Source organism: Solanum lycopersicum, chromosome 8 (genome assembly GCF_036512215.1).
Source record: "Solanum lycopersicum chromosome 8, SLM_r2.1".
Lineage (NCBI taxonomy): Eukaryota > Viridiplantae > Streptophyta > Magnoliopsida > Solanales > Solanaceae > Solanum > Solanum lycopersicum.
In genome coordinates, this window is record NC_090807.1 from 52,153,590 (window position 1) to 52,273,423 (window position 119,834).

The window sequence follows — 119,834 nt, forward strand, 5'->3', positions numbered from 1 at the left end:
TTTTTCTCCTATGTTAAAGATCAGTTTTTCAAAATGTTAAGAATTGGACGGAAAAAAAAAAGAGACATTCACATGTTGGTGGTTTGAATTATGAAATTATTTTCTAAAATCAGTTTTGTGTTATAAAAAGTAGAGAAATATCTCTTTCTAATTAATAAAGACTTTTAATGATGCAATTTGATTCAATAATTTAATTATTTTTTTCTTGCAATCCCTAGATGAATAATGATATATAATGTTTAATTAAAGTTATATTTTTAGTTTATTACGATGAAATGCTTATTTGAAAAATTGGCTAAACTGTTTATTTAGATATATTATTTTTTTAAGTTAAATTTTTTAAAATATGGGGGTAACATACTTTTTCTGATCTTGTTATTCAAAATTCAATATGTGTTCATCTATTATGTTGATGATTTAAAATCAGCTAAATATAATGGAGTTGTCTGATAATGATGTTAAGTGGTTAAGTAACCTTCATATGATGATTGCATAAGTTTGAGACAAAGAATAATAGAACATTGTTAAGAGATGGAATTCTATTGAATCCATTGATCTTGTGAATTCACAAGTGAATTTGGTCAATTCTTTGACTTGAAACTTGGGAGGAAAATTAATAAATGAAGCTTCAACGAGAATGAAACTATTGTTAAGTTGTAAATCGAACATGATGGTAATCTAACCTATGTGATTGGATATTCCATGAATTAGGTTCATATGATTAATAACAAGTCATCATTTGATTTGTGCACTATAAATTTTTGTCTCATTTGTGATCTATTATGGCGTGCATATAGTGCAAATCAGCAAGGAAAGAGAGGTTGAGTTGTGAACTCTTAATCTATAATCATATCCTTTATATGTGGTGTATTGCTCTGCAGAGTACACTTGATAAGTGAACCTATATGAGTGTCGAGTGGTGTCGTTTCTATAAAATTGTGACGGATTTCTAAAGCATTCATGAATACCAGGACACGTGCATAGCCTCTTAGCGCAAAACCGCGATAATGACAAAGAGAGTACAAGTATAATGTGATAGAATAAGACTCTAAGCTTACAACAGAACTTTTGGTTCATAGAAGTTTTAAACTTCACCATTTGTTTTGAAAGTTTAATCTTATTTTATCTAGGTCTGGTTTATAGTCTACAAGACACCAGATTCGACACATTATTCTTTCTTTTGAAAATCCAATAATAATTATCTTTTATGTATTTTTTAGTTACTACTCCCTCCGTCCGGTATTGTTTGTCATGGTTTCTATTTTCAGAGTCAAACTATAAAAACTTTGACTAACATTATAAGATGCATTTTTTCATCATATTGATATGCAAAAAATTGTAATTTATAGTACTTTTCATATAGTTTTAGAATATTTAAATTTTTTGTTTAAAATATCGAATCAATGTGATCTAATTTACCTTTGAAAATTAGTCAAATTAACTTTCGATAAATGCAACATGACAAACACTTCCTTACGGAGGGAGTATATTACATCTTTATATACTTTTTAGGATATACGGGAAATTATCAATAAAATATCTTTATTATCTTAAACAGCATTAAGAATAATATTTGAAAATAATTTATTATATATTATTACCTTAATAACTTAGCTTATTAATATTATATTAAGGTTTTAATTTGGTAGCCGGTCGTTTGATTTTTTTACTATGACAATGGTTAATTATTGCCTTTATGGCATTAACTATTTAATATTTTAATTGGGGAGTTACAAACATGAAATTGACTACTATTATTGATATGACAAATTAACCGTTACAAAAGGTTTTTGGGTCTTGTAGTTTGGTTTGATTAGTTTATTTCAAATTTGGACTTGTAAAAATTGTAAATATTTTATTTTGTGTTAAGATCCGAAGTTATAATTATATTGTTATAGTTTTTTTCAAAGTTAATAGTTTACTTTGTAAATTTTTTTTGTATTCAGTCTTCATCTAGCCTTTAATCTTATTAGTTTAGCATAATTGACTTTAATATTTCACAAAAAATATTTTGTAATCATGTGAATTTGACAGTCTTTTTGAAAATTTCTATTCACTTAACATTTTTTAAGCTTAGTTTATTACACAGTGAAAAATATTTATCGCTTTTTCAAATGCGGTATAGTTGTAAAAAACCGAAAAAATTGAAAAATTGAAAAAACCCGAAAGAATCGACTAAACCGAAATAAAAAAAAACAACTTTATATGATTTGATTTGATTTTTAAATTATATAAGCCGACATAATTGATTTAGATTTTTTAAATAAAAAATCAAACCGAACTGACCTATGTACACCCCAATATCTATATATAGTACTTTGGTGTGTTAAAAGGATAGTATGTGATATTACATTAAAATAATTTTTCTTCTTATTAATTTGCTGGGTTTTCTTAAGTAAAATATATTCTTTGTTAGATTATAGCTCCTACTTTTAGTATTAAAAGAGTTCATTAAATTCTGAGGGAACAAACCTTAACCGGTGAAATATTCTTAAGGACAGTGTCATAGACACGCTTCAAACTATGTGATTTCCAATAATTTTACAACAAAATTCAAGTTGAACATAATCAATTTTCTTTGAAATTTTATATCGAGAGCATCAATCAAAAAAATATCTACAGCAAAAATTGGGGGTGATTGAAGGTGGGGTAGAAGAAAAAATTGTGGCTCCTACATTAGGAGAAGATATGGGCTATCAACATGGGTGGTATAGTGGTGGACTGTTTCACCCTTAATTAAAAATTTTGAGTTCATGCCCTTCGTGTAGAGAAAATCATATTAGGAACGTCATCTCCAAATAAATCCTAGAAAGCGTAATTCAAATATAATTGGAGTTTTAATGTTAATAAGAACACGAACACCGGGTGAAAAATTATAAATTAAAAAAAAAAAGAAAAAAAAAGAAACTCGAGTGTAGTTTTGATTTAGCGAGTATGAACGTCACTTTGGTTTTAAAACTTTAGTAAACTTTAATAGTTATATTACGTGGATTGTCCGCTCAACTATGAAAAAATAATTAAACTTGATATTTGTCTATTTTATTAATTTTCTTCCCAATTTGAGTGAGTTCTTTGATGGAATATATTCCGACTCATCAGATGTAATTATTATTAGTAACAAAAGATTAACGTTAATTTGATAGTGTACAATGACATACATTATTTTTTATTGTCTTTAATAGGCACGTCATTAGCCCTATCATTTAAGGCATCTTTTGACTTTAAAATATTTTGATAACCATACACTTGGCCTTCATCTGATTAAAATTTATATTATAGCATCACGACAATAATTAGTTTAAGAGACTTTAATCTGGCAGCCATTGGGAACTAAGAAAGGACAATTAAACTAATCCAATTCTTTACTAGTTTGATGTACTTTAATTAATAAGTTTGTTAGGAGTTGATAAGATCAAATTTGGACTGTTATGCTCATCCTTTTTATATTGCCATGATAAAAAATTTCAAGAATTAACAAGTACATTAGTGAAAGTTTATTCTGCTTAATTGTAGCCATCTCATGATATTTTAAGATAGGTGATTAAAAGGGAACAACGATGACAAGAAAATACTTAGTAAAATTTTCTCTTTTTCGACGCTCAAATAATATGAGATTCGACAAACATTTTAAAATGATTTTTTTAAATCAAATTATTGTAAGAAAAAATGTAATTTTTTGTACTACTTTTTATATAGTGATCGGGATTCTTGAATAACTATGACAAATTTTTATTTCTGTTCGACCAATCGATCTCATAGTTACACAAACTTATACCATTACACTCACGAGTAAAATCTTAGCTTGAGCCTACCTTTAATGTCGAAATGCTTAATTAATCTTTTCTTTTTGTTGAAAATCAGTACTCTATATGTTTAAAAAAAATGATTTATCCCCTTTTTTTTTGTAAGACATTTTAACTTCAATTTTCATTTGACATGTGTAAGATCATAAGATTAAATGATATTTTGATACAATTGACATAACTTTAATTTAGGATCATAATGAAAAATTCATTATTTTCTTAAATTTTACGTCAAATTAATTATATTATATTTTTTAAAAAACAGAGATTTATAATTATTATAAGAGATATTATAATAATTGTTGTGCTTTTGATATAAATATATATATGGAAAAAAAGTTTAAAATATATCCGAATATTGATAGATATTGTTGTAACAATTACAAACTTTGAACAAGATCTATTACCCATGCATTATATGTTCACATGGGCACATATATATCTTTAAAATATATTATTAAATAGTACACTGATAAAAGATTTTTCTATACATTCAAAATTGTTATAACAATTTCGATAAAATTCATATATATTTCGAATATTTTTTCTATATTATATAAAAGAAAACACTTCATGGTCCAAAGGGTAAAGTAAGTTTAAAAAGGAGATGGACCACTCTTAGAAAAAACCTTTTTTGCATTTAGAAACATTTGTTAAGATAAGATGCTTGTATTGTCTGTATGTATTGTGTATTATTAATTTTAATTGAAATAAGTGTCTTTCCTTTAAGAGCTTTCAGCATTCTTGTTTAGTTTTAAATTTTAATTAATAAATAATAGCACCTCATAAAACAACTAAAAACAAACAATATTAGTAAGTATATATCAAAACAAATTAAAGCACACGATGGATTATGTTCTTTTTTTTCTTTCATATAGTTGTTATTGGTCATAATGCACAAGAATTATAGTATAATTTATGCTCAAATTCTGAGGACAACAATAGATTCTTCTAGTTAATAAAATAATTTTGATTTGAAATATCAAATAATTCATCTCGTCCTCTTCTTTTTTTTTTTTATAATTTTTTCTGGCCGCAAACCAAATATGTGCTGTCATATGCTGAGATGTCATTATTCTATATACTATAAATATGAAAATGGTACACTATATTTTATAGTTTCCTCCGTGAGCTGACGTAGTCTAGCGTGAATGCCACTTCATTGATGTTTATGTCTTTTTTAATTTATATTTCCTTCGTTTTATAATACCCGATCATTTTTAATTTTAAATAGTATTTAAAAATTTATAAATAATATGATTAATTTGACCAATTTATCTTTATTAATATTGATGGATATCCATATAATGCATAATAAGATAGAGCACATAAGATGTATAAATACACTAAATTGGTGATATGTAAGTGAATAATTACTCCCTCCGTCCAAAAATAGTTGTCAGGTATACTAAAAATAAATGCCCAAGATTAATGGTCAACTTAAACAATCAACAACTAATTAGCTTATTTTTTCCAATTCTACTCTTAATAATTATTCATTTTAATAATTATTCATTTAAAGTTACAAGAAGACTTTAATTTATAGAAAGTTGCTTTAGCAATTTTCAATAAAATATCAATCATTCTAAGTACAGTTTTTTAAAAGTCATTAGAATAGTAGCACATAAATATCCATTCTCTGCATACCAAAAGTCCATTCTCTGTATTCATTCTCTGTATAAATTTCATTTGCCTTTAAATGTAAGAGTCATTGGAGTTATTGTTATAAACCTTACAATTATTTCTAGGGTTATATTAATCAAATTACATATTATATTAAACTTTTCTTGAGGGATGTGTATCACCTAAACCTGACAATTATTTCTTGACGAAGGGAGTAAGTATTTAATGAACTTTTGAAAAGATAAATTTTAGGAACTTTAATTTTATTTAAGCTTCCAAAGAGAAATTATGGTAACTTTAAGAATGATTAGAATATTGATTATAAGGATTAAATGAAAAAAATTACTCCCTCTGTCCATTTTTACTTGTGCATTTTTGAATTGGCACATCTATTAAGAAAATAATTAATGACGTAGTGAATTTACCATTTTACCCCTATTAATTATGAAGTGGATGAAAAGTTCTTGTCACGACCCAATTTCTCGAGTCATGATGACATCTACTATAACCCATCAGTAGGTAATCCAACCCGTAACCCACATACAAAACAACAAACTCTCTCCCCCTCTGTGGGTAGGATCATGGCAACATGGCGAGACAACTTATGGAAACTCGCCTCATACTCTGAAACGGTCATAGAGCCCTGCTCCAATCTAGAGAACTAATCACGAAGTCTATCTCTGATGCTCCGTGGCATGAACCGGGCCAAGAAAGCCTCTGAGAACTGACTCCAAGATATAGGATGAGATCCAACTGGCTTGGACTCTCAATAAGTACGCCACCACTGCCTGGATGTCCCACGGAACTGATGAGCAATAAAGTCAGCTCCTCTCGACTTTAAGAGGCCTAATGACTGTATCTGCTCCTGGCAAGTGAGCTGGAACCCGTGGGCGTCCTCCCCAATTGCCCCTGAGAATATAAGCGGTGCCAACCTCTAGAATACCACGAGCATCTTCTGCTCGCGCAGTGGCATCTCTCTAACCTCTAAGTCTGGCTGGGCGGCTACATGAACTGGGGACGGCTGAACCTCTGGTGCTGCCGCGACAGGCTGATCCTACAGCGTTGGGGATGGTGCTGGTACTGCTGGGACTGGTGCCTGTCGCATCTCCCCAATATCTGCTAGTAACTGAGTCAAGAGAGCATGAAGATCAGATCCTGCAACTGGTGCGGGTGGTGGCTGGGTTGGCTCCTGTAGAGATCAGAGAGCTTAGTGTTCAGTTAGAAGACCTCTTAGGTAAGGGGTTCATCCGTCCGAGTGGGTCGCCTTGGGGTGATCCTGTTCTGTTTGTGAAAAAGAAGGATGGGACTGTGAGGATGTGTATTGACTACGGGCAACTGAACAAAGTGCCGGTGAAGAACTGTTACCCCATGCCTCGTATATATGATTTGTTTGACCAGCTTCAGGGTGTCGTTGTGTTTTCTAAGATTCATTTGAGGTTTGGGTACCATCAGCTGAGGATTAGAGCAGCGGACATCCCTAAGACCGCATTTAGGACTCATTATGGTCATTATGAGTTCCTTGTGATGTCTTTTGGGTTGACTAATGCCCCAACCAATTTCATGGACTTGATGACACGTGTGTTCACGCCATACCTTGATTCATTTGTTATTATCTTCATTGATGACATACTGGTATACTCGCGGAGTCGGAGTGAGCATGAGCAACATTTGAGGATAGTGCTCTAGACTTGGAGAGATCAGCGGCTCTATGCCAAGTTCTCAAAGTGCGAGTTTTGGCTTGCGTCTGTAGCATTTTTGGGGCACGTGTTGTCCAATGAGGGCATTAGGGTTGAACCGACAAAGATTGAGGCTATTCGTTGTTGGGACAAATCCACTTCTGTTACTGAGGTTCGTAGCTTTGTCGGGTGAGCAAGTTACTACAAGCGCTTTGTTGAGGGCTTTTCTACTATTGCAGCTCCTTTGACTTAGTTGACTCGCCAGGATGTTCCCTTTGTGTGGTCAAAGGAGTGTGAGATGAGATTTCTGAAGCTGAAGGAGTTGCTTACTAACGCTCCTATATTGACTCTTTTGGTTGAGGGCGAGGGTTTCACGATTTAGTGTGACGCATATGGTGTTGGTGTGGGTTGTGTATTGATGCCTATTGGGTACCTGTTATTTGGTACTCATTCTACATTCTGCATCCATTTTCGTGATGTAGGTCCGAGCACCAGTAGCTAGCGTTGATCGAGTTTGGTGCAGTCTGGTCTGAAAACAGGGGTGAGCACATGACATTTTGTACTATTTCAGTCTCCATTTGTATATATAAAGACTTGTGTTTTACTTTTCGAGACTGTCTAATTTAGTGGTCCACTTTTGGGACTTGTATTTGTTTTGTTGGTAGCTCTGTACTAGTGACTTCCAGGTTCTGAGAGAGATCCTTATTTGTATTTATGTTTTGGTTTGCTTATGTTGTTATAGTAATTTGCTTACTCTTGTTTAGTTTCTACACTCACACCCATTACGTGTTGTTGTGGGTTATGGGTTGGCTTACCTATTGGTGGGTTATAGTAGGTGCCATCATAACTCGAGAAATTGGGTCGTGACAGTTCTACATTTTTCAAAGTAATTAGTCATTTAATTGTGGGTATAATAGGTAAGAAAAATTATCCTTTCTTGATTGTCAAAATGGACAAGTAATTAGGGACAACTATAAAAGGAAAAGTGGACAAGTAATTAGGGACGGAGGTAGTATTAATTTTATCTTAATTTATTAAATGACCAAGTAATTTAGGACAAATATTATTACTAAGGTGATCAATTAATACAAGACTAGTTTATATGATTTTTCTTGAAAAGGAACACTACCTACAACAAGAAGAAAAAGGTATGCTCTTTAGTGAATGTGTATAGTTTAAGATTTAGACATGATTTAATGGATGGGGATGTTCACTACAAAAAAAATAGCATTTAGCTATCGACGGAATCTGTTGCTAATCTATGTTTTTTCTTCGCTAAATCAAATTTGTGATAGATTCACAACGAATTGTTGGTTGTTGCTATTTCGCTCGTTAGTAATCTCTTAATAACGAAAAATGAGTTCCTTCGCAAGTTTAGCTACGTATTAGAGACGAATGATATATGTCGCCAATTATTAGTGACAGACTGCTCCGTTGTAATACTTATATAGTTCGTTGCTAATTTCATAATTAATTTCGTCATTTGAAATAAATTTGCGACGGAATTTTTGTCAATAAAATATTTCGTTGCTAATCTGTCGTCAATATTTTAGCAACAACCAAATCGTCATTAAATTTGTTGCTAAAAATTTCATGTAAAATAATTTTATTTATCTATTTCAAATATACATTGCTTAAATAAATTAAATAAAAATTACTAAATACCTCTAAAATATTAAACATTCATATAAAATAATTTTTAGACGGTTCAAAATCTATAGATAGCAAAATCTAAATCACATACACTTGATGCAAAACATCAAAAACAATTTGTCAACTATTATTAAGAAAATATATATTCCTCAACTATTGTTATTGCACAGTTCGTACTTTTCATAAAGACAAAAAACATCAAAACTAAACTATAGATGACTAATTAAGGGATGCCCTCATACTTGAAACAAAGAGATAAACCTCGTCCTCATTAGTAGTACTTGAAACAAAGGGATAAACCTCATCCTCATTAGTAGTAGCAGGAGGAGGCCCCATGGTGTCACAAGTAATGAATTCTCAATGGGAGTAACTGCTTGTTGTACCCGCTTCATAATAACCAGAAAAATATTAGAAAGAATCATTTGCTTTACAAACACATCTATATTCCAAGACCGCATATTTTTTGCTTCTTTTATCCCTCGACATCTTGGTAATATGTTTCACATTGATCAATATCAAATTGAGAGATTGTTTTTACCGTGATATTTATTCATATTTTTTCGATAATAATAAATTAAGATAAAAAGGTAACATTAATGATTAGGAATAAAATTATAATGGAAGAAAAAAACAAGAAACATACATAACCTTTTAGCTTAATTAAATGTGCTATACTTTTTTGGCCAACTTACAATATACATTTAAGCTTAGATTGAACCATCATCAATGGAAACTTTGCAAAACACATTTGGGAACTATGCAAAACAGATAATATAATACTTTTGCATATCTTTTCAGTAGTACACAATCCATCTAAGTATCATAGTATTTGCTACATTTATCTTTGAACTTGGACGTTCTTGACTGGCTAACACTCTAACCCCTACATTAAGATAACCCCTACATTAAGATGGGTTTAACACCACTCTATAGAGACCATTTAGTTTATAAGATTATGATAATTTGTGTCATTCTAAATCTGGAACAAGTATGATGCACCAAAACACATAGACAATCATCACTATCTAAGAGACTCCTACTGTAATGATCTAGTTTAAGAAAATCACATCAATTAGCAAATAGTGTTTGTTCTTCTTAAACAAAGTTGCAAGAAGATTTATTATTTTGATTGTTAATTAGGAGTCTCTCTCTAAGAAAAGGTTACTTTAATATGCATGTAACAATACAATACTTTTGTTAACAATATTGACACCATTAGAAAGTGTCGGAGTTAGCACAATAAAAAAGATTACCACTAATTCAACATTCTCACTATATAGAGGAGAAGACATCAGACACTTAAAGTAAATTATAACAAGAGAAAAAAAGAAATTCATTCCTAAAAAAGAAGATTAATTTATAAAAAGTGATGGCTTATAATATGGAGGCGACTATCCATGAACTGTGTCGTTATCTTCGCCTCGCGCTCCGGCATTTGCTGATGTTGCTCGTAGGAGCAGGCTGCTGCCGGTGATTGCCATCGGTGCTTGCTGCGTGTAGCTAATGTTGCTGTTTTTCGCCGGAGAGGGAGGCAACTGGTGGAGCTATCTTTGTGTTGTTGTGGTTGCCGGATGGAGACCACCTAGTCGCCTGGTTGCTCGCTGAATGGAGCTGCTGCCAGCGATGCAGGTTCGCTTGTGGCCTTCGCGCCTCTTCCGAAGCTCGCCATTGTTTTTCATTACTCGTTCTTCAGGCTGCAAAGGCCGGAAAGAAGGACGGAGAAGAAGGCAAAAAAGGCGTGGGCGGCGGACTTGGAGAGAAGACGAGGAGAATGAAGAAAAATAGGGATTTGGGGTCTTTTGTATAAAATGGAAAAGCAAGGGTCTTAAATAAGGAATATTGATAAATTCGGATGAGCGGATGAGATTCACTTTTGGAGTTTAATGAATCATGATCGACGGATGAGATTAAATGAGAGTAGAGGAAATCATAAATTAGAGTTTGCAACGGAATTAGTGACTGATTCTAAAATTCGTCGCTTTCAAATAAATATATATATTTATAAAAATTATATTGACGGATATTTTCATCACTATATAACATAATTTTTATAAAAATTTATTTAATAGTTTAACAACATTTTTTTCGTCACTAATTTCGTCGCCCAATCTTAATTAAATTTGTCACCACTACTTTGTTACTAAATTCGTAGGGAAAATTAGGCTCCAAAGTTTTGCACTAATATTTAGTGACATATTAAATATTCTGTTGCAAATTTGTTGCTATATTATATATCAAAAAATCATTTGTTAATTTTGCAATAAAATGGTTATTCCGTTGCAAATTCGTCGTTATGTAGTGTCGAAATATTGTTTGTCGCTAATATCCGTCGCTAATCGCTGTTATTTTTTGTAGTTTCGCTCCTTAGTCTGGGGTCATTAGTTTGAGTCTTAGAGATGAAAATAATTTTGATAGTTCCTTGATAAGGCCATATATCGAATTCAAATTAATTGAAATCTATCGTAAGTATGAACACTAAATAAAAATTAAATGAAAAAAGGGGGAAAAAGTCGAATATGCCCCTAAACTATTTGAAAAGGTCTAGATATACCCTCTGTTTAAAGTTGGGCTCGCTCATGCCCTCGCTGTCCAAATTTTGGCCCCAGATATGCCCTTATGGCCGTTAGTGGGTATACTGGACATATCCAACTCATTTTTTATTTTTTTAAATGTCACATGGAATTGTCATGTCATTTTGACTTTATCACATGTCATTTATATGAAAACGGAAAGAGATCAATTATGAACCTAAAAAGTTCTGAGACATATACACCTAATCCGACCCATAAATTAGCCACTTTAAATAAACTATCTAACCCATTTTCAACAATTTTATCTAATTTTTTATTTTTTCCATAAATTCTAAAATGAATAATTGATTAATAAAAAATAGAAAAAATATGAAAAATCATAAAATTAGCACCAAAAATTCAGAAACAAAAATAGTAACCTTAAATTCAACAATTTTAACACTTTTTTTATTTTTCGATGAATCCCGAAAATAAGTAATTGATTAATAAAAAATATGAAAAAAATATAAAATTAACGTCAAAGATTCAAAATAAATATATTAACCAGAAATTCAACAATTTTAATATTTTTTTGGAAAATCCCCAAAATGAGTAATTTATTAATAAAAAATATGAAAAAGAAAATATAAAATTTATGGCAAAAATTCTCAAATAAATATAGTAATCTTAAATTCAACAATTACAACAAATTTGTTTAAATTTAAGGCTAGTATATTTATTTGTGAATTTTTGGCGTAAATTTTATTTTTATTTTTATATTTTTCCTTTTTATTAATAAATTACTCATTTTCGAGATTTATCAAAAAAATAAAAATTTAAAAAAATATTAAAATTGTAGAATTTAAGGTTGCTATAGTTTTTTGTGAACTTTTGGGGTTAATTTTAGATCTTTTTCATATTTTTTATTAATCAATTACTCATTTCGAGATTTTAAAAAAAAAAAATTTAAAAAAATTATTGAAATTGTTGGATTTAAGGTTGCTATATTTATTTGTGAAGTTTTGGCGTTGATTTTTTTTCCATATTTTTCCTATTTTTTATTAATCAATTACTCATTTTCGGGATTTACCGAAATAAATAAAAATTAATCAAAATTGTTAAAAATGGGTCGGATAATATATTTAAAAGGGAGATTGATTTATGGATCGAATTAGATGTTTATGTGTCCGAATCTCTTTCCATTTTCATATAAATGTCATGTGTTAAGGTCAAAATGACATGACAATTTCATGTGACAATTAAAGAAATGAGATGAATATATCCAGCATACCAACTAATAGCCATAAGGGCATATTTGGACTAAAAGTTGGACGTCGAGGACATGAGTGAGCCAAACTTTAAACGATTGTATATATAGACCTTTTAGAATAATTTAGAGGCATATTTAACCCTTTTCGTAAAGAAAAAAGAAAAGAAAAACAAGAGAGACATCGAAAACCTTATGGGATTATTTGGTGATTGGTTAGGAAGTAAAATTGTCAAGTAGTAAAATTTGTATAATCCAGCATCATTTTTTATACTATTTTAAAATATGCATAAAAATGGTACGTTATTTGCTAAATATTTAAACATTTCATATAACTAAAACATATATTCCCTTTTCAAAATAAATGATGAATCAAAATAACTAATAACTAATATATAAATAAATAATTTTATATAATTAATTTTTACGCTACTAATAATATTCACATGACTCTAAATCAACCAACAAAAGACCCTTAAAAGTGTTAACTACTTGTAGAATTAAGCAATTGGGATTATCAATTTATCTTGTTTGGAGCACCTAAGTTTTTCTTTTTAGAAGTTGGGAACCACTTTTTTCTCCTCCATCAAGACAATTATAATAAAGTCTTGTTTCATTTTCAATGTGGGTTTAATTGGGTAGGTATGCTTCTTCCAAAACTCTTATCTTCCTTCCCACTAAATTCATTTCATCAACTAAGGGATCTTCTTTTTCCCCTATCTTGAAAGTTCTCATTATTAAATTAAGCACAAAAGTTGGGTATTATTAAGTTCATTTTTCATACTCTTGCCCTTCATATATTTATTTATATGAAAAAGAATCTTAGGCCTACTTACGTGGATTCACCATAAATCTATATTCTCTTTTAAATTTATTTATTTTCAAAATTAATTTTTATATATATAATAAAATATTATTTTTTTTACCACTAAGCCACAATTGTTTGTCATATAAACATATAAAATTGAAGAGGTAAACTTCTTATGACATGGTGTGTTGATTAGTTCACAGTCACACCTCAATCAATTCTATCTCATAGTTTATAAGTGTACCAGCAAATTATTTCATAAACATACACTCCTTATTACTTCTTTCGCTATTTTAGTTATTCCTAATTACTTGTCTATTTAATAAATTAAAGAAAGATCATTTTTTTTATCTATTATATCCTCAATTATTTACTTTGAAAAAAATAAAACTTTTTGAGAAATTTAAATTCATAACTCACCAACTTCACAATTAATAGAAGTAAAATGTGAAGTCAATATCTCAATTGTTTTCTTAATAAGTGTGTCAATTTAAAAGGCAACAGGTAATTAGGAATAGAGAGCGTATATAGTCTGATTTATGAAGCGGAGACTAGATCGTATCCTTGTCTACTATCGTTTGGTAGGCCGCATTAGAAGAAATAATTCATGTATTTGGCAACGTATTATCTAGTACTATGTTTGATATGAACTTGAGCCTATGTATAACTAATTCATGGATTTGTTATACCTCCTACATGCTATTATAAGATGTATCACTAATACCTTCCATTTGGAGGTATTAGTAATACATAGGATATAATACCATGAGATAAGTCTATGTAAAGATAAAAATACCCCTCAAATCATTTTCATTATTTTTTTTATTTTATGTAAAGATAAAAATACCCCTCAAACTGTCTTTTCGATTTTAAAAGTAGATGATTATCTTTATAAATTGAAAAATGACATTTGTGAGTAATCAATTTATTAAGATGACAATTATTAATTCTCAAATAGTTCAAGTAAAAAGTTAGCAAACATGACAGCAAAATTGTTCGATAGCAAAATTGTTCTTCTCATAACTACTTAGAAGCCTTAAAAAAATAATTTTATTCGGACATTGTCTACCTTGACCCAATTACCTAATAATGGTATATTTGCAAAGAAACTTTTTATAGAGTTTTAATCCAAACACAAAATGAGGTAGGAAATAATGAATCAAACACTTGAATCTTGAAAAAAATAAACCCTGCATTACTAATTTCTATACTACTGTTCCCTATATTACTAATCTCTGCATTATTAATCAATGCGTTATTAATTTTTGTACCAAACGACCCCAAAAGGAATAGTTTCTTACTCTCTTTAGTCCATATTAAAGTCTCCTTTGATTATGGAACAAGTAACTTTAAGATTAATTATCGTAAGTTTAGTTATTCAAAATTGCTATTTCGTTTTTAATATTGAGTTAAAATAATTTTACAATCTCAGAATTTTAAAATTTCTGAACTGAATTCTAAAATAAATAAAGGGAAGTATTTTCTGTGTTCAATAATAGTTATCCATTATATACTAAAATAGTTGTTCAATAATAGTTATCCATTATATACTAAAATAGTTGTTCAATAATAGTTATTTAATTTTAAAAACAAAGAGATAATCTATCTTTTGTGCCTATTTTACTTTGTTATCAAATAGTATTATTTTTCAAAGCATGAAATTTAATAATGCATAATACATATATTGGACGTTAAACTTGAATTCAAATTTTAACTTTGACCTCCAACTTTCATAGTGCACAAATAGGCACTTTAACTATCCTATCTTTTAATAAGTAAACACGTGATTCCTATCTGGCAAAACGCATGAAAATTACGTATTCTGTGTGCGTGAGGAGTAACTTTTGAGGCACACAACAGTAAAAAAAAAAAGCTAAAATGACAATTCTACCATCCCGGGTTCCGGCCAATCTCCGGCAACCCAAAACCTCCATTCATTTTACCCAGCAGTTCTCCTTCTTCCTCCACACTGGAGCACAACCCATGAAAGGAACGAACTTCAAGCTCGCTAAATCCACCCAAATACCCGACCCCAAACCCATCAGATCTGCTGTCTCCGCCGAGAATCATCACGAAACTGCTGCAACGAGCAGCTCAAATCAGACACAAAACAATAACCAAATGACCTCCAAAACCCCATGAAAACAGTCCTAACAACCACAAAAACCTAAACCAAGAAGCCAGCAACAAACCTTTAAGCTTTTTCAAACAATGAGCTCTAATGTCTAAAAAATCATAAATTAAAATTAATTTTGTTTTTTTTTAGTTCTAAATTCGACGTGTAAAATATTCAACTAGTTGGCAGTCATTAAGTGGCTCACTAATACACGTTGGAGCGTTTGTCTTTCACGCTCTTTGTCTGTAACAATCACGTGTTTATTTATTTAAACGTAGGATAGTTAAAGTGTTTATTTGTGCACTATGAAAGTCGGAGGTCAAAGTTAAATTTGAAGTTAAGTTTAGGGTCCAATATACGTATTATGCCATTTAATAAAGTCAAAGATAACACCCCTATTATTGATTACTCCTTTCGTTTAAAAAAAGACTGATCTAGTTTGACTTAACATTAAATTTATAAAAATGAAGAGACTTTTATATCGTGTGATCATAAAATAAAATAATATCATATATATAAAATTACATTTTAATTTCGTGATGTTAAAAATGCTACGTGAAAATATGAAAGTAAAAAAAAATAACACTTGTTGAAACAAATTAGAAAAAGTCATTTTAATTAAAAGAATGAAAATATTTCTTAATGAACAACTATAGTTAGTAATGATATCATTCCAAGTGTACTCGAAAGTCATAAATTCTAATAATTAAGTTAGGTGGGTGATCTAGTCTAGTGTAGTCATATACTATATCAAAATTGAAGAACATGTCCAGAAAAAAACAAAAGAAGGTGGATGTGGTGAGCCATGTATAGGAACTTGCTTTGTATTACATGTGATGACTGCAGGCATGTTTTTTGTTTTTTTTCTCTTTCTTTTTTTTTTAAAAAAAAAAAGAATTGGAGAAAGAAAAAGTAGCAACTACTCTTCCTAGTATAATAATAGTACTAGTACAGTAATAGCATTTATTCCTTTTTCCGGTGGGAGAAAACAGCACAGATAGCATCAAAACTCAGCAGATGTATGGATCCATCTTTCATTATCCAAACCAAAAGGTCTCATCTCTGTCACTAACTTATCTCATATTTCTATTCAAGTTTTCATCCAACTTTCTGTTTCAAACATATTATCTTTGAGCCCAAAAAAGTAGGTCAAATATTGCTTGCTTAGATCGTGTAGCTTTTCAAAAATTGGCTCCTTCAAATTTGTAAAATTCTACTGTTTGGTGCAAAAGAGCTTGGTTTTGAACAAGAGAAACAAGATATAAGTTTTTCATTTCCTCTTTCTATCCATTTTTTGGTGTTCCTATGGCTATTAGAATAGATGAGTATTTGGTACTTGTTTTGTATAGGTGGTGTAGGTTCTCAATTTTCTTTATACCAGAACTTAAATCTACTACATCAATAAATTATTACCTTATAAAAAAACTAGTGTTTTGTGCCTCTGCTTTTTCTCCTACTTGCTATGATGAAGTTAAACGTTCTTGTACATTTTCTTGCTGGTGTATTTGACTTCATAAATGGTGATTTTGGCAGTTTTTTCTGGAATCTTATGTAAAGCTTTGGTGTATAAATTTCAAATGCAAAGTCAATTTTTAGTGGTTGAGCCTATTCAGTTTTTTACTTGGTTTTAGTGGAATACAAAAAGCTCTGGAATAAAAATCTAGTCATTTGATTAATTGAAGGAGTTCTCGGATGAAGCTAAAGAAAGTAGTATGGAAAGCTTCTTTTCATCCTCACATCTTCTAGTTATCTCAGTCTGAGGCTTAAGTGTAAATTCTTGGTACATTGTAACATTTTTTAATTATTAAACAAATTCAGTTAATAAAGAAAAAAATTGTTTCTACTTTGTTGTATTTGTCAAGTACTCTTTGTTCTCTGTTGCTTGCTTCTGTTTAGAGGGATTCTGTGTTATAAACAGCTAGAAAAGAATGGAGGTCTGACATTATGAGTCAGCATTTTGTCTACTTGTCAGTCCTCACTGCTCCTCTTGGATCTATTTCTCTTGCAATGTGAGCTCATAGTTGATGGCCTAATAGATACGTGCCCTTAGTATACGAAGAGCTGATTCACCATACTAGGTTGACAACTTATTTGCTTGTTACTTCTTATTGGGTTGTAGTGAAAGGGTTGGTTCAGGGGAACAATATTTTTTTATTGGCCGACTTTGTGCTCATTTAGTTGATAAGGAGAATATCTAGACATCACTATCTATTGGTGTTCTTTGATTTTGGCGGAAGCACTAATCATTAATTAGTAGTTCTTCAAGTCATCATATTCAGTTTCTTATTTCTAGCCTGTCCTTGAGTGTTTGTTATGTCTATGTCCTCTAAATTTATGTCAGTCTGTCTAAATCTTCCTTGTCAATGTGTGGGTTTTTGCTCCCATTTAAACAGGTATCTCCAGTCTAGAGAGCTATAGTATACTGCAGTAGCATATAGGTTTTCCATATATTCGGTGTAAAGCTTCTAGAGCACCGGTTTTGAAGAGGATGCTAAGTTTCTCAAAGAAAGGTGGCCCTGGAAAAGAAGGTCAATCTTTTGCTCCTTTGTTTGTGAGTTGCTCATCTATGTGGAATTCCAGCGACAAAGCAGAATATGCTCCCTCTAAGAAGGTGCTGACCGGAGTGGAATCTGCATTGGAACATCACTCCGACATCAAGAAATCAGAATGCCAGTTCCAAGATCAGGATTCAACGTCTACTCTGTCAACTGGTCAATCTAATCATGTGGAGGCCGCAATGGGAAAAAGCAATACTGTTCTTCAAAATGTTGCAGTTCATCCAGGTACAAAATGAATGAAATGGAATGTAATCTCTTCTTAAACTTCAATTCTGTTGGACAGGTTGCTCGCAAGTTAAGAATTGAGATCTCACCTCCTGATACAAGAAATATTAGATGAATTTATTCAACTTTGTGGTGAAAACTTGGAATTTAAGTAACTCAAATAATGTTCTTATCAATATAACCCCAAATAGACTTTAGCAGGAAATTTTTAGCTTTCGTATTTGTGATTCATATAATTTATACATATGCTGGCGGGTTGACATCAGTTATGTGATGTTCTTCCACAATAGGTTGGGGTGGAACTTATGAGGTGCAAGCAGAGAGTGGAACAAACGCATCCCGATCAGGCGAAAGTGACACCAACACTCTCCCCCAGCCACAAGTGAATCATAATCATCCAATGGTCTGTAATCTTTTACTTATTTTCATCTTCTTTGTAGACTGGTCACTGGTATATCATGATGTCAGTTTGTTTCCTCATTTCCATATAGTTACTGTCATCCAGTGATATTTATCTCTCTTTTGTTCCTTTTTACAATTTATCTTCCACTACCTCTGTGTTTACTTGGGTTTTGGTGTGTTTGTGGAATAGATTACTATGAAGTTAAAAACATCTCTCCCTCTCCTTAAGTTCTTTCCTTTTGTTTCCTTTTCCTGTTCTTGCTTCCGGTGTCCTTACCCAGAGGAAGGAGATTCATAAAAAAAATCTGGTTTCAATGAAATTGCTCCATTCTTCTAAATTTAGTATTTTTCACCATTCCAAGTCACTACAACTCAGTAAATTACTAAGTGGCTCTGGTTGTTGGTGAATATAGGTTGACCCACATTGAAATTAAGTTTGTTTCTGAAGAAAAAAAAGAAGAAAGAAAAGAAGGGGAGAAAGGAGATGCATTATGTGGAGTGCACTTTAGCATTAAGCAATTTAGATGAAAAGATTACAAAAGCAAAATAACTTAAAATTAATCAATCACTTTTTTTATAGGCTTGCGTATCCTACCCTTTCGCTGACACTTACTTTGGAAGGCTCGTGACTGCTTATGGATCAAATGCCATCGTAAGTAACCTTTACTACATGTTATTTATCAATAAATATTTATAAGATTGCTGTCTTGTCTCTTTTGTGTTTTCTTTTTTGATTCAAAATCCAAATATAAGGTTACTGGAGTGAAAAAAGGTCAACTTGAGCCAGATTATCTCTGTGACTCTGCTTGATATTGCCAATGTCATTCCGACTTAAGTTGCATATTCTCACCTTTTCATGTTTGGATAATTGTTGCATTTTCCGTGTGAATATGTTTCTTTTTATGTATTCCTCTTTTTTCCCCTCTTCTTGGATCTGGGTGGGATTTGGTGCTTGTTATAAATTCTTTTGTTTGTCAGCAACTAACTATCAAAGTTGATGCAAAATTTGTATATGTTATATCATCCTAAGAGGAATAGTGAAAGCTAAAACTGGTCACCTTTGATGCACTTCTCTTGCTTGAGATAACCATTTGGTGATTGATTTCCAGTTTTTGAAAAGTAATCTTTTTTTTTTTGTTGTTGAACATTTCAACTTATCAAGTATATCTTTGGACAGTCTCTTTTTACTAATTTTGTCTTTGTTTTCTCACTAAACCTAGAGTTCTAATACTTGGGATTCTTCTGCCTCTAGCAAGCTGAAAGTAATTTAGACTGCATGGAATTATTGAAGTTAAAATATTGCCTTACTGTATAATCACATCTAAAATATACTAAGAGAAGTGCTAGTTGGCACGAATTGGCACCATTGTGCCAACAGACAAAAATGCCCTTTTGGCTCCAAAACCACCTAACCTTTCCTTCCAAAAAACATAACCACCTTTGACTTTTATTTTTTATTTTCTTTTGATAAATCTTGCCCATTTTTGTTCTATATTGATTTGATTTTGTTCAGTAGTGCTCGATGTTCACCATCCTATAAATCATAGAAACATAATTAGATAAAAAATAAATATAAATATTATCAAGCAGATTTTCATTAACAAAAACATAAATGCATAACACATACATGCACCACGCAATCATTGTTAAAAAAACACTTAAATTTTTTTAAAAAAGTTCAACTAAAACAAGTTTAAATAAAGGGACTAGGACTTTACCTCGCACCCATGTGCCTTGAACCAAAGACTACTGCATCAACCTATAGTTGTAGAGCTCTATATTATTTCTTGTTCAACCGTCCATCGATTGAGTTCCCTTTCTTTACCCCCCCTGAATTGAATCAACAATTGTATCAATGGTGGCACTATAACCCTAGGGTTACTGCGACAACTTTTTCATATAGGTTGAACATTTTTGTTAGGGGAGGTTATCCATGAGAAGTATTCTTTCAACCCAATGGTTACTTTTCCAATAGATCACCCATTGAAGCAGCTCGTACATTTCCTGTTTCATCGTCTTGCAAAACTCCCTTTTTAGAAAATGTAATTTCTTTACCCCTTCTAGAGAGGTGGTGAAGCTCATTGACTTTTGCTTGTTGTAAGGTGATTGGTTATCCATACTTACGCTTCTCTTTTAGTGTTTAGGGAAGAGGAAAAAGATGTTGTGAATGTTGAGGAAGAGAAATCACGCTCTATTCATATTTATTAACAAACAAAATGAAAAAAAATCATCCTACCTAATTATATAATTTTTTTAATTAGTAGCAAATATAGTTATTCTAGTCTAATAGTAATGTGCTATATTTATGTATGATGGGCTGTATGTTCGAATCTAGACTATGATTTTTAAGTTTGGAAAGAAATTTTATGAAGAAATTAAATTAAATGAAATTTTAATAATTACTCAATGCTAATTGTTATTTAATGAAAAATATAATCTTACGTGACAACTCTTAAAAACTTGTTATTAATTAATTAATGTAAGGTTATGCGTATATTATAGAGCTCGTTTGGAATGGCTCTAAAAAGTAATTTTTAAGTTGAAAATAAAAAGTCAAAATGACTTGCTCAAAAAAAAAAAGTCAAAATGACTTTTAAGTCTAGACATAAAAAGTAGGATCTACTTTTGGTTTTTGACTTATTTTAAGTCATTTTTTACCTTGCCAAACACTTTCTAACTTATTTTAAGTCATTTTTGACTTATTTTAAGTTATTTTTTGTACTTGCGAAACACTTTCAAAAGTAAAAGCTGACTTAAAAGTAGAGTTGATCAACTTTTAAGCCAATCCGAACACCTTCTTAATTACATTTTCAACAAGTTTAATTAATGTAACTACACATGTACATATCAATTAAATAATTACACATATACCGATCAATTAAATTTAATTACACATATAAACATATATTAAATTTTATTACACATATACACATCAATCAAGTTCAATTGATTCTTAATTACATTTTTCAACAGGTTTAATTAAGTTTAATTACACATACACATCAATTAAATTTATTTTTCAACAGGTTTAGTAAAACACAAACATAATATGCACATCACCTTACATTGATTAATTTGTTTTGAAAAGAGTGAAAGAAAATTCAACTCTTTTCAAATAGTATTTGTAGGTGCACTCAAGTACTATTGTTGAAGATGAAGATCCAATAATCCAATTCTATCGGATTTTTCTGCGTTATAAGTTTTAAGAGTTGTCACGTAAGATTATATTTTTCATTAAATAAACAATTTACGTTTAGTAATTATTTAAGTTTTATTCAATTTATTTCTTCTTGAAAGAAATTTCTTTCCAAACTTAAAAAATCATACATTAGATTTGAACATGAAACCCAGCGTTAGTAAACGCATCACCATTAGATTAGAATAACTGCATCTACTACATTTAGGGCGAATCTTTTTTCATTTAATTTGTTTATAAAAATACAAATAGAGCGCGAATTCTCCATCTAAAAAAAAATGAGCGCGAATTCTCTTTCTCAACATTTATAATATCTTTTTTATCTTTCATAAATACTAACAGAGAAGTGTGAGTATGGAGAGATTATACTTTCTTAAAAGGAAATTTTGCGAGACGATGAAACATGAAAATGAGTGAGTTCCTTCGAAAGCTGATCTCTTGGAAAAGTAACCATTGAGTCAAATGTTGTTTCTCATGGATGAATCTCTCCTAACAAAGATGTTTGACCTATATGAGAAAGTTGTCGCGGAAAACCCCCGAGGTTATAGTGCCATCCTTGATGGAGTTGTTGATTCAACTCAGGTGGTGAAGTGAAGGGGACTCGATCGATGGATAGTCGAACAAGAAACAATGCCAAAGAGCTAAAAAATTTCTCGTCCTTCATTTGCATATTAGAAAAGAACTATTGTATTGTTGCAGATCACTGGACAATGTCCTCATCTTCCGATTCTGAAGAATGTAATTTCGATGGTTCTTGAGAGACACCCTATTCAATGAGGACCACTGTCATCAACTTCCAACAATCTTATTCTTTTTTATGGTCTTATTCTTGCGGTTTCATGAGTTTCGAGACTTGTGGCAATTTAAAAAATGTGACATAGAAGCTTCCAATTGATGACTGTGCTCAGACACAATTGTTGTAACCTAACATGAACCATCAGGCATCACAGAGGAATTAATTTTGGCTTTGCAATCAACCCTTTTACTTGAATACCCAAGGGTTGATTTTCTACTCTTATCGCAAGCAAATGATTAAATACCTAGCGTATTCACCACTTTTTTTTGTGAACTCTTTTTAACAACACCAAAATTAGTTAGACGACTATGTTCTTCATAAAACGTGAAAAGAGATTCAGCACTGCCATATATTATACCTGCCCACAATGAGGTCTTCAATATATTGTTGGTCGGAAAAACTATCATCATTCATTGCATCTTCATCTTCAGTCCACTCATCCTCAAATTCATATTCCTTTTCGCCTAAAACACTTGGAGATGTCTTACTCCAGTTGACTCATCATCTCTTGATGAAGCACGTTTGGAAGATCTTCGTTCTCATTGTTAAAATATGTGTCAGGGTCATCACCATAGCCACAATTTGAATGTTCATCATGTTCATTTTGGTCCTTTGGACAACTAACTATCATTGTCACTTAACCCCAAATATTATTCAATATTTGAGTTAATTGACTATTATCATTATTGGGATCATTTTAATATAATTATACAACTTCTATTTATAAATGGACAATCAAATGGGTCAAAGGAGAAAGTAAAGATATTTGAAGAAAATAAAACTTAACTTAAAATATTTTGCGAAATACAGAATAATCATAATTTATATTATTTAGGATAAAATAATTAAATTTACATATGCTAAAGCTTTTCTTGGATCCTAGGAGACTATAATCTCAAAACATTCAATAAAATAGAAATTAGAAGATTTTTCATGCATGCATTTGTTTGATTTTTAAAAAAATAAAAATCATAATATACAAATTAAGAAAAATATTCTCATTTAACGTCTCGATACCTTTTTCGACTCTAATAATCTAGAAGTCTATAGAAAGTATCGGATTGATAACACACCCCAAAAAAGAGTAAGAGTAGTAAATTTTTCGAAATATTAATAAATTTATGGTTGGGCCCGAGCTTAGAATGTGCCAAATGGCAATAGAATGGAAAATATTCTTTGAATCTTGTAATCTTAAATGTCATGTCAATCCCGTAATATTCATTCATTTACTATACAAGCCAAAAGTTTATCATTTCTATAGAATTAAATCCCGAGTTATTGCGAAGTAAAAAATCAATGAGATTATGGAAATAAATATGCTTGCATTTATTGCTACTGGTTGGGGTACAGGCAGAGGCGGACCCACACAGTAATGTGGGGTGCACGTGCACTCGTTAAATTCGGGAAAAAATCATGTATATGTATGTATTATCTATCTTGAGAAATTGACATAAACTAAATATAATTAATAGTGCCCCCATAAAAAGTATTAAATGGTGCTTTGTACAGTGTTACAATCTATAATAGATCCACTCAGATAACTAGGGTTCAATCCCAAGTAGAACCTTTTTTGAAAAGTCTTTTTTAGCTTAATATTGGCGCACCCGTTTTTTTAAATCCTAGGTTCGCCTCTGGGTACAGGTTCCTTTTTGCTTAACATCGTTTGAGCGTTTCCTGGGAGCAAACATGGGTTACTTTAGCGCCTGGATTTTTCAAATCCTAGGTTCGCCTTCGGGTACAGGTTCCCCTGTTGTGTTATGCCGTTCGAGCATTTCCTGGGAGCACGACATGGGTTACTTCAGCGCACTGTTTTGGACGGCGAGAGGCAATAAAAGGCGACTAGGGCCTACCTCGCCACGCGGCAAGGCGAGCGGCGAGGCTCTCACCTTTTTGAATCAAGGCACCAATTAATACCAAAAATTAAAAACATTTAATTGCATATATAATATTCAAAATTTCAATAGCAATTACATATATTACAAATACTATAATAATTACTATAGAAGAATTAATTTTTTTTTTCAAAAACATAATGGACTGCAATCACAACACAATGAAAGCAGAAAATATTTTACAGTAATCCGGGACAAAACAGAGAGTGAAGAAAACAAAGGGAAAAAAGAGTAGTGAAGGTAGGAAGCAGTGAAGAGTGAGGGAGAAAGAGACGAATGGAGCAGCAACTCGAGGGAAAGAGACGAAGAAGAGAGCAGCGGCCGAGGAAGAGAAGAAGAGAGCAGCGACTGAGGAAGAGAAGAAGCAGCAGTGACTCGAGGAAGAGAAGAAGAGGAATACACGAAAGTCTGATAAAAGTTTGAAAATAGAAAAAACCTAGTATCATTAAGTTAAAACTTTTTTTTTTAAATCAAAATGGCGACGCCATTTTCGTCGTCATAGGGTCGCCTCGGGTCGCCTTGGTCGCCTCGCCTTGCCTCAGTGGATAATGGCGACACATCCTTGCCTCGCCTCGCCATTCGCCAAAGGTGCTATGGCGAGCGCCTTTCACAATACTGCTTCAGCGCCGTACGAGGAGTGTCATTAGGGGTGTAAAATGGTTCATGTTTTCTCAGTCGAGCTCATCGCAAGGGGCTTGCCTAGTGCGAGTTACCTCTCTTGTGTAGTTTGTGGGTCATCATAGTGGAGTATTTACTCTGTGAGCAATTGAAGGGTAGTATTGAGTGTTCCCTTGTCATTAAAAATGGAATTATTTGGAAAAAACTGTTAGGTGTTCTTTAAAAATGGAACAAGAAGTATTGACTAAAATATCTCTCTATTTTTATTAAGCATAATAAGTAGGGATGACAACGAGGCGGTGTAGGACAGGGACGATGCAGGTTGAGCTTAACCTGCAAAATAATCTCAACAATTAAAACAACTTAACAAATATTAAAAATTCAAATTCATCCTATAGCCAGGTAACTTATTATGTTAAAAAATGACTGCAGTAACTAAAAGCAAACTCAACAATAACTTACTAAATATAGAAAAAACAACATTCTCCGACTTAGAATCAAATTCATACCTGGCAATCTACGATCTACCCAGCGTTTCTTTTTTAAATAGACTTAAAAGGAAAAGTAAGACACAAAATTGAGAGAGATGATGCACCAAAACAGATAAGAGTGTCTTTATTAAGCACAAGAAACCAAAACAAATCTTATCTGTGGAGAAAGAAATGTTGCACCAATACAGGTCTCTTTGATGATGTCCAGCATCCTTATACCATGTGAACTTTGTGATTTGCAAATCCTATTGAATGCAACCCACAACTAACTTATGCCATCTCTTCCGAGCAATTAGCAGTTGTTTGTGCCAGTAATTCAATAGCAGAGAGTAGCAATTCATCCTGTCATCTTAATTACAAATGAAGATCTCTTCTGGAGCTCCTTGATCTTCAACTTAAAAGAAAAACTAGAATTTGTTTCACTTGGAAATGCATTTGTTGCTGTTTATATGTAACTCTTTTTCAATGTTGGCCTTACTAGATTTATCCTCAAATGGTTGGTGTCACCTCTACTAGAGTTGCACTTCCTCTTGAATGCACCGAGAGCTTGCCCATTTATGTGAATGCGAAACAATACAGTGCTATTCTCAAAAGGCGACAGGTCCGTGCCAAGCTAGAGGCTCAAAATAAGCTTGTCAAAGACAGAAAGGTACTCCATCCAGTATAATACTCTTGCACTTTCCAACAATGAAATTGTGGTCTTATCCCATCTTTTGTATGACAGCCATATCTTCACGAGTCTCGACATCGTCATGCAATGAAGAGAGCTAGGGGTTCTGGAGGACGCTTTTTGAACACAAAGAATATGCAGGAATCCAAGCCTTCATCTCCAATGCACGACAGAAATATCTTTAAGCGACAGGCAGGTGGCAACTTATCTAGTTCCATGGTTCAGCACTCAGAGAGTGGTAGTTGGGGGACTTCCACCCAATCTGGTTCTGATGTGACAAGTATCTTCAGTGGTGACAACATGTTCCAGCAACCAGAGTTCAGAGTCTCTGGCTTCCCTTTTCACATTCAGGAAGCTGAAGACTTCCTGCATGTTGGAACCTGACAGCACACTTGTGTTATCCATGGTGGCGGTGCCAATACAGGCTGCATTACAAATGCATTCTTATTGGTGCACACAAATGGATAATCGGCAGTTCATCCTTGGCTATGTTACTCTTCCTTTTCCTGAATTGAAATCATGAACACTTTTCCTAAAGCTTTAGTTGTGTTATGGTATATGTTTCATAGTTAAATGAGAAAGAGCGCAGGTTGGTGCCGCACGTGATCAAGAAGGGCAAGGAAAAGAGAAAAATATATTGGTCTTAATGAGAAACAGTGGAGATTAAGGCTGTAAAAGAATTCTCCTTTTCTTGGTCGAGCGTGTGTGTATCATCTTGCACTTCTAAGTCTGTACTTGTTAGTGTCATTTGCATTTGTGGTTTTCATTTCTGTGCTATGTATTGTATCACTGTTAATATGTTTAACTCAGGCTTTGTGCAACAAAATGAACTTGTTGAATCATTCTCATGCTTAGTACATAAACTTCTGAGGTTATACAACATGCATTGCTAACTACACAGAATATGCTAGGCATGTCATAGAGAAACCATATACTTAATAAAAATATTTGGATCTTCACCTTGTTTTCTAACCCAAAACTAGAATGCAATGATTAAATCACTAATCAACAAATTGTTTAATGCATTTTGAAACAAAATCTTCAACATTTTTATCAGATGTTCCACCTTCTTGAACAGCTTCTTTAGCCAAATCCTTCCATTTGAGTGCATTTTTCTTCATTTCTTTCCCTTCCTCTCCTTGTAACACTGTCCTCACACATTCCTCAATTTCTTCTCTTCCAACAATCCCATTTTCATTAACTTTAACTCTCACTCCTACACTCCAAACATCTTGCACAAATTTTGCATTTGTTGTTTGATCAGTCCATTGTGGCATTACCACCATTGGCACTCCAAAGCTCAATGCTTCAACCGTCGAATTCCATCCACCATGTGAGAAAAAACAACCAATTGCCTTATTAGACAACACTTGTAGTTGTGGACTCCAGTTTATTATTAGTCCTTTCTCAGAATTTTCATTGATGATTTTTTTGGGAATTTTCGATTGTTCGGAAATTTTAACCACCCACAAGAAGTAGCTACTACTTGCTTTTAATCCCTCAGCAATTTCTTCCATTTGTTTGTCATCAAAAGTAGACATGCTACCAAAAGCTGCATAAACAACTGATCCTTCTGGCTTAGTATTTAACCAGTTGATACATGTTGAAGAATCCACATGGAATAGATTGAGACCATACTCAATGTCATTTTCAACTCTATTGTCCATATAGAACGATGGTAGTGTTGGCCCTATGGTTGATAATGGGCTGATTTTTGACATTGTGTCTGCTACCTGCAATAAATATATTAATGAAAAATAAAATCAATTTATCTACAGAAGAGATGATATTGATTTGTTTACTCTATTGACTACTCCCTCCGTTCCTATTTACTTCCTACATTTTTCTATTTTTGGATACATTACTTTATGCAATATTTTAATTGGATACATCACTTTACGCAATGTATCAGGACGTACATGATATATCAAAACATTTTGGGGTGTATTCGAATTCTACCAAATTTTAAAAACTTTGGGAATTTGAAAAACAAAAAGGTATAAGATGTAATTAGCTCCTAGGGATTTGTATAGAATTTCAGCATCCACTAGGCGTGGAGCCAACCTTTTAGTTACGGTTCCATAGAATCCATGTTAATTTTAACTCGAACTGTATATTTATGTTAAAAGAAAAAAATGATTTAACATAAATCTCATAATGTTAAGAACTAATTATATTATTTTTCTACTTTTTTCAAAATTACAGAAAGTCTCTTAAAATTTATAGATTTTGGATATAGACTTTCGCATACATTAGCAGACGTCCGAATACATAGTGTCAGTGCCTGAGAGGGGAATGTATCAGAGAGGGAATATGATATCCAGATACATTATGGAGGAATGTATTCGAGAAGGGGATAGAGATGTATTGGAGTAACGTACCTGAGAAGAGATTTTTGATTTTTTTAAAATGATTGGAAATTTTTGAAATTATGGTAAAATAAGATGCGAATTTAGATAATTTTTTCTAAGAAATAAAAACATCTAATAGGAATAAATCATGTATCAAAAACCTAAACAAAAATAATTACTAAAATTCAAAACACCTGAACTAAAAAAGCTACCTCCTTTCTATAATATTAAAAATTTTCTTAAAAAAAAAAGAGGTGCATAAGTAAAATTCATTAAATAGATCAAAAAAATAAATAAAACACGAATAAAGAGTTTTAGTTGCTAGGGAATAGGGATTACCGATAAAGAGTAAGTTTTAAACTAACCTCAGCTTCCAACTTGTAGAATGAGTTCACAAATACATAATCAGCTTTGTCCACATTAGTAAATTGATTCAACACCATTTCAAAATAGGCTGGATACGTTCCATGTACGTAAATAAACGAAGGCATATCTCGAAGTTCGAGCTCTGATAATCCCGATATTTTCACGTTAGTCGAAGATATCGGTAACGTTAATTTACCATGATGAATATAATAGTAAATATAGTTCACCGCACATGCTTGAGTAAAAAAACATGCCCCAATTAAACCATACTTTTTAGCTACGTCTAAAGCCCATGGCATGAAAGCATCATACATGATGCAAGTAATAGGAAACTCCGATTTTTCATATTTCTTGATAAGATCCGCTAGGGATTTCGAGCCTATCTGCTCGAAACGTTCGAGGTAGGCGGCTATGCTGTCAGCATCAGCGTAGCCGCCTTTATCGAACCCATCGGAGACGGTGTCTATACCGACGATACCCGAATTTGGACGTGTGGAACTAGAAATGAAGTTTGTGATGGCTAAAGTGGTTTTTAGACCTTTGGAGACTAAACGTTTACAGAATTGAAGCATAGGGTTTATATGGCCTTGGCTTGGATAAGGAAGAGCCAAAATATGACCTCCATATTTTTTGGTTTTTATTACCTCCATTTCTTTCTTTATTTCTCTCTGTGTTGATTAAGTTTTTCCTTTACTCATCACTTGATCGAGGAAACGATATATATATATATATATATATATATATATATATATATATATATATATAAATAAAAGAACTAAGGATAAAGAAAGATTTTTTTCCCTCTTATTTTTGTCATACTGAATATAATTATGAGAGTCAAATTTTTAATGTTATCATGAATTCATATATGATTTTTAAACATAAAATTAATATAATATCAAAACTATGGAAATATTTTTTAATTTAGTGTAAATTATTAGTCTAATCCTCGATCTATTGACAGTCTTAAAAATATTTCTCTACTTGACCAACGAAACTAATTAGACACACCTGTAATCTAGGACATGATATAAAAAGTAGTCTCAAATTCTCATTGGAGTATGAGATTCTTAATAAAAAGTCGAGAGAAGTGTTAAAATATAACTAAACTTTGTGAGAATTTAGGGGTGTTTTTCACTGATATTAATAGGACGGGAGTATATTTAAGTCGAGCTAGTAATGAGTGGTTTTAAGGTCAATAATTTGATGATTAATTAATAATTACACTAGTTTAAAGATGTTTTCAACTCTCTCTATTATTTTATTACAAGTCACAATAATTATTTTCTTTATTCAAAACAGAATGAACTGGGTTATTTTAATTCCCCTTTTTAATAATGTCCACTTCTGTTTTTTTTAAAACTTTAATTCTAATTTTTTTTATATGTCATGTTTAAGATTATATATATATATATAACTTTAATTTTACATCATAAAATTGATTTTGTTTTCTTAAATGTCAAATTAAATTAAAATATTATTTTTTAAAATAGAGAAAGTTATAACTTACCTAAAAGAAAAATATATAAAAAGATTGAGATGGAAAATTAGATTCTCAAAAGTGAAAAAAAGGTAGAGAACGTAATTAGTCGATAAATGTTTTTAAACAACTTTTATAGGATGATAATGTTGACCACAAATCTGAGGGACTTTCGTGTATAATTTTGCTTGCTCATAACGACAAAAAATTACTTGGTCTGCACGGATTATATAAAAACAATGAACTGCGTTGAGAATGGTGCAATAATAAAGAGATTTTAAAAAAGGAAAATAACTGTATTAGAGTTGTTTGGATTGAGTTTTGGCTTATAATTTATAAGTAAAAAGTAATAAGTTAGGATTTTTAACTCATGATTTTTAACTTATTTTTATTATTTTGACATTAAAATAAGTTTTTATAAACACTTTTTAAGTTTATCCAAAAATTTTAAAATTGCTTAAAAACTATTTTAACTTAAAAGTACCTAAAATAAATCAATTCAAACAACCACTTAAATCTCTTTGTTATTGCCTTATTTTGATTTTGATCCTAATTAATTTTAATTAATTATTTAAATCTCTTCGTTATTGCCTTATTTTGATTTTGATCCTAATTAATTTTAATTAATTATTTAAATCTCTTCGTTATTGCCTTATTTTGATTTTGATCCTAATTAATTTTAATTAATTATTTTGGTCCTTCTATTAATGGTGATAACTAATACAAACAGACTTGTTATTTCTGTCCAGGGCAATTATGATACTTCACATAACATTATATTAATAGTAGATTTCTTTTTAAGATTTACTGACAAGCACATTTCACAAGAAATTGTTCTGTCCAAACTCCAAAGTAAAGTGTTGCATTATACTCCTTTCTTTTATCATTATTTATCGTAATTTTTATTTTTAAAATTAAATTATAAGTATTTAAATTAATATTTTAAATATATTTTTATCGAATTAATATGTAAAAAATTGTAATTTATTATACTTTTTATATAGTTTTAAATATTTTTTTAAAATATCGAATTAATATAATATAATTTAACTTTAAAAATTAATTAAATTAACTTTTGAAAAAAACGCAACATGACAAATAAAAGTGGATAGATAAATTAAAAGTTAAAGGGTTCATTATGCCACATTAGAATAAATAGTCCATATATTATATATTGTATTATGTCTTACTAATACTTTTCATTTGGAGGTATAATACATATGATATAATACCATGGGATAAGTCTATGTAACGACAAAAATATCCTTCAAATCATTTAAATTATTTTATTTATTTTCATGATTTTATGATTTATATTTGTACTAGTAAATTTATTCAAATAAATTAACTTACAAATTATTTAGAGAGAATAATTTTTTCTAAATAAATTCAATATAAATTTGAAATGTGAGTTGTTTATTTTTACATAATGTCTACGGCCTTATCTATCTATCTATCTATCTATCTATCTATCTATATATATATATATATATATATATATAGTACTTGTATTTTGAACAATTAAAAAAATTACAAACATATTAAAATTACAATTTGCAATTTTTATGTATAAATGTAGATGGTTTATTCAATTTTACGATTGTTGATCGTCTCATCAATTTTAAAAATAGATTGTTTGTCTTTTTTAAATTGAAAAATGACATCTTGTGAGTGATCAATTTATTAAGATGACAATTATTTATCCTCAAATAGTTCAAGTGAAAAAGTAGCAAACATGACAATAAAATTGTTTCTCTCATAGCTAGTCAAAAGGCCATAAAAGAAAATAATATTATCCGATAATTATCTACCTTGATCCACTTAAAAATAATTCATGGATTTAATTGAAAAGAAGTTTATAGAGTTTTAATACAAACACAAGATTAGGTGTGAAACAATGAATTAAATACTTGATATGCATTACTAACTATTGCACTACAAATTCCTGCACTTTTAATTCTGTGTTCTTAGTCTTTGGACCAAATGACCCCTAAGTGTTTATAATTGGGTAATTCTAAATGACTAGAAGATTTGGTTAGAATTTAGCCAGAAATTTAAAAAAAATATTAACATTCTTTTTATTTATAAATGGTCAATTTTTTTGTTCATTTTTAATTAAATGGTATTAAAGTTAAAAGGATAAAAATGTTCACAAAGATAAAAATAACGTATTTATTTTACCTTTCGGGTCAAATTCTCGCCAAAAGTTTTTTTCCTACTTATTTTCTAAAGCTCTTTCTCTCTTTCTATCCCGTTGTAGATTTTTAAATTCTCGTTAAATGAGAAAATTCACTTGATGAAATTTCAAGAGAAAAATCATCGAGGAGCTCATATTGGAGTGATTTTTGCTCAAATTATGTCAAATTTTGATTTTTATTCTTTATTTTTTCGTTCAAGCCAGAGGTATACTTTCTTTTCATCTCTCTTCCATCTTCTTTTTACAGGCTTCAATCAAGTTTTTAATTTTTGAATCTTATTATTTTTATCTAATTTTTTTGTTAAGCTCTAAAATTAGTGTTTCTTTTTATTTGATATCTAAAACTTTTCCTTATAAAAAAATTATGAGCTCAAGATTAAGGTGGGTAAAATTGCAGTAACAATTTGGATTGACTTTTCAACTTTTGTATTAATCATTTTCTGTAATATGAATTGTGAAATCTATGAATTAATCTTAGTCTTGTTTATGATTTTGAATTACTGTTGGAGTTGATAGAAGTTATACAACTGAAAACCTAAATTACTCTTTGTCTCTTCAAAAATTCAATTTGGATCTCCTACAATAATCCCTAACATATTAAATTGCTCTTCTTTAGTCCATGTAATTAGATCTAATGTCTTCTTCTTTGTCATATAAGCCTTTTGAGTAATGGTACAATTATGAGCCCTCATCGCATAAAAATTTGAAATTCTTTTACTCCCTAACTTATATTAATTCTAAATCCTTCTATGTACTTCTTTGTTAAAAAATCAGAGTCGATAGTCTTGTTATCTACTTAATTTCCACAAGAATTGCTCAGGGTCTATTGTCTTGATCTTGAAAGGTTCATCTTGACCAACCTTTCATGCAAATATGAACCATTTGCAATTTGACACCTTACAAGATGCCCTTGATCTTGTGCTTTCATTCTTTTTGAACTTGATGTCTTTTTTTTTTTAAAACAAGAATTGTACCTCAACTGCCCACTTGCTATTACTAAAATCATAAAAAGTGCAAACTTAAATTTTGAATCCTCCAAATTCTTGGTTGGATTAAAAACAATGGATCTTTGAAGATATTCATCACTCGAATCTCCATGTAAACTCATTAACTCCTCATCTGATGTAGCACAATCGTCTTGAGTGTCGCTACGAAACATAGTTATCTTTATTTTTCCCATTGAAATCAAACCATTCTACTGTAGAGTCAATGGTTTTATCAAAATCACATCATGAGTTTTCATCTCCCTTGCAATAATCATAATAAGCGATATATCCATCAACATAGTTCATCACTGGATCAAAAACCCACCAACATTTATAATGTAGTTAGATAGTGTTCATATATTTGAGTATTCACTTGCATTTTTTGTGCGAAAGAAAAAGTAGAACATGTTAAGATGATTGTAGAGAAAAGGTAATATAGTAATTACATTACTAGAATTCTGTTATAACAGATTATGTAGTAGTTAGTTAGAGTGGTCAATCAGTTAGTCTATAAATAGTATTAGATACACTATATGTAATTGATTCTGTATTCATTGTAATCAATAAACATAGGCAGTTATTAACTCTCTATGTTAAGCTCTAAGAATCATCTAGAAGGTCTTCATTACTTCTTCAATGTAGGTTTTTTCATGGTATCAGAGCTACAGTTAGGGTGATTTGATCTTCAAAAGTTGAGTAGTGAAGTTGCTTGAACTTGATTTCTGCAAAAGCTCCCCAAAATTCCTGCAAAAGTTTTTTTTAGAATCTCTAAGGATCAACAATAGTGGAATTGGAGGTTACAGATCCTCGACATTCTCTATCTTTGTTACCATTAGATAACCCTGGAAATGTAATAATCTCTGTTCAACTCAGTGGATCAGAGAATTACTCGATTTGGATCAGATCAATTAAGATTGCATTGCGAGCCAAACGAAAATCAGGATTCATTGATGGAACATGCAAGAAGAGTTCGTTCAAGGATGATCTAGCAGAAGAATGGGAATGAGTGAATGCAACAGTCTTGACTTGGATTATGAATACAGTTTCGAAAGAGCTGTAAATGGGATTGTTTATAAAGACAATGCTCATGTTGTGTGGATGGATCTACAGGAGCGATTTGATAAGGCAAATGGATCGAGGATCTATAATTATCATAGAGAAATAGCCACAATTTCTCAAGGTAGTTCTGATATCTCTGCTTATCATTTGAGATTGCATCTGTTATAGGATGAGTATTGTTCATTAGTGCCTTCCGTATGTGGATGTCTTGCATAAAAGGATTTTAAGATTCATCTAGAACAACAGAAACTATTTCAGTTCATAATGGGTTTAAATGAATCCTACAGTGCTATTAGAAGTCAGATCTTGCTTATGATGCCATCTCCCTTTGTTAGCCAACATGTTATGCTTGTGCATGAGGAGAGTCAAAGAAAGATCTGCGAAACTAGTTCAGGGGTAAGAAATGAGTTGAATGAAAGTACATCCTTACAAGGTATTCAGGAAAATCAGTCACGAAGAAGAAAATCCAACAGTAACAATAACTATGGCAACAATTATGGAGGTAATAGTAGTTCATTTTGGTGAGATCTGTCAAAGGAAAGGCCATCATGAAGGTAATTGCTATAGGGTAATAGGCTATCCAACAGGCTACAAGGGAAAGAAAAAACCACTCATCAAACTTAACCACAATGTCATGGGTGAGAACAATTGGGGACAATTAAGACAAGCAAATATGATTGCACATGATTATGTCAATGACAAAGAAGATAACATTCAACACAAAGGGACTGTTCAAGGATCTTCTAAAAGTTCTCATAATGCCTGCAAGCAACAACTATACCCTCAAAGATCCAATTTCACACAGCATGCTGGAAACAATTGTGGTGGTAATATTCAGAGATCTCAATGTCATTCAAGAGTTCAGCTTGATATCAACAAATGAGAAAAATACTTCACAGGTGAACAATATAACCAGATAATGAATATGCTTGACAAAGGCAAGGGAATAGAGTTGGCTGGGAGCATAGCAAGTAATGCTTATTATAATTCCCCTTATATAAAACCTGGTAAGCCTTGGATAATAGATAGTGGGGCAACAGATCACATGACTAACAATCTGGATTTATTGAATAACTTGAGTAATATGCATGATCCCATGAAGAGTAGTATATATCTACCAAATGGTAAGAATGTGTCAGTTCATTATCAAGGCAGTTGTAATATTTCATATGATTATACCATTGAAAATGTGTTGCATGTGCCTGAATTCATATACAATCTGTTGTCAGTCTCAAAGATGACAAAAGTGTTGCAATGCTCAGTGTTCTTCTTTCCACATTTTTGTGTTTTCCAGGATATATGTACCGGGAAAGTGAAGGGCATTGGTAAAGAGAAAGGAGGTCTCTATCTCCTCTCTCCTAGAACTAGTGAGGAAGCTATTGATAAAATGGCAAATGCTAGTAGCAACATTTCAGAAAAATTGTCTGAAGATGTGCAAGTTTGACATAAGATGTTGGGTCATGTACCTGCTATTGTGATGAATAATCTCCATTTCCTAAATAATAAAGTGACACTTTGTAGTTATAATGATTGTAGTGTTTGTCCCTTAGCCAGAAAAACCAGAAAACCATTTCCTATTAGTGTTTCTAGAGTAACTGATGTTTTCCATTTATTACACATTGATGTATGGGGTCCTTATAGAGTCCCTAATATTAATGGTCATAGGTACTTTGTCACTATTGTGGATGATAATTCTATGAGATATGGGTTTTCTTAATGAAACTCAAAAGTGATTCATGTGTGTTACTTATCATTTGTCAAAATGGTTCATGTTCAGTTTATCAAGCAGGTGAAAATGATCAGGACTGATAATGGTGCTGAGTTTTTTAGTAAAGAATTTTCAGATTTCTTGGTCGAGCATGATATTGTACACCAAAGTAGTTGTCCACACACTCCACAACAAAATGGAGTGGTGAAAAGAAGACACATACATTCTAGAGGTGGCAAGGGTACTCATGTTTCAAGGTAATATGCCTATTTCTTCTGGTCTTTATTTCAAATGTCATTCCAACCTTGTTGATATTTCTTTTGAAATAGAGCCTACTTGTTATGAAGAATCCTTAAAGGATCCTTGGTGGATTTTTGCTATGCAATCAGAGATTGATGCATTAGTTCAAAATCACACTTGGTAGGTTGTTCCTCTTCCTAAAGGAAATAAACCTATTGGTTGTAGATGGGTGTACAAAATCAAGTATCAATCTAATGGTGCAATTGACAGATTTAAAGCCAGACTTGTTGCTAAAGGGTACAATCAACAATAAGGCTTAGATTATCAAGAAACATTTTCCCCTATGGTCAAAAAGTGGTAACTGTGAGAGTTGTTATTGCTTTGGCTGCTATGCATCAATGGCTCTTGTTTCAAATGGATGTGTATAATGCTTTTTTGCAAGGTGAATTTGAGGAAGAGGTGTTTATGCAATTTCCTCCGAGATTTGGTAGTCAAGGAGGTGATAAAGCATGTAGAGTCCTCAAATCTCTTTATGGTCTCTAATAGGCATCCATACAACAGAATTTGAAGCTTACAAATGCACTACTGTCAACTAGTTTTATTCAAATTCAACAGGATCATTTTTTGTTTGTTTTGAAAAGAATTTCTAGACAGGTGATTATCCTTGTTTTTGTTGATGACTTGTTGATTACTGGAGATGACAAAGACCTAATACAGGAGGCAAAAGATGTGTTACATGCACCTTTCAAGATCAAGGATCTTGAATCATTCAAGTATTTTTTGGGAATAGAATTATGCAGGTCTAAGAAAGGTATTTTGTTATGCCAACGAAAATACAATCTAGAGCTTATAGCTGAGTTGGGTTCGGGTGGCTGTAAGTCAGCACTTACACCACTTGAGAAGAATCAGAAGCTCACAAGCTTAGAATATGATCAACAATGTGGTCTGGAAGATGATCCACCTTTATCAAATGTGAAAGGGTATCAAAGGTTGATAGGAAAGCTACTCTATTTAACACTAACTAGGGATGATATTGCCTATAGTGTTCAGACTTTAAGCCAGTTCATGAGTCATGCCCTGAGCTACCCACGAGACGCGGACACGTAACCTAGGACCACAAGTGATCCCAATCTAACCCTGCTGGCATGTTCATGAGCATACCTGCTGGCATGTTCATGAGCATACTAGATAATATAAACTGTTGCGGAAGCTAAATCATAATTTACAATGAAAAGATGGGGAATACTCATATGCTAAAACTGATATATATGAAAACTGATGAGTTTAATACAATGAAGTTACTAACTCAACACTAGGCTGAAACTAACTATGTATGAAATAAGCCTCTAAACTGAACTAGAAATACTGGGGCAAGCCCCAGCTAAATCTAGCAAAAAATGAAACTAAATGACTAAAGAGTGAAATGAAACTCATAACTACTGTCCTCGGAGAATGAGAACTCACCACTGAATCTGCTGAACTGGAGATCAGAAATCGATCTATGTGTGATCTGGATGCTGAGAACCTGAACCTACATCATGAGAAGATGTAGTAGACGTATGCATCAGTACATGAAAGGTACTGAGCATGTATGATAGAATAAAGCCAAAACAACATATAACTGAACAAACATAAAAACAAGTATAATAATCTGACATGATAAACCAAATTTGAGTTAGCTGGATGCAGTGACCTATTTATAACATGCTGAAATTGAACACTGAATATACTAATAAATGGTCAATGCAGAGAGTCTGACTGATCTGTGGGAGCTACTAATAACCGATAATAAAACCACATGAGCTAAATGTGGAGTCCGATGTATACGCCATATCGAAAGGATCCAATATACCCTGCCAAAGGTATAAGGCATGTTGGCGTGATCACTAAACTAATTGCACACAGTAGAAACTTAAAACCTACTTGGCTAGTAGTTCTGGGACTAATTGGGTACGCTGAACCCTAGTCCAACTCAGTATTATGCTGCTCCCAATGAATTCTGTAAATTAACTGATTACTTCAAAGTTTCTATAAATACTGGATAGTTTGAAATTGAACATGCAAACTGAGAATGCAACAATCAATATGGTAATTATGCATTTATAACTGAGGCATGTATATCCGAAATGTCTGAAATATCTGACCTAGCATGTGTAATTCAAGAACTATAGAAATACATAGCTAGGGTTCTGAAATTCATGCAATAAACTGAATAATAACATAATAATCTGATTTGGAACATATAACTCATAAGTTCTCTTGAATTATAGAAACCCTAGATCAAATCATGATATGGGAATCAAGAATCTGACTGAAAACTAGGGACCCAATGGGTGAAAGGAACCCACTAGTGAAATCCTACATACCTGATGATGAAATTCACGGAGTTAGATTTCTGGGCTGGAACTGCTGGAAACTTGTTTTGTTCTTAAAGTAGGGTTTTTTTAGTTTTTTCTTCTTTCTTGCATCAAATTTTCTAACTTTTGATTCAATGATTTGACTAAGATATGTTTTAATTATGTTTATAGGCTTAAATTGACTAAAATTTGATTATTTAGGGTCAAAATGATGTAACATATGATTTAAACGAACTGGAAAAGTACCAAAAGACCCCTGGATAAGTTGATGTCAGACCAAATGACTGCTAGGACTGACGGTCCGTCGTCTGACCAAGGCCCCGTCGTTGGGTCCGTCGATTGGGCCTGTTCAACAGGACTTTACTAAAATGGGCATAACTTTTTACTCGGGGGTCTGATTTTAGCAAGATTAGTGGCTATGAAATGATAATTCAATTATCTATCTGTGGGTAGGTCATGTGATACCTAATTCATTTTATACTAATAGTTATGACTATTTGAAGTTGACCCAATTGCATTTCCCATTAGATGTTTGCAAATTTTTTAACTACGGACCGTGCTGGTCATCCGTAACTCTCGTCAGAGAGTGAGTGAATGGGGGTTTCAATCGATGGTCGCAGACTACGGATCGTCGTCTTACCTACGGACCGTAAGTCCGTCCGTTGTCCAAGACTTAACCATTTTTCTGAGCTGAAATTTTTGGGAGTTTCTGATCCTATCGACGGTTGTGCAGGACGGACCGTCATCTGACCTATGGACGTCGATGCCACCGTTTGTTGCACCTGCAAATTTTTTTTCTTTAATGCTTGTTTTTGGTCTATTTTGGCTACGGGGTGTTACATTATCTCCCCCTTGGGAAGATTAGTCCTCAAATGAAGACTGAACTAATTGAACTAGAGGGAGAGAGCTACAAAACCTAAACACTGAGAACTGAGTTTCTGACTGAATTGAGTTTCAATAACATGCAAATACACTGAAAATGCAAGTAAAAACTGAGGGAAAATGATTTTAAGGCTGAATTCACGCATGAATGACTGGAAAACTAAACATGACTATTATCTCAAGTAGGAGTGGAATTGGAAGGAAAGAGGTGAGGATACTTGGCTTTCATGGCTGCTTCTGCTTCCCAAGTAGCTCCCTCTACGGACTGACTCCTCCACAAAACCTTGACTGAAGCGACTTTTTTATTTCTCAACCTTCTAACCTGATGATCAAGAATCTCAACTGGTACATCCTCATAAGAAAGACTTTCTTTCACCACCATACTCTCTAATGGCACTATAGAGGCTGGGTCATCCACACACTTCTTCAAGAGTGAGATGTGGAAGATCGGATGCACTGCTGCTAATTCTGCTGTCAACTCTAACTCATATGCCACCTTGCCAATCCTTTTCAAGATCTTGTAAGGGCCTACATATCTAGGACTGAGCTTCTCTTTCTTTCCAAATCTCATCACCCCTTTCATAGGTGAAACTTTCAGAAAAACCCAATCATCAACTTGGAACTCTATATCTTTTCTCCTTACATCTGCATAGGATTTCTGACGACTTTGGTCTGTCTTAAATCTATCTCCAATGAGTTGCACTTTCTCCATAGCATAAATGACTGAATCTACCCCTATCAAAGCTGTTTCACCTATTTTAAATCAACCAACAGAAGATCTACATCTACACCCATATAAAGCCTCATAAGGGGCCATCTGATTACTGGAATAATAGCTATTATTGTAGGCAAACTCAATAAGAGGAAGGTAATCATGACAACTACCTTTGAAATCGATTACACAAGCTCTCAACATATCCTCTAAGGTCTGAATGGTAGCTCTGCCTGCCCATCCGTCTGTGGATTAATTATTGTACTAAGGTTAATTTGAGTACCAAGACCTTTCTGAAATGACTTCCAGAAATGAGAGGTAAACTGAGGACCTCTATTTGAGATGATAGACAAAGGAACCCCATGCAACCTCACAATTTCATTGATGTAAAGCTTAGCATAGTCCTCCGCCAAATCTATAGTTTGACCACTAAAAAGCGAGAAGACTTAGTCATCCTATCAACTATCACCCAAATGGAGTCATGATGTTTGTGAGTACGAGGTAACCTTGTGATGAAATCCATATTGATCACATCCCACTTCCAAGTAGGAATATTGATTTCTTGAGTCATGCCTCTTGGTTTTTGATGTTCTACCTTGACTTGCTGGCAATTGGGGCACTTACCCAAAAAATTTGCTATATCCCTCTTCATGCCATTTCACCAATAGACTTCTCGCAGATTGCGATACTTATTAGTGGCACCTGGATGAATAGAATACCTAGAGTTATGGGCTTGTGCAAGAATATGCTATCTAAACTCACCCACATTAGGAACACACAATCTACCCTGGTGGCGAAGTACACCATCTCCCCTTGGGAAAAACCTCTACTCTCTGATTATGGACTACACCCTTAAGTTCAAGCAAGATTGGGTCACTGTCTTGATTTTCCTTAACCTCCACTACCAAAGACAATTATTCCCTATTTTGAACTGTCACACCACTATCTGATATGCTCATAAGGCGAACTCCCAAGCGAGCAAGCCTGTGAACATCCTTCACTAGCTCTTTATTTTCTTCCTCAACATGGGCTACACTACCCAAAGATAATCTACTAAGATCATCTGCTACTACATTCGCCTTACCAGGATGGTAATGCCCACTCATATCATAATCCTTAAGAAACTCAAGCCATCTCCTCTAGCAAAGATTTAACTCTTTTTGGGTAAACACACACTGAAGGCTTTTATGGTCAGTGAACACATCTACGTGAACACCATACAAGTAGTGTCTTCAGATCTTGAATGCAAACACCACTGCTGCAAGCTCGAGGTCATGAGTTGGATAGTTCTTCTCATGAACCTGAAGTTGTATAGAGGCATAAGCTATCACCTTACCTCGCTGCATCAACACACAACCTAGGCCAACTCTAGATGCATCACAATAGATCACATAACCATCTGAACCCTCTGGTAGAGTCAAGACAAGAACTGTAGTCAATCTAGTTTTTAATTCTGCAAAGCTTTTCTCACAATCATCTGACCATTAGAGCTTGACCATCTTCTGAGTCAACCTAGTCAATGGTGAGGCTGCGGATGAAAATCCTTCCATAAACCTTCTGTAATAACCTGCTAGACCTAAGAAATTTCTGATATCAGTAGTAGAGGTAGGTATTGGCCACTGTTTCACTGCTTCTATCTTTTGCGAATCCACTCGGATCCATTTTCTAGAAACAATGTGACCAAGAAAAGCAACGGATTGCAACCAGAACTCACATTTATTATACTTAGCGAATGACTGTCAATCCTTGAGAGTCTGCAGAACAACTCTCAAATGATTTGCATGTTCTTTCTCACTCCTAGATTAACTGAGGATATCATCAATAAAGACGATAACAAACAAGTCCATGTACTGTTTGAAAACTCTGTTGATCAAATCCATGAAAGCTACAGGAGCATTAGTTAGTCCAAACGAAATAACTAAAAATTCATAATGACCATACCGAGTTCAAAAGGCTATTTTTCAGAATGTCACTATCTCTGACTCTGAGCTGATAATAACTCGATCTGAGGTCTATCTTTGAGAAATGTCTAGCACCTGAAGTTGGTGAAACAAGTTATAAATCCTGGGGATGGGATACTTATTTTTTATTGTGACCTTGTTCAACTATCTATAGTCAATGCATATTCTGAGAGAACCATCTTTCTTCCTTACGAATAATATTGGTGCACCCCATGGTGAAATACTAGGTCTGATGAAGCCTTTATCTAGAAGGTCTTTCAACTGCTCTTTCAATTCCTTAAGATTTGTTGGAGCCATTCTTTAAGGAGGAATATAAATAGGCTGGGTATCTAGAAGGAGATCAATTCCAAAGTCGATTTCCCTTTTAGGAGGGACTCCGGGAAGATCTTCTGGAAATTCATAGACTACTGGAACTGACTCAAGAGTTGGGGTTTCAAGGCTAGAATCCTTAACCCGAACTAAATGATAGATATAACCTTTAGATATCATCTTTCTAACCTTAAGGTAAGAAATAAATCGACCCATAGGCGCTAAGCTACTACCCTTCCATTTTAAGATTGGTTTGTCTAGAAATTGAAAACAAACAATCCTAGTTCTACAATCTACTGAGGCATAACATGAGTGTAACCAATCCATGCTTAGAATGACATCGAAGTCTACCATTTCTAACTTTACTAGATCTGCTGAGGTGACTTTTTGAGAGACTGTGATAGGGCAATTTCTTTATAACCGTCTAGATATAATTAGGTCACCGACTGGAGTAGAGACCGAGAAAGGTTCTAAGACAGTTTCTGGACTGACATTGAATTGGAATGCTATGTAAGGAGTAACAAAAGAAAGAGTAGTCCCTGGATATAACAATGCATAAACATTGTGGTCAAATACACTAACATACCAGTGACGACATCAAGAGAACCTTCTTGATCTTGGCGAGCCTGAAGAGCATACAACCTGTTTTGACGCTGACCGCTACCTGTACCAGATGAGTTACCTTGCTGATTTGGGCGACTTGCTTGTGCTGTTGAAGTTGTAGACTAAGCTCTACCATTACTACCTCTTTTACCCTGTATAGAAGGATAATCTCTCAACCTATAACCAAACTGACCGCACCCAAAACATCCCTCTATTTCTGCAAGACACTCGCCCGAATGGTTCTTACCACACTTAGGGAAAGTGAGGTAAGTCTTGGTGCCTGAAACACTTTCCTAAGATTTAGAGTCTGGTGCTCTACCCTTATGGTCATACCTGTTCTTGGAGGATGGAACACTAGATGATGAAGGGGCTAGAGCCGAAAAATTCTGCTGACCCTGCGGGCGATTTCCACCACCCGATTTTCGCTGAGAATAGTCATAGATCCCAGTCCTATCCTTCTTATTTTCCTTAGCTTGTTCCATAAGCTTATCACACTCAACCTGCTGAGCATGAGTCATAAGCTTAGAGATGTTCATATCTCCAAGTAACATCACATTTCTGTACTTAGTTTTCACCAAATCTAACACTCTATATAAAAACTTATTCATCTGAGCCCTGGAGTCCGCAACCATGTGAGGAGCATACTTGGAGATTTAGTTATACTTGAGTCCATACTCTTGGACTTTCATGTTACCCTGCCTTAAGTTCATGAATTCTTGGGATTTTGCTTCTCTCAACTCTATTGGGAAAAACCTATCTAGAAAATTATCACTAAAGCAATCCCAAGTGATAGGAGACGCATTGTACCCCTATTGTCCTTCCACTGAGTGTACCAAATATGAGCAACATCTTTCAATTGGTATGATGCCAACTCAACCCGATCATTCCTAGTGACTTGCATTACCTCAATAGATTTTCTTGATATCATCCAAGAAATTCTGAGGATCCTCATTAGTCTGTGATCCTAAAAAATCAGGCGGATTCATACTAACAAAGTCACGGACCCTTGCTGCTACTAATCCACCATTTGCATTCACATGAGCATGAACCCAATTGTTATGGTTAGTCATACTCTGAGCCAACATCTTCATGGCATTCCTGAACTCAACATTAGAGACTGCATGATCTGGGACTAAGAGAGTTGCATTTGCATTCCTGGCGTTCACATTCCTAGCATTCGCATTCCTAGCATTATCTTTACGAGGAGGCATGATCTAAAATGTAGAACGTCAAGTTAGAATGGAATAATATCAGACCTCACGCACGATAAGAATAACAAGAAAGTGAAGTTTTTCCTAAAATACTTTATAGCCTCCCTCTCATTATATTTGGTGCACTTCACACCCATGGAAATGACTCTACTTAGTGCAATTTTTTGGACATCCTAGGACACTTTAACCTAGTGCTTTGATACCAAGTTTTGTGGACATGGAACATATGACCACAGTTATCCCAAGATAAACCTGCTGGCATGTGCATGAGAATACTAAAGACTATATACTGTTGCGGAAGCTAAATCATAATTTATAATGAAAAGATGGGGCATATCCATATGCTAAAACTGATATATATGAAAACTTATGAGTTTAATACAATGAAGTTACTAACTCAACATTAAGCTGAAACTAACTATGTCAGAAATAAGCCTCTAAACTGGACTAGAAATACTGGACAAGCCCCAGCTAAATCTAGCAAAAACTGAAACTAAATGACTAAGGAGTGAAATGAAACTCATAACTGTTGTCCTTGGAGAGTGATGACTTACCACTGAATCGGTTGAAATGGAAATTTAAAATCGATCTATGCGTGATCTGGATGCTGAGAACCTAAACCTACATCACGAGAAGATGTAGCACACATATGCGTCAGTACTTGAAAGGTACTGAGCATGTAGGATAGAATAAAGCTGAAATAACATATAATTGAACAAACATAAAAGTAAATATAATAATCTGACATGATAAATAGAATTCTGAGTTAGCTGGATGCAATGATCAATTTATAACATGTTGAAATTGAACACTGAATATACTAATAAATGGTCAATGTATACGCCCCATCTAGAGGATTCCGATGTATACGCCCGATGTGGGAACTACTAATAACCGATAATAAAACCACATGAGCTAAATGTGGAGTCCGATGTATACGCCCCATCTAGAGGATTCAATATACTTGCCAAAGGTATAAAGGCATACTGGCGTCATCACTGAACTAATTGCCCACAGAGGGGACTTAAAACCTATTTGACTAGTAGTTCTGGGACTAATTGGTACGGTGAACCCTAGTCCAACTCAGTATTATGTTACTCCCTTTGGATTCTGTAAATTAACTGTTTATATCTGAGTTTCTGTAAATACTGGATAGCTCAAACCTGAACATGCTAACTGAGAATGCAATAATTAATCTGATAATTATGATTTATAACTGAGGCATGTATATTTGAAATGTATGAAATATCTGACCTAACATGTGTAATTCAAGAACTAAAGTAATACATAAATAGAGTTCTGAAATTCATGCAATAAACTGAATAATAACATGATAATCTGATTTGGAACATATAACTCATAAGTTCATGAAGTTCTCTTGAAGTTCTAGAAACCCTAGATCTAATCATGATATAGTAATCAAGAATCTGACTGAAAACTAGGACTCAATTGGAGAAAGGAACCCACTAGTTAAATCCCACATACCTGGTGATGAAATTCACGGAGAAACACTTAGATTTCTAGGCTGGAACTGTTGGAAACTTGCTTCATTCTTGAACTAGAGTTCTTGAGTTTTTTATTCTTTCTTGCTTCTAATTTCTAAATTTTGATGTAATGATTTGACTTAGATATGTTTTAATTATGTTTCTAGGATTAAACTGACTAAAATCTGATTATTTAGGGTCAAAACAACGTAACTTAAGGTTTAAACAAAGTGATAAAAGACCAAAAGACCCCTAGGTAAGTTTCTGTCGGACCAAACGATGGCCAGGACTGACGGCCCGTCGTCTGAGCAATGCCCCGTCGTTGGGTCCGTCGACTGAGCCTATTCGACAGGCCTTTACTAAAATGGGTATAACTTTTTACTCGGGGGTTTGATTTTAGCAAGGTCGTTGGCTATGAAAAGATAATTCAATTATATATTTGTGGGTAGGTCATGGTACACCTAATTCATTTTGTTCTAAGAGTTATGACCATTTGAAATTGACCAAACTGCATTTCCCCTTAACTGTCTGCAAATTTTCCACCTACGGACCGTGCTGGTCATCCGTAGCTCTTGTCAGAGAGTGGGTGAATGGGGGTATCGATCGACGGTGACGAACTATGGACTTTCGTCTGACTTATGGATCATAAGTACGTCCATCGTCTACGACTTAATCAATTTTCTAGGCTGAAATTTATGGGAGTTTCTGATCCCATCAACGGTTGTGCAGTATGGACCGTCGTCTGAGCTATGGACCGCCGATTTCACCGTTGGTTGCACCTGTAATTTTTTTTTGAAAGTTGCTTTTTGTTCTGTTTTGGCTACGGGGTCTTACATCATGTCAGGATTTGGTGTTCTAATGCATGCAGAAGGAAAGTGTATTTTGACAGCATTTTGTGATGCCGATTGGGCAGGTTGTCCTAACTCAAGAAAGTCTGTAACTGGTGACACTGTGAATCTTGGTCAATCCTTGATATCATGGAAATTGAAAAGCAAAACACAGTAGGTAGGAGTTCAGCAGAATCTGAATACAGAAGTATGGCTTTAATAGTGTCTGAGTTGATATGGCTGATTAGTTTTATTCAAATGTTAGGTGTTGATGTTCCTAGACCAATTCAGTTGTTTAAACACTGTAAGTCAGCCATGCACATAGCAAATAATCCAGTGTTTCATGAGAGAACAAAGTACATAGAGATTGATTGTCATTTCATAAGGAAGAAGGTGCAACAAGGTTTGGTACATCCAGAGTATTTCTAAACAACTGATCAAGAGGCACACTTGCTGAAAAAAGGACTTGGAAGCTGTCAACATTATTATCTACCATCCAAGCTAGGAGTCTTGAATGTCTTTACAACATCTAACTTGAAGGGGGGTGTTAAGAAGATTGTAGAGAAAGGGTAATATAGTAATTACATTAGTAGAATTTTTAAAACAAATTATGTAGTAGTTAGTTAGAGTGGTCAGTCAGTTAGTCTATAAATAGTATTAGATACATTACATGTAATTAATTTTGTAGTCATTCTAATCAATAAACATAGGCAGTTATTTACTCTCTCTGTTAAGCTCTAAGAATCATCTAACAAAAAATATAAATAATACAAATATTACACAAAAACATGTAATCAATCATGAAACTTCAAATTAATTTTTAATTTGAGTTGTGTTGATGCTAACTTAATTATTAAAGACTTGACCACTTTATTCAAGATCTATTTCTAGTCCTTATTTTACTCTTCAATTCTTTTTTGTTAGGGGGATTATGAAGGGGATGGGTAGTGATAATGAAAATTGAATTCATGGAAAGTGTCTGGGTCACTTTGTTTAACAATTATATTCTATAGAGTAATTGAAAAGAGAATAAACATATAACTAAACTTCTGTTTTTAAAGTAGATCCAACAAAATTAATTATATTGATTACATGTTTGAATTTTCATGATTGATTACTAATGAGAATAATTGTTTGTTAATCAATAAATAGTATGTCACTGTCATCCTAATGGAAGAAGGGAGGAGGGAGGGGTGAATATGATTGTATATGAGAAAAGATGTTATGGAAAGATTTGTGAACTTTTTCGTATGTTAAGGTTTTGCTTTCTGTATAAAAGACTAAAATAACAAACCTATTTTTATTGGTTATCACTGTTAGTAGGAGGACTAAAATAATTGATTATAATTAATTAAAGGTTTAACCTGGAAGTAAAATATCACATGGATCAAAATCAAAATAAAGCAATAATACAGGACTAAAATAATTATTTTACTTTAAAGCATCATTTCATGAAGTGTTTATTCTAATCGCCTCTTTAAGTAATTTTTAAAAGTTTATTTCACAAATAATGTTTTCTTAACTTTAATTTTTTGTTTTATTTTTCTTTTTAGTCCATTTCAAAAAATTATCAATTTTTTTTAACAAGTCTATAATTCTAAAATTTCCTGATGACATATTTAAAATAACAAGATTCAAAAAAGATTTTCTTACTTAAGTAAACTCAATTCAAAATTAAAACAAATTGTTGGATAATGCCAACATCCTGCTAGGAGCATAAACACATGCAAGCTAGGATGTCTAATTAGTATAAGAAAATAGAAAAGACATAAAGACATCATCGAAGTTGTCCCATATTTGCATAAAGACACCTAAACTTTTAAAGTGTCCTATCACACCACTAAACAACTATATATCGTTGTAAATTGACCATTTTTACTCATTCCATCGTCTATGTAATGCGCGTGTTGCTCACTCTCTAGGTAACCCGACCCGACCCTTTTTTTTTGAAGAAAATTTGTGAACTCCTTGTCTTTTCATTTCTCAACTTTTCCCTAAAAAATCAAACGAAATACACAGTGTTGTTGTTGACAATCTCGTTGTTGATCATTTTTGATCGTTGTTGATGTGTATTTGTGAAGATTCTTGGAGATTGAAGGTCTAACAGGTTAGGGTTCTAAAATCTTCACTTTTTTTCTGATAATTTTGATTTTATGGATTATTATATGAAGTGTTAGAATCGACCTCCTACAATTGCCATTGTTAGGATATTTTTGAGTATGTTGGGTAATCGACTTAGTTAGTGTAGGGTATTGTGTTATTGACTTAGTGCAACTGTTAGTGATTAGGGTTTTGTGATTGTGTTTTAGGTTAGGGTTAGATGTTATCCACTTAGTTCGAATCTTATTATTTGTCTTTGATACATTTGTAGACTTCTATTTGTACACTAACAACAGCTATTGTTAGTGTTTTTGTTCTGTTAGTACTGTTAAAGCTTAGTGTTAGTGCGTTTTTCTACTTTTGTTAGTTAGTGTTTCTACTGTTGTTGTTTGTTAGTGATTATGTTTGTTGTGTACAACTTGTTAGAGTTAGTTATTGAAATGTGTGTTTGAATTGTGTTTGTTGTTGTTACATGATTTTTCAGGATGACTTTTACTCTTATAACTTTAAGAGGTATCATGGGGGGAATTAGAATTTGGTCCACCACCTAAATATATTGGGATGACATGTGACAAAATTCCTAGATGTAGATGTTGATAGGATGTCTTATTTTGAGTTGAGGGACTACATAAAGGAACTAGAATATACAATAGATTGTGATTTTTTCATCAAGAGGGATGGGTTATTGGTCTTTGTTGATAATGATAAGGCTATATTTGACCTTTTCAATATGATGAATGATGGGGATACAGTGGAGGTGTATGTTTTTCATGGGGTTAGTGAAGCTAATCAGGCCCCACTTGAATTGGAGTTTGTCCCCCATGTGACTGAAAGTGGGGTAGGTGAGGAATCTTTTAATGAGACTTCTAACCCTAATAATCAGCCTTCTACTTCTACTTTTCCTTCCATCCCTACAACTGGTCCTTTTGAAACTTCCAGCACTCCATTTGAAGCTCAGTCTTCTACTGTGCCTCCACCATCTCCTTCTATTGTGCCTCCTCCTTCATTTGATTATCCTATAATAGATGATGATCCAACCGATGATGAAGTGGAAGATGAATAAGGATCTGAAGAGGATACTAGTGAAGATACTGAGGTTGACAGTGATGTTCATCAAGAGTATGTAGATATAAGGGCAACCAAGAGGCATTTCAAAAGGTCACAAAGGAGAAGTAGGGGAACTACTTCAGATCAGATTAATGTTAATGAGAAAGGTCCTGATATAGGGTATGATGAGACAAATAATGGTATTAGGGAAAGCTTAGTTGGTAAGCTTGGAGGTGATGAACCTTATTATCTAAGTGATGAAGTTCCTAGCTTTGAAATAGATGGTGAAGAGGTTGATCAAGTAGTGCATAAACCTGTTAGGAGGAAGAAAACCCCAAATAGAGTTGTGTTTGATACAACTGCAAAAAAGATTGTTTGGGAATTAGGACTGTTTTTGGAACTGTTGAAGAATTTAGAGTGGCAGTGACAAGATATGCAATCCAAGAGCATATTCAAATTGAAAAATATGTAAATGAGCCTGGCAGAGTTAGAGTGAGATGTTGTAAAGAGTGTTGTCCTTGGTTGTTGTGTGCAAGTAAGGATAAAACTAGTGGAGATTTCATTGTTAAAACATACAACACTATCCATAAATGTTTGACATCAACTCATAACTACTTGTGCAACTCAAAGTTTTTGGCCACCAAATGCAAAGAAAGAATAACTCAACAGCCAAACATCAACATTGTCTTGTTGCAGGACATTATTAGAAAGGAGTTGGATATTAATGTTGGTAGGACAACAGTGAGAAGAGCTAGGACTAGAGTGTTACAAGAGATCATGGGTGATCACATTGTGGAGTATGGTAGGATTTTTGGTTATAGAGATGAAATATTAAGGAGTAATCCAGGTAGTACTTGTGTAGTGAAGGTTGGAGAAGATTCTGAAACTGGGCAGAAAATTTTTGAAGGATTTTATGTTTGCTTCAATGCTTTAAATAAAGCATTTTTTGGAGGTGCTAGAAGGTTGATTGGTTTTGATGGGTGTTTTCTCAAAGTTGTGTGTAAAGTCCAGTTGTTAGTGGCAGTTTGTAGAGATGGAAACAACCAAATTCTCCCTATTGCTTGGGCAGTTGTTGAGGTTGAGAATCAGTATACCTGGACATGGTTTCTTGAACTAGTGAAGAATGATCTTGAACTTGGAGAAGGGCATCAACTATCCATCATTAGTGATATGCAAAAGGTAATTACTAATATCCATCTTACTACTTTATTGTTGTTGAGTTTTGCACTTTAATTTATTCTTTTCTGTTATGTTGGTTTGTTAGGGACTAGAAATTGTTGTGGATACTTTATTGCCACTTGTTGAACATAGAAAATATGCAAGACATGTTCTTGCAAATTGGTCAAAAAATTGGAAAGGAGTTGAAAGAAGAAGAGTGTTTTGGAGGATTGCTGAATCCACATTTGAAGCTGAGATGATGGAAAATATAGAGACAATGAGAAAATTAGGACAAGAAGGTTTGGATAATCTTTTATGGTACAATTTGAATACATGGTGCAAGAAGTATTTTGAAGAATATAGCAAATGTGATGTTGTGGACAAAATAAAATAAATTGTAAATATCGCACATACATAACAAGATATACTATTATTGATTATAACTTCCTTCCACATTAAAGTTATAAATATATATATACTAGATGGGAAAGGCCCGTGGCAAGCACGGGCGCAAATAGTCAAAATATCAGAATCATTGATGATAGTTGTCGCAGAAGATAAGGTAATGTGATATGTTATATAGTATTAGAGATATTCAAAATATATGTACAACTGATATTGGACATCAAAATGATCCATATTAACTAAGGTAATAAAATCAAAATATTTTTTTGACATATGAGATCAACATGTGGATGCTGCTGTTCATTTTCAGTTGCTGATCTTCTTCATCATTCCCAAAACCATAGCATAGGGAGTTGTTAGGGGTTCCTGAGAAAATTTTTAGTGTTAGTAAATTTAGAAAGTTGAGTTGTTAATGACAAAAGTGAAACCGTTCAAAAAGTATATATGACAAAAATGTGGAATATAATATTATCAGCGAAGCTAAATAACGAAGGCTTCACAAAAAGTTAACTTATTCATTATCTGGACAAAAAGTTAACTGATTCATTTCATTCTCCCTATTGAGCAAACTTGAATCGACTGAGAATCCAAAAACTTCATTAAGCAAAAGTCACAAAATCAAGTGAGGAAGTTCCTGTAATTAGAGAAATTAAGGTATGTTAAAAAGTGAAAATACAATATTTAAATTCATATCAGCTGGATGTTGTCATTGTCCTGTATTTAAATAGGCAATAACACATGAGATAATTGGCAGAATTTGAGAAAAACTCATTGTACAAACAGAGGATTGCTTCAGATCCTCAGTATTTAGGGGTGAGAAATTCATATTTTCCAGTGAGGTAAGCAGGTTCAGTGAAAGTATACCAAGATGCTCATGTAAGTTATAATGTAAAGTTCGCAGAAATTAAACTGGAAAATGGTACAAATTTTTAACACAATAAATGTTGGGAAGATATATGTTATGCTATTGCAGAAGCTCATCACTTGATTTACATTGTTGGGTGGTCTGTTTTTCATAAGATTAAATTATAATTATTCAGAATTCTGAAGGCATATCAAAAACAAAGATGCAAACAGAGGCATGGTATACCTGATTTTTGAAAAAAATGCAGCAGTTGGCTAACTTAAAAGTGCAGCAAAGTTTAGCCAAATACATAGGAAAACCATTGGCTCAAATATAGCCAAAAGTGTAGCAAGATTTAGCTCAACACATAGCAACAATAGATAGAAATTTGATCAGAAGTGTAACAAATAGTTTAGTCTAAAATTCAGCAGCAATACGATACAAAATCAGCAACCCATGGTCTAAAATACATCAAAAAAAATGGAGCAGAAAAAGATTAAAATGCAACAATGATTCAACCTCAAAATGAGGTATCAAACCATAGCATCCAACCTCATCAAAGGCAACAACTAATTCTCATCAAAGACAGACAGGGCAGACACATTATCTCTATTTTTTTTCCATTCCTGTTTCAAGTAGTTCATGATTTGTTAAACTAATTTATAATTTATCAATGACACTCTTAAATTTTATTAAATTTCAAATACTTGTAAATGTTTTGAATTGTTAATCATTGTGATTTATAGTTTGATTTTGAATAATAAATGTGATAATCAGATGTAGACTGACCTTTTACAGTTTTTTTGTTGGTGTGGGTGGTTCAAATTTCAGAGTTGCATTTGAAGAACCAGCTGCAGTAGTTGTTTCTGTCACCTCCATCTCACTTATCTCCAAAGGTCTTACCTTTTTGGAATTCCTATCAATAGTGGTTGGTGGAGTATGTTGCTTTTCCATGTAGGAAATAATGGAGTAAGTTGCTTGTGTGTTGTTTGAGGTACCCCAAGATGACTTCCTTAGCTGAATTTGAAATAGTTTGTTGGACAACACCTCATGGACATGATTAATATGCAAGTATTGCCTCTGTAAATGTAAAGAGTGAGAAGAAATTCTTTGTGACAATAGATGCGTTGGCTGGAATAAGAGATCACCTTAGCACAGGTTATGTCAAATATGTCTTCCGCTGTCATGGTGAGTAGTTTTTCTCCCAATTCAGCAGAGATAGATGCTGTGACTATAGCAGTACCGTCAGTAAGATCAATTTGAAAGATACACCTGAAATCATGATAAGTTAAAAATATGAGTGTTTGTTACTTTTCCTTTTTCTGACTATTTGAGATTTGATTTAATGTGCTTTTTTCTATTATTATTATAGGGACAATTTATGATTCATTCTTAATACATATCAATAATTTTTGTTGTTATGTATGTGATCTATTAATTTTAGAGGTTGAAGGACAGCCTTCTACCAAAAACTGTTTTCGATTTTGGTACTTACATAGTTAAAGTATAACTTAATGCTTCTGTATATGTATAGGTCTTATATTATTTTTTCAAACATATAGTTGTACTAAATGAAGATATCTTAAAGTAAAACTATTTAGAACTACTAAGCAACTAATGTAAAGTCAATTTGGTATAAACTTGTCACTATTTTCTGTTATAAATGATGCACATCAGTGAACATTGTCATATATACGGGTTATCAATAGCACATAATATGTTTTCTTAAGTAGATATATCAATTGAACAAAGACGAAGGAGAAGGAGAAATACCGAGGAAGTAATGTTGTTTTCCGATTGCATTTTGGACAATGAAAATCCTTTCTATCTTTTGTGCGCTTCTTTTGTTTGCATCCTGAGCATTCAAGTACACAAAAATCTTGCAATTCATCTGATATGGCCATTTCTACTTCAACATAGAAGAGTCCCATCTGTTGGGAAATATCATATACATAATACATGTTGAGTTATTGATGAATAAATAAAATTTGTTTTTATTATTTAATAAATATGCAAATTCTTAAATTATCAGCTTGAATTATGACTTATAGAAGTTGGTTATGAAATTTGTTCAATAGAGACAACTTGTTGGCCGGCAGGAGTCAATACCATGAGAGGGGCAAATGAGCTTGTTGAGGTTTTGTTCGACGCCCGACCTAACAACATTGATTTATTTTCTTTTGCCCTATTGTTACAACAAATAGTTGGTTTAATAGGTTCTTTAAATGCAAATTAAAGCTAGAGAATAGTGATGGCATGTTAGTACCATTTGGTGAGTTCTAGTGCCTATGGGTAAGTAGGAGCTACGCGTATCGTTGAATTGTACCTACTCTACAGTGACAACCCTGTACGACAGAATGCTTGCATAACGTTTTGTTATCATATAAATTTTTTTGCTAAAAAGTTCAATGCATGTACCTTGAAAAGTAGAGATTCTTATATTCCTGCCAAGGATTACAATAAGATCCATTTCTTTTTCAATTTTTGCTTTGATTTCATTTCCTTCAATTTCTCCAAAATCCTCCCATAGAGTGAGGAGAAATTGACTTTTGCTGAAGTACCATGATAACGACCAGATGATAAGTGATGGTACGATTAAGTAAACAATAAAAGTGTTTACTTATTCAAAATATTTTCATTAAATGGGAAAATATAAGGCAAAATGGGCTTACTGATTGTCACAAATGATAATTTCTTGACACTTATGATTACTGCGACCTGCGTATTTTTGAGGACTACAACGGAGAACGATTGCCAGTATATCTGTGTATATAATAAAGAATGAAATGTTGTAAGTGTGTGTATCAGTAAGCAGGTATATTTTACTGTTGTTAAAGTTAATAGGGTGGATATACCGATTTCAACAGCAGAATAAAGCATCATGTGAGGAATGCGGTCAAAGGTTGTGAGATTCAGCTTGGTTGGTGGTGGAAGTGGATTCTCAACTCCATTAGATGGTGTGATATGTTCAATTACTGTTTCTTTGTCAAGAACCCAGTAAAATTTGTGTATCGGCTTGCCGTGTGAAGTTTGGGAGATTTTGACTCTTGCGGTAGAGATGAGATAGGTATTCACGAGTTTAAGCATTTCTGCGTACGGTTCAATTTCATCTACATACAGTACTGCCTTTATTTGGCATTCCTGAAAGTAAGAGTTGTAGAGATCTGAGAATAAGTTAAACTGTTTACTAAGAGTAAAATAAAACAAAAATTTTCATATGAGGTAAATATTAAAAAAGGAGAATATTCATGAGATTAAATGTAATGAGCTCACTTGTTCATCTTCCAAAATCAAATTTTGGAATCTACATTTCTTGTCAGGGCTTTCTCTCGGGCGTCCGATTTCCACAATTTGCACTTTGCAAATTTAATCTTGTGTTGTTAATGCTATTTGATCGATGTTCAATCTTAGTACCATGTTTGTTAGAAATATTTAACCAAGCAGTAGTATCTGTAAGATAACATAACTATTGAGTGAAAGTCCTTTCTTTTATGTGGTTGCATGAACATGAACAATTGAATTAGGAAGAACATGCAAGAAAATATTGTCCAAAATTGAAATTTTAATTGAAAATAACAAGTTTAATTTTGTCCCATATTGATTTTCTCCTTTGATGACAACTAAAATCTGCAAGAAAAATTGAAAATGGGAAGAGGGAAAACATGAAAAGGGGAAAAATACCTTAGAAAGAGAGCAATATTTTTTTTCTTCAATGGAAAGGATGACAAATTTGTGCTTTATGAGTAATGATGATGATGAATAATGAGTAATAATGTGTATATATATAATATATATATAGTATCTATATAAAAATATATACAATACAAAGTAGACACGTTATACTATATAAAAGTACAAGTGTCTTCTTTAAAATTGATAGATTTGGCAGCCAATGAGATTGTGCCAAAAAAGAGAAAAAGTTATTGCATTTGATAGTAAAATTTAATGATAAATTATATGTCAGAAAAAGAAGTTATTACATTTGAAAGCATAATTTGAATAGCCTTTGGTCCAAGTTTGTTTTTCAGCTCCATAATTTTATTTTATTATTATTAGATATATAAATTTGGAAATTGATAAATATGAAGTAGAAATAAAAATGGCAGAAATCACTTATCTTTGTTCAAGTATATGTATTGTGTATTTATCTTGAGTGATTGCTATGAAGTTGCCTTTTAGGATTTTTTGAGAATTTGTTTGAGAATTAACAATTATTGTAACTATATAAAATAAACTGAAAACCAGTATATTATTTTTGAGGTAACAAAATGGTCGTGTAGCAAGTTTTAACTCCTGTCCAAGTTAAATTTTACAGTTGGTATGTATATATATATAAAGCTTTCATGTCTGTAAAAATCAATAAATTACTACTTGAAATAGTAGATATTTTCTTACCTGGACATAACAAAATTAGTAAGACTTATTCTTTAAATTAGAAAGGACCACACAATTTGGTAGTGAACCAGGTCAGATATACTTGGTGATTGACATGTTTCAATTTGTCCAATGTTCTACTGAAGTTGTGACTGCATTCTTCAGCAGTATGAGGTCTAAGTGTTGAATCAAAAGGCAACCAAGAGAAAAGTAAAAATAGTTTTATATTCATTTAAGTACATAGCATGCAAATTCCCTGGAAACTAACTCACAAGCTAACTCACTGTGAATTCTGTAATCTGAATAGAGCAGTTGCATATACATGTGAGATAGAGATGAGCTATTTCTTCTATCAAATAATATTGATCATATTTCAATCTTGAATCATGATAGAACCAAACATTTATTCATGTTGAAGTACTAATAATTTGTAGTCTATGTGCAATAGTTGTCTTATAAGGATTTTTTATTATTATAATAAGCGCATAAGATCATACCATGAATCAAACATATAAAATACATATCAATAAATGTGCTATAAAATTTACTCTCTGTCATAGAGAAGTAATAATGAACACACTTCCTGAACGAATATATTCATTCTAGACCCATATCCCAACCTTAATGAAGAAGTGAAGATCACAACATTTTAAGAAGTTAGATGTTGGAAGTTTGAATTGTGGCACATAGACATTTGAAGAGGCCAACGACATCTCAATCAATGTAATGTGACATGTTTCATTTGGTAAAATATGAATTATCAAATGATGAGCACTATTGTGGCTATGAAGGAACTTACTATTTCAAGACTAAGTTCCATCGTTGCTGGGCGTAAATAGTGTGAAGTTCTGAGTATGGGCAAACAGATAATGTAGCATGTGGAATTGATATTGAGAAAAGAAAGATTCCTGCAAAAATCAAGTAAAATCATTATGCAGTCAAAATCTCAATGGTTAATCAACCATTAAGTGCTAACTCATTTAGAAGGAAAAGGATGATGGTTTCGAAATCGCATAAAAACATGTACAAGTTCTTTTTATTTTTAGTAAAACACGTGCAAGTTCAGGAAACCAATTCCAAAAATAGAGGAAGTTACAATAGAAATTGAATAATTACAGCATAGTAAAGCAAACAAAACATTCATGTAAAGTGGTTACCATGTTTTTAGCAGCAACATCTTTCTCACCACCTTGAACTGGCCTCAATGCAAGTTGAAGGTAGTCCCGCGGAGTTATTTTGCGGTTGTCCTCGACCCAATCCAAATGAAAATCCTTTTGCAGAAAATAAAAATGTATTTTAATAGTTTCATAAACAAGAACAGAAGAAAATCTACAGTGATAATAAACAAATTGTGAATTACTCTAGGCAACCAAATGAAGACTGGGGAGAACTGCCCAAGCTTAGAAGCACTGACCTTTCCTCCAGAGGCTCTAACATGAATATGCCTAGTCATTTCAGTGACAAGAGAGAGGCAGTCAAGCGCAACTTCATCGATACCTCCCATCTAAATTACAGGATTAAAGAGATTATCAAGACAACTAACAAACAAACAGACTTTAGCAACAAGGAAATTCACTGAATCCTGAGGGAGAAGGGTTGAAAATCGCATATCAAAAGAAGCAAGCGAAATCCAAGTTTAGTGCTCCTAACCTGGTTATATACAAACATACTTGAAAGAGGGACTGACAGGGAGAATATCTGTGTGCTATATGTACCCTGTCAAAAAGCAAAACAAAAACAGAAATTTGTTTGAAACAACAATAAAACAAAAATTTATAAAAGGCAAAAGTCAATGACTGGAAGGATAGAAAGGACAGAGGAAAAATCAAGGCATGTTGTAGAGTTATAGAGCTAGTTCCTTTAGTTTGTGAAAAGTTTAGCTATACAAAGGTATGACAATGTAATATAAAAGACATATAGCATGTTCTAGGTTAGTATCCTCTTTCAGAAAACCAATAATGTTAAAAGGGTGGAAACTAACCGTTTGATCATAAGCATCAATTCCTTCTGTGTCCAGCAGTAACAAGTTGTATTCTGTTCCATCAAGAGTTGTTCTCCTTAAAGGTGAACTCCACAGCCAAATACCTTTTGTGCATGCCGATGAGTTGCAGCCACTTGAAAATCGTTACTCCTGCCAAGAAGCTATTGGGCATATAACAGGCTCTCAGCTATATATTTTCAGTAAAGTAAGAAGAAGCACTAAGTTACACATGATAATTTACATGGGAAAGTATACAACTATAAGTTAATAATAATAAAGATAATTGTGATCTCGTTGCAATAGACCTAGTTAATTACATAAGTCAATGGAGTTTGTAAAAGAACAATAGCCAATGTACTATTGCTTTGAGTCATAATTTGACTGTGATTGATGTATGAAAAGTATAAGAAACATTCTTTACATAGAGTATGACAAGTTCATTGCACAAGGAAAAGAAAATAAAGAAATTACAGAAGCAACACAAAGGAAACTGAACAATGCCGAATGGTCTCCCCTCTAACATATAATTCCTGCAACTTTCCAAAACATAAAAGTAGATAAATCATGAGTTGATACTTGATTCACACAAGGTTTCAGATTTCTGCTTCTCAAAATGGCAAATTAGAGTATCCATCTTCCGTCTGAGGCTTAAACCCGTAAATCTAGGAACTATATGTTTCCATATATGGTGAACTCCAGTTGAAAGTTGAAATCCTCCAAAACATAGATTCTAATTTATCCATCATTTTATCATGATTTGTCTCTCTTTTGATCCTCAGAACAAGTGTATTTTTTTTACATCGAGTATAATCGATACCTTCCCAAAATTATCAAATACATGAAATTCTAAGACTATAGACAACCAATGATGATTTTCACATCCACAACAGAATCAGAGAGGAAAAGAAAAGATACATTACGGAATAAAGGATATCTTGTACGTGATTTCTACTACTTCAATAAGAAAAATAAAATGGAAAAGAGCTCACTGAACATTGTGTTTTAAATTGATGTCCAGCTTGGTGAAACTAAAAAATCATTAAAAATAAGAAGGGAGGCTTCAGCAAGTACGATACCTATATATCATCCATAAGTGTTAAGTGCATCTAATGCTTCAGGTGTGGAGTTCAATGGGGTAACTGTGCAGCAAGAAGACATAGAAGGTGAAAAATCTCAATGTAAAAGAGAGTAAAGAATAAGAAAAACAAATCAAGTTTTTTTCATCATTGAATGTAACATTTGAAATGAAGCATTAACATTCTTTTAAGCCGTTGAAGAAAAGAGACCTTGAATCAGGAATTCACAATCATACATTTATATGGCATCATCTTTTTAAGTTTTAAGAAATAGAGAGGCAATAACGAAAAAACACTCTATAAATCTGAAGAATGAGATTTTTGAAATGTGTACCTGAGTTAGTTGTTATTGAATCATGTCACCTCATGGCATGTGTTACAAATGGAAAATGGGGAAAAAAATCCTAATGACAGATTTTAATCTTGAAATTTCTGTACTCCCTTAGGAGAATACCACTACAACTGCAAGGTAGAGAGGCTCAATATTAGCCCACTTAACATGTCATGATAAAAGATGACAAATATACTATATAATTAAGTATTAATGTAGTATTATACCCAATCTAATACTTCACCAAGATGGAAAATATAACAGAGTGATGCAATGCAGGAAATAACAGTAGTAAGGTACATAATTTTGCATTATACTATAGAATGTCATGATAATTAGGAATGAATTTTTGTAAAAAAATCATTCGCCAACTTATTTTCATTGTAATTTAATAATTGTAATCCTAATCAAACTTAAGCTTTATCCAATTTTGAATCATCTTATGGAAAACGTCAAATGAACTGGCTGCAGAAATATTTCACTTAAACAGTTTTAAATCTTAGTTATAAGTTATATAAAGGAATCAACTATGAAAATCATAAGCCTAAAAATGTAAGATAAAATGAGGGGTATGTTGAAGTAAAACGTAAACCTAAAGTGTAAACTGTAAAATGTAATCAGCAAATTGTTAAGAAAATAGATCCAGTGACCTACACAAAGGTGAAGAAATAACATATAATACTTCTTTTGCCTTTCTGAGCGTCATAAAAAGATGTTAAAACACTTGAATTTTTTTTTAAAATAGCATCAAACATACTAAAATGAGGAAAAATCATAGCAGAAGCAAGAGAAGAAGGAGAAGATGACAACGCAGATTTTTCAAGTTTATATAGTACACTAACAACATCATTAAATAAAAATAATCCAAAAGCGCGAAGAACAAAAGCCCAAATAAACTCAGCAAAACATATATGTTAAATGTTGGAACACTGAAGAAGAAACATATAGACACCATTGACTGAAATCTGGTGAAAAAAACAGAACAAACCGCGGCTCAAAATACAACACAAAAAAAGAATCAGCGAAAGGCTAAAATACAATAGATATTCAACATCAAAATGAGATGCGAGAATGTCACGACCGGAATCTAGACCCCAGATGAGACCGGCGTCGTTGACCTCTCAGAGGTCGCAGACAAGCCTGCTTACGTCATTCTTACTTTACATAGATTAATTTTAGCGGAAAATTTGAAATTTTTGATTCTTTAATCATACTTGCTGAACATTCTTAACATTTCGTAATCGTTCATCATCAACCATCTAACATTTAAGAGATAAGCAACTGAAAGAAATAATTCATTAAGTATTAATTGTATATCGACCAAAATAGCACCAATACAAAGTTTGAACCAAAACAGGAAAGAAACGCTAGTGGAATATGCTCCACTAGCTCAACTCTAAAACTACGCTAGAATGTAAAACAGTAGCATCCTCGAAAGCATGAGGACCTACCAAACTCCGGATGGATACTGATGTCCGGATAGCTGCGACAACGAACCTATAGCTCTAGCGTCCACCTGTGCCTGCACCTAAAAATAGATGTTCGTATGGAATTAGTACACACTTGTACTAAGTATGAGTATATGCAAGTACACATCAGGGACATGCATGAGAAAGAATAGCTCTTTCCTAACAACATGATTTTTGGAAGTCAAGTCAGTGGACTTGCCAAATTGAGATTGGGAAAGTTATGCCATGAGGGTGACATGCATCATTATAATTATCGTATGGCACACAAAACATAACATATTCATATAACACATAACATATAACACATACTTTCTTTCATATTATTCATTCGTATACCATGAGACCTTATTATCATAGACTTAACTTTAAGACTTTCCAAAATGAGGGCTCAACATATGGGACCTCAACTAGGGAGCCTTCTTTAGCAAACACAGAGTCTGCTTCACTCATTCATTCGTATTTCATTTCAATTCATTCATAGGCCAGTGCGAACACCAGCTATACCTAGGATGTAGTTTAAGACTTTCATCGGGTTTGCTGTGCAATGATCAGGAATGACCTAATGTCATTACCTGAATCTAGCTCACCTCTTGATTATCCTATCCTAACACCTTCGGTATCATTCATTTCTTTATATGATTCATTTGAGGCTGGCCTCATTCATTCATTGGGAACTTTAACTTTAACCGACATAGATCATGTGAGCATCATGAAATCCAGTGTCTTCCCCACACCGAAAAGAGGTGAAATCACCGGCCAAAGCGATTCAATAACATGCTAGCGTATATGGGAATTTAACCCCGCCAGATCCCTATAGTGGCAATATAGGTTCAAAGACTAGGAGATGTATGGAGACCCATACCCGGCAAGCCGGACAGTCTCATCTCATGAGAATTACGTGAACCTCCGCCCTTCCCGAAAGAAGGCATCACCACTCATAGCTAGCCTATCGGTGCTCGGTATAAAGTTCCATTACATTCAACTCATACATCATAGAAGTTTGCTTCTAGTATGAGGACATCATAGCTCAATAGATGATTTCTCATCTCATCATTAGTATTAAGTGTTTTAAACTCAATATTTTTATTAGAGTATTCATAGAGACTGGTCTCTTCATTATCTTACACTCTCATTGGTGAGTATGTATCGGTAACATTTACTTAGGCTCATTTAAGATTGCTCTCATCATATGCATTAACCTCACATCATGATTGTCACCACATTCTTCATTTCATTACGAATATCTTAGGTTCACTTATTCTTGAACGTATGTTAAACTTATATATCTATACATACAAGCCATGAGGCTTCATTTATAGTTCGTTAAGTGAATTCTTGTTTTTCTAAGATTATGTATTACAAGACTTATGTATCTTGTATATATGCCAAGATCTTTGATTTTTGATCTAAGTAGATGACATTATTCTTGAATATTTTACTCACTTATGGCTTATGTATCAATACGGAGGTTTGGACACGAGAACCCAAATTTTGAATTATTTGGATATCATTTATATTTTTCATTGATTTTAGTTCTAATATTCATAAATTTAGAACTCTAAGTTAAGTCTCAACATTTTCGTGAAATAATAAATTTTCTATTTTAATTAGAATTCTAAATTAAATTTCAATCATTTACATGAAAGAATAATTTTCTAATTTAATTAGAATTCCAATTTAAATCTCAATATTTACATAAAAGAATTAATATTCTATTTTTAATTAAAATTCTAAATTAAATCTCAATGTTTACATAAGAGAATTAATTTTCCAACTTTAATTAGAATTTTAATTTACTATTATTATTATTTTTAATTAAATTCGCTTGAATAGGGAGGTTGTGGGTTCGAACCCCCACAGCCCCCCTTATTTTCCTCTTAATTTCGCTGGGAATGGAGGCTGTGAGGTGGTGGGTTCGAACCCCCACAACCTCACCTTTATTCCCTTAATATTTTTATCCCCCCTTCAGCCCTGAGGTCGTGGGTTCGATCCCCACGCCTTGCATTCCCCTTTTTATATTTTTTTTTGTTGCGAACGGGGGTCGTGGGTTCGATCCCCGCCCCCAGCATCCCTTTTCTGTTTTTTTTCTTTTTCGCGAATGGGGGTCGCGGGTTCGATCCCCGCCCCCAACATTCTCTTTTTAAATCTTTTTTTTGTTAAGGCAGCTGCAGGGAGGTCCTAGGTTCGATCCCTGCAGGCCTCAAAATGTTTTTTTTAATTCTTTGACATCCAAAAATTTCCAGATTCTTTTTAAACCTATTTCTAAGTTTTTGGAAATTTATTCCACTATTTTTCTGCACTTTTTCATCAAGTTTCACATTAGTTCTTAGGGAGATTTCATGGTTCATTCACTTCACTATGCTTCATCAAAATGAACATCACATTGCACACCCATTTCACACATAAAATACATGATAAATAAACAACTTATATACCCCAAAACAATGCTTAAAACACTGCCCTATACACACCCATACATCAACTTTTTCCGATCATATTTTGATGATCATTATCGCGATTTCCCGCACATAAACACATTCATATTTAATTTAAACACATCATTCATGCAAAAATCTAGCAGCACAACATACCCATCCTACAAATTCATTAGGGAGCTAAGGACAAGGACATACGAAGGGGAACAACCTTAGTTTCAAGAGTTTAAGAAACGTCCGAAAGAAAGTACTCTTGGAGAAAGAATTCCATGAGAGAAACCCATACCTTAATCGATGTTCAAACTTTAATGTTGCTGCCTGGAAAACTCCTCCAAACCACTCCCAATTCACTTCAAAGTATACCTCTCTCGACGAACCTCTCTTAGCCTTGACGTTTTGATTACTTTTTCTTTTGCTTAAAAATTTTTGTGAGTTCTTCAAACATGAAAACTGTTGATATTTTGGCAGAAATAATGTGAGGAAGATGGAGAACGTGAGAGAGGGAGTTAAGAAGCGTGAGAGAGAGAGGACTATTTGGATTAGGAGACTAATTCAAGAATTAGTCAAATAACACTTAAAATAAATAAATACAAATCTGTTTTTTATTTTATTTATTTATTCATTTAAAACGTGAAAGGACAATTACGCCCTTAAATACTTATTTATTCTTATTTATAAATTTTTTTTTGAATCGTTACATTATCCCCCCCTTAGGAACATTCGTCCCCAAATGACACTACCGTTACACATCATAATGCCAATCAGATCAAAACTTAATTGCTATGTACAATCAGCCAATAGCAACAAATACGAAAAGATAAGGAACTATAGTCTTACGAGTAGGAAGCTTAACCTCAAGAGTTGAAAAGATGTGGATATCGGGATCTCATGTCGGCCTCAGCCTCCCACGTAGCACCCTCAACAAGATGGTTTCTCCACAATACATTCACTGTGACAATCTCCTTGTTCCTCAGCCGCTTGACCTGTCTGTCTAAGATCTCAACAGGTATTTCCTCATAGGACAAGTCTTCACCAACCCCCAAACCTTCTACAGGTAGGATTGATGCTGGGTCACCTAGGCACTTCTTCAACATAGAGACATGAAAGACTGGATGAACAGAAGCTAGCTCCACAGGCAATGCTAACTCATAGGCCACCTCACCCACGCGCTGTAGGATCTCATATGGCCCCACATACCTCGGACTAAGCTTCCCTTTTCTACCAAATCGCATCACCCCTTTCATAGGCGATATCTTCAAGTAAACTTGGTCACCAACGTTAAATACTAAGGGTCGCTTTCGGTTGTCTGCGTATGACTTTTGTCGGCTGTAAGCAGTAGCCAACCTGTCCCTAATCATTCTAACTTTCTCCAAGGCCTCATGAATGATCTCTGGACCCAAAATAGATGACTCTCCAACCTCGAACCACCCAACTGGAGATCTACACCTCCTACCATACAATGCCTCAAAAGGTGCCATCCCAATGCTGGAGTGATAGCTATTATTATACGAGAACTCTATCAAAGGTAGATGGTCATCCTAATTACCTCTAAAGTCAATCACACACGCTCTTAACATGTCCTCCAATGTCTGAATAGTGCGCTCTGCCTGCCCATCTGTCTGAGGATGAAAGGCAGTGCTAAGTTTCACCTGCGTGCCTAAGCTTTTCTGGAAATATCTCCAAAAATGCGAAGTAAACTGAGCTCCTCTATCTGAAATAATAGACAAAGGGATCCCATGCCATCTCACAATCTCATCAATGCAAAGTCTCGCGTAATCCTCGGCCCTGTAAGTAGACTTCACAGGGATAAAGTGGGCAGACTTAGTCAATCTGTCCACAACAACCCATATAGAGTCATGCTGCCTCCTAGTCCTCGGAAGACCAACTACGAAGTCCATATTAATGGCCTCCCATTTCCAAGTCGGAACCTCAATAATCTGAGTCAGACCACCAGGCTTAAGATGCTCTGCCTTAACCTGCTGACAATTAGGACACTTAGCCACATAGTCTGCAATATCCTTCTTCATGCCATCCCACCAATAAATCTGCTTAAGATCATGATACATTTTTGTGGAACCTGGATGTATGGAATATTTGGAACCATGGGCCTCTGTAACAATCTTGGTCCGTAAATCATCTACATCTGGTACGCACAACCGATTCTGGTATCTAAGTATGCCATCATCTCCCAAAGCAAAAGACTCATTCATTTTTAACAACACTGAGTCCTTCATCTCCATCAACACAGGATCGAGATGCTGACCCTTTTTGACTTCCACTATCAGGGATGATTCAGAACTAGGGTGAACTGAAACACCTCCACTAGTAGAGTCAACCAACCGCACACCCAGCCTGGCCAGTCTGTGTACCTCTTTCACTAGCTCCTTCTTCTCATCCTCAACGTGGGCTGTACTCCCCATGCTCATCCTGCTCAAAGCATCAGCCACAACATTAGCCTTACCTGGATGATAGTGCACATTCATGTCATAATCCTTCAGCAGCTCCAACCATCTGCGTTGCCGTAGATTCAACTCCCTCTGTGTGAACACGTACTGGAGACTCTTATGATCCGTGAACACATCCACGTGTACTCCATATAGATAATGCCTCCATAACTTCAACGCAAACACCACAGCTGCCAACTCCAAGTCATGAGTGGGATAATTCTTTTCATGAACCTTGAGCTGTCTGGAAGCATAAGCTATCACCTTACCAGCCTGCATAAGAACACATCCCAAACCGACCCTAGATGCATCACAATAGACAGTGTAGTTCTCGCCACTCTTAGGCAGAGTAAGCACCGGGGCTAAAGTGAGTCTGTCCTTGAGCTCCTGGAAACTCTTCTCACAAGTATCCGTCCATTCAAACTTGGATTTCTTCTTTGTCAAGGTTGTAAGTGGGGCAGCAATGGAAGAAAATCCCTCCACGAACCTGCGGTAGTAACCAGCCAATCCCAGAAAGCTACGGATATCGGTGGGTGTAAGAGGCTTTGGCCACTTCTTAACTGCTTCAGTCTTTCTGGGGTCCACTTCTACACCTTGATCGGACACAACATGGCCCAGGAAGGTCACTGATCTCAGCCAGAATTCACACTTGCTGAATTTGGCATACAACTGATGTTGTCTAAGTACCTGCAAAGTTAGTCTCAAATGCTGTTCATGCTCTTCCTTGGTCTTAGAGTAGATGAGGATGTCATCAATGAATACTATGACGAAAGAGTCAAGGTATTCACGGAAGACTCTGTTCATGAGGTCCATAAATGCAGCAGGTGCATTCGTGAGACCGAATGACATAACCAAGAACTCATAATGACCATAACGGGTACGAAAAGCTGTTTTTGGGACATCCCCATCCCTAACCCTAAGCTGATGATACCCTGAACGAAGATCAATCTTAGAGAAGAAACTAGACCCTTGGAGCTGATCGAACAAATCATCAATTCTGGGAAGTGGATACTTATTCTTTATAGTGACTTTGTTGAGCTGCCGATAATCGATACACATTCTAAGGGTCCCATCCTTTTTCTTTACAAACAACACTGGAACGCCCCAAGGGGATATGCTCGGCTGAATGAAACCCTTATCAGTGAGATCCTTTAACTGCAGCTTCAACTCCTTGAGTTCTGCTGGAGCCATTCTATAAGGAGGAATTGAGATTGGTTTAGTATCAGGTTCTAAGTCGATACCAAAGTCAATCTCTCGAAGGGGAGGGACTCCAAGCAAATCTTCAGGAAACACATCTAGGAATTCATTTACTACAGGCACCGAGTCTATGGAAGGAACATCATGATCTAAATCATTAACACTCACTAGATGACATAATAACCCTTTGGCCATCATTTTATTGGTCTTAAGATTTGAAATCAAGGGGTTAGGGTGAGTCGGATTGTACCCCTCCCAGACTAACTCTTCTTCATTAGGGAAACGAAACCTCACCACTCTACTACGACAGTCCAAGCAAGCATAATGGTTGTGAAGCCAGTCCATGCCAAGAATAATATCAAAATCATGCATGGGTAACTCAATCAAGTTTGCACACACCCTGCCACTCACAACTATTGGGCAATTCTGGTATACCCTATCAGCTTTCACATTTTCTCCTAAAGGTGTACTAACCACTATAGGATCATGCAGGACTTCAGGTAGTACTTCAAAAGTAAGGGCAAGTAGAGGAGTCACAAAGGAAAGTGTAGACCCTGGATCAAGTAAAGCATAAACAGAAGTTGAGAATACTTGCAGCATACCTGTGACCACATCAGCGGACTTCTCCTGCTCCTCCCTACCTTTCAAGGCATAAAATATGTTCCTCTTCGGAGGCTCGGCTGCTGCTGCATTATGTGGGGTAGGCCTAGGCTGAGCATTACCCCCAGCCTGACCTCTGTTCTGGGGACAGTCTATGACCATGTGTCCACTCTTACCACAACCGAAACAGGCATTAGTGCACTGTCTACATTCTCCAAGGTGAGTTCGGCCACACTTAGTACAAGTCTTCCTTGGATGCTGCATCTCACCTCCATTGCCCCTCTTGGGTTCGGGTCTGCCTCCTCTAGGCGTTGTATTTCTCTGAGGGTCAGAATTTCCAGCACTCTGTTGCCCCTTCTTGAATTTGGGCTGCTCGCGGATGCCAAAATTGTTTCTATGGCCTCCATGGCTGGGACCTGCCTGATCTTGAAGCCTAGGCCTCCTAACATCACGTACACCTCTCCTCTTTCGGCTGTCCTCTACCTGCTGGACATGCATCATTAATCTAGAAAGGTCCATATTATCATGGAGCATCGCAGCCCGACAATCCTCCTCCAGGTATCCATTGATTCCTGTGAGGAATCTGCTCATCTCCTCCCTGCTGGTAGAAACCAAGGGAGTAGCATACCTTGATAACTTCACAAACTTCAGGGAATACTCCCTGACAATCATGGATCCTTGCTTGAGGTTGATGAACTCCTCAACCTTGGCCTCTTTCATCTCTCTAGGGAAGAACCTTTCCAAAAATGCTGTCTTGAACAGCTCCCAGGTGACGGGCACCCCTTCTAGGACACGGCTATCTCGCCACATTTTGCACCAAGTCTGTGCAACATCTTTGAGCTGGTAGGAAGCCAACTCAGCCTTCTCAATATCAGTGGCCCCCATGGCTACCAGTATCTTATGCAACTCGTCTATAAATTCCTGAGGATCTTCTGAAGTCTTAGCCCCTGTGAAAATTAGAGGATTCATCCTCGTGAAGTCTCGCAGTCTGTCAGCTATGCTGCGAACCGGTGGGTTTTCCCTCAGAACATCCTGCCGGTTGAGTTGGGCAGTCATAGCTTGGGCCTGCATCATGATGGCCTGTGCCATCTGGGCTAGAGATGCCCTCACCTCCGCATCAGCCAACCCAGCTGGGTTCACTGGCATGGCCACTCCTTCAGCTGGAGCCTGGGGTGGATTCTGATTACCCCTAGCTGCTACTGCTCCCGTCCTCAGACCCTTAGTTCCCCAAGTATTCATTCTCTGAAAACAACAAGGTTGATGTTAGACACGTTCGTAACACCAAGAATTCAAACATTAGGAAAAGCACAATAAGATCAGAAGAAGGGAAGTTTTCCTACGCATCATGCAGTCTCTAATCCAGGATAGTGGTGCACTTCACTACCATGACTTAGAAACTACTCAATGTGGTTGATGTGAACTCATTATTCGAGGAATTTAACCTAGCGCTCTGATACCAACTTTGTCACGACCGGAATCTAGACCCCAGACGAGACCGGCGTCGTTGACCTCTCAGAGGTCGCAGACAAGCCTGCTTACGTCATTCTTACTTTACATAGATTAATTTTAGCGGAAAATTTGAAATTTTTGATTCTTTAATCATACTTGCTGAACATTCTTAACATTTCGTAATCGTTCATCATCAACCATCTAACATTTAAGAGATAAGCAACTGAAAGAAATAATTCATTAAGTATTAATTGTATATCGGCCAAAATAGCACCAATACAAAGTTTGAACCAAAACAGGAAAGAAACGCTAGTGGAATATGCTCCACTAGCTCAACTCTAAAACTACGCTAGAATGTAAAACAGTAGCATCCTCGAAAGCATGAGGACCTACCAAACTCCGGATGGATACTGATGTCCGGATAGCTGCGACAACGAACCTATAGCTCTAGCGTCCACCTGTGCCTGCACCTAAAAGTAGATGTTCGTATGGAATTAGTACACACTTGTACTAAGTATGAGTATATGCAAGTACACACCAGGGACATGCATGAGAAAGAATAGCTCTTTCCTAACAACATGATTTTTGGAAGTCAAGTCAGTGGACTTGCCAAATTGAGATTGGAAAAGTTATGCCATGAGGGTGACATGCATCATTATAATTATCGTATGGCACACAAAACATAACATATTCATATAACACATAACATATAACACATACTTTCTTTCATATTATTCATTCGTATACTATGAGACCTTATTATCATAGACTTAACTTTAAGACTTTCCAAAATGAGGGCTCAACATATGGGACCTCAACTAGGGAGCCTTCTTTAGCAAACACAGAGTCTGCTTCACTCATTCATTCGTATTTCATTTCAATTCATTCATAGGCCAGTGCGAACACCAGCTATACCTAGGATGTAGTTTAAGACTTTCATCGGGTTTGCTGTGCAATGATCAGGAATGACCTAATGTCATTACCTGAATCTAGCTCACCTCTTGATTATCCTATCCTAACACCTTCGGTATCATTCATTTCTTTATATGATTCATTTGAGGCTGGCCTCATTCATTCATTGGGAACTTTAACTTTAACCGACATAGATCATGTGAGCATCATGAAATCCAGTGTCTTCCCCACACCGAAAAGAGGTGGAATCACCGGCCAAAGTGATTCAATAACATGCTAGCGTATATGGGAATTTAACCCCGCCAGATCCCTATAGTGGCAATATAGGTTCAAAGACTAGGAGATGTATGGAGACCCATACCCGGCAAGCCGGACAGTCTCATCTCATGAGAATTACGTGAACCTCCGCCCTTCCCAAAAGAAGGCATCACCACTCATAGCTAGCCTATCGGTGCTCGGTATAAAGTTCCATTACATTCAACTCATACATCATAGAAGTTTGCTTCTAGTATGAGGACATCATAGCTCAATAGATGATTTCTCATCTCATCATTAGTATTAAGTGTTTTAAACTCAATATTTTTATTAGAGTATTCATAGAGACTGGTCTCTTCATTATCTTACACTCTCATTGGTGAGTATGTATCGGTAACATTTACTTAGGCTCATTTAAGATTGCTCTCATCATATGCATTAACCTCACATCATGATTGTCACCACATTCTTCATTTCATTACGAATATCTTAGGTTCACTTATTCTTGAACGTATGTTAAACTTATATATCTATACATACAAGCCATGAGGCTTCATTTATAGTTCGTTAAGTGAATTCTTGTTTTTCTAAGATTATGTATTACAAGACTTATGTATCTTGTATATATGCCAAGATCTTTGATTTTTGATCTAAGTAGATGACATTATTCTTGAATATTTCACTCACTTATGGCTTATGTATCAATACGGAGGTTTGGACACGAGAACCCAAATTTTGAATTATTTGGATATCATTTATATTTTTCATTGATTTTAGTTCTAATATTCATAAATTTAGAACTCTAAGTTAAGTCTCAACATTTTCGTGAAATAATAAATTTTCTATTTTAATTAGAATTCTAAATTAAATTTCAATCATTTACATGAAAGAATAATTTTCTAATTTAATTAGAATTCCAATTTAAATCTCAATATTTACATAAAAGAATTAATATTCTATTTTTAATTAAAATTCTAAATTAAATCTCAATGTTTACATAAGAGAATTAATTTTCCAACTTTAATTAGAATTTTAATTTACTATTATTATTATTTTTAATTAAATTCGCTTGAATAGGGAGGTTGTGGGTTCGAACCCCCACAGCCCCCCTTATTTTCCTCTTAATTTCGCTGGGAATGGAGGCTGTGAGGTGGTGGGTTCGAACCCCCACAGCCTCACCTTTATTCCCTTAATATTTTTATCTCCTCTTCAGCCCTGAGGTCGTGGGTTCGATCCCCACGCCTTGCATTCCCCTTTTTATATTTTTTTTTGTTGCGAACGGGGGTCGTGGGTTCGATCCCCGCCCCCAGCATCCCTTTTCTGTTTTTTTTTCTTTTTCGCGAATGGGGGTCGCGGGTTCGATCCCCGCCCCCAACATTCCCTTTTTAAATCTTTTTTTTGTTAAGGCAGCTGCAGGGAGGTCCTGGGTTCGATCCCTGCAGGCCTCAAAATGTTTTTTTTAATTCTTTGACATCCAAAAATTTCCAGATTCTTTTTAAACCTATTTCTAAGTTTTTGGAAATTTATTCCACTATTTTTCTGCACTTTTTCATCAAGTTTCACATTAGTTCTTAGGGAGATTTCATGGTTCATTCACTTCACTATGCTTCATCAAAATGAACATCACATTGCACACCCATTTCACACATAAAATACATGATAAATAAACAACTTATATACCCCAAAACAATGCCTAAAACACTGCCCTATACACACCCATACATCAACTTTTTCCGGTCATATTTTGATGATCATTATCGCGATTTCCCGCACATAAACACATTCATATTTAATTTAAGCACATCATTCATGCAAAAATCTAGCAGCACAACATACCCATCCTACAAATTCATTAGGGAGCTAAGGACAAGGACATACGAAGGGGAACAACCTTAGTTTCAAGAGTTTAAGAAACGTCCGAAAGAAAGTACTCTTGGAGAAAGAATTCCATGAGAGAAACCCATACCTTAATCGATGTTCAAACTTTAATGTTGCTGCCTGGAAAACTCCTCCAAACCACTCCCAATTCACTTCAAAGTATACCTCTCTCGACGAACCTCTCTTAGCCTTGACGTTTTGATTACTTTTTCTTTTGCTTAAAAATTTTTGTGAGTTCTTCAAACATGAAAACTGTTGATATTTTGGCAGAAATAATGTGAGGAAGATGGAGAACGTGAGAGAGGGAGTTAAGAAGCGTGAGAGAGAGAGGACTATTTGGATTAGGAGACTAATTCAAGAATTAGTCAAATAACACTTAAAATAAATAAATACAAATCTGTTTTTTATTTTATTTATTTATTCATTTAAAACGTGAAAGGACAATTACGCCCTTAAATACTTATTTATTCTTATTTATAAATTTTTTTTTTGAATCGTTACAGAGAAGTTAAATAACAAACAAACACAGAAGATAAGCAAGAAAATTCACTGAACATTGAAAAAAGTTAAGAGCATTAGTTGGTTTAACATAATGACTAGAAATTTTGATTACCTCATCATCACTTATTTGCACTTGTATAATCTGAAATAAGAAAATTTGAAGCATTAAGAGGTCGTTCTTCTCTGTCATTTCCTTCAGCTAGAACTATAAAAATAGTTTCCCTTATAGGGAAAGTTGTTGCTGCAATGTTAGCATTTAGGTTAGTGAAAATCAACAATTTCAAATTTGATTAATTGGACAGGAACATTTTGAATTGAAAGATGAAATTTAAAACTTCAAATGTTGAAGTGATATGATTGCAATGTAACTTCTAGTTAGCTTTAAAAACAAATGAAATAAAGGAATCCCAAATTTCACAACATCTAGCATAAGGATGCTTACTTGTTACACTTATTACTTTTAAAAGTATCATGACAATGCTTTTCGAATGATTTCGTCATAAACTACATTATATGTAGAATGACCATCCGTGTCCTGTGCAGTTGGTGGACGTATTAATATTTTTACATTGTCTGAACATTTTGCTCGAGATAAAGCAACATAAAGTTGTCCATGTGAAAAACCTGGTTCACGCAAATATATTCCAACAAAATCTAATGTTTGACCTTGAGCTTTGTTTATAGTCATAGCAAAAGATAATCTTATCGGAAATTGTATTCTTTTGAAGGGAACTGGAAGTTTCTCATCTTGTGATGCTAATAATGGTATCTTTGGAATAAAGACATGTTTATCTTTAAAATCACCACTGCAAATAGTAGCACTAATAATATTTGACTTAAAATCATGACATATCAATCGTGTACCATTGCATAAACCTTCAGTAGGATTTAAGTTTCGTAATAATATAACAGGACAATTTTTTTTCAAAGTTAATCTATAAGGTGGTAAGTTAGCAGGATGTAAGGTATGCAAAAAATCTTCAAATTGGCATTGATCATTTGGTTCTATAGTTTCATCAATAGCTATATATACTGTAGCATCATCGGTAAATCGATGTATAAGCATATCATTTATTTCATCAACAAAATTATTTTTTGTTGTCAAAATAATACGGGAAGTCATAAAAGATGGATTACAATAGAATGTACGCAAATTAGGATAAGTAACATTAAATAAAATATTTAAAGATTCTATTTCATCTGTAAAGGGAATGATAAAATTATTGGGAATTTCAATTTTGTTGCAATTGTTAGTTTTTTCTTGTCCATTTCCAATTATCATTAAATATGCACAAAATGCTGGATCTTTTTTTGCACGTATGTTTTCAGATAAGCACAACTTTTCAAGATGATTCCAAATACTGGAGTATACTTATAAAGTCCTCTTTTTTTTCCACTATGAACAACAGGAAGTGTTTGTCTAAACTCTCCCCCCAAAACTAGTACTTTTCCACCAAACAGTGCTTTTGTATTCATAAGATCTTTTAGAAGTGTATCAAGAGCTTCAATCATGTTTTTTTTGCCATTGAGACTTCATCCCAAACAATTAGTTTTGAATCTCGAATTAGAATTGCTAACGAAATTTGTTTACTAATATTGCAAGTGAAATTGTCATCAATGTCAACAGGAATTTTGAAACGTGAATGAGCTGTTCGTCCTCCCAGAAGTATTGAAGCTGCCACACCAGAACTTGCAGTTGCCAAAGCTATGAATCCTTTTGTTCTTACAGCAGCCAACAAAGCTCGATATAAAAATGTTTTTCCAGTTCCCCCAGGACCATCAATGAAAAAAGCTCCTGATTTATTAGAATATACTCTTTCAAGAATTATGTTATATGTTCTTTTTTGTTCAATATTTAATTTGCTTTGTAGAAGTATATCTTCTTCAGACACTATTATATTTCTTTCAAAATAAATTTCTTTTGCCTCATTAGTTATTCTAGAAGAGCTAACATTTCCAAATATATCTTTGAATTCATTTATGTTATGTCCCATTGAAATTAGAACTTCATTGATATGATTTAAAACTAAGAGTTGAATATCATTTTTTGTAACATTTGGAATTGTTTTAAAATCCTCTGACATAGAGTCTTCGTATTTTTTCCAAAGATCTATTGGGTTACCACGATTACAATAAACTAATAATGTTGCAAATAGTCTTCTTAAACTTTAAGACATTTGATAGCTGACTGCTTCAGACATACAATCAATTAAGTTGTTATCAGAACGTAATAAGCCTCTTTTTTCGGCAGCTTCCCTTAATGTAGTGTAGTATCTTTCATTCATTGTACGAAGATCGTCATATGATGTTGGTCCTCTTACATTCATTAGAAGCAACCTAAGATAATATCTTTCTCCTTCGGTTGGATGACATGTGACAATACGGTCGATAGTAAGTCGTTGTTTTCGACGCGACTACATTTTGTATGATGATGACCATACAAAATGTTGGGGAAACTCTTTATACAGTAAATTCAGATTTATAGCATCGTTATTGATTTTGTTCATAAGAAAGAATTCTGTTAACATCATTTTTTAATCATTGGATTATTTATTATTTGATCCACAGTTTGGTTATTTTTGAAAGAAACAAATTGTTGTCTATCAAGATGCAATTGCAACTGGCAAACACTTGGAGTCATTTCACTTATCGCAAAAGCAAGCAGACGCCATGCAGCCTCCGGTGGAGAAACCCATCTAGCAGATTGGTATTCTTTGATTTCATCTATTTCTATGTTAGTATCATTATTATTTACAGAAAATGCAATTTTATCATGTCCTTTGCAAATATATTTGTAAATGTATTTGACAGCCTTAATGTCAGAACATATTTCAACATTCATATGACAACCAAATTTCTTCAGTAAATATGGATTGTACGGAACAATCCAAGAATTATCAATGTTGTGTCCTCTAACTTTGATTGGTGTGATCATTTTTGGTCTTTTTTAAAGGGGATATGAATTCTTTCCTTTGGTTGTTTGTTCAGTAAGTTCTTTTGGATATTTGAATTTACATTTTCCTTATTTTTGCATGCATGAATTTGAAGGATTTAAATATCCATAGGGACCATGAATCATGTGTTTGGTCACAAGTTTGTATAGATCATGATCAATATCGGGATCAGGTAGTTCAGCACATACAATTTTATCATATGCTTCTGGTGTTAACAATTTATATCCACCCATAAGAATAATGAGAAAATGGGCATGGGGAAGACCCTTTTTTTGAAACTCAACTGTATACATAAAAGCTGCAACCTTTCCAAATATGTTTCTTTTTTGAATATCAGTTTTAATTTCTTCTACTTTTGCTCTGAATACTCTACTAACTAAATCAGGTCTATTTTGAACTTCTTCCATTGGTTGTAAATGTTCTTGTATTTCAGGCCAAGACGGATTGCAAGTCATCGTTAAAAATATGTCGGGTTTTCCAAAATGTTGTACCAAAGCAATGACATCCATATATCTTCGACGCATATCTCTTGGACCTCCAATGAAACTACCAGGAAGAAATTTTTGTCTCCCAATATTGGAAGCATCTCTTTCTCCTTGCCTTAATAAATCAATGATTCCTTGGAAGGCTTCAACTCTAAATAGATCTTGATTAAATAAGATAAAATCTAATCTTTGTGTCTCTAGTTCTATATATTGGTCAACTATGTATTGTTGAAATACCCTTCCAGAATGTAAAGTTTCATTTGGTTCTTCATCTCTTATTTGAATTTTATAACAATAATATTCACGACAGGAAACAGTTTCTCTTTTTCTCAATCCTTTTGATAAAACTTTAGATTCCATGTCAAGGACTCCATCAATAGAAGTGATGTTCATTATACTTGGTAGCTGCTCATATTCACAGTAAATTTGTCTGTTGGAATAATTGTATTTCTTTATTTTTTTAATACCACAATGCCAACCATTTTGACCATAAGGAAACAACAGTGGATATTGCAATGGATCATAACATCCATAATAGTAAGTTACCAATTGACTTCTATTACTATGAGTGTAAAATTCTAATATGTGGTGTGGAAATTTTATCATTTAATTGATCTTCAATCCAAATTGCCCCAACTTCGGATGTAGTTGGTAAGTTATGTGTTCTTTGGTCTAAATTGGAACTTGAGTTTAGAGCAATATAAAATTCAGATAAATTTGGAAGAGCTGTTAGCGATCATAAAAAAGTAGAATAAGGATTAACTTTTAGTATATCTATGAGCTTTGTAACAATTATCTCATTAAGATTATCTGATAATGCCATTCGATTTGTTAGCTCATTTTCATTATCATATTGTAAATTTTTTCCTTTTCCTCCTGAGGGTATCAAATCATCAATGAAGTGATACATTTTTCCTTGGACTTTAAATGTATAGATGCCACGATTTCTCCTTGCTAATTCTCTATCATAATGTACTCCAAGTGAAGTGAATGCAAGCATATTATTGTAGGCTCTACTGTAAGTTCGAAAATGTTGGGATTCTTCGGAGTCACGTAAGAATAAATTTCTCAACTCAATAGCATGTTATGAGAAGTTAGCCTAATTATCCATTATTACAACAAAAACCTGGTGATTCATATTGAAATCTTTTTGCTGCACAAAATTTGTAATTTGGAATTTTCTTTAAAAGTAAGTAATCTTTTAGCAATAAATTATCATTTTGTAGATTTACTTCTAACTTATTTCTACCTGTGCATGGTAAAAAGCAATTATTTGTTACATAAAGGCATACAATTTTTTTACTATGGTAGAGAGAAGCATACCTCTATTTGATGTACGTCTTGAACTTGATCTGCTTGCAGCATAAGATGAACCCGACGTTGATCCTAGTATCAGGAATAAAAATATTTAGACACAGTTAGCCAATTATTAAAAATCAATATAGTGAAAATAGTTTAAGTAATATTTCTGAACTGACCTACTTCAAAGGTAGATAAGCAATTAACTATACTTTCTCCTCTAGTTGAAGTAACTGGTAGGTTTATAGCTTCAGAAGCTTCAACTACATAATGAGGAAAATAACTTTAGTAAGAGTAGTTGAGCTGAAGCAGCTAACTATAGTTGTAGATATTGAGAAGACAGATTGAAGGAAAGGAAAGTAACAATATGGTTAGCTAACCTTCTTGAGGAAATAACAAAGAAGTGCTGATTGTAAGGGAGCCAGTACTATTTAATTGATGTTCTCCTGTAGTTAAATTAACTGGTAGGTTTGTAACTTCGAAAGCTTCAACTATAAAATGAGGGAAAAAGCTCTAGTAAGAGTAGGTGAGATGAAGGGTGAAACTATATCTATAGATATTCAGAAGACACATTTCAAAGCTGGAACTACAAAATGGTGACCAAGACGATTTCATCTGATGGCTGAAAGAAAACTTCAAGTATTTTGGCAACCAATGTGAATATTATTAACATAAAAACCATAAAAGAGACTTATAATCATCCAAACCTCAACATATTGAGGAAAAGTAAAGACATGTAATTACACAATTTTGCCAAAAAACGACTACATCTACTTGACTTTTTTGTATTATTGAACATTATTATTGTTTCACCCATTTCTCTATTAATTGTGTTCACTATCTCTATATACTGCATGTGTACTCCTTTGAAGTATTTCCAATTTCTTGCTTTCCTCCCCACATAGCTGCTATCACTTGCTTCTTCAAACTCTTCCAATGTTTTATCTTGATTATTTCTACTGTTTCCTTGAAACCTCTTGTAGGTAGACTGACTTTAATCTATTGAGTTATTGTATCTCTTACTTTTGTAGCATATTCACATTCAACAAATAAATGATTGCTTGTCTCCATAGTTGAATCTTGGCGCATACAACATGAAGTGTCCTCTACATGTATATTTTAGATGGTATATTTTAAGATAATATTGATTATATTAGAGGAGAACATAGAGTTGCAGCTAATGATTCATCCCAACGACTCAGAATCACTTCACAAGTTGTCCTTTTTTTTAGAATTAGCTTGTGACCAGAGGTAATTCGTTTTGATTTTGAACCTCGAGGCAACAACAACGTTGCCTCGAGAACCCTCTCTGGTAGTAACTCTACAAAATTGGGGCCTTGATGATAGCATGATTCAATCGTACAAAAAGGTAATCAGAAGGAAGATTTAGAACGAGTTCTGTAAGTTTTTTTTAAATGTATATGACATAGGAATTAGGTAGTAGGAACGATAAGATTGAGAATGAGGTTATCGTGGATGAGGTTAGAGTAACATTTGTGATAGACAAAATGAAGAAAGTGAGATTTGAGATGGCTTTGAAATTGGACATGTGAAGAGATGTGCAGAAACCCAATAAGGAGGTGGGGGAGGTTGGATATATTAGATTCAAGGAGAGGTATAGGTAGGCCAAAGAGACATTGAGAAAAAGGTGATCAGACAAAACATAACGAATCTTCAAATTAACGAGGACTTGACCTTAGTAGGAGGAGGTCATGTATTAGTATAGAGGGTTAGTAAGTAGCAAGTGTTACCATGTTTTTCGAGGGTTATTAGTTGTATTCTTGTAGTTCTTGCTTTTGATATTTATTAACTTTTATTTATTGTATTTTGGTTACTACATTAATTTTTTGTTGTACTTATTCCTTTTTTATAACTTTTGCAGTACTTCTTTTATTAGTTGTTATATTTTCTTCTTTTTTAACACTTGCATTTGTTACGCTTGAGTTGAGCATCTCACAAAAATAGCATATCAGCCTCCACAACTTAGTGGTAAGGCCTCTGCACACTCTATCCTCTCCAGAGCCCGTAAATTTTCATTGGATAAGATGTTGTTGTTGTTCTTTATTTTTATTTTTTTAAAATGTACATGACATACGAATTAGGTGGTAGGAGAGATAAGATTGAGAATGAGATTATCCTGGATGAGAAAAGAGTAATATTTGTTGTAGACAAAATGAAAAAAGTGAGATTGATTAGGATGGTTTCGGAATTCGACATGTGAAGAGATGAGCAGAAACCCAATAAGAGGTGGGAGAAGTTGGATATATTAACACAGAGAACGGTAGAGGCAGGCCGAAAAGGCATTGGAAAAGGTAATTATTAGACAAAACATAACGAATCTTCATATTAACGAGGACTTTACCTTAGTAGGAGGAGGTCATGTATTAGTATAGAGGGTTAGTATGTAGTAAGTGTTATCATGTTTTTCGAGGGTTATTAGTTGCATTCTTGTAGTTCTTGCTTTTGTTATTTATTATCATTTGTTTATTGTGTTTTGGTTACTACATTAATTTTTGGTTGTACTTATTCCTTTTTTATAACTTTTGTAGTGCTTCTCTTATTAGTTGTTATATTTTCTTCTTTTTTAACACTTGCATTTGCTACACTTGAGTTGAACACCACACAAAAATAGCATATCAACCTCCACAACATAGTGGTAAGGCCTTGCACACTCTATCCTCTTCAGAGCCCGTAAATTTTCACTGGATATGATGTTGTTATTGTTCTTTATTTTTATTTTTTTGAAATGTACATGACATATGAATTAGGTGGTAGGAGATATAAGATTGAGAATGAGATTATCCTGGATGAGGAAAGAGTAATATTTGTGGTAGACAAAATGAAAAAAGTGAGATTTATTGGGATGGTTTCGGAATTGGACATGTGAAGAGATGAGCAGAAACCCAATAAAGAGGTGGGAGAAGTTGGATATATTAGACACAGAGAACGGTAGAGGCAGGCCGAAAAGGCATTGGAAAAGGTAATTATTAGACAGAACACAATGATCTTCAGATTAACGAGGACTTGACCTAAGTAGGAGGAGGTCATGTATTAGTATAGAGGGTTAGTAAGTACTAAGTGTTATTATGTTTTTGGAGGGTTATTAGTTGCATTCTTGTAGTTCTTGCTTTTGTTATTTATTATCATTTCTTTATTGTGTTTTGGTTACTACATTAATTTTTTGTTGTACTTATTCCTTTTTTATAACTTTTGCAGTGCTTCTCTTATTAGTCGTTATATTTTCTTCTTTTTTAACACTTGCATTTGCTACACTTGAGTTGAACACCTCACAAAAATAGCATATCAACCCCCACAACATAGTGGTAAGGCCTCTGCACACTCTATCCTTTTCAGAGCCCGTAAATTTTTACTGAATATGATGTTGTTGTTGTTCTTTATTTTTATTTTTTGGAAATATATATGACATAGGAATTAGGTGGTAGGAGCAATAAGATTGAGAATGAGATTATCCTAGATGAGGTTAGAGTAACATTTGTGGTAGACAAAATGAAGAAAGTGAGATTGATTGGGATGGTTTCAAAATTGGACATGTGAAGAGATGTGCGGAAACCCAATAAGGAGGTGGGGGAGGTTAGATATATTAGACACAAGGAGAGGTATAGTTAGGCCAAAGAAATATTGGGAAAAGGTGATTAGACAAAGCATAACGAATCTTCAGATTAACGAGGACTTGACCTTAGTAGGAGGAGGTCATGCATTAGTATAGAGGGTTAGTAAGTTGTAAGTGTTATTATGTTTTTCGAGGGTTATTAGTTGCATTCTCGTAGTTCTTGCTTTTGTTATTTATTATCATTTGTTTATTGTGTTTTGGTTACTACATTAATTTTTTGTTGTACTTATTCCTTTTTTATAACTTTTGCAGTGCTTCTCTTATTAGTCGTTATATTTTCTTCTTTTTTAACACTTGCATTTGCTACACTTGAGTTGAGCATCTCACAAAAATAGCATATCAACCTCCACAACATAGTGGTAAGGCCTCTGCTCACTCTATCCTCTTCAGAGCCCGTAAATTTTCACTGGATATGATGTTGTTGTTGTTCTTTATTTTTATTTTTTTGAAATGTACACGACATAGGAATTAGGTTGTAGGAGAGATAAGATTGAGAATAAGATTATACTGGATGAGGAAAGAGTAATATTTGTTGTAGACAAAATGAAAAAAGTGAGATTGATTGGGATGGTTTTGGAATTGGACATGTGAAGAGATGAGCAGAAACACAATGAAGAGGTGGGAGAAGTTGGATATATTAGACACAGAGAATGGTAGAGGCAGGACGAAAAGGCATTGAAAAAGGTAATTATTAGACAGAACATGACGAAACTTCAGATTAATGAGGACTTGACCTTAGTAGGAGAAGGTCATGTATTAGATAGGGTTAGTAAGTAGTAAGTGTTAGATATGTATTTCTAGGGTTATTAGTTATATTATTATAGTTCTTGCTTTTGATATTTATTATCATTTGTTTATTTTTTTTTGGTTTCTGCATTAATTTTTTGTTGTACTTATTCCTTTCTTATAAGTTTTCCGTTGCTTTCCTTATTAGTTGTTATATTATCTTCTTTTTTAACACTTGAATTTGTTACATTTGAGTTGAGCATCTCACAAAAATAGTGCATCTACCTCAACAACATAGTGGTAAGACCTCTGCACACTCTACCCTCTCCAGAGCCCATAAATTTTCACTTGGTATGATGTTGTTGTTGATGACTCCAATCTAGCTATTCTAAGTTGGATTTTCTTTCTTGAGATTCCGTCATATTTTTCTAATAGTATATACATAACGAATAATATATAAAATTAAAGAATAAACATATGACCATACTTAATGTGAATTCGCTGACTCTAAATTTTAAATTCGCCTTTGTAGATAGTCCTTGGTGAAAGTTTACGACTTCCCGATCTTAACTCACTAACTTGCCCAATATGCCTAGTTGAGTACATTCCTGGAGACTCAATCAGGATCATACCTGTGTGCCAACACTGCTTCCATGTCCAGTGTATTGATGAATGGTTGAAGATGAAGTCTACCTGCCCCGTTTGCCGGAATTCTCCGCCTGATCATCGCGAAAACGAAAAGCTTGACCAATTGTCGTCGATGCAATAATTGATATTATCGAAGAATGTGGTGTCATGGTTAGATTGCTTCTAAATGCTTAACCAGAGGTCTCAGTTAATGCTTTGAAAATGAAAAATATTATTAATTATTGGTGCCCCCTCTTGTCAACTAAATTTGAGTCGATGTACATGAATTTGCTTTTCCAATATGATTAGGTATATGGCTTGGTAGACAAAGGGTTGGTCAAGGGTTAATAATCTCATTTCAAAGATAGTGGGTTCGATTAATTAAAATATTTTAAAAAAATAAAAAAAATGAGAGTTTTTAAAAATTTATTTACTCCGTTTTAAGAAGAATTATCTATTTTGATTTGACATGGAACTAAAGAAAATAAAAAAAGTCTTTTCAATTTAGTGGTCTTAGATTAAAGTTATGTCAAATATATTAAAATGTTTTTTTGACTTTGTTGTCTTAAACATGTCACTTTAAAAGGTGAAACTAAAGAGTTGTCGAAAAAAGAAAAGAGTTATTCTTTTGAAACAGATAAAAAAAAGAAAGTTGATCATTCTTCTTTAAATGAAAAAAGTAGTAAAAATCAAGTTTTTCCCCATCGTATAACAATGAAAAAGTATTTTATAAAATGTGATTTTCTCATTGAATCAACTCATTGAGAAAATGTATGATAAAAAATAGATTCTCACTTAAATAATGAAAAGTTTCCTAATTTTTTCGTGTAAAAGTATTAATTTTTTTCCTCTCCGAGTCAATCAAACTATCTGTATAAATTAAATTTCAAGGGAAATAATGATTTTTCAAAGTAGTGAAATGGTTTTTTAAAAAGGGTCTCCTATTCATTTTACTTGTCATATTTTTTATACATTTTTTAAGAAAACATTAAATAAAAAAGTAATTGATTAATATCCTTATTTATCTTATCTCAATTTGATACTACTTTCGTTTTCATCATATTAATTGATCATTTTTCACATAGTAAATTTCTAAAAATAATAATGATTTTATGGTCAAATTAAAATATAATTAATTAATATGAAAATTTTAGCTATTATTTCTCATAAGTGCACTACGCGTCCATTATGTTTGATCCTATATGTGAAAACTACTAACAGAATTTTGCTATTTTTTTACAACAGATTTACCTAAAATATGGTTAGCTAACCTTGTTGAGGAGATAACGAAGAAGTGTTGATTGTAAGGGCGCCAGTACTATTTGATTGATGATGTCCTGTAGTTAAAGTAACTGGTAGGTTTGTGTCTTCAGAAGCTTCAACTACAAAATGAGGAAAATAGCTATAGTAAGAGTAGTAGTGTCTAACTATAGTTGTAGATATTAAGAAGATAGAAGGAAGATAAGAATATGCTCAGCTAACCTTCCTGAGGCGATAATGAAGAACTATTGATTGTAAGAGCGGCAGTAGTATTTGATTGATGAAGGTGTTTTTGTCTTTTTGACTCAGCCCTTTATTCTCTTAGCTCGGATAAAAATACTTGCTTTCTCTCTGGTGACATCTGTGCATATCTGGTACGACGACGCAAATTTCTCTCAGAAGTTCTTTCTTGGGCAGACACATTATTTCTATTTTCTTCCATTCTTGTTTCAATTAGTTCATGATTTGTTAAAGTAATTTACAATTTAATGCAATATGGAAAAAATACATACATAAGTGGGAGAAAAAGGGAATACATTGAGAAATATCAATGTAGCGTTCACGAAAATAAAAATTAGAATAAGAATAAGACAAACAAGCACAATTATTTAACTAATAACATTAATTTTACAGAGCCAAATATTGAGATATCGAAAATTTTTAAATGTAATGACAGCTAAAACAATGAAAGGGGAAGAACTTCAAACATTATTTCAAGATAAGAAGCAAATTATCCTTAAAATGCGCAACTATTATACAAACACCTCTTCTTCTCCCTAAAATTCTAACCAGAAAAGTTTAAACAAATATTTTGTTGAAATTAAAATCTATAGGCACCCATGCCTTAACTAATGTTATTAAAAATTGGCTCAAGGTCAAAAATTATCACTTGACAGCTAAAAGCATGAATAAGATGCTATTCAAGGTAAAACGGATGCCAACAACTTATAGTATTGATAAAACATTTGGAATTTTAGGAGTTGGATCATTATGGTACAAACTTGGTTCTCTTTTTTCCTGGACTTGGAAAATTTAACAGCAAACAAGTTTAACTGACATGATTATTATAATGCGTACCTTTCTAATTCCAAAGTACATATCACAAACACGTTTAATAGACATGAATTAATTTACTATATACTTATCTAACACCATTGTATGTAGTTTTGTGTGGACTTGTTTCTGGTTTCATTTTATGCATTTATGCAATGAATGGCATCCTCGTCAAGGTTTATGTTTATTAAGGTTAACTTAACTATATACGCATATGCTTTTCTCCAAATGAAGCTGATTTACATGTTGATTATTCAAGCTAATTTGGATTTCGATATGCATGATAGCCATTAACTGTCTTATACATGGTGCAATTTATCTTCTTCAGATGGTATGTTGATACATTCTTATGGGTCCTTTGAGTACCATGCATATAGTATTCAATTTTTTCATTGTAGAAATAACGTATGCGATAATAGCAACATAAAAGCAGAGCAATAATGAAACCCAATCAGCTAAAAAATGCATCAATAGTTTAGCAAAAATGCAGCAATCCTTAGGCCTCAACTTCTGTCCAAAGTACAACATTTGTAGCAACAATATTTTGAAAAAAGCGCAGCAGTTAGCTAACTTAAAAGTGCAGCAAAGTTTAGCCAAATATATAGGCAAACCATTGGCTCAAATATATCCAAAAGTATAGCAAAATTTAGCTCGACACATAGCAATAGTAGACTGAAATTTGATCAGAAGTGTAAGAATTCAGCAGCAATACAATACAAAATCAGCAACCCATGGTTTAATAAAATACATCAAAAAAATGGAGCAGAAATGGATTAAAACGCAATAATGATTCAACCTCAAAATGAGGTATCAAACCATAGCAGTCAAGCTCATCAAAGGCAACAATTAATTCTCATCAAAGACAGGGATAACAACAGGGCAGACACGTTATCTCTATTTTCTTCTATTCCTGTTTCAAGTAGTTCATGATTTGTTAAATTAATTTTACAATTTATCAATGACATTGATGATTACTATGATTTAAAGCTGGTGTGGGGGATAAACAACCATTGATCCATTTCCACCTCTGACCAGTTTAACACTATAAGGACCCCAAGTAGGCATGTACACAATCATACAACCATCAGTAACTGAAGGTTAGTTTATGCTACAATTCCCTGTAGCCGACTCATCTGCATACACTCGAAACATTGTGTGCTTCCCAGGTACATCAAAACCATAGAAGTGGATGAGTTTGGGAAAAGATATGCACAATAAAACAAATAATAAAAACTTCACCTAGTGAATGTTTTTTACTTTCTTTTCTTTAGACTTGTGAAAACAAGAATTCATTTAGTGGTATGTATATGTCGAGCATCTCAAAGGAAGAGTTTGTGCATATATTAATGACAAAGCACTGAATTATGTTAGATAAATTGCAAAATAGTCTGGAGCCAAATTGTACAAATGTGCATGATGGGAGGCCCGGAAGGGGCAGTAGCTCAGACAGAAGTGAGATAACACTTATCCCTCCCTATAGCATATGCATATCCTATATGGTCTTTTTTTTATCATGCTTCGAATGTTATTCAAAATGAAATGTAACTATCATTCGAGGGAATAGTAAGACAATAAAAAAGATTTTCCCATTCAATGTCATTTGGCAATGATGATGATGAATCATGGAAGTAACTTCACGATTGAACAGTATGTCAGGCTTTGTTGTGAAGACATAGTGCGAGTTCATTACTTTATCCTCTCCTCGGGTTCAGTTCAAAATGTACAGAGGTTGTTGATATACTTAAGCCGAACCTAAGACTTTTAAATCTGTTGTCTACAAAAAAAATCTTAAACTATAAATCAGTTTTTAATGTATAAAAAAACTCTAAAATTTCCATACTTAAGATATTGTTAAGACTTCATCACAATTCTTCAATATATACACATGTGCTTGATCTAATTCATCCGCTTCAAGCTCACATGTCTCTTTAGCTCCTAGATTTCTTCCAACTTGACAAAAGATAGATAAACCGCCATCTAATTGTTTTAAACAACCATAATAATTTTGCTCCGGCCAATTGAATCTTGTGTCAGCTTTGAACATACCTTGAACATAGTGTCATACATTCATGTGCAATGTTTCCCTCTTCAAATACAACCTTGAGGAAATGCTCTATTACCAATAAGAGATTTCAGAAAAAATAACCATCGGTCCACAAGATACATCCACTGATAATGAATCGTTCCAGCAATCTTAGCTTCAGTAGCTAAATTAACAGGTAAAAGCTCCATCACATCAAAAAATGAAGGAGGGAAGACCTTTTCTAACATGCAAAGTGTTATAGGAATTTACTCTTCAATATGTTCAAAGTTATAAATTTTCAACTCCTTTGATCCAAGCACACTAAAAAATGTAGATAAATCAATAAGTGGTTCACACACTTCTTTTGATGTCACGACCCAAATCCGGGCCGCGACTGGCACCCACACTTACCCTCCTATGTGAGCGAACCAACCAATCTAAACCTTAACATTTCAATATAATATCAACAGAAAGTAATGCGGAAGACTTAAACTCATTAACAAAATCAATAACTATTATTATCCCCAAAATCTGGAATCTAAACAAATAAAAGCTAGTCCATGCCGGAACTTCAAGGCATCAAGACATGAGGAAGAAGATCTAGTCCAAGCTAGAAGCGTTAGCTCACCCTGAAGATCCGGTGTGACGAAGACTGGCTAGAATTACTGTTGAGTTGAAGACGACGGCACGTTTGCTGCACTCCACAAATAAAAAAGAAGAAAACATAAAAGTAGGGGGTCAGTACAAACACGGGTACTGAGTAGATATCATCGGCCAACTCAAAATAGAAAACAGTATATATTAAGCAATATCATAAAATCAACTAATATCCTTAGCATGCAGCATTTACAGTTACCATAACCCTTGGTTACAACACCAAGCACATCAATGAGGACTCACGCCGCCTCATCATACTCATTTGGGAATTAGGTTCATTAGATTTGAATATATTATCATCTTTCAAGATTCATTATCTTTATTCCCCTCGTGTTGGTACGTGACACTCCGCTCCTCAATATACTATCCTGGTGTCGGAACGTGACATTCCGATCCTCATTCTATCCTAGTGTCGGAACGTGACACCCGATCCATATTCTATCCTGGTACCGGAATGTGGCACCCGATCCATATACTATCCTGGTGTCGAAACGTGACACCCGATCCATATTCTATCCTGGTGTCGAAATGTGACACTCCGATCCTCATATACTATCCTGGTACCGGAACGTGGCACCCGATCCTCATATACTATCTTGGTACCGGAACGTGGCACCCGATCCTCATATACTATCCTGGTACCGGAACGTGGCACCCGATCCTCATATACTATCCTGGTACAGGAACGTGGCACCCGATCCCCTAATCTCACTACTTTCGTTCATCAAGCCTTCTTTTATACCAAGGCATCATCATTAACAAAGTAGATTAGGGTTTATTTTCAAGATTTAGGATTCAATAGCTTCATCATGCTTATTATATCACAATTACATAATCACATTCATGCAAGCATAGAATTAAGCATATAGAAGGGTTTACAATACTACCAATACATATCATTCGCTATTAAGAGTTTACTACGAATAGCATAAAAACCATAACCTACCTCCACCGAAAATTCGTGATCGAGCAAGCAGTTTCCCAAGCTTTGTTTCTCTCTTCCTCATTCGATTCTCCCTCTCTCTCTCTTGTTCTTCCTATTTTTCTTTATTCAAACCCTCTTTCTTTTACCCTAATTAGTATATAATTAAGAATAAAAGATGACAATAATAACCCACTAATTAACTTAAGGTTACCTCTTTTAACCCCCAAGTAATTAGACTTATTAACATTAACCCTCTAACTTTATAATTAAAGTAGGAATAGTCCAAAACGTCCCTTAAAACGTCTAAAGAAATCCGACCCAGATTGGGATTTCGCAGTCTGTGACGGTCCGTCGCGCCTGCGACAGTCCGTCCTGCTGCCCGTCACAGAGTTCAGAGACTCAATTTCTCTGAAGAGTCTGTGACGGTCCGTCACACTTGTGACGGTCCGTCCTGCCATTCCGTCACGAAGTTCAGAGAGTCGATTTTCAGTACCCAATTTCAGATTTTCTAAGTGTTTTGAAACGAGACCCTGTGACGGTCCGTCGCCTCAGCCTGTTTTTCCAGAAATAAAATCTGCTGTTCAAAACGACTAAACAGGTCGTTACAATAGATACCAATTTACCCATCGTTCGTCCCCGTACGATCACAAGAAGGAAAACAAGGGCGAAAAGGAGTACCTGAATCTGTAAACAGATGTGGGTATCTTTCTCGCATATCTGCCTCCCTTGATCTCAACTTGCGAATTTCTCTATCTAGAATGGCCACAGGTTCCTCCTCATAAGACAAGTTCTCATCAAGCAAGACTGAATCCCAACGGATAATGTAGTTTCTAACCCCATGGTATCTTTTCAACATAGACACATGAAACACCGGATGCACTCCGGACAGCCCTGGAGGCAAGGCTAACTCATAGGCCACCTCCCCTACTCACTTAAGTACTTCAAACGGACCAATATACCTTGGGCTAAGTTTATCTCTTTTACCAAACCGCATCACCCCTTTCATTCGAAACTTTCAACAAGACTTGTTCACCCTCCATGAACTCTAAGTTTCTAACCTTTTGATCTGCATATTCTTTTTGCCTACTTTGCGCCGCTAGAAGCTTTTCTTGAATAGATTTCACTTTCTCTATCAAATCCCTCAAAAGATCAGTACCCCAAGGTCTAACCTCGAATGCATCAAACCAACCAATGGGGGACCTACACCTCCTACCATACAATGCTTCAAATGGAGCCATATCAATGCTTGAGTGACTATTATTGTATGAAAACTCCGCCAAGGGTAAGAAGTTATCCCAATGGCCACCAAACTCTATCACACATGCGCGAAGCATATCCTCCAACACTTGAATCGTTCTCTTAGACTGACCATCGGTCTGAGGATGGAACGCAGTACTAAGGTCCAACCTAGTACCCAATTCCTCATGCAATGTTTTCCAAAATTTAGAAGTAAACTGCGTACCTCTATCTGATATGATAGACAGTGGAACCCCATGCAACCGAACGATTTCTAAGATATAGATATTGGCTAACTTCTCGGAATTGTAAGTCACCTTAACCGGAATAAAATGAGCAGACTTAGTTAGCCTATCAACAATCACTCAAATAGAGTCGTACTTACCCATCGTCTTTGGAAGACCAACCACGAAGTCCATTGCGATTCTCTCCCACTTCCATTCAGGAATGGGCATTCTCTGAAGTGTTCCTCCAGGCCTCTAGTGTTCATACTTTACTTGTTGACAGTTTGGACATTGGGCAATAAAGTCAACAATATCACGCTTCATTCCACTCCACCAAAAGTGTTGCTTTAGGTCACGGTACATCTTGGTTGCACCCAGATGTATAGAATACCTTGAACTATGAGCCTCTGTCAGAATAGTGCTGATCAAATCATCAACTCGGGGTACACATACCCTTCCCTTAATCCTCAAAACACCTTCCTCATCGATTATTTCTTCCTTAGCCTCTCCTTGCAACACCTTATCTTGGATTCTGCTTAGTTTCTCATCATCAAACTGTTTTCCCTTAATCTTGTCAAGAAAAGAAGATCTTGCCTCCACACAAGCCAACAATCCTCCCTTCTCATTTACTTCTAACCTCATCAAGTCATTAGCCAGAGTCTGAACCTCTCTAGACAATGGACGTCTAGAAACTTGCAAGTGAGCTAGACTTCCCATGCTCCCTGCCTTTCTACTTAAGGCATCTGCCACAACATTAGCCTTTCCCGGATGATACAAGATAGTGATATCGTAGTCCTTTAGTAGCTCCATCCATCTCCTCTGTCTCAAGTTCAAATTCTTTTGAGTAAAGACATACTGAAGGCTACGATGATCCGTGTAGATCTCACACTTAACCCCATATAAATAGTGTCTCCATTGCTTTAATGCAAACACTACCGCAGCCAATTCCAAATCATGAGTTGGATAGTTACGTTCATGCACTTTTAATTGCCTCGAAGCATAAGAAATCACATTTTTCTCTTGAATTAGTACTGCACCTAAACCAGAATAGGAGGCATCACAATAAACAATGAAGTTCTTACCCTCTACGGGCAAGGTGAGAATGGGTGCGGTAGTCAACAAAGTCTTAAGCTTCTGAAATCTTTCTTCACACTCATCCGACCATACAAATGGAACATTTTGCTTAGTCAAGTTCGTCAGTTGGGAAGCAATAGAAGAGAATCCCTTGACAAATCGGCGGTAGTAGCTAGCTAACCCAACAAAGCTCCATTTTTCTGACACATTAGTAGGTCTTTCCCAATTCTTTACTGTCTCAATCTTAGATGGATCCACCATCACTCCCTCCTTAGAGACCACGTGTCCCAAGAAGGACACTGAATCTAGCCAAAACTCACATTTGGAGAATTTGGCATAAAGCTTCTTCTTCCTCAATAACTCTAACACCATTCTCAAATGCTCCTCATGTTCCTTCTTACTCTTGGAGTATATCAATATATCATCAATAAATATGATCACAAAGAGATCCAGATATGGCTTGAAAATCCCGTTCATCAAACTCATGAACGCTGCAGAGGCATTCGTAAGACCAAAAGACATTACCACAAATTCATAATGCCCATACCTAGTTTGAAAAGCAGTCTTTGGCACATCCGTTGCCCGTATTTTCAATTGATGATAACCAGATCTCAAGTCAATCTTAGAGAAGACACAAGCACCTTGTAACTGATCGAACAAGTCATCAATGTGAGGAAGAGGATACTTGTTCTTAATAGTTACCTTGTTCAGTTGTCTGTAGTCTATGCACATCCGAAAACTCCCATCCTTCTTCTTCACAAATAACACCGGAGCACCCCAAGGAGATGCACTTGGTCTAATGAAGCCTTTTCTCAACAACTCTTGAAGTTGTGCTTTTAACTCTCTTAACTTCGCGGGAGCCATTCTATAAGGGGTATAGAAATGGGGCGAGTACCCGGTTCAAGGTCAATACAGAAATTGATATCCCTATCTGGTGACATACCAGGAAGATCTGCAGGGAACACATCTAGAAACTCACGGACCACTGAAACCGAATCAATCGAAGGTATTTGGGTAGTGTCATCCTTGAGATGTGCCAAGAAAGCTAAACACCCTTTACTAACCATTTTCTTAGCACGAAGAAAGGAGATGATACGCACCGGATTGGAAGTGTAGTCACCCTCCCACACTAACGGATCTGTCCCAGGCTTGGCTAACGTCACCGTTTTAGCATTACAATCCAAGATCGCAAATTGCGGAGAAAGCCAAGTCATACCCAGAATTACATCAAAATCATCCATTTCTAAGATAACCAAATCTACATAAGTGTTTCTCCCCACAAAGTTTACCAAACAAGACCTATATACCTTTTCAACTACCACAGACTCACCCACCGGAGTAGAAACATGAATAGGCATATCAAGTAATTCACAATGTAAATTTAGACCATTAGCAAATGAGGAAGATACATAAGAAAATTTGGATCCAGGATCAAAAAATACAGAAGCCATGCAATCACAAACCAGAAGATTACCTATGATGACAGCATCAGATGCCTCCGCTTCAGACCGCCCAGGGAAAGCGTAACAATGGGCCCTTTCGTTTGTTTGTCCGTTGACCCTACCATGTTGTGATGTAGTGGCTCCAGTTTGCCCATCACCTCGGCCATTTTGGTGACCACCATTACCTCGGCCACCACGTCCTCCAGAATAACGGCCTCTACCATGACCACCTCTACCTCTAACATTTGGAGGTCTGTAACTCTGTTTTGGACAATATATATTAATATGTCCAATCTCCCCACATCCATAGAACTCTCTGGGTTCATGCATAGGTCTCTCAGAGAAGTGTTGACCGGTCGGAGGTGGACCCCCAACTACAGTCTGTAGTGAAGACTGAATTGGTCGGACTGAGTAACTTCCGGAACCTTGTCCTCTAGAGTAAGAACCATTAAATTCACCTTCCTTTCGAAACCTTTTTGATGTAGTTGCCATGGTGAAGTCATCTGGCTTCACTCCTTCTACCTCTATTACGAAGTCTACCACTTCTTGAAAATATTTCGCTGTAGCCGCTACCTTTAAGGCTGAAATCCGTAACTCTGATCTCAACCCCTTCACAAAACGATGAATCTGCTCTTGTGGACTGAAACAAAGTTGGGTGGCATATCTGGATAGTGCACAAAACTTAGCCTCATATGCATTGACCGACATCCTACCTTGCTCTAGGCTCAAGAACTCATCCCTTTTCCTATCCCTCAAAGTCCGGGGGATATACTTCTCCATAAACAAGTTAGAGAATGAGGCCCAAGTCATAGGTGGTGCCTCTGTTGGTTGACACTCAACATGTGACCGCCACCACATTTTGGCGTTCCCTTGAAACTGATAACTCACGAACTCAACACCAAACCGTTCTACTATACCCATCTTGTGTAGTAGCTCATGAGAGTCAACCAGAAAATCGTAAGCATCCTCAGATTCAGCACCTTTGAAGACTGGAGGTTTCAATTTCAAGAACTTACTGAAAAGTTTATGCTGATCATTTGTCATTGTAGGCCCAGTAGTCAAACGTGGAAACGTGCCTATGTCCAATGAGGCATCCATACGAGGAGCCATAGTGGCTGCATGTTGTACCTCTGAAACCGGAGGTGTTGGTGCAGAAAACACTGGAGGTGCCTGACCCTGATCAGACAACCCACTAAGATAAGCGAGCACCTGATTTATCATCTCTGGGGTAGGCTGGGGTGGCAATCCCTCATTCTGCACTTGTTCATTTTCCCCATCCTACCATTCTCTTATTACTTCCTCAGTCGGTGAAGGAGTCACTGCCCTAGTATCAGATGGGCTAGGTGCTCGTCCTCTTTCCCTAGAGCATGTCCTCCCACGACCTCTACCACGACCTCTTGCCGCTGCTCTTCCTCGAGCTACAGCCCCAGTGGCTGGCTCAGACGCACCCTGTCCCGCCGGTGCTGGTGTTGGCGCGGTTGTTGCTCTAGTTCTAACCATCTTCGAAATAGAGTGAAGATGGTCAGATACCAATTTGTATCACCTAGATACCAATTGGACCCAAGTAATAGCACGAAAGAAGGAAAGAAATAATGGAATTTTCCTAAAGTCTTATAGCCTCTCAAAGAAAAGTAAAGGTGTCCCCCTACCGTTCCTTAAGACTCTACTAGACTCGTTCTTGTGTGATGAGACCAACGAACCTAATGCTCTGATACCAAGTTTGTCACGACCCAAATCCGGGCCGCGACTGGCACCCACACTTACCCTCCTATGTGAGTGAACCAACCAATCTAAACCTTAATATTTCAATATAATATCAACAGAAAGTAATGCGGAAGACTTAAACTCATTAACAAAATCAATAACTATTATTATCCCCAAAATCTGGAAGTAATCATCACAAGAACATCTATGATCAAATTACTAAACTAAGAGTATTCAAAGAAGCTAAACAAATAAAAGCTAGTCCATGCCGGAACTTCAAGGCATCAAGACATGAGGAAGAAGATCCAGTCCAAGCTAGAAGCGTTAGCTCACCCTGAAAATCCGGTGTGACGAAGACTGGCTAGAATTACTGTTGAGTTGAAGACGACGGCACGTTTGCTGCACTCCACAAATAACAAAGAAGAAAACATAAAAGTAGGGGGTCAGTACAAACACGGGTACTGAGTAGATATCATCGGCCAACTCAAAATAGAAAACAGTATATATTAAGCAATATCATAAAATCAACTAATATCCTTAGCATGCAGCATTTACAGTTACCATAACCCTTGGTTACAACACCAAGCACATCAATGAGGACTCACGCCTCCTCATCATACTCATTTGGGAATTAGGTTCATTAGATTTGAATATATTATCATATTTCAAGATTCATTATCTTTATTCCCCTTGTGTCGGTACGTGACACTCCGCTCCTCAATATACTATCCTGGTGTCAGAACGTGACACTCCGATCCTCATTCTATCCTGGTGTCGGAACGTGACACCCGATCCATATTCTATCCTGGTACCGGAACGTGGCACCCGATCCATATACTATCTTGGTGTCGGAACGTGACACCTGATCCATATTCTATCCTGGTGTCAGAAAGTGACACTCCGATCCTCATATACTATCCTGGTACCGGAACGTGGCACCCGATCCTCATATACTATCCTAGTACCGGAACGTGGCACCCGATCCTCATATACTATCCTAGTACCGGAACGTGGCACCCGATCCTCATATACTATCCTGGTACCGGAACGTGGCACCCGATCCTCATATACTATCCTGGTACCGGAACGTGGCACCCGATCTCCTAATCTCACTACTTTCGTTCATCAAGCCATTTTTATACCAAGGCATCATCATTAACAAAGTAGATTAGGGCTTCTTTTTAAGATTTAGGATTCAATAGCTTCATCATGCTTATTATATCACAATTACATAATCACATTCATGCATGCATACAATTAAGCATATAGAAGGGTTTACAATACTACCAATACATATCATTCGCTATTAAGAGTTTACTATGAATAGCATAAAAACCATAACCTACCTCCACCGAAGATTCGTGATCGAGCAAGCAGTTTCCCAAGCTTTGTTTCTCTCTTCCTCGTTTGATTCTCCCTCTCTCTCTTGTTCTTTCTATTTTTATTTATTCAAACCCTCTTTCTTTTACCCTAATTAGTATATAATTAAGAATAAAAGATGACAATAATTACCCACTAATTAACTTAAGGTTACCTCTTTTAACCTCCAAGTAATTAGACTTATTAACATTAACCCTCTAACTTTATAATTAAAGTAGGAATAGTCCAAAACGTCCCTTAAAACGTGTAAAGAAATCCGACCCAGACTGGGATTTCGCAGTCTGTGACGGCCCGTCGCGCCTGCGACGGTCCGTCCTGCTGCCCGTCACAGAGTTCAGAGACTCAATTTCTCTGAAGAGTCTGTGACGGTCCGTCCTGCCATTCCGTCACGAAGTTCAGAGAGTCGATTTTCAGTACCCAATTTCAGATTTTCTAAGTGTTTTGAAACGAGACCCTGCGACGGTCCGTCGTGACCATGACTGTCCGTCGTGGGTTCCGTCGCCTCAGCCTGTTTTTCCAGAAATAAAATCTGTTGTTCAAAACGACTAAACAGGTCGTTACAATTGACAACATAACATGAAGTGCAAGAGGAAGTATATGTAGCATGAAGACATGACAATCAGGGCTTTTCAATCCAGATATGTTGTGATCTTTCAGGTTCACACATTGAGAAATATTAGAAGAAAAACCATCATGAAACTTTAGATTCTTTAATAAAAGGCGCCTTTGTGCTTATATTCTGGAGACAATGTGTAGCATGCTATTGGAACTTCAATCTTCTCCCCATTTTTGATGGGGTGCAATTCTGGCCTAATATTTATCTCTTGCAAGTCTAATCAAGTTTTGATTGTGTCCTTGGTCTTGCCTTTGACATTCATGATTGTCCCCTTGTTGTTATCACATATTTTTTTTTAATATGCATAACATCCAAATTAAGTCGCAGCAAGACACACTTCCAATATAGATGTTCAAAAAAAGATACTTTATTTGTTCCATTTATCCTTTCGATTTTCATGTGATATCTTCTTTCTTTGTTAGGATCCTTTGATAACTGTAGCCCTTCAAGATTTTATACTTTATTAAGTATCTCAATACCTGAACACATTTTATGTCGGGGTCTTTTCTCAATTGTACCATCAAATGAATCCTTATAATTTCTCCATTTGTGGTTTTTAGAAAGATAACGTTGATGACCCATAAAACACTCATTCTTACCATTCATCAATCGAATTGAGGAAGGGTCTTTATTGCAACATGGGCATGCCATTTTTCCTTTTTTACTCCATCCAGATAAATTTCAATATGTTGGAAGGTTTTGATTGTCCACAATAAAGAAACATACAATTTAAAATTTGTTCTAGTAGATGCATCACAAGTCTCAATACCAACTTCCCACAACTCTTTCAATTCCTCTATTAATGGCTGAAGATATGTATCAATTGCATCTCCTGGACCATTTGGACCTGGAATAAGCATAGATAAAATAAAATTTTTTGCTTCATACCCAACCAAGGTGGTAATTATAAGGAACAAGAACAATAGGCCAAATGCTATGTGAGGTTTTTGAATATGATATGTTTTCTTATGTACAATCAGTGAAAGATTATTGGGTTGTGTTTCTAATAGTGACTCGTTTTTGTTGACTGTGTATGTGTCTGAGGATCAAATTTTGTATATAGAGCATATTGTAATTGAAAAGTCTAATTACTTTGCCAACATATACTACTTTTCTGTCTTCTATATATGTTGATATTTTGCGAGCGAAATAGGAACTAAACTTGTTAAATTTAACTTTAAGAGTAAGATATACTTGCATAATTTTAATGTTTCTGTTATGAGTAGGGGAGTTGAGACTCACTAACAGATATATTGTATCTATCCATACCTTTTCCATATAACTTATTAACCAGGAGAAATATGGACATATGATATTTGTTGCTCCGTCAAATTTAAAGAGGAAGCATCATAATGAATCGGAAGAGAAGTTCAGAAGTAGAAATTCACCAAAGACCACCCCTATTCATATTGTAAGTCTATATCATTAAGAATTGTGAGTTGTGACTGACCACCACTGAGGCAGTGACCTGCAACCTACCCAATTAGTTCATATTTGGGCAAATGATTTCAGTCAACCACTTCTATAAGAAGGCTAACTGTGTTATGGATATATAGGAGCAAAAAACTATGCATAGTTTTTCCTAACTGACTGAAAACATCTATTAGTATTTTGATTTAATATTTGACTAAACTATATCAACTTATTTTAGTTTGTCAAAACTTTTATACGGTGTAACTTCAACTTTCCAGTGCTTATTTAATACTTCCATTGAATAGATGGATTACTAATTCTGCCTTGTTTATTTTAATACTCCAACTAGAAACAGATTACAGTTGGACTGAAACTAAAATAGTGAATTTGTGACCTGATGTTGAGTTGTCACCTAGTTCTGATCTGTTCTAACTTTCATAATTTTATTCATCTTTTTCTTGCTTGTCATTGCTTATGATGCTTATTTTGTAAGATATTGGAAGTTAGCATAGTTTATTTGTTGAAGGCTTTACAAACTACATGAATTAAGGACTACTCTTGTGATTTTCAGGAGCAATCAGTCAACTAGTAGTCAACGCCTCTCAAACCAATATATTAGACTCCATAAGATAGCATTCTTCCTGTGACATACAAGAGGATAATGGCAAATAACTATATGCCACTTTGATGTCAACACAAACTAAAACTATACTAAGGATTGACCACTTAGTATTAAAAGGAAGCAATCTAACTGAAGTAATGAATGAAATAATTTTAAGCTTCTTGTTGTAGCCTTATAGTTACGTACATGTACCAAAAATCGTTTTTTGCTACTTTTTTCTATATACAATCATACTTATTGATAAATCCTTAAAGTACATTGGATACAAGTAGTAAAGGTTGATATGGTGGTTCTTTTCGAACAAAAAAAAACAGAATGTTTTTCTTATGTGTTTGGTGGGGCTAACTCCATATGTCATTCTAGAGATTATGTGTTTCAGAAAGTACAAAAAAAATTTAGCTTGTACCAATGACTATAGGAAAAGATATCTTTTTTGATTACTCCTCTAGGTTGCAAAATATAGTTCTGGTGGAAATTTTTCATTTCTAATTTTCTTAGTTCTTTCTTTATGTATTATTTGAAGATTCAAGTAAATGAACTATTTAATTAGTACATTCTCTTTTCTGATTGATTCTCAAAGTTGTAACATTCTTTATCTTTCTTGAAAAATTGTATGTTCTCTTAATGTTATGGCACCTAGCAAAGAGTGTATCGAACTTGTTGATAATCGTTCAATGAAATCTACTTAGTTGGTGTGCAAAAGTTTTTGGATTATGCTTTTATAACACAAGAGAAGAATATGATATACGATGTCCATTTGTCAAATATTACAGTACTACTTTAGGGACTCGTAAAATAGTTGAGACACATTTGATCGTACATTGAATAATTCTCAACTATAATTTTTGGTTTCACCATGGAGAACGTTTGGGTGAGCCATTGTAAGAATTAGAATCTTAACATGAAGATACGTCTGAAAATGAAGATAATAATGAAGTAGAAGAATGCGAGAGTGAAGATGAAGTAGAAGAATTGTTGAGAGAGATATATCCTAATCTTCATGGAGGAATTACAAATGCTGATTGTGATGATATTCTTGAGGAGGAGCAGAATGCTGAAGCAAAAAAATCATTGAAGGATTTTGAACTGCCATCATACAAAATTTCAAAATCTTCAAAGATTTCTTCTTTGATCAAATTGCTTCACAACAAAAGTATGACCGTTGGAGTAATTAATCATTTACCATGTTAGTGAAAATGTTGAAAGACTAGTTGTTGCCTAATGGCGCCAATTTGCAAAACTCATATTATGAGGCAAAGAAGATAATTCAAGAACTCGGGCTTTCATATATAAGAGTGATGCTTGTACTAACGATTGCATGTTAAACTGGAAGGGTGATAGCTTACTTGATTCTTGCAAAGTTTGTGGCGCATCCAGATTGAAAATAAATACACAGCGGGGAAAAAATAAAAAACGTAAAGAGATAGCACTGAAGAGATTACGATATTTTCCTTTAAAGACTATACTTCAAAGGTTGTTTATGTCTACAAATACATCTTCTCTAATGACATGTCACAAGGATAAAAGAGTTGATGATGCAATAATGAGGCATCCTATTGAGTCCTTGACACTTTTGTTCTTCATTTCACCTTTTGAATGGGAAAATGTGTTAATAGAGATAGCTATCGAGTTGTCTTGTTCCTATACATGCATGATTGATCACTAAAGTGATAATGGAACAGCCCAAGTTGGTGCATGCATGGTGGTCACACACCACTCACTACAACATTTTGTACACATAAAGATTCTCTTTTGTATAATACAAAGTAATAAATACTTGCCTTTAATTCCTTTTACTTTTGGGGGTGTATTTCAAAAATGTTTATATATACTTAGAACAAGGCTAGGACGAACTTGTTTTAATTAAAAAAAAAACTTTTCCAAAGCATTTCAAAGGGTTCTAGAATTAACACTTTATTTATTATAACATCCTTTTTATTTTTACTATATAGAAGAGAAGAAGTTAATTAAGTGGACCATCATGTGGCTACTACCAAAAGGGATCAAAATGTAGACCAATTGATGATATCAAAGGAGTTCCCTTTGATTCAATTATCTCTATCTTCACACTTTTAGCATTATTGACCACCCCTTTTTCAATCCTGTGAAGCTTCTTGTATCCTATTGTAGTTCCATTAGCAATTAGGTTCCCATCAACATAAATTTGATGACTTTTTACCCTTTTGTCCTAGTCCAATTGCTTCTTGAATCCTTACCATATTAAACCTCAATGGCTTATCACTCTTTGTTTTGAACTCAATCTAATTATGCTCTTTATCATCATCTTTTGGATCCCAATATGTCCATAAATTGTCATCATCTAGCACGTTTTCTGGTCCGAATCCTCCATTTTTACCTCCCCTTTGACTACTTGCTTCGATTGAACACTCCTTGGCTAAATTGGTGGAGAATATTGTGTCAATTGCACTTGTAAATTCTTTGAGTCTTTGCACATCACTATTGCTTATTAGTCCTTGTGTGTTTGGAGGCACGTAAAGTAGCAATACGCAATTTCGTCCTATGGAATTGTAGTAAATTTCTAGTAACTCACTTAGGCTCTTTGGTTCTTGTGATTTATGCAAAAACCATCCTGGTCGAATTGATACATCACATTCTGGTGGTACCCAGTCTGTCCCTTTGGGGTCCCCACGGTTCAGATAACTGCATTCGAAAAACTCAAAAGTTCTTGTGATATAAAATTAGGAACACAGAAACTAAGAAATTTTTTGTTTTTATATAAAACCTAGCAACAATAATATGGAATGAAGGGAATTTGGGATTGATATCTTTCTTTTCTCTCCTACATCAACATTTAGGATTAGAAAATCAACATATAGTTAAGATCATCATATAAAAATTGTTGAAAGAATTAAGGGCTAATGATTAATGACTAAGAGGGATTATGAGACAATAAGGTCTAGTGATTTATGGCTAATAAATACAATAAAAATCAATAGTCTATAAAGACAATTTAGTATTATCCCAAATTAAATTGCTTCAAACGTTTTGGCAATACTCATTTTTTAACCAACATTAATTATGGAATTTATAGGAAGAAAAGGATTTTCAATTCATTTTGAAATATCAAATATATTTTGCGAAACATAGTTCCCCGGCCACTACTTAGGACAATTCAAAAAGAATAACACATTTTTATTTTTATTTTATGAGATTGTATTAAAGATCATAACTTCTAAAAATCTTTTATTTTTTTTCCTTTAAAATTTTGCACCTAGTGCAAGTCATTATCTAATATAATTGACATTTTGACTTGTATCTTCTTGTTTTTCATAAAAGGTTGATTGACATGTATATATATAGCCAATTTAGTCCTGTTTTCTAGTGACATCATTTCTTTATACAGTCTTGTGGACACACTTAGCCACATGATTTTGTAAATACAGCTAGCACAAACAATAATATTGAAGGAAAATAATTGTAGTTTAGCTAAAGTTTGGAAAAAATAAATTTTACGCTAATAGACAATAATGTTTGATTGATGGTGGACCAACTTGTGTTTCCGGCGAATCCTTGCTCATTTTTTAAGGTAATTTCTTTTCTATATGGGGACTTATGGTTCAATTCAGTTTTGTAGAGAGTTTTCACAAACTCATGAGAATGCTCAACACTTGTCTAATGAAGAATGGATCCGAGAATTCATTGAATGGTTTAAAGATAGAGTGAGTGGTACATAAATATAAAATTTGATATATCTAATATTAAAATACTCATTCTAAAATATTCTACATTAATATGTTGATAGGTCACACAATTGCATAAAGGAGATGATAGTTGTATCATGGAAGATCTACTCACTTTCACGTGGTCCAATAAAATATTTGACGCGTTCTAATGGTTATATTGTTAATGAATATAGATTTCATGTAGAAGAGCATGATAAAAAAGTTAAGGACTCAAAATTGTGGTGTTGTTGTAATGGGTGAGAATGAAGATAGAGAATCTTGATTAATATGGAGTAACAGATACAATTGAGTTGCAATTTTTCCTGGATAGAAGAGTAGTTTTATTCAAATGTAATTGGTTTGATGTGTATAAAGGAAGTAAAAGGAATTAAAAAGAATGAGTATGATTTTTTGAGTGTTAATCCAGTCAATATTTTTTAAAACAAATGAGCCATTAGTTTTAGCGAATCAACCATCCCAAGTATTTTATGCTAATGATAATTCCAACAAAGGCTGGCAAGTAGTGAGGAAGACTCAACCTCGTGATTCCTATGAGATTGTGGAACAAATGGAGGATGATATTGTAGAGTTAGAAAGTCATTCACAAAAGAAAAGAAAAAAGAGCACATGAGGTGAAGTATCTATTTATGAATCAATATATTCATTGAGGGAGTTGAAAGGACTAACACAACTTTAAAAACCTGTTCCCAAAGCTATTTAAATTGTACTTTAAATATGACTAACACAGCTTTAAGGACAAAAAATATAGATTTAAAAAGTTGTTCCCAAAGCTACTCAAATTATACTTTAAATATATAATATATATTTTATTTTATTTAACAGGGATAATTATGTAATTTTACCATTAAATTTGGAGATTTGTAGAGGATGAACAAGGGCAGATGGGTAATTTGGCTGTACTTTTTAGATCTGTACATTTAATGTCTATCTACTATACTTCTTTCCTTGTTTACTTCTCCTCCACATTTGCTTCTACATTGATTTCTCCTCCACAATTCCTCTCCATTAATCTCCATTTTTGCTCAAATTTCGCTTCAATGTTGCTGTCCAGATAATACAAATTAGAGGTTTTATCGCATAGTGGTCAGAAATTACAGAGAAGAAGAGTTGTAGAATACAACTGAGGTAACAATCTTTTTGAGCTTAAATTTCATCAAATTATTGTTTTGTTCTTTCATGCAGCATCAGATTTGATTCTTGTAGCCATGAGACTATTTTGGTGTGTTTTATTTCTGCTCTTGAAGTTTGAATACTTCAACAAATATTGGTAGGGCGACAAGTAGTTGTGTTTATATATTTGGGATTGAAGATTTGTTGTTTGAGATTTGAGAAAATTGTTTTGCTTTCAGTTCTTCAGTTGTAATTCATGGTTCTCTTTCTTCTTCATCTTCATATGAACAACAACAACCTAAAGGTTACCCATTACTTCTCTTAATTCTGTAAATGTGCTAGAGAATTTCCTCATCTGGGTTTCATTTTTTTCTTCTTTTGTTCTTAAATTTTCAATTTTTGCACTTAAACTGTTAATATGATAAAGATCAGAGAATTTTAACATCTGGGTTTGCTATTTCTTTGTTTGAGTTCCTAAAGTTTCAATTTTTACACTTAAAAGTGTTAATGTGATGAAAATCAGACAATTTTATACTCCCTCTTCTAAATAAGGGATATATATATATATATATATATGTATATATATATATTGTGATTTCATAGAACATTTGTCAGTAGTTTTAAGTCTTTCCCATGCATCCACATTGTTGTCATCGAAACTCCACCAACTACATCTTTCCTTCTCCGCCGGTAACCATGCAAGCTATCCAATCTTCATCTCTCCGACCATCTCCGGTCGACCCATTTCTCAAAACCATACCCCAATTCACCAATGTAAAGTCATTGACACCCAAAAGAACCCCTTTTATCTCATCTTCATCCACTACAGTTTCAGCCACAACAAGGGAAAAAGACCCTGAAAAGCGTGTTGTTATAACTGGGATGGGTCTTTTTTCTGTGTTTGGGAATGATGTTGATGCTTATTATGATAAGTTATTGGCTGGTGAAAGTGGGGTTACTCTAATTCATCGATTTTGTGATTGCACTGGCCATGGGTGTTTTCATTATATTATTTACTTGGTATGACATTGCTGTTGACAAAATATATTTATGTGAACAATTTAAAAGTAGCATTAACTTAATTTTAGAGTTTTTTTTATACATTAAAAATTGATTTATAGTTTAAGATTTTTTTGTAGACAACAGATTTTAAAAGTCTTAGGTTCGGCTTAAGTATATCAACAACCTCTGTACATTTTGAACTGAACCCGAGGAGAGGATAAAGTAATGAACTCTCACTATGTCTTCACAACAAATCCTAACATAATGTTCAACCGTGAAGTTACTTCCATGATTCATCATCATCATTGCCAAATGACATTGAATGGGAAAATCTTTTTTATTGTCTTACTATTCCCTCGAATGATAGTTACATTTCATTTGAAATAACATTCGAAGCAAGATAAAAACAAAAGACCATATAGGATATGCATATGCTATAGGGAGGGATAAGTGTTATCTCACTTCTGTCTGAGCTATTGCCCCTTTCGGGCCTCCCATCATGCACATTTGTACAATTTGGCTCCAGACTATTTTGCAATTTATCTAACATAATTCAATGTTGTGACATTAATATATGCACAAACTCTTCCTTTGAGATGCTCGACATATACATACCACTAAATGAATTGTTGTTTTCACAAGTCTAGAGAAAAGAAAGTAAAAATCATTCACTAGGTAAAGTTTTTATTATTTGTTTTATTGTGCATATCTTTTCCCAAACTCATCCACTTCTATGGTTTTGATGTACCTGGGAAGCACACAATGTTTCGAGTGTATGCAGATGAGTCAGCTACAGGGAGTTGTAGCATAAACTAATCTTCAGTTACTGATGGTTATATGATTGTGTACATGCCTACTTGGGGTCCTTATAGTGTTAAACTGGTCAGAGGTGGAAATGGATCAATGGTTGTTTATCCCCCACGCCTGCTTTAAATCATAGTAATCATCAATGTCATTGATAAACTGTAAAATTAATTTAACAAATCACGAACTACTTGAAACAGGAATAGAAGAAAATAGAGATAATGTGTCTGCCCTGTTGTTATCCCAGTCTTTGATGAGAATTAATCGTTGCCTTTGATGAGCTTGACTGCTATAGTTTGATACCTCATTTTGAGGTTGAATCATTATTGCTTTTTAATCTTTTTCTGCTCCGTTTTTTTGATGTATTTTAAACCATGGGTTGCTGATTTTGTATTGTATTGCTGCTGAATTCTTACACTTCTGATCAAATTTCAGTCTAATATTGCTATGTGTCGAGCTAAATTTTGCTATACTTTTGGATATACTTGATCCAATGGTTTGCCTATATATTTGGCTAAACTTTGCTGCACTTTTAAGTTAGCTAACTGCTGCGCTTTTTTCAAAAAATTGCTTCTACAAATGTTGCACTTTGGACAGAAGTTGAGGCCTAAGGATTGCTGCATTTTTGCTAAACTATTGATGCATTTTTTAGCTGATTGGGTTTCATTATTGCTCTTCTTTTTATGTTGCTATTATCGCGTTGGTTGCTAGAGATGCACTGCATGCATTCCTTTGCTAGAGATGCACTGCATGCATTCCTACGTTATTTCTACAATGAAAAAATTGAATACTATATGCATGGTACTCAAAGGACCCATAAGAATGTATCAACAGACCATCTGAAGAAGATAAATTGCACCATATATAAGACAGTTAATGGCTATCATGCATATCGAAATCCAAATTAGCTTGAATAATCAACATGTAGATCGGCTTCATTTGGAGAAAAGCAGATGCGTATATAGTTAAGTTAACCTTAATAAACATAAACCTTGACGAGGATGCCATTCATTACATAAATGCATAAAATGAAACCAGAAACAAGTCCACACAAAACTACATACAATGGTGTTAGATAAGTATATAGTAAATTAATTCATGTCTATTAAACGTGTTTGTGATATGTACTTTGGAATTAGAAAGGTACGCATTATAATAATCATGTCAGTTAAATTTGTTTGCTGTTAAATTTTCCAAGTCTAGGAAAAAAGAGAACCAAGTTTGTACCATAATGATCCAACTCCTAAAAGTCCAAATGTTTTATCAATACTATAAGTTGTTGGCATCCGTTTTACCTTGAATAGCATCTTATTCATGCTTTTAGCTGTCAAGTGATAATTTTTTACCTTTAGCCAATTTTTAATAACATTAGTTAAGGCATGGGTGCCTATAGATTTTAATTTCAACAAAATATTTGTTTAAACTTTTCTGGTTAGAATTTTAGGGAGAAGAAGAGGTGTTTGTATAATAGTTGCGCATTTTAAGGATAATTTGCTTCTTATCTTGAAATAATGTTTGAAGTTCTTCCCCTTTCATTGTTTTAGCTGTCATTACATTTAAAGATTTTCGATATCTCAATATTTGGCTCTGTAAAATTAATGTTATTAGTTAAATAATTGTGCTTGTTTGTCTTATTCTCATTCTAATTTTTATTTTCGTGAACGCTACATTGATATTTCTCAATGTATGCCCTTTTTCTCCCACTTATGTATGTATTTTTTCCATATTGCATTAAATTGTAAATTACTTTAACAAATCATGAACTAATTGAAACAGGAATGGAAGAAAATAGAGATAATGTGTCTGCCCAAGAAAGAACTTCTGAAAGAAATATGCGTCATCGTACCAAATATGCACAGATGTCACTGGAGAGAAAGCAATTATTTTTATCCGAGCTAAGAGAAAAAAGGGCCGAGTCAAAAAGACAAAAACACCTTCATCAATCAAATACTACTGCCGCTCTTACAATCAGTAGTTCTTCACTATCGCCTCAGGAAGGTTAGCTGAGCATATTCTTATCTTCCTTCTATCTTCTCAATATCTACAACTATAGTTAGACGCTACTACTCCTACTATAGCTATTTTCCTCATTTTGTAGTTGCAGCTTCTAAAGCCACAAACCTACTAGTTACGTTAACTACAGGACATCATCAATCAAATAGTACTGGCGCCCTTACAATCAACACTTCTTCGTTATCTCCTCAACAATGTTAGCTTACCATATTTTAGGTAAATCTGTTGTAAAAAAAACAGCAAAATTCTGTTAGTAGTTTTCACGTATAGGATCAAACATAATGGACGCGTAGTGCACTTACGAGAAATAATAGCTGAAATTTTCCTATTGGGTTGGGGGTTATCGAATCTTCACAGTTCACATGAGTTGCTTCTCCTCTGCCTTTTTTTGGTTTGATCTGCTAAGAGTTTGGTTTCCATATTGTGCATTGTTCTATTTTTTATATGATTATATATGAATTATTTCTGTATATTGCTGCTAATAGAATGGTTTTTCGATTACAAATAAACACTTCTGAGCCGTAGGATGCCCAACATTTTATTTGTGGGAAAAATATCATATCATTATAACAACATTTGCTTAGAAATAGGTATAAAAAAATTGTTCAGTTCATTACATGTCAAGTATTTATTCCGGAAGTCATTACATGTTGTGTTATTCTTCTAAGACATAATATGCTCTTTTACAAAGCTTTGATAATTATACAGTCATATAAATGATTTTATGTTGCTGCCAGAGACATTTTGTTCTTACCACAGTAGTTGTAAAATGTTGCTGCCTGTTTAAATTTAGCAAAATCAAAACGAATTACCTCTGGTCACAAGCTAATTCTAACAAAAAAAAAGGACAATTTGTGAAGTGATTCTGAGTCGTTGGGATGAATCATTAGCTGCAACTCTATGTTCTACTCTAATATAACCAATATTTCCTTAAAATATACCACCTAAAATATACATGTAGAGGACACTTCATGTTGTATGCGCCAAGATTCAACTATGGAGACAAGCAATCATTTATTTGTTGAATGTGAATATGCTACAAAAGTAAGAGATACAATAACTCAATGGATAAAAGTCAGTCTACCTACAAGAGGTTTTAAGGAAATAGTAGAAATAATCAAGATAAAACATTGGAAGAGTTTGAAGAAGCAAGTGATAGCAGCTATGTGGGGAGGAAAGCAAAAAATTGGAAACACTTCAAAGGAGTACATATGCAGTATACAGAGATAGTGAACACAATTAATAGAGAAATGGGTGAAACAATATTAATGTTCAATAATACAAAAAAGCCAAGTAGATGTAGTCGTTTTTTGGCAAAATTGTGTAATTACATGTCTTTACTTTTCCTCAATATGTTGAGGTTTGGATGATTATAAGTCTCTTTTATGGTTTTTATGTTAATAATATTCATATTGGTTGCCAAAATACTTGAAGTTTTCTTTCAGCCATCAGATGAAATCGTCTTGGTCACCATTTTGTAGTTCCAGCTTTGAAATGTGTCTTCTGAATATCTATAGATATAGTTTACCCTTCATCTCACCTACTCTTACTAGAGCTTTTTCCCTCATTTTGTAGTTGAAGCTTTCGAAGTTATAAACCTACCAGTTAATTTAACTACAGGAGAACATCAATTAAATAGTACTGGCTCCCTTACAATCAGCACTTCTTTGTTATTTCCTCAAGAAGGTTAGCTAATCATATTGTTACCTTCCTTTCCTTCAATCTGTCTTCTCAATATCTACAACTATAGTTAGCTGCTTCATCCAAAATTGAAATGCAACATAGTTATATTCTTCATTATCTTGAATAACACACAAAATGATTTCTCGGGGAAAAACAGATTATGAAGTCTTATTTAGCCTTTTCTTAAAACACAACACAAGTTAAAATTTTAGGTCAGAGAAAAGGTAGATATAAAGACACTGATAACCATAATCTGGTGTAGAAATCAAAAGGCTAATACATGACAGAATATTCATGCCATATACCATATATGTGATAGCATTTAGCAATGGAATAAAAAGATTCACTTAAAAAGAATTGATCTTGCGTGTGATGGGAGTTAATGAGAAGGAAAGACTTAGTAGAGGGCTAAATGACAAATTCTGAACTTCATATCTAACATCTCGTCAAACTGAACAAATAAACCTCATGTATCATTGACAACAAATTATCATGTGATGCATCACGCAATTCGATTTCAAGTACTGAGGTCATTAGGGAAAAAGTTTGGTTATCAATAGTATTATAGAGAATATTCAATAATCTAATATAGGCTCTACAGAGATGAACCAATGTATAGTGTTATAGAGATTATTTAATTCATTCAATAATATAATCATAGTGTCTAAATTTCTATAGAGAAGAACTAAGTTGAATGATGATATTATTGGATATCATTTGAAGAACTAACTAATTAATCTATAATTCATGTATTGTATAATACAAATACATTTATGCTCAAAACGCTCATTTGAAACATGAATTTTCATCTTCAACTCAGAAGCTTTTAAGATTGAATTCTGTGAGTTTTTTCACCTTCTTTTCTGCGTCTCTGTTTTTTTTTCCATTGTATTTTTATTGATAATGAAGATACTCAGTTTTGGAAATGGAAATAGGGTGAATCGGTAATGAAATTTGTGTAACAAAATATTTAAATACTTTTTTAGGATGGATGGATTCTTTGATGATGAATTTAGTGTTAAGTTTTTTACATGCATGCCAATATTATGTGAGGTTTTCCTTTAATGTACCGAGAGTGTTTGATCAAAGTTGTAAGTTGTGAAAAGGAATAAGAAAATTTTGCAACTGCAAGTCTTATTTTTGCCCTTCTTTTTTCTAACTTCAATAGCTACATGTTACTGGCCTCACTAACAATCATTGTTGTTTAATTACTCTGTATACTAAATTGGATGGTTTCCTACATGATGAACAAGTTCTACAGGGTCCAAATATTGTAGCGATCATACTCAGATTGTATTGTTAAGGTGAGAATAACTCCCTCGGTTCGACTGAAACTTTCATGTATTATACAAATTTTAGTTTTATGATCATATGATTTGAAAGTCATCCTTATTTTCTTGTACTTTGTCTTTTTTGACGTACATCCTTGCTAAATAAATTTGCATCGTTCCTGATTTTTTTTTTTGCTTCTTTCTATTAAAAGTTTGTAGGCTAATGATACACATGTGATTTGAAAAAATCAAGATAATCCTAATTTGGCATCGAGAGGCTTCTCATTCATCGATGATGTTAAGAGATTAGTTGAAGTTGAATGCCCTGGAGTTGTTTCTTGTGCTGATATTATTACTTACTGTGTTGGTTGCTAGAGATGCACTTGTGGTTACAGTAAATTAAAAACTCAATAGAAGAACTTAGTTTTTCTTAATAATCAAATTTGGCAGATAATTAAGATTAATAATAGTTTAAGAGATGTGACTAAAACGCATCAAGTTTAGGATGGTCTTTACCCATTCAACCTTTTATGTATCTATTTATCTTCGTGTTACTGATAATGATGATATCACTGGTGTGATAGAGAGGTCCATTTTAGAATGTGCCAACTAGGAGAAGAGATGAAACAATATCAAATGTCTCAAAAGTCAATGTTCACATTCAAACCCAAAAAATGTCAAATCATTAATACCTTTACCTACAATATATAGAACTTACGGATGATAATTCTACATATAAAAGTGTGTAAGAGGAGATCAGTAGTAACACATTCACATTAAATTCTAACTTCTCTATCCTTCATATTAAAGATCTACTAGACCTAAAAGGCCACCTAATGCCTTCATGTGATAGTGACAGGAAGACTCTGTACTACATAAAAAGATTACTGAAGCTTACACCCTATTGTTAGAACTGAAAAAGTTGATATGAAGGAATAAACTTACATTCTTTAATAGGAGAAGTCTTTCAATATTCCAATAAAGTAATAGGTAGAAATAATAGGAGTATTCAACTTTTAAAGTATAGAAAAGATATCACTTTTCTCTGTTAGACTATGACTATGAGTACTTGATCCTTTCTCACCCTAAGATGGAGTTAATCGTGTAATCTTTAGGTGGTATATGTATACAACGTGTGAAATGCACTGAGCTTCTAACTTTAAAGTTGTTATCTTTAATGTCTGATGCTTTCGGTCATTAGCCACTGTATTATCCTACCGAAACATTACCGAAAATTTAGCAGGTAGCTTTATTAAGTTTTTGGTACTACCAAGATGATAATGTGGTAAATAAGTGAATATGATCGATGAGACACTGATTATACAAAGAAAACTATTCAAGGAAGTTATGAATAAGTTAAACAATAAAGTATTATCAAATTTTCACTAAACTAACCTGCCAACATCTATATTTCTTTACTTAATTTTAAAGTTGATACAAATCTTTAGTTTCATGGTGATAGAGGTCATGAATTGTAACACTACATCTTTAATTGCATTTATAATTCAGCTCTAAAGTGAAAAGTTTAAAGGTTCACCAGTGCTACCGGGAGTGTTGCAATATAAAGTAGATTGAAAAGACAAAGGTTCATTAACCCTAGCACGAATGCAGTAATATAAAGTGTATTTCCATCCTGTTGGTGTTCTATGTTAATAGAAACTTCTCCATCGAGTTCACAAGTTTAATAAAAAGAACTTAATCGGATGTGATAGGTGATTTACATGATTAATGATAATATTTTTTAAAAGTTAAGTGATTTACATATAAATGATGGTTATATTTTGAGGGGACTCGCTAAAAGTACAAGTTAATTCTTTTATTCATCTCTTTTGGTAGGTGTTCAAAAGTTGTCGTGTCAAATCATATGAATGGATGAAGCTGAGATAAAAGGGGTTCTTTTGGGTCTCAATGGCTTTACATTGGTGAATTGATGTATGGTTCTGAGAAATGGGTCGACCGGAGAGATGAAGATTGGATAGCTTGCATGGTTACCGGCGGAGAAGGAAAGATGTAGTTGGTGGAGTTTCGATGACAACAATGTGGATGCATGGGAAAGGCTTAAAACTACTGACAAATGTTCTATGAAATCACAATATATATATATATATATCTCCCTTATTTAGAAGAGGGAGTATAAAATTGTCTGATTTTCATCACATTAACACTTTTAAGTGTAAAAATTGAAACTTTTGGAACTCAAACAAAGAAATAGCAAATCCAGATGTTAAAATTCTCTGATCTTTATCATATTAACAATTTTAAGTGCAAAAATTGAAAATTTGAGAACCAAAGAAGAAAAAAAACGAAACCCAGATGAGAAAATTCTCTAGCACATATACAGAATTAAGAGCAGTAATAGGTAACCTTTAGGTGGTTGTTCATACGAAGATGAAGAAGAAAGAGAACCATGAATTACAGCTGAAGAACTGAAAGCCAAAGCAATTTTCTCAAATCTCAAACAACAAATCTTCAATCCCAAATATATAAACACAACTACTTGTCGCCCTACCAATATTTGTTGAAGTATTCAAATTTCAAGAGCAGAAACAAAACACACAAAAATAGTCTCATGGCTACAAGAATCAAATCTGATGCTGCATGCAAGAACAAAATAATAATTTGATGAAATTTAAGCTCAAAAAGATTGTTACCTCAGTTGTATTCTACAGCTCTTCTTCTCTGTAATTTCTGACCACTATGCGATAAAACCTCTAATTTGTATTATCTGGACAGCAACATTGAAGCGAAATTTGAGGAAAAAAGGAGATTAATGGAGAGGAATTGTGGAGGAGAAATCAATGTAGAAGCAAATGTGGAGGAGAAGTAAACAAGGAAAGAAGTAAAGTAGATAGACAATAAATGTACAGATCTAAAAAGTACAGCCAAATTACCCATCTGCCCTTGTTCATCCTCTACAAATCTCCAAATTTAATGGTAAAATTACATAATTATCCCTGTTAAATAAAATAAAATATATATTATATATTTAAAGTACAATTTGAGTAGCTTTGGGAACAGCTTTTTAAAGCTATATTTTTTGTCCTTAAAGCTATGTTAGTCATATTTAAAGTACAATTTAAATAGCTTTGGGAACAGGTTTTTAAAGCTGTGTTAGTCCTTTCAACTGCCTCTTCTAAATAAGGGGGAGATATATATATATATATATATATATATATATATATATATATAATTATTTTTTTATAAGAATTTTGTATGCATAATTTAAATTTTGTCTACGTTTAATATGCTAGTTATGGATATTATCTCATAGAAGGTGTAAACATAAAATTTTCATGATATGTTTTGCGATAGTGATTTATTTTAAATATATAAATAATTTCCATATTCCTTTTTTAAGAGTTAAATCACATTAAAATGTCAATATTCAACTTATATTTCATTACCATATTAACATGAGATGACTTTATAGTTCTTTTTTGTGTCAATCAAATTAATTAAATTTAACTTTAAAATTAATCAAATTGGAGAAAAACACTAAAAATTAGTGTAATAACATTAGTACTAGTTGTTATGCCGTAATTTATCTATCTTTAGAAAAATCACTTTTTAAAAAGTTCTAAGTATAAAACAATTTAAGAAAATACTTAGAAAAGAGTCAATTTTTTAAAGAAATCAAGAAAACTAAATTTAAAAAGATTTTAACAGATTAAATCTTAATAAATTTAGAGAAAATGGATAAGAGATTCTTATTTACGCTTCAAAAAGATTTTTAAGGCATTTGAAGCATCCGCTATCATACGGTTATCCTTGGATTCAGGTTAAATGCTTTTGACTATTATTATTGTTTTTTAATAAAATGATTAAACTGAGAGAATAATTAAACAAAGAAAATTTTTAATTTATTAAGAAAAAAGGTATTACTTGAAATATTTGGATTAGATTACAAGTAGTTGAATTTTGGCAAAACCAAATTAATTCAATTTTATATTTCTTTGATATATTTTTACAACAATTAAACCAATTTTATTAATTAAGACGTAAAAACTATTTTGAATTAATTGAAGAATAATTAGAGAGTTTTGACTAACATAAAGAATATGGTTTGTCTTTTGGGAAATTCAATTAAGTTAATTAACAATTCTAAAGTTAGAGTTAATGATAAAAATAACAAGCAATGACTAAAGACAATTAAATAACAAATAGAGGAAGAGAAGAGTGTGGGCCTTTGGGCCTATCACTGCCCAGAAACATTGAGCCGAAGCTGCTCATTTTTTGGGACTTTAAAGCAATTCCCTTTTTGTATACAACAAGTTGTATATCGGTGTATACGACTCCTATATCAGCCCCGTTTTCTGTATCTTGGGCTGTATAGCAAATGTATGCAACCCACTTGAACTTACGGTATCCGTATTTTGATTGTTAGACCTGTATATCAATATTCATCATGTACACCAGTGTATACTTATGTGTACTGCCTGTTTTCGGACTTTCAGAACACCCGTTTCAGCTTCCATTTTTCTTAAACACTGATGAGGCTGACTCAAAGACGAACCACAACTCAAGAAAATGCAAGATATGAGTCCATGATGGACTCGGAAGGTGTTCACATGCACACATAGAAACAATGATGATAAGCAATAGCATCCAATAATAATATCTTCCGACCTTCGATGAAAGAGAATTAACCGAACAACAAGTAATAAATATAAAGGAACACAACTCATCAACAAAGCAAAGGGGTTGGCAGTGACCATGAGTTTGACAAATGCAAATGGAGAAAGAAAAATTAAAGGCAAGTCATAGCAATCAAAATGCTTATACTACAAAATCTCATTTTTAGCAAATGAATATGCAAATTTAAGGCACATAAAACCATAATCAAAGAACGAGTTCAAAAAATATAAGATAATCAACAAGTCAGTGAAACCATACTTGGCAACAGCAACATTGGATCACATTACAGATCAAGTTAATTAATTTCTTAGCACAGGTTGCACAACACTCAAATAAGCCAAAAGTATATCTCTATATGATAATAATTTTAAAATGAAATGAACAAACTTGAACCTTTGCCAAATCTTTAACTCAACAGGCCCCCAATTTTTAACTACAAATCAACCCATTTAAATGAAGAAACTAATAACACAACATAGACAGTCACTTAAAAAAAAATTTAAGGATAATGATACTCATTTATCATGCTTGTAAGAGAAATCACCAACATTAAAGGGAAACAGGGAAGCAGAGAAATCAATACTCCCATATGTGACCAACATGAGGATGATTTGAATACAATTTGCAAGGCTAAAGGGAACAAACATCCTATGAACCGGAGATGTATTTTGGAGACTAGCCAGTTGACTAAATTTTTCCTATTGCATAAATGAAGTACTGGATTATCATTTCGGCTGACATCAAACACAAAGAAAATAAAAATTTGATCTGAAACACAACAATAGGTTGCTTGAACATGAATCTCAAGGCTACGATTTCCGGCATAATATCCAAATAGAGAGCATTAGGAAATACACAAACAAACTAATCACACACAAACTTATGCTAAAACATCTATTATCCAACATCAACAAGAATATAACAGGTAAGACAAACAGAAGCATTAGAAAGGGATAAAATCAACATAAAATTCATAAGGGCATTTGAAAACTTCACCCTGTTCCTAAACACAACATTAGTTAACAAATGAATTAAGATCAAAAGGAAATTATCCTTTTTCGGTGCAGCAAACTGAAACGACGAGCTTAACCATCACACGAGGGATTCAGGCAAAATCGAACTTTCACCACCACACGAAGGATCCAAGCAAAATCGAACAACTAACACAAAAACTCTAGCTATAGAATGCTATTGCTCTCAATCCTATTCTTTTTCCTATTTCTTAATCCCTCTTTCTATGTCTCCTATCAATTTTTCTCCTTAATAACTTAATCCCCCCTTTCCAACTCTATTTTTTCTCACCACCCTAAAACTTTCTTACTGTGTTTTTCTTTTTTCCTTCTTCTTTCCCTTCTAAAACTTGATGCTTTTTTTTCATTTGATCCAAAGAGATAAATATATAGATGGAAGCTAGAGGGAAACAGTTGGAAAATTCAAAAAATGAATTTGAATTTCTTTCCTCCTTTCGAAGGTAACAATGGAAGAGATGGAGATTTCTGAGACAGGGGATGGGAAATGCCTGAAAAGGGGGGAAAAGGAGATGGTGACATGTGTTGGCGCTGAGACTGGTCAACGAACCGGCACCGGTTCACCGGACCGGAACGAACCGGGATCGGAACGGAACCTGTTGACCGGTATCGGGATGAACCGGATCGGAATTATCGAGATAAATAATCGGTTTCGTCCTGTTTCACTATATACGGGACTGGAACCGAAACGAACCGGAATGTACCGGGATGGAACGGGACTGGATAAACGAGACGATATTTTTTGGGATTACAAAAATATAAATTTTTTTTTCTAAGTATAAATTAATATTTTTTAAATTTATACTATAATTTTTTACTTAAGTTTACTTTAAAGATATTTTATTAATTTTTTTTTGTTGTTAAGTTTGCAAGTTAAGTCTAATAAAGTTTTCAAAATTTAAATCTTTTGAAGTTTATACTTTATAATTTATTACTTATATTCATTAATATTTATTTTATAAGTTATATTTATAACTTGTGTCTTGTAACTATTAAATAAATAAAATTTATAATTTAAAAAAAATTAAATTGAAATAAGGATAAAACAATTTAAAAAATTAAAAAATATCAATTTAATTTATTTAAATTTGTAACAAATTACAATTTCAATTTACAACTATTAGTAGAGTACATAGTTTACGCAACCACCTTCTAGGAAGAGTTCTGTTTCAACTAAGTCTCGAATGTAATACTAATAGTTGTATAGTACCGTAAATCCTCTTTCTAACTCAGCTATGGATTGACCTTAATCAACTTCTGGTCTTGGTAAAGCTCGTTGACAATCTTGAAGTTCGATGACATCATCACTGGTGGGTAATTAATTTTAATATATAGAAATTATATGAAAAATATAAAATATAAAATATAATTTATAGAAAATATAAATATAAATTATATAAAATATAAAATATAAAAAAAATTAATATATATTAATTAAACCGGATCGAAATCGGATCGGACCGGACTGGAACCGGGATGAATCGGTACCGATATACCGATACAAAATCACGATTCCGTCCCGTTCCGTGTACTGGTTCAGACTATCCCGTCCCGTAGGCAACCGAAATGGGATGAACCAGAACGAACTGGAACGGTACCGAAACAATACCGGTACGTCCCGTTCCATTGACCAGTCTTAGCAGGCGCCGTTGCTTTTCCGATTTGTCTGGATTGTACGCTATTTTTTTGGAACAAGACGGGTACAGGGGTATGGGGGTCGGTGTACACACTTTTTGTATGTATTGCCTTGATGGGCTGGGTTACCGTATTTTATAGGGAAATTTAGCTAACTATTCAAAAAAATCAATTTATTTAGTGATAATATTCATACTTTAATAATGGTGCAACTTTCACATATAGCAAATAAAAAATTGATATTTGTATGCTATAACAAAGTTTGCATAATTGCGCTCCATAGCAAACGTAGAAACTGTATAATTCGCTATATATATATACAGTTGAAGCAAATTGTATAACACGAAGTGTATAAAACAAGAAAGAGAAAGACACTTGGGTAGAGAACTGTAATGACCTGTTTAGTCGTTTTGAGCAGTGGAGTATTTCTGGTAATAATTGTCTGAGTCGACGGATCCCACGACGGACCGTCACAGGCACGACGGACCGTCGAGGGTGTCTCGTTCCAAAACACTTAGAATTTAGAAATTTGGGTACTGAGATCGACTCTCTGAACTTCGCGACAACATGGCAGGACGGACCGTCGTGGGCACGACGGACCGTCACAGGCCCTTCAGTAAATTTCAGTCTCTAAACTCTATGACGACTCAGCAGGACGAACCGTCGCAGGCACGACGGCCCGTCACAGGCTGCGTGACCCTAACTGGGTCGGATTTCTTTTAAGTATTTTAAGGGGCGTTTTGGACTATTCCTGCTTATAATTATAAAGTTAGGGGTTTAATGTTAATAATTCAATTACTTGGGGTTAAAGGAGATAACCTTGGATTAATTAGTGGGTTACTTTTACCATCTTTTATACTTAATTATATACTAATTAGGGTAAAAGAAAAAAGAGTTTGAATAAGGAAAAATCAGAAAAAAGAGAAAGAGAGGGACAAACGAACGAGGGAGGGAGAAACGAAGAAGAAAGCAAAGCATTGGAAAAGGAGATTTTTCATGTTCATAGACACTTTGAAACTCATTGTGGAAATTCACTCTTTGATTCTGAGTGCGCAGAATGGTGCGTAGATTTCTTGCCTTCAATTCTTCGGTGGAGGTAGGTTATGGTTTTTATGTTGTTTCATAGTAAACTCTTAATAGCGAATGATATGTATTGGATAGTATTGTAAACCCTTCTATATGCTTAATTGTGTGCTTGCATGATGTGATTATATAATTGTGATAAAATAAGCATGATGAGGCTATTGAATCCTAAACTTTGAAACCTCTTTGTTAATGATGATGCCTTGGTATAAAGGAAGGCTTGATGAACTAAAAGAATGAGGTTAGTGGATCGGGTATCACGTTCCGACACCAGGATAGTATTAGTGGATCGGGTGTCATGTTCCGACACCAGGATAGTATTAGTGGATCGGGTGTCACGTTCCGACACCAGGATAATATTAATGGATCGGGTGTCACGTTCCGACACCAGGATAGTATGATGAGGATCGGAGTGTCACGTTCCGACACCAGGATAGTATGATGAGGATCGGAGTGTCACGTTCCGACACCAGAATAGTATGATCAGGATCGGAGTGTCACGTTCCGACACTAGGATAGTATGATGACGATCGGAGTGTCACGTTCCGACACCAGCATAGGATTATGAGGATCGGAGTGTCACGTTCCGACACCGGGATAGTATGATGAGGATCGGAGTGTCATGTTCCGACACCAGGGTAGTAAAGAGAATGAATCTTGAAATATGTTAATATACTCAATTTAATGAACCTTTTCCCAAATGAGTATGGTATGGAGGCTTGAGTCCTCATGGGTGTACTTGACGTTATTTATCAATGATTCTTGCACATTGTTGTTGCTACCTGTTGAGTATTGTAGTTGATTTTATGATATTATCTGATATATATTGCTTTCTATTTTGAGTTGGCCGATGATACCTACTCTGTACTTGCATTTTGTACTGACCCTTACTTGTATGTTTTTCTTTGTTAATTGTGGAGTGCAGCAAATGTACCGTTGTCTTCAACTCAACCGCAACTCTAGCCAGTCTTCATCATACTAGGTTTCAGGGTGAGCTAATGCCTCTAGCTTGGACTGGATCT

General features: G+C 34.1%; 9 protein-coding genes and 2 long non-coding RNA genes across 33 annotated transcripts; 3 read left to right on the forward strand and 8 right to left on the reverse strand.

Annotated features, from left to right (window-relative positions):
- Window positions 1-16,137: 16,137 nt before the first annotated feature.
- On the forward strand, window positions 16,138-27,146 carry LOC101246742 (nuclear transcription factor Y subunit A-8). 2 transcript variants are annotated; one of them, XM_004245011.5, is made up of 6 exons: window positions 16,138-16,509; window positions 17,850-18,239; window positions 18,530-18,642; window positions 19,222-19,293; window positions 26,116-26,283; window positions 26,359-27,146. In XM_004245011.5, exons 2-6 carry the CDS (start codon window positions 17,945-17,947, stop codon window positions 26,686-26,688), a joined length of 978 nt encoding a protein of 325 aa, XP_004245059.1. In that variant the 5' UTR covers window positions 16,138-16,509; window positions 17,850-17,944; the 3' UTR covers window positions 26,689-27,146. The 2 variants fall into 2 exon arrangements, with proteins under 2 accessions (XP_004245059.1, XP_069144139.1); XM_069288038.1 differs by having other exon boundaries at window positions 16,480-16,600.
- Window positions 27,117-29,754, reverse strand: LOC101247047 (UDP-glycosyltransferase 74F2). The gene is made up of 2 exons (XM_004245012.5): window positions 29,021-29,754; window positions 27,117-28,037 (listed from the first exon to the last, which is right to left on the reverse strand). Exons 1-2 carry the CDS (start codon window positions 29,669-29,671, stop codon window positions 27,306-27,308), a joined length of 1,383 nt encoding a protein of 460 aa, XP_004245060.1. The 5' UTR covers window positions 29,672-29,754; the 3' UTR covers window positions 27,117-27,305.
- Window positions 29,755-32,725: 2,971 nt separating this feature from the next.
- LOC112942085 (uncharacterized) lies at window positions 32,726-52,114 on the forward strand. 5 transcript variants are annotated; one of them, XM_069288040.1, is made up of 4 exons: window positions 32,726-32,904; window positions 36,038-36,708; window positions 47,124-51,363; window positions 51,449-52,114. In XM_069288040.1, exons 3-4 carry the CDS (start codon window positions 50,962-50,964, stop codon window positions 51,734-51,736), a joined length of 690 nt encoding a protein of 229 aa, XP_069144141.1. In that variant the 5' UTR covers window positions 32,726-32,904; window positions 36,038-36,708; window positions 47,124-50,961; the 3' UTR covers window positions 51,737-52,114. The 5 variants fall into 5 exon arrangements, with proteins under 5 accessions (XP_069144141.1, XP_069144143.1, XP_069144144.1 ...); XM_069288042.1 differs by having other exon boundaries at window positions 36,521-36,708; XM_069288043.1 differs by having other exon boundaries at window positions 36,533-36,708.
- On the reverse strand, window positions 51,994-55,017 carry LOC112942084 (uncharacterized). Of its 2 annotated transcripts, none has more exons than XM_026032671.2 (4): window positions 54,365-55,016; window positions 53,740-53,863; window positions 53,381-53,671; window positions 51,994-52,113 (listed from the first exon to the last, which is right to left on the reverse strand). In XM_026032671.2, the coding sequence occupies exons 1-3, from the start codon at window positions 54,550-54,552 to the stop codon at window positions 53,384-53,386; spliced, it is 600 nt and encodes a 199-aa protein (XP_025888456.2). In that variant the 5' UTR covers window positions 54,553-55,016; the 3' UTR covers window positions 51,994-52,113; window positions 53,381-53,383. The 2 variants fall into 2 exon arrangements, with proteins under 2 accessions (XP_025888456.2, XP_069144145.1); XM_069288044.1 differs by lacking the exon at window positions 51,994-52,113 and adding an exon at window positions 52,323-52,381 and having other exon boundaries at window positions 54,365-55,017.
- A 99-nt stretch (window positions 55,018-55,116) lies between these two features.
- Window positions 55,117-58,240, reverse strand: LOC138337747 (uncharacterized). The gene is made up of 5 exons (XR_011211147.1): window positions 58,123-58,240; window positions 57,765-57,873; window positions 55,865-56,041; window positions 55,447-55,732; window positions 55,117-55,354 (listed from the first exon to the last, which is right to left on the reverse strand). It is a non-coding gene; the product is annotated as an uncharacterized lncRNA (long non-coding RNA).
- A 138-nt stretch (window positions 58,241-58,378) lies between these two features.
- On the reverse strand, window positions 58,379-59,101 carry LOC138337748 (uncharacterized). The gene is made up of 3 exons (XR_011211148.1): window positions 58,947-59,101; window positions 58,616-58,681; window positions 58,379-58,469 (listed from the first exon to the last, which is right to left on the reverse strand). It is a non-coding gene; the product is annotated as an uncharacterized lncRNA (long non-coding RNA).
- Window positions 59,102-66,459: 7,358 nt separating this feature from the next.
- LOC138338023 (uncharacterized) lies at window positions 66,460-69,737 on the reverse strand. The gene is made up of 4 exons (XM_069288483.1): window positions 68,982-69,737; window positions 68,149-68,918; window positions 67,189-67,353; window positions 66,460-66,535 (listed from the first exon to the last, which is right to left on the reverse strand). Exons 1-4 carry the CDS (start codon window positions 69,735-69,737, stop codon window positions 66,460-66,462), a joined length of 1,767 nt encoding a protein of 588 aa, XP_069144584.1.
- Window positions 69,738-75,001: 5,264 nt separating this feature from the next.
- LOC138338024 (uncharacterized) lies at window positions 75,002-76,428 on the reverse strand. Its single transcript, XM_069288484.1, has 2 exons — window positions 76,125-76,428; window positions 75,002-75,288 (listed from the first exon to the last, which is right to left on the reverse strand). The coding sequence occupies exons 1-2, from the start codon at window positions 76,426-76,428 to the stop codon at window positions 75,002-75,004; spliced, it is 591 nt and encodes a 196-aa protein (XP_069144585.1).
- Window positions 76,429-78,136: 1,708 nt separating this feature from the next.
- LOC104648822 (uncharacterized) lies at window positions 78,137-84,917 on the reverse strand. Its single transcript, XM_069288485.1, has 6 exons — window positions 84,816-84,917; window positions 84,698-84,701; window positions 84,487-84,642; window positions 78,612-78,722; window positions 78,411-78,494; window positions 78,137-78,318 (listed from the first exon to the last, which is right to left on the reverse strand). Exons 1-6 carry the CDS (start codon window positions 84,915-84,917, stop codon window positions 78,209-78,211), a joined length of 567 nt encoding a protein of 188 aa, XP_069144586.1. The 3' UTR covers window positions 78,137-78,208.
- Window positions 84,918-91,902: 6,985 nt separating this feature from the next.
- LOC104648823 (uncharacterized) lies at window positions 91,903-113,550 on the reverse strand. Of its 4 annotated transcripts, XR_003247936.2 has the most exons (3): window positions 113,083-113,453; window positions 107,780-108,256; window positions 107,267-107,699 (listed from the first exon to the last, which is right to left on the reverse strand). XR_003247936.2 is itself a non-coding variant. In XM_069288036.1 (2 exons), exon 2 carries the CDS (start codon window positions 94,328-94,330, stop codon window positions 92,513-92,515), a length of 1,818 nt encoding a protein of 605 aa, XP_069144137.1. In that variant the 5' UTR covers window positions 94,331-95,212; window positions 113,083-113,550; the 3' UTR covers window positions 91,903-92,512. The 4 variants fall into 4 exon arrangements, 1 of the variants encoding a protein (XP_069144137.1); XM_069288036.1 differs by lacking the exons at window positions 107,267-107,699; window positions 107,780-108,256 and adding an exon at window positions 91,903-95,212 and having other exon boundaries at window positions 113,083-113,550; XR_011211141.1 differs by lacking the exon at window positions 107,780-108,256 and having other exon boundaries at window positions 113,083-113,550.
- LOC104648824 (uncharacterized) lies at window positions 103,465-112,663 on the forward strand. 14 transcript variants are annotated; one of them, XR_003247931.2, is made up of 5 exons: window positions 103,468-103,673; window positions 107,241-107,693; window positions 109,053-109,163; window positions 110,414-110,464; window positions 112,268-112,663. XR_003247931.2 is itself a non-coding variant. In XM_026032672.2 (5 exons), exons 2-5 carry the CDS (start codon window positions 107,243-107,245, stop codon window positions 112,305-112,307), a joined length of 414 nt encoding a protein of 137 aa, XP_025888457.1. In that variant the 5' UTR covers window positions 103,469-103,673; window positions 107,241-107,242; the 3' UTR covers window positions 112,308-112,663. The 14 variants fall into 14 exon arrangements, 1 of the variants encoding a protein (XP_025888457.1); XR_002028416.3 differs by having other exon boundaries at window positions 103,469-103,673; window positions 107,241-107,462; XM_026032672.2 differs by having other exon boundaries at window positions 103,469-103,673; window positions 107,241-107,462; window positions 110,422-110,464.
- Window positions 113,551-119,834: the final 6,284 nt, after the last annotated feature.

Coding starts and splice junctions, on each gene's coding strand:
- LOC104648823 (XM_069288036.1), bottom strand. CDS start 94,330: ATGATAAATCAGGTGCTCGCTTATCTTAGTGGGTTGTCTGATCAGGGT.
- LOC104648822 (XM_069288485.1), bottom strand. CDS start 84,917: ATGGAAGAAAATAGAAATAATGTGTCTGCCCAAGAAAGAACTTCTGAG. Junction 78,723..84,486: donor TTCGTTATCTCCTCAACAAG/GTTAGCTAACCA, acceptor CTCATTTTATAG/TTGAAGCTTTCGAAGTTACA. Junction 78,319..78,410: donor CTTATCTACCTTTGAAGTAG/GTCAGTTCAGAA, acceptor TCCTGATACTAG/GATCAACGTCGGGTTCATCT.
- LOC112942085 (XM_069288040.1), top strand. CDS start 50,962: ATGGGTGATCACATTGTGGAGTATGGTAGGATTTTTGGTTATAGAGAT. Junction 51,364..51,448: donor TCATTAGTGATATGCAAAAG/GTAATTACTAAT, acceptor TTGGTTTGTTAG/GGACTAGAAATTGTTGTGGA.
- LOC138338024 (XM_069288484.1), bottom strand. CDS start 76,428: ATGATCACACCAATCAAAGTTAGAGGACACAACATTGATAATTCTTGG. Junction 75,289..76,124: donor GATAAGTGAAATGACTCCAA/GTGTTTGCCAGT, acceptor CTAATAAATCAG/GAGCTTTTTTCATTGATGGT.
- LOC112942084 (XM_026032671.2), bottom strand. CDS start 54,552: ATGTATTATGTATATGATATTTCCCAACAGATGGGACTCTTCTATGTT. Junction 53,864..54,364: donor AAAACAACATTACTTCCTCG/GTATTTCTCCTT, acceptor TCATGATTTCAG/GTGTATCTTTCAAATTGATC. Junction 53,672..53,739: donor TTGACATAACCTGTGCTAAG/GTGATCTCTTAT, acceptor TTACATTTACAG/AGGCAATACTTGCATATTAA.
- LOC104648824 (XM_026032672.2), top strand. CDS start 107,243: ATGGAAGAAAATAGAGATAATGTGTCTGCCCAAGAAAGAACTTCTGAA. Junction 107,463..109,052: donor TTCACTATCGCCTCAGGAAG/GTTAGCTGAGCA, acceptor CTCATTTTGTAG/TTGAAGCTTTCGAAGTTATA. Junction 109,164..110,421: donor TTTGTTATTTCCTCAAGAAG/GTTAGCTAATCA, acceptor CAAGTTCTACAG/GGTCCAAATATTGTAGCGAT.
- LOC101246742 (XM_004245011.5), top strand. CDS start 17,945: ATGCTAAGTTTCTCAAAGAAAGGTGGCCCTGGAAAAGAAGGTCAATCT. Junction 18,240..18,529: donor AAATGTTGCAGTTCATCCAG/GTACAAAATGAA, acceptor CTTCCACAATAG/GTTGGGGTGGAACTTATGAG. Junction 26,284..26,358: donor AGCTTGTCAAAGACAGAAAG/GTACTCCATCCA, acceptor TTTGTATGACAG/CCATATCTTCACGAGTCTCG.
- LOC101247047 (XM_004245012.5), bottom strand. CDS start 29,671: ATGGAGGTAATAAAAACCAAAAAATATGGAGGTCATATTTTGGCTCTT. Junction 28,038..29,020: donor TCTACAAGTTGGAAGCTGAG/GTTAGTTTAAAA, acceptor TATTTATTGCAG/GTAGCAGACACAATGTCAAA.
- LOC138338023 (XM_069288483.1), bottom strand. CDS start 69,737: ATGAATACTTGGGGAACTAAGGGTCTGAGGACGGGAGCAGTAGCAGCT. Junction 67,354..68,148: donor GAAGAGTTAGTCTGGGAGGG/GTACAATCCGAC, acceptor TGCCAAATTCAG/CAAGTGTGAATTCTGGCTGA. Junction 66,536..67,188: donor TTGGCTGGTTACTACCGCAG/GTTCGTGGAGGG, acceptor CATCCCTGATAG/TGGAAGTCAAAAAGGGTCAG.